This window comes from Aplidium turbinatum, chromosome 16, assembly GCF_918807975.1.
Source record: "Aplidium turbinatum chromosome 16, kaAplTurb1.1, whole genome shotgun sequence".
In the NCBI taxonomy this organism is placed as follows: domain Eukaryota; kingdom Metazoa; phylum Chordata; class Ascidiacea; order Aplousobranchia; family Polyclinidae; genus Aplidium; species Aplidium turbinatum.
This window is the reverse complement of record NC_137487.1, coordinates 8,715,327-8,821,018: the sequence shown is the minus strand read 5'-3', so window position 1 is coordinate 8,821,018 and position 105,692 is coordinate 8,715,327. Positions and strand designations below refer to the sequence as shown.

Genomic DNA, 105,692 nt, shown 5'->3' with positions numbered 1-105,692 from the left:
GGCAAGCGGCGCGGCGCGGCTTTGTCATTTCAACCTTCCACGCGGCGCGGCGCGGCACGCGGCGAAAAAGTCAAAAGCGGCCGCGTACGCGGCGCGGCGCGGCTTGCATCACTATTGCACAAGTCGTAATTTTTAAAGATGTCTGAAATCAGAAAAGGATTTTTGTTTGAACCAAAAAGACAGCGCCTTGACAGAGATGACTGTGATTCGGATTCGAGCTCCGACAGTGCCAGACCCGACAGCAGTCGGATGGAGAATTTGAAATGGTGTAGGTGTGGAAATTGTGCCATCATGCCAACAATGATGGAAAATGAATGTTGCCAGGAGATTGACGCCGTGGTAACCAAAACGGACATAGCCCGCCTATGCATAAACCATGTCGGCAGCTTTGAAAAGATGTGCCTGGATACAGAAGTGTTAGAAGCAATTATGGCTGCACTAAAGGATGTGGTCGGCGAAGATCTCCGAGATCCAATGTCAAACAGGTCAGTTTAGATAGTTGTAAAATATTATCCAAATTTTGCAGTTTTAGAACCCACTTGGTGAACTTTGTTCTTATATATGTGTGTTACACATAGCCTATGGTAGTGTAAAAAAATCCAAAGGCCAGAGTTAGCTTACCGGTACCATCGTATAATGTACTGTACATGCACCCTTGCCTGGGTCACAAATCCCAAGGTTTCCAACTTTCCATTCTTACTCTATGTTGAAAAGTTCTAGCCTAGGGCTTTTCTACATTGTGATTTACTGATAATGTTGCAATGAAAAAAAATGATGATTTTACACTTCTCGGTAAATCACATTTTCTTTTACAGGTCGTACAGATATGTTGCTTATCGCAGCTTCAACTTCTGGATATATGGAAAATTGGGTCGAAAGAGCCGTAAAGTAATTCCTGCCTGTGCACTGTGCAGTCCTTGCAATCCGCAACAGATTTCCTGAAGAAGATGGCCAGTACGAAGGATACAAGGAAGCCATTGATAACCACTTACCTGATGATTTTTAATGAAAATTATCTTGCTGTTTATTGTATTCCGGTTATTAATAAAAATTCTTTTGTAAATACAGTTTTCACCTCTCCAGAATTTTGCTTGGGACAGTATTTATATTCAAACTGTCAGTCAGATAAATGCCTGTCATCTCTCCAAAAAAATGTCAATAGAGAAATAGGAAAAATTGATGTGTGGATGAAATCCAATAAACTTTCATTAAATTATAGTAAAACTACTTACCGGTATATGATCCTCTGCAACAAAAAAATGCAGCTGAAAATTTTAGTCTGTCCATCAGTGGCTGATCCATCGAAAGGAAGAAAAGTATAAACTATCTAAGTGTAACTTTGGATGAGCGATTGACATGGGATAGTCATATTATTAATCTTAGAAAGCAGCTTGCAAAGGTCTGCGGCATAGCATTTAAGCTGAGATACATTGCCCCATTAACAATATTACAAACTTTATATTATGCTTTGTTTCAATCCAAGATCCAGTACCGTACTCAATTATAAATTGGGGAAGAGCAAACACTACATTGCTTGCTCCACTTCAAGTGTTACAAAACAAGTTCATCCGATCCTGCCTATTTTTGCCGAGGTCCACAAATACAACTGTTCTTTATCACCACTGTTGCCACTCTCTTGTCATGGAAAAGTACTAGATTTGACTGAAAAAAACACTAGATTCACAAAAAAACACTAGAATCATAAATACACGATCATTTACATGCACAATGTACAAAAATGACAGCCAATGGCGTTAGTGAGTGCTAAAAGTCCTTAAAATTTCAAAATAGAACTGAATTTCCTTGAAAGTGAGAGCCCTGAAGTCATAGCCGTAGGGAAGTAAAACATTTTGGGGGGGCGAACAAAATTTGGCCTTTGCAAATATATTGTCAAAAACGCAGTATTACTCACAATCATCTCTGTGTTAGTGTAGTCTAAGAACTCCACACTCATCAAATGTAAGCTTACGAAATGCAAGCCTACTATAAGGTAGGCTACGCTACCTACTTTAGTCTACTTTGAACACTTTTCACAGTCATTTGTGTGTATTTTTTTAAGTATTTATGGTAAATATCTCAAATTTGGTCATCATTGGGTGTAACTAAACAAAAAACTCCAGTCCACTTTGAAAAGCACTACAAACACATTGATGCAGCCAAACAACAATAGGTGAGGGCTACTTTGAACACTGTCCAAACTTATGCACACCAACATAGCGGTAAATCGCTAAAAAAAACACTAGATAGCAGAAAAAAACACTAAAACACTAGATGCAACCCAAAAACACTAGATCTAGTGGAAAAACACTAGGAGTGGCAACACTGTTTATCACCAATTTAATGTGCTCAGAATTAACGATATTATTAAATTAGAGAGTGCAAAATTTATGTACAAATATGTGCACAAAATGCTGCCCTGGGCCTTGGCTGCTTTATTTTTGTAAACAAAATTCACCATCATAAAACCCGTCAGAACCAAAAGAATGATTTATATTTGCCTTCTGCAACGTCAAACTCTGGTAAGAAGATGCTATGTTTTAATGGAGTGAAACTATGGAATCAAATACCAAAAGAAATACCGTACAAGAAAAGTCTTATAATGTTTTTAAATTTAAATATAAAAGTTTATTAAAAAATTTATACAATGATCACTCCTAAAACATATCATCTGCTTATTTCCCTGCACAGTTTTTTTTATGTTGCCCTGTGTTATTCCGCTGTTAATGTATTATGTAAAGTGCTGGTATTGCATATGTGTTAATGTTCTTAATTGTGGGTCTATTGTTTAAATGTTTGGGTGGCAGCTGACTTTGGTGACCTTTTGGTCTTTCGCTGCCATCCTTGTTGTGCGAATTATTTGTATATGTTTGTTTGTTTTTTTTTCTTTCTTTTTCGCCAACAAAACAAAAATAAACTGAACTGTTGAAAGAAATGTACACCAGTCTTGTTTGACAAGGAAATAATAGTTGAAAGATTGAAATGTCCTTCCATTCGTGATGAATTCGCTATGAAACAGTATGATACATGGTTAACAAACTTTTTTTAGTCCTGGGCAAAGATCAGAATGCTAATCTTATTCCTAACTCTAACCCTTATCTTAACCCTTCCTAACTTTAATCCCAACTCTGGCAACGCCTGATTGTAAGCATGGCATTAAGCGTGGAAAAATAGCCACTTCCAATTGTGTATATGGTGAGGAAAAATGTGCAAACACTGATAAAATGTAACTTTAGTATAAACATTTCACTTATAACATTTAAAATCATAAGGCTACGGTACATGGAATCGCCAATATTATAAGACCGTATTCATTTTTTTGGAAAATTAAACAAACATGATTAATACTGCTGCAACGCCGACATTGTTAGGCGTATGTTTTTCCCGGGGCTCCAGGTCCCCTGCTGCCACAGGCAAGCATATTAACCCTTCAAAGGGGGGGTTTCACGACTGCCAAGTCGCTCATTGTTGCCTGGTTTCGGAGGATGTTTGAAGTTCCCTGATTGGGGTAGGATCTCTACACAAACATGTAGCGCAGTCGAGCATATGTAGGAGCAGATAAACCTCCACGAACAGCTAAATCAAACAACTGGGCATATTCCTCTGGTACACAGTCTTGGATTTTATTCTTTGCAAGCAGAGCACTTTCTTATTACACTATATAGTGTAAACATAGCCATAGCCTAATTATAAAGTGTAAAAACAGCATAACCTATTTAACCCACTTGTGTAAAATTCCTGTATCCAGTCTGTTAATAGGAACGAGACAAACAACATCCTTATAACTGCCATGTGCAGACAGGACCGTGAATGCTAACACTGTCTTTGCCGGTACCGTATGCCATCTTCTATATGAAACAAAACTACGGTATGTGTTTATAGTTACGGTATCTACCCTGCCAATGTTTTACTGACCTGTTTTAAAGCTTTGTTCATTTCCTTCTTTGTAATTCGATCCGAACGCCCACTCTTACTCAGAGATTTGAACCCAGGTCGATCAATTTTTGTGGCACTTCAGTAACAGTGGCTTTCACATACCTCGAAAAATCAAAGACAGAGGGGACAGCTTCAGGGATGAGCAAATGTTTAGGTGTGGTGCCCTGTAGCTCTGCCTGAAGATCACGCTGGTAATCGCTGGCCAGAAAATGGTCGCTGCACACACAGCAGTGCTTGTTGACTGGTGGGTTTTTGAGTTTCATCGCAGAGATCCATTTCTTCAGCTTGTCTTGATTATTCAGAGGTAAACGGTGAAAGTGTACCCCTTTCACGTTTCTTCCATTACTACAACCGGGAGCCATACAAAAAAAAACATCTCAACGCGTAAAACTCAAGTATAAAATTGTTCTCTGTATAATATGTAGCCCAATTGTTTATAGTTTGTTTGTATACAACCTAGTGGTTCTGAATTATTCTGCACAACCAAACACGTCATCAAAGATTTTGACCAATCAGAATCCTTTAAATCAATATCCCTTTTATTAGATTTTTGAGCTAATGACAAACTCAAAAAAATTTTTATTGTTACAAATCGCTTTTTCTCATAAAGATCTATGAATACAAAAGCTATATATTTTCGTTGCAGTGCACCTTTAAGCAAAACAAATCACACAAAATTGCCCTGTAGGCTAATGATTTCTTTTAACAAAAACCATCGTAAGAAAATTTTATCAGCAACAAATATCTTAGCTAACCATTTGTCAACAGTTTTACTTTAATACGTTTACCAATACGATAAAACCTATACATCCTTTTCCTGAACCATACAATTACTTCTTTTTGTATCTCAAGTACCCCAAACTTGGTGTTAGGCTACTGTTTATTTTGATTGTCTAATTGAATTTCAGCTGACATTGCAATGGTTGAGTGAGCTTGAATTGGAGACTTTGAAAGAAAAATTTACCTTACAAACATGAATTGTACAGCAAAAGCCTGCAAACCGCATCTATAAAAGCGTCGCTTATTAAGCAAATGAACTGCTATTTACGCCTAAATCTAATTATAGGGCACTGTAACTGATGCAGAAATTCTCACCCAGGGCTGTTGAAAAGATAATTTGGGCCAGGAACCGATGGGATTCTGGCATCCCAAATCAAGACACTTTTCAGAAAAAGCCGCTATCCTGTTAAAATACAGTAGCCTACGGTGTTTTCTTCGTTCCCGGGCTCCCTTGAAAGGTTAATAGCCCTTAAAATCATTTTGGGCGCGGCTACAAAAGTAAGTCCTAGACCCCCCCCTTTCAACGCTGTTGTTTAAACCTGAAGGCCGAATATTTTCAATATTACACTAGCCTATAGCCTAATTTGTAACTTGTTAGAATGTAATTTTTTTAACTGTACCCTACCGTTTATTGCTTGCGTGCAAGCGAGCAAATATTGTTTGTTTACTCTGTAGACTGCTTCTTTTTTCGTCATGTGAGCCTCTGGGGCAGAGGGTCTATCCTTTTACCACCTTAGATTCACGATGTTTTCGGACTACACTGGAAGGCTACTAGAGAGCAGCCAGTCTTTGGTTTCTCCATCCAAGACGAGCAGCCTTTCGCTACGTAAGAATTGAAAATGGTACATTAATCGTTGGTGATGCTGTCTACGGTCTGTTTCTCGGCATCACATTCACATGACGAAGAGGCCATTCCCCATTGGTGCATGGTTGAGCGGAAAAGTCCGACGCCCGTGAGAAGACAGTTGAGGCGCATCCACGCCTGTCTTCGGAATGTCAGGCCGATAGGGTATCGAATCGGGGATGAACGAATGGAGTCTGGTGGTGGGGCGAATTGACTTCCATTCAAAATTTAATTTGTGGTCCGCCCATTTAGCCGTAGAGATCTCTTTGTCCATCAGAAGTTGAGCGGCTGGCTGTCTTGATTTCAGTCGACAGGGTTGCTCGTTTGAAGGAGCAACGGACTTTGGTATAAGAAGATGGTTGGGTTCCATTGCCCGAGTGGCATAAGCTCACCAGGTTGGATGACACTAAGAATGAGGAAATTGTCCTATGGTGTGGGACTCCTAGAGCAGGGGTCACCAACTGGCGGGCCGCATGCTGCTCGTGAAATAAGGAAAGCAGAACTTGAAGCTGAAGAAAAGCGAGCACAACTTGAAGCTGAGGAGAAGCGAGCACAACTTGAAGCTGAAGAAAAACGAGCACAGCGTGAAGCTGAAGCAGAAGAGAAGCGGGCACAGGGCGAAGCCGAAGAGAATCGGGCGCAACGCGAAGCTGAAGAAAGAAAAACGCAATATGAATTGGAAAAGTTAAAACTTGATTTAGAAAGACAAAAGCTGGACATTGGTGAGCGATCTAATTCTACTAATGATAATGCTCGAGATGTTATTGTGGCGCAAGTTAGACGTCCAGATTTGCCATCATTTGTTGAAGAAAAAGATGAGTTGGATAGTTATTTGTTAAGATTTGAACGATATGCTACAATAGCCAAATTGGAGAAGTCGACGTGGGCTACCCAGCTAAGCATGTTATTATCGGGACAAGCTCTTGATATATATTCAAGACTTTCGCAAGAAGAGGCCATGAACTACGACAGATTGAAGTTAGCTCTGTTAAAGCGATACAATTTTACCGAGCATGGATACCGTCAAAGATTCCGTGAGGCAAAGCCTGAACGACACGAAAGCCCAGGTCAATTTATTGAACGTTTAAGAAACCTTTTGTTAAAATGGTTTGAACTTTCGGGGGCGGAACAATCATTAGACGGATTGGCAAACCTTATAGTTAAGGAACAATTCACAGATTCATGTTCAAAAGATCTATCTGTTTATTTAATGGAGAGAAGTCCAAAGACTCTAGAAGACATAGCCAGTGTGGTGGAACAGTATTTAGTTGCTCATGATGAGAAGTTATCGACTAAAGAGACGTTGTCATGCGATGATGACGAGGAGCAAACAAATAATTCTAAAAGAGGTGCGGTTCCAAGAGAAGTACGTTGTTTTAATTGTAATGGCTTAGGTCATAAATCTGTTAACTGCCGGAAGAAGACTAACAGAAATCATCAGGAATCGAGGAAGTGGTGCAATCGTTGCAATAGGCAAGGACACGAAGCGAAGGAATGCAAGGACAAGTCGTTTTCTCTTTCCAATCAGTCTGGAAAGAATGAGAAAAACACAGAGGACGTTTATCGATGCGGTTGTGCGTTAATGATTCCTGAACCCACGCTTAGGGAGGAGAAACCGGATGAAGATGTTTGCGGAAAAATAATACCTGAAGATTACCTGCCAGTAGTGGATGGAAAAGTTGGAAACAAAAAGGTAAAAGTTTTACGTGATTCTGGTTCTACGGGTATAATGGTGAGGAGAGATTTGGTTAAAGACAGTCAGTTAACGGGAAAAACTGGAATTGTGATGTCAATAAATAACACTTCAATCCAAGGACCGTTAGCAAGGATATATATCGAAACTCCATATTGTAGTGGGACTGTGAAAGCGTTATGTTTACAAAACTCTTTAGTTGATCTTATAATCGGAAATGTTATTGAGAGAGATTCTGAAGTTACTTGTTATTCTTGTGGCAAGAATGGTCACTTTGCTCGAGATTGTTCTGCAGATAATCAGCAACGATCTCACGATGACGGATATTACGAGCGCGAAGAACCGGGAAGAGGCAGGCGACGACTATTTGGAGTTTGCTATAGATGCGGTAGACGCGGACACTTCGCCAGGGAGTGCGTTGCTGACGGCGGACATTCGGAAAACAGACGTTGCCGTGACAACCACTGCTACCGATGTGGAGAGATTGGACACATAGCCAAGAGCTGCCCTTTTGATGAAAAGGCTTGCTACAACTGTCACAAAGAAGGTCATCTCGCCAAGGACTGTCCGGAGAGGAGGTGTTTCCGATGTAGGAAGATGGGTCATCTCGCTCGCCGATGCACTGAAGTTGTTGAGGACGTTGGAAACTTTCGCAGTAAACGTGACTATTGTTTTGAAAAGCTGTCGTTGGTAGATCATGCAACGATGGACTTATGAGAATTGATTATTGAGTAATTAATTGTTTTGTGGTGTGTTTTGTATTGATTGTGTTGTTATATTGTTTGCAACAATATTCTAAAGGGGGCGTATGTCACAATCAATGTGCAAGGCCTCGCGTCGGGCTGCTTTGCGTCTTGACAGAATGTGCTGTTTTCATTATAAAATTCTTGAGCGGTATGTTATTATCGGTCAATGACCAGTAGTAACCTCTAATTGTGAAGTCGTTGTTCTGCAACGTAATTCTAAATCATTCTGTATCTGGAACGTTCTGTTGTTTTCACAATTGCCAATATCGTTTGTCATGATGTCACAAGGTTGTTTACGAATGGACCTCTGATTACGAAATCTGTATTATGTAACAGTCCTCTACTCCTACGTGACATTCTTTAGACTTCTTTAAACTTGCTTGTTTATGCCGCTCAATGCTACGTGACCGACGATGAGTTCGTGTGATGCAACACTACGTAACCTTCTCGAAGTTACTAGACCGAACAAACCTTTTATAAATAGTGGTGTAATTTGCGTAATGGATTATTATGATGATTATTATTGAGTTGGTTATGAGAGTTGTGTTCTGAGTTGTGGATTGGTAGTTGATGCAGAAATTATTGGTGATTGAGACTTGAAGTAATTGAATACATGTAGATGAAAATTGGTGCTGATATAAATTGTGTTCGAATTTAGAGTTACTTGAGAAGCCGTTCGTTAAAGTTCTTCAAGAAGTCAGATTATCATTTCACTAGTAGAATTATTCGACATTTAATTGACTGCTTTTCGGTTTGACCCATTAAACTACGTCATTGAATCTTTCCAAGTCTTTTTCCTGGTAAGAGATAGAAAGAATTCGTGACAAGGTGGCTAGGTGAAAGCTACTATGATATAATTTGCTCTGCTTGGTATTGATAACTTGTTATTTTATTTCTTGTAAAATCATATTGTATTGAAATTTTCTATTTGAATAAGAACTTTTGGATGATTCCAAAAAATATAAAACAAGTTGTTAAAGTTTTTAGGTGAATAGTAGACTAGCTGTATTTAATATAATATATTTTACTTTAAAAGTGCCAAAACTACATTACCTTTTGTTAAAACTTGTAAAAATATGGGCGACAAACTGACAGCACTGCATTACAAAAAATTCCACACAAAGGAACAATATTCTGACAACGGCGCAGTGGCGAACGCAGTTGGGTTGAGCAATGGATTTAGTATTTGCTTAATTTATGACAATATTGTTATTTGCTTTGACAGTAGGCTACTATCCAAAACCGGAATGGCCGTTTCGGCGAGTCCGATTCGGCGAGTTCCCTATAAGGCGAGAACCTTTTTCGGCAAGTTTTTGAAATTTTTGAAAGGAAATTATCGGCGATTTTTTGAAATTTTTCAAAGGTTATCATTGTTGTTTTTACATCGTTTTAACGTCGCTAAACGTTGAAAAAAAATAAAAATAAAATGTTTGAACTATTAAATTAAAATTCGTCATGTTTATGTCATTCGTCATGTTTATGTCTATAAGTTAGTACTTTTAAAATGATTAGCTTGGATCAACAAATGTGTGGCCTACAGCTTGGATTGAAAGGAAATTATCGGGTACCGTAGCCTATTTATTCCGGACCAGCAAAAATAAATTTGTTCCAAGAACCCAGTTAGCCTAACAGTTCATTTTTACATTGTAGTAACAGAATGAAAAGGCTAACCAAACGTGTGGCCTACAGCTTGTAAAAATTTGTTTCAATAACCCAGTTAGCCTAACAGTTCATTTTTACATTGTAGTAACAGAATGAAAAGGCTAACCGAATGTGTGGCCTACAGCTTGCAAAAATTTGTTCCAAGAACCTAGTTAGCCTAACAGTTCATTTTTACATTGTAGTAACAGAATGAAAAGGCTAACCAAATGTGTGGCCCAAAGAAATTATCGGGTACCGTAGCCTAGTTATCCCGACCAGCAAAAATTTGTTTCAAGAACCCAGTTAGCCTAACAGTTCATTTTTACATTGTAGTAACAGAATGAAAAGGACCTAACAGAATGAAATGAACCAAATTGAGGTTGTTTCTTTTTTTTTTAAAAGAAACAACCTCAATTTGGTTCAACAAAAAAGCTTAAAGAATCTAAAACATCTTATAGAAAATAAAGTAATTGTAATTTGTCAATCTGATAAAGATGGTAAAATTATTATAATTGATTGGGAGGACTATGACCAAATTATGAAGGCTGAGCTGATGAAATTCGACCAAATCCAGCTCAATTCTAAACAAATAAGTTCATCTCTTAATCAAATTAGATACACTTGTGAAGAGAAAATGAAAGTCCTGCATAAACATGGCATTGTAGACGACAGCTTATTGTTTTTAACCACCGGCATAAAGAGTGAAAGCCAACTGTACTACAAAATAACAGGACCCAACGCCAAATACTTTGCAAATAACCAACCTGCCTACGCTTATCCACTCTTTAAAACTCACAAACTTACACCACAACAAGTCAAAACCACACACCCACAAAACATTTCTGTACGTCTCCTCCAATCAGCTGGCAACATTACGACATCCAGAATTACAGCCTTTTTGGAACACTTGCTACAACCCATCAGCACATCATTCTGCAAAACTGGAATAGATGAATATTGCAAAGACAGCAAACATTATTTGGAAATGCTCGTCGAATGGGAAAGCCGACTAACCCGGAAAAATACAAACAAGGATCTGTTATATTTGGTAGCTGCTGATGTAAAAGCTCTTTATCCCAGCGTGAAAAGACAACTCGTAAAAAATGCTTTGACCTACGCCATTGATCAACATGCCAAATTTCCCAAATCTGCCACACAAACACTTGTAGATCTTATTTTATATTGTTTAGATAACGTTATCGTCCAATACCAAACCAAATTCTATCGTCAAAATGAAGGCATTATCACAGGAGATAACCACTCAGTCTCTCTAGCTAACATCACATTACACTATGTCCTTTTGCCCATCGCTGAAACACTTCAGCAAGCTGAAATTTTCAAACGTTTCATCGATGACATCATCTTTTTTTCATTCGGCGATCAAAACACAAATCAAATTGAATTGGCACTGAAATCAAAATTTGAACAGAACAACTTGGAACTAACATTTCGTAGAAAAAACACTTCTCAAACAAACATGGAAATTGAATTTTTAGACGTAAACCATGTCATTTCAAATCACTCCCCAAAAGGTTTTATCACCACTAATTATGTCAAACCCACTGCTTTGGATCGAAATTTTATCAATGGAACTTCACACCACCCCCCATCCATTTACAAAGGCATTGTGTTTGGAGAAGCGACAAGATTACGTAGGTTAAATGAAAATCAACTTTTGTATGAAACAGCATTGGAAAAATTAAAAGGAAAATGCATCAATTCAGGATTCCACAAAGGTATGATGACCAAAATAATTCAATTGGCCAAAACATGGACAGAGCGATTTGGAACTAGTCAACCACAGAAAAACATGGAAAAAAAATTCGACGACAAAATTGTATGGGCTACGTCATTCCCTGATAAACTGAAACTTACCAATAAAGAACGCAAACTAAACCACACTTCTATGATTGTATACAAAAAACCTACCACATTGACTCAGATACTGACAAATTTTAAAAGCCTTTCATTGAACACAAGCTCTAAGATTGGATCATCTCAACCCTGCGGAAAATGCTCCCTTTGCGGCAATCGTGGCAAATACGGCAGTATGGTCACTGCTACAAATCATCTCATCACAAAATTAGGAAAAACTATACCACTGAAACAAAATTTAAACTGCGAAAACTTTGGCATATATGTTGCCACATGCAAACTGTGTAAAGAACAATATGTCGGCCAAACAATTAATTCATTTTCAAAAAGATGGACAGGTCACCGAACAATGTGGAAAAACTACTCTAAAAACTTGAATAACACAAAAGCATCCCTAATACAACACTACTCCAAATTCTACAACGACATTTTACAAACCAGACCCAAGCTAGAACATTGCTTCGACGTCACCTTCACAGAACAACCATCCACTGATTTACTCAACCTACATGAAAACAAATGGCAAACAATTACCAAAGCAAAAATTAATATTCAAAAAATGATCACACCTTTTGTTAAATAAACCCTGTCACCCCTTCCGTTTTTCAACTTTTTGGAGACTGCTTAGTTGTAGTCTATTCATTTACTTATGACGTAACAATTAGTTTTTACAGTTCTGCATTTTGAATTTATCTTAGTTTAAACATTAGTTAATTTTGTCAGTAATTTTAGTCAGTAAGTAATTTAGTCAATTTTTTCAATAGTCTATATTTAGTCAATTTTAGTCAATCAGTAAATTTAGTCAGTAAAAAAATTTTGTGCAGGGAGCTGTCAGGTTACTACTTCGATATCGCTTGATGTAGTTAATTCTGTAGATACAGTTCTAGGTAATTTTACATGAAGACGAAATAAAATGATGTACGGTAGTTAATTCTTTTCGTCATTATCGGTTTAAGCCCAGTCTTTATACGATTTGTCATTTTAATCAATACTTTTTCGTATTGTTGAACAATGTGTTTCTGGTTAGGCTTATGATGGTAGGCCTTACAATTGTACACCATACTCTTTCGTGCAATTTTCCTTTTATTTCGTCTTTGATTGTTAGGTTTTTACATTAATTCTTTAATGTAGCTAGAGTAAAACGTTTTTTCATTTCTTTGCACTTTCATCATTTGAATTTTGTACTGTTTGCTTCCAGCTTAGCTTAACTGAAGATGATCTAGCTTCTAGCTGATCGAAATCGATTTTTAGCAATATATGATTGAACTGACTCGTGTGAGAATAAATTTCTTTGCATTACAAGACATGTAACCGAGTCGTTCATATCAAGCATTGTTGTGGGTTTGACACCTGTCAGAAGATACTTCATTTTCTTGATCAGAATGAAAAGGCTAACCAAATGTGTGGCCTATCGTTTTAACGTCGCTAAACGTTGAAATCGTGTAGAAAAGGGAGCTTTTGCTGACTAGGATACGTTGAAACGTGAGAAACATTCACAGAAGCCCTTCGATTTGTTCCAAGAACCCAGTTAGCCTAACAGTTCATTTTTACATTGACGTAGTAACAGAATGAAAAGGCTAACCAAGTGTGAGGCCTACAGCTTGGATTGAAAGGAAATTATCGGGTACCGTAGCCTATTTATCCCGACCAGCAGAAATTGCCATCTTTACATCGTTAGGTAATTTGGTGTCCGACGTTTTTTTCGTAAACAGTTTTTCGTAAAATAACACTGGTCTACACAAAATTTCAGGTTTGGGCTTTGACAACTCATTTTAGCTAATTTTGGGGTGCTGAATCCGAAAATGAACTCAGATTTTCTCTATCACATCACGTTTTTGAGATATGAAATATCCCTAATTTTTGTTACCCTTTTATTGTCAAAACAAGGAATTCTGATGCAATAAACACTGTTTTACCTGCAATAATCTAGCTTTAATTAGCAAACAAGCATTCTATATTATATTCACACAAATTTGCGTTGTCTTTATTAAAATTTCATGCCTTGGAGTAAAACATAGGCATGCAAAAGAGCAACCATAATAACATCAAACGTTACATTATGCTGACGAACATGTCAATAGGACAGTGACAAGGTATTATCTGAATTATAGCCTACAGTTCACACAATATGCACACAGACATTCCAATGGAGTGCAGAAATTCTGAAGACACACACAGAAATAGCAAAGTGCCAAAATAAAGATTGACTCAAAGGGACTTGGGCAGGGCGAGTTCAGAAACAGTCAAAAAAGAGCTTTCATAAAATATGAATTCTTCACTTATAAGCTTAAAAATGCTCTTTTGAGGGACTTTCTTTTATGAGCAGCATCTAGAATTTCTCTTTTAAAACTCCAGCAATAGTTGGCCATCATATGACAATCCCACCGACCTTGATAACGTTCCTCCATAATTTTAATATCCTGGTGGAAACGTTCACCTTGTTCTTCACTAACTTTCCCAAGGTTTTCTGGAAACTCATCCGCATGGCTCTTCAAATAGTGAACTTTGATGCTCATCCTGCATCCCAAATCTTCAAAACTAAGCAGTAGCTCCCTTAAGAGATCTTTATAATTTTCTGCTTTTCTGTTTCCCAAAAAATTTCTCACAACAGCACCGAAAGCATTCCAAGCTCTAGCCTCGAATGGCAACATTGATTTTACAAAATTTTCATCTTTTAACAATTGCCTGATTTGTGGTCCATTGAAAATCCCAGCTCTTTTTTTCTCTTCACTGAGACCAGGAAAAGCATAACATATATACTTAAAACACTCTCCTTCATGATCCAAAGCTTTTACATATTGTTTCATGAGACCAAGTTTGATGTGAAGAGGAGGCAAGAGGATCTTTTTGATATCAACTAACTGATCACGTATGATATTTTTGTCTCCAGTTCTTCTCGTTTGCGATAAAATGTCACGCTTGTACCAGCTTTGAGAAGTTTCCTTTCCTGTAGCCTTGATGACAATAACTCCGCAGATTGCTTAGGCAAATACAAATCTCTCACTAAATCATTTAATTCCATCTGATTAAACTGGGAAGGCTTGTCTGACAGATCCTCGGGTGCTGGTTAAAAAATTTCACTTTCTCCTTCACTAAACGATGCTTCTGAAAAAGAAATAGCCTCTTCGTGTAGTTCTGGAAGTGATGTAAATACTGGCAGTGGCTTTTCATCACTGTGAGGAACTGGGCGCAATTCCAAATCCAGATTTGGATATTTCAAACGATGTTTACTCTTTTTGTTATACCCTTTCACACCAACAAGACAAAAATAACAATCGTCAAAATGATTTCGTTGCTCTCGCCAAATCATGGGTATTCCAAATTTCATTTGTGAACCTTTTCCTTGCGACCAACTTCTCAGACATTCAACTCAGGTCTTGCACACTTTATGAGGAGCCCAGTTTTTGTCCTGGTCCCTCAACTTGACTTTAAAGTAAGCAAGATATGCCCTTTTTACAAACGTGGTAATATTGCATTGTTGAGACTTCAACATGAAGCATCCACAAATGTAACGAAATATATCCGGATCATTACAACATTTTCTTCTTTTGCTGGAAGCAGACATAGCTTGAGATCAAATATAACCTTTCTTTGTTAGTAGTTTTCTAAGAGCAAGTTTTTCCACAGAAACACCACTATACCAAAAACTCTAACCGACTTGAACTCAAACTTATAAAGTATGAAAATACCTTTTCCTTCTACAAACCACTTTTCACCTTGAACTCTGATGTTGGTCTGTACAATGTACATGTGCTTTATGAAACTTTAAAATAAATCTTCTTTACTAAGCAAGAATTTATTACTAAGTCAAATCTACTCCCACCAGCTGTCTTCCTACGATATTCCATCTGCACAGTGCACAGAGATAGCAGCTGACCCACAGATAACGCCTGAGAAGCCAAGACAGGGAGTTCAAGCCAGCATGGAAAAACTCAACGCTACCAATCTTTACTATGTCCTATTACGATTATCATAACAGGAATTTTTTTTATTTTAGAGGAAATCTGAACCAATTTATGAATTTAGTGTAAAAATATCTCTATGTTTGAAAGTTTATAGCTGTCAGAAAATAATTATATTTGACATTTTACTGCACTAAAAAGGGCAAAATTGGTCAATTTCACAAAATAATGGCAACGATAGAAAGAAAACTTGATGTGATAGAGAAAATCTGAGTTCATTTTCGGATTCAGCGCCCCAAAATTAGCCAAAATCAGTTGTCAAAACCCAAACCTGAAAAAAAAAGTTGAAATTTGTAGACCAGTGTAATTGTTCGTAAGCAATTGTTCGTAAAATCAATTCTTCGTAAAGCAATTCTTCGGGCATGCAATTGACCGTAATACTAATTGTTCGTAAACAAATGTTCATAAAATTTAGGCTACAGCTTTTTTTTCAAAAAAAAAGCTACAATTGTTTACGTGTGTAGTGGCCAGTTTTATTAAAAAGATTATAGTGCACTTAACGCACAAGGGCAAGAAACTACTTATTGGAAATGTGAGCATTTTAATAAGAAATGTCCTGCACGAGTAACAACTGCTATGGCAGCCATTGTACAATCCAGAGGTGAGCACAATCATGCTGGAGATGCTGGTCATGTCGAAGCAGCAAAGGTTATAGAAAATATTCGTTGTGCAGCAAAAGACAGTCGTGATGCCCCAAGTTACCTCGTCTCAGCAAAAACTATTGGACTCAGTCAAGCCATGGCAGCAAAACTGCCAAGTGTGCAGAGCATGAAAAGGGCAGTCACCCAAGTGCGTTTGAAGGAAAATGCAGGCCCGGCAATCCCACATTCTCTCCGTGACATTGTGCTTCCAGTAGAGTACAAGCAAACGTTTGCTGGTGTAACATTCTTGGCCTATGATTCTGGGCCTGGAGATAACTGTATGGTCCTCTTTGCCACTGAAAGAAATCTGCAGCTCCTTGCCCGTTCAAACCACTGGTATGCTGACGCACCTTCAAGACAGTGCCTTCATTGTTTGAACAGCTTTACACAATACACGGACTGAAGGAAAACACTTCAGTGCCTCTGGTGTATGCCCTGCTGGGGGACAAAAGGAGAAAGACATACATTCATCTGCTGCAAAAGATCAAGAAGTTGTTACCTGCTGTTGCTGTTACAGAGACAATCATGAGTGACTTTGAGGTGGCCATGGTTAATGCAGTGAGCAGAGAGTACCCACTTTCAACTCACCGTGGCTGTTTCTTCAATTTGTGCCAGTGCATTTGGAGAAAGACGCAATCAAGTGGCCTGAAGGAGCAGTACGAGACAAGTGCAGAGTTTGCTCTGAGGCTGCTCATGTTGTCGTCTCTGGCCTTTGTGCCTATTGATGAAGTCAGCCGGGCCTTTGACATTCTCATTGATGGGAATGTATTACCAGATGTTGCTCAGCCAGTAATTGACTACTTTGAAGACACTTGAGTCGGGCGCCCAGATCGTCGTCAAGGGCGCCGTCCTCCAATGTTTGCAATTCAAATCTGGAACTGCTATGATGGCGTCCTCAGTGGCCTTCCCAAAACTAATAATAGCATTGAAGGATGGCACAGAGGGTTCATGTTCCCGTATATGCAAATCATTCAGATATTTGGAAGTTCATATCTGCAATCAAGCGAGAGCAAAACCTAAATGAGGTTCGCATTGAACAGTATGTCAGTGGCCAGGCAGGACCCCCTCCAAAGAAGAAGTACAAGGACAGTGCAGAAAGACTAACTAGAGTCGTCCGAACTTGGCGTCAAGACTTTCAAGATGATGAAATTTGTGATTACTTGCGTGGAATTGCACACAATACTTCATACTAAACTTGGCTCGTGGACAATTTGTACGAAGTTACTCAAAATAGTATTGGTAGTGTAAGCAAAGAATTGCTAAACACAGACAATTGTTGTATTCCAATAAATAACAAAAAATGCGCTTTTTCATTGTGCTTATTTCTTTGTGTCGTCGTAACTTGGTTATTCAGGAAAATTTGCATTACGCACCTTCATCGGAAATTGCAAGACAAACCTTGCTGTTGCGAAAAATTGTTCACGAACAATTCACCTATCACCTGTTTACGAACAATTCACCTATACGAAGAATTGATGTATACGAAGAATTGCTTTACGAAGAATTGCTTTACAAAGAATTGATTTTACGAACAATTGTTTACGAACAATTGCTTTACGAACAACTGCTTACGAACAATTCACCTATAACCAGGTAATTTGATGACAAAAAATAACTAATACCTATTCTAAGTTTGCATACAGACGGTGATGTAGGATTCAAACAACCCAATCAGCCTAACAGTTCATATTTACATTGATTCAATGTGATTCAATATTCAATAATATTCAATCGTTGGATTTTTAATAACTCGCCGAATAGGGCTCTCGCCGAAAAAGGCTCTCGCCGAATACGGAACTCGCCGAATCGGACTTGCAGAATAGTAGCAGACCCATCCAAAACATATTGAATGCCGTCTCTACTTCGTTAAATTACTGAAAACTTTTTTAAAACGCGAGGAAAATCTCCATGTCCCCCCCCGCCTGCATGCGCCACTGACTGTAGGCTATCTCACTAAACAACGTAAAGAGATAATTCAAATATAATTACAGCAGATATTATTGCGCATACAGTGAACAAACGCGTACAGATCGGCATTGATCTATGAGCTTAAATGATATGATACAGTATCGCTCCTTCATTGTAGTCTCATAAAATGGCGTCAACTTTCAGTCCTAACGTCGGTAGGCAAAACCAACGTCAATTAGCCTCAAATTTGGTGGGTAGCTTTGAAATGTCATGTACAACCATGCAGTGCCGGTCTTAGAGTATTTCGGGCCCTGTGCGGAATATGCTTTGCGGGCCCCAACGACAATGATCCAATTCAGTAGCGTAGCTAAGTATTTTGAAAGGGGAGGGGCTGGTTTGACGGTCGGCGGGCGAAGCCAGACGGCGTGTTCGCCTAAATCAACACCCAGCGGCAGGGGCCCGTCTGGGGGGCCTCCCCAGATAATTTTGAAACATTAATTTGAATTTGGGGCATTCTGAGAGCATGTTCAACAAAAATTTGGGCATGAATATTACTGTAAAATGGTGCTGTCCGGTGGCATAGCAAAACGATAAGATCATGCTTTCTTAGGCATTATTAGGAAATAAAGCTATGTCTCTATGTTGATTCTGCATGCAACCTATTTCGTACCCTGAAATTGGAGTAACAAAATCAGATTTCCACCAATTTCGTCCCCTGAAAAGATCGAGAGAAATTTTGAAATGTTTGCGGCAACTCCGATCAGCGACTTCGGCTCTGTTGTTTTTTTCTAGATCTTTTCAGGGTACAAAATGTTCAGGGACGAAAAAGGTTGCACCCGTTGAGTCTCTATGTTTTCTTGTTGCTAATTCCTTTGTTGAATTTTTCCATTGGAAATGACAAAAATTAATGCATTTTCTGAGTGAATTGCGGGCCCCCTAATTTGCGGGCCCTGTGCGACCGCACGGTTTGCACACCCCAAAGACCGGCACTGAACCATGCGACAACCGATCACTGAAATGTGTAATAAAAATGCTCCCTATTGTTCAGTCAACTAATTAAGAGATTGAAAAAAGATGTTTTGTTACTTTGTTTAAATAAAAATTAAACATATTTGAATGTTATAACGATTCAGAAAAGCTAAAAAGTGTCACAGCTTTTCTGGCATTGGTTGATCAACTTTGACTCACTAACGAATCACATATTTTTATTACTTACCAAGAAAAATGTGTAAAATGAGATTGAATGACAGTTCTTCGTTTGTCAAACAGAGCTTGATTGTAATTAGATCAAGGTAACTGGCGGTAACATAACGCCTACATAAAATGACATGATACGACTAACAACTTTTAAAGGAAAACTTGTTTTGACTGTGCATAGGAATCTGAAGCTAAAAGATTCCTCGTCAAAATCAAGAAAAGAAAAAAACATAATAGATCATCACTAAAAGACTTTAATTCAAAAGGGAGCAAGACTACTTTTTTTTTCTCCAATCTACAATCTTCTTTACCTAAAATATTTTGGTTCAAGTTATTGTGATGATGTCTCTGCTCCAGCATCAATGGGGATGAAGTCTTTCAGATGTTAACATTGTCACAGTGCTGCAGTCTTTCAAAATAACAGAATTCTTTTGCCAGTGTTTCGAAGCTTAACAGGCAATATTGATGCTTTTGTAAACTCTGGTTATTAATTTTTTAGGCTGAAGAAGCAGTACAATATCCGGGAAACCTTCTTCTTTCTTTGTTTTCCAACAGCAATCTTTATGTCTTTTCGAAACGGCCACAATTCTACTCAGACCTACAATCAAAGCAAGATATTTTAGTGAAAAAAGTAAGGTACTTTCAAAAAAGAAACGCATCGACTATTCAGACTTAACGCATGAGTTATCAGCTTTCTTAGCTGATTGGACTAACCGTGAACGTGTTGTCGCAGCCTCCAAAGTCACAACGGAGTTACATATTTATGGTTGCATGCTTAGACTGTGCAATTTTAATACAGGACATGAGGAAAAATTGTATGATCAGTTTGTTTTTCTACTGCAGTTTGTCACCTTTATTTTATGTTTTATTTGCTTGAGCTGCGATTGAAATGTAGAGAAATCTGTTTGTTATTTACCTTTTGTAGAGAAGAGGCCGGAATTTCACCGTTTTCCATTCCGATCGGTGGATCTAATGGCGTTGGCATGTTCGGTTACATTAATGCATGGGAAGAAATGATAAATGAAAACAACATCCTTGACGAGTTTCAAGACATTGTTGTGGCTTGTGGGAGTTGTGGAACAATTTCTGGCCTGGCAATCGCGAATTTCTTAACGGGTCAAAAATTAAAGTAAGGCTTGTGGTTTGTTTTGAGCTCACCATTTCGCTTTGGCGCATTGTAATTATTAAATACGCCCGAGTTAACACACAAAAATTGTAAAGTAAATTATTGGGATTGAGCTACAAACTACTGTTACTGTTGTTGAATATACGCTATGTCGAGCTGTTATTGAACAGAAACTAAAAACAACTCGGTGTTATTCATTAATTCATCACAACAACCCGCTTCATGCTGACGTGTCTTTACCGAGGCAAATGTGAGGTGGCGTTCAAACGCACACGTTATTACTACTTTGCTACGCAACCTCCTCACCATGGACGTTGACAGGAGGTCTAGGTGGTACTTTTGTACCCGGGCCCGGAATATTTAAGAGACCCGGATTTAAAAAATTATTCGCGACTTCAAACATTATCAAGATCTTAATATAATCAGATCTAAAGGAATTGCCATCAGAAGTTAAAACAGCCATTTCAGCCATCAGATGGTAAAGTAACGGGGCCCCTTCTGGCTACCGGGCCCACTTCAGCTTTCTGGTGGTAAAATAGCCAGTTCAGCCACCAAACAGCAAAAATAAGAATTTAGTCTAGTAGAGTGATTTCCCTACCACGAATATTACCCGAAACACGAATTTCAAAATAAACAGGCTAATATTTGTTCAAACTCAAAAACTGAAATGGCACAGGTAAGAAGATTGCTATCCCTATTTCTGCACTAAAAATTAAATCAAAACCGCTTTTCAGATTTCAGCAATCAGCAAATGTTTGACCGAGGACCAAACACCTTTTCCAAAAGTCAAATTGAAAACTTTCTGACTGTCTGCACTTTATTTATTAAACGTTTATTTCAGAGTTCATGGCATATCAGTGTCACGAGATAAAGACAACATCTATGGATGCATTAACAAAATGTTAACAAACAGTAGAATACTTAATGTAAAAGCTGAAGAAATCGCAGATATCATTGATGATTACAGAGGTTCGGGTTACGGAATCAGCACCAGTGAGGATCGAGGTAGTCGGTTGTACTTTTGACACATTCCATGTAAGCGCAATGACCGAAGTCGATTGCTGCTTGTAACTTCACTTCTCGTATTTCTACCATCAATTTTAGTGACTTTGATAACATCATTTGTCTACAGGATTTTAGAACAATCAAGTTTCTGTAGATCTAGTTAAGTCTTGGTAAGCAGGTGCGATTGCGCACATAGCAAACCATTTCTTTGTTATAAAATAACTTAGAAATTTAAGTTATCTCTTTCAATGCTTGCAGAGCTTTACATTCGGATCGCCAACACAACAGGAATAATATGTGATCCAGTCTACACTGGAAAAGCTGTTAAAGGCATGTTGTCGGAGCTTGAAAATAATCCAACTCGATTCAAAGGAAAGAAGATTTTGTTCATTCACACAGGTAGCCTACAAGATTACTTGTCACATGTCAATTTATGAAGAAGTAGCTGACTTTGTTTAAATATTATACTTGTGTATTTTTTGTCAAATTTTTGTGTCATGGACGAAAATTGCACTAATAGTTAGCCTACAATATACCAAAATTCAAAAAAAAAACTGCAAAATTTATGACATGCACTGAAAAAAGTACAGACAATTTTAAAATGTGAATAAAAAAATAACAGGTGGATAACAGAAAAATAACATAACTTTGAAATTTTGGAAATTTCACTCTGTGTGGAGCTACATGTACTTGAGAAGTTAACTGTTATTTCTTTATTCGCTTGTTGATTCATTCATATCAGTTTGTATACTCTGTGGATCCTTCTCTAGTATCATGGGTCAATCCTATAGATGTTTGCTGGTACAACCCTTCATTTTCTTTGAATTTTAAAATGCATTGCGGTAATATTTGAGATTAGTTGTGGACGTATCACTTGTCGTTTTTGAAGGAAACTTTTCATCTTTAATGTCATGTGTAGGGGGAACTTACGGTTTATTTGATGGAATAATTCAACCTGAGATCCAGCAGCAGTTCAGGAAGAACACTTATCTGTGGCCCAACGATTCAACAACATATACAAGTTTACTTCAATAAATTGGAAAAACGTTGCAGTTTTGAACGACAGCAGAATATGTTGCATAAAAATCTTCAAAAAAATCATGTTTTATTGTGTACAAAGACATACTTAATAGCCTCAGGTGTAGGCCTAAGAACTTGTATTTAACTACCAGCTGCAAATATTACATGACAGATATTATTTACAAAGTATTATTGTAAATAATCACAGGTTAGCAAAATTTGAAAAAAAATTTTAATTGAGAATGGGAGTAACTTTTCTTAGACCACAATTTGCTGCTGATTTCAAATCTGGCGCTAGTTTTGCTCTAGCACATCAGGTTTGAAGTTATTGGTCTGAAAATTTTTGACCAGAAACGTCAATATTGCGTTCAAATTCCGATTTTGTCGCTACAATTTTCAAATTTATTAGCTTCAGAGAGCAGAGTGTTTCCGATTTGTGCATTGCTTTCACAGATTCAACACTATTTAGTTGCATATGTATGCATAGACACTAGTGTGCAAAAAATGCCTCTTAAACCTTGTCTGAGGTACTAAATACTTGAGCTAGCACAATACTGAAGTGTCAGGTTTTTAAGCTCCCTGTATTATATTTCAAACAGTCATGGTTGACGCTGAATGTGCGCTTCAAACAAGCTACACAAGATCAGCTGCAACACCTTGTATACATCAAATAACCAACAAACAAAAACACAAGAAAAACGCTCAGCATGATACCAAAGATAGTGTTTAGAATGTTACAATGACACTTAGACATTGCTGCATTAAAATCGCTGAGCATATGATTTTCGTTTAGGTGTACATGTTGGATCATCGCGATGCAGCATCCAGCAGTAATCACCCATCATCCTTTCGTTCCAAAACCCTTGATTGCGTGCTTCCATGCTTTGGATGTCTTGGTGAAACCTTTCACCTTGTTCATCACTCACTGCACCAAGGTTCTCAGAGAAAAAGTCCAGGTGGGAATGAAGAAAATGAACCTTGAGGGACATGCGGCAGCCCATGTCATTGTAAGTTGAGAGCAACCTTTCAACACTTTTTTTGAAGGAAGCAGCCTTGAAATTTCCCAAAAAGTTAGAGAATAACCATTTAAAGGATTGCCATGCTCGACATTCTGATGAAATGAGTGATTTTTCAAAGTCAGTATCTTTTAAAACTTTTCGAATCTGTGGACCAACAAATATTCCTTCTTTAAGCTTTGCATGACTTAGTTTTGAAAATTTCTTACAGAGGTACAGAAAACTGTTTGAATTTGATTTGCCCATTGCTTTCACAAAATTCTTCATCAAGCCGAGTTTGATATGTAACGGCGGCAAAAGAATTTTGTCAGGATTAACTAGCGGGACATTTTGGACACTTTCTCTTCCAGGATTGTAGGAGCTTCTTGTTGGCCAATCCTTTTTCTGGTAGTGCTCAGTAGTAGCGCGACTATCACACAGACACAAAAAACAACAGTACTTTGTAAATCCCCCTTGCATCCCCATTAAGATTTCAATCATTTTCAGATCTCCACAAATACTCCACTCATAATCCCTGTAATTAATAGCATTGAGAAGAATTTCGATATTTTCATAAGATTCCTTTAGGTGCACCGAGTGTGCTATGGGAATGGATGGCTTTTCATTTCCGTTATGTAAAAGAACAGCTTTCAGGCTTCTTTTCGAGGAATCGATGAAAAATCGCCACTCATGAGGATTGTGAACTTCTCCCAATTTGTGAAAAAGTTCTTCAATACCATGACAAAAGCACAGGGGGCCATCAACTTCAGGAGGCCAGACGTAAGGACCTATCGGCATGTATTTATTGTTCGTCACGGGGTCAAGTTGAATATCATTTTTTGTCTAATTGTAAAGAATTTTTGCGCTTGACACCTAAAGATCGGAGCGATGTTATTGTGAAAGCTGGAAAATGCTTGAATTGTTGCGCCAGCATATGGTTAGGGACTGTAATCATGCAAACAACTGTCGTCAATGTGGGCCTAACAACGATAGGAAACACTTTTTTCTTCTGCATGATTTTTATGTGACGTCACGTGATTCTCTGGATTCGATCGGCAAAGATGATGCTGGTGCCAGAGTTCCTTTGCGTAATGTTAGGATTGGAAATGTTAAAGCAGCCTTTAACCGCATTACTGCTGCTCGTGTTTTGAATCCAATGACTGGCAAATCGAAGTTGGTGGTCACAGCGGTAAACCATAATCTCTTCTTGGGAAAATTTTAACATAAAGTTCCCTAATCCGTTCGTCTGTATATAATGACCGAAGAAACACACACTTGAACTTCTTTTCAAACAGTGTATTCCTGTAAAATTAGCCCGAGGCTACCGAAAACGAGGGGGTGCAACGCCTACACCACTTAAACTGTCACTACACAACAGATTACTTGGATAAAAGACGGAACCTTTGTCCAGCTAGCAAGCACTAAGCCAACAGTTAAAAGTGCGGCCAACTTTCAAACAATCATTTTACGAATGACCAGAATAGATAGCAATATCTCAAATTCACGTATGCAGTACTGTGACGCAATAATGAAAGACAATTATGAAGTCATTCCAACAGGTGTTTAAAGCTGATGTAATATTTCCTGTTTAAACAGGCCCAAACAGGCCCAAACAGGTTTGACACAATTCTTATGAACGCTGGTGCAATTTTGGCTCATGTTTTAGGAATTTCCATGACGTAATATTCAGTAGACTTGAACGGTTTTTATATGACGTTTGATTTGGTGAAAATTGTCGGGAACAGTTGGTGTATTGTCAGCATGATCCTGGTTCGCAGTTGACGTTTGTTTCGAGTGATTTGGTGTGCAAACTTGGCCTTGAACCGTATGACAAAGCGTCGTTTAAAATGGATACTCTGGCTGGTCAGAAACCTACTTGTGCTAACCTTGTTAAACTCAACATCCAGTCTTTAAAAACGGATGAACTGTTTTGTGATATAACTTCGGTGGTTAACCTAGCTTGGGCTGACGATGTTAAAACTTTACCACATAAGCAGGATTTAAGTGGTTTCCGTCATTTTCATGACGTGAATATGTTTCATTTGAATGATTGTAGTACTGTAGTCTAGATGTACTGATTGGTAACGACAACGCTTATTTGATGTAGGCTAAAGAAGAGCGTGTTGGTGAAAATCGTAGTGAACCGCATGCTTTGCTCACTCCTCTCGGTTGGTTGGCTTGTGGTGGTAAGTCACCCTTAGATGAAAGCGTTGCTAAAGTGTGCAGAGTGCAGACGTCTTCAGAGTCGGATGTCATTTTTGGCTTTCAGCGTAAACTTGAGTCTCGTGATATGGAAATAGCAGACCTGAACAAAGTCATTCAGGATTTGACGTTGGAAAATGAAACCTGTGAATTGTCTCGCAATGACATTTTGGCTAGAGAACTTGTTGAACCGAATATTGAGTTGAAAGATAGTCGATTTGAGATACCTGTTCCGTTGAAGGAAGATATTGATTTACCTAACAATTTTGTGTTGGCGTCACATAGAGCTGCTGCTTTAAGAAAGAAAGCTTTAAAACAACCTGAACTTCGTGATGTTCTTACCGACACCATGAAAGATCTTAAATCTACTGGTTATATTGAGCGTGCTGGTGAAGCAGGAAATGTAAAGGGTTTTGAGTGGTATTTCCGCCCCGATAGCTCAATAGTCCGCCCCGATAGCTCAATTGGTTAGCGCGTCACTTATGGAACGAAGAAGCTTCAAGATCAATAGCGGCGCTGGTTCGACTCTCGGGGTGTGCGCTTGAGCAACGCACGTTAAGGGCTGCTCTCCATTCAGCGGCATCTAATGGATGGAATAATTCCCCGACAACAAGCCTTCAACAATCGGAAACTTCACTCTGTCAATCTCGGTGACCGGGCCTGTGCCAGTGATTCAAAGCCTCTACAAGTATGCGAAACTGCCAGGATTAAGCTCTGCAAGAAGCTTTCCCAGTCCGAGGATAAAGATTCAATCAATCAATCAAATCAATTTACCATACTTTGTGACGTCACAATTAAAAAAACGTATTGTTTACGATGGCAAGTCTGAATTTCGAGGAGCTTGTGTTAATGATGTACTGTTTTCGTGTCCTGATTTGTTAAACCCTCTGGCAGATGTCTTGGCTAGATTTCGGCTTAGTAGACTTGGTTTCGTGGCCGATATGACCAAGTACTTTTTTCACATTTTGGACACTTCAATACGCAAGCCCAATTTTGTTGAACTGCTTACGTACACAGGCAGTGCCGTTCGGATCGTGAACGAACGCCCCTTTGGTACCTTTGAGTGACGACCCTAGGGATTTTACTGTCATCACCCCTGCCTCACTTTTGACCCCATACTTAGACCCATACTGTGCTGTTGGGCAATCACATGATTGTGACCAATTAAGAAGGAATTATCGGTTCAATTTATCACTTTCTTTGTGGTTCGTAGCCTGTGGTTCGTAGAGCTAAAGTTGCCATCTGCAAAGGAGACTACGGGGAAAATGAAAGTAGACTACGTGTTGAGAGATATTTCGTGCCTCGCCCCCGTAAAGAACACCTAAGTGTTAGGGTTTGAGCCTGGTTCTGTCTGCGGTGGCCGACCCTTGTCTGAGCCCGGAACAGTCGGTTATTATCGCAACCATTGTATATAGCGTCATTTTAGCGTATACCTATGGTACCAATTTCATGTATCGTCGCGTATTATTCTTATTGCTGTTCATTCTTTGCATGCCCTTTGTATTTGCGTATTAACTTAAACGTGAGTGATTCAAACAATTTGTGTATCGTGTGTTCTTATTCATTGGCTCACAATTGTCGTCAATTCTTTTTTAGTTATGCCATGTCAGACTGTCATAACTAGGGGCCGCTATGTTCCCGACAATGGTTTACCAAATCAAACGTCATACAAAAACCGTTCAAGTCTACTGAATCTTAACGTATTACGTCATGGAATTTTTCCTAAAAATGAGCCAAGATTGCACCATCCTTCGTAAGACTTGTATCACACCTGTTGAGAATTACTTCACAATGTTTCACTATTACGTCACAGTAACTGCCTACGTGAGTTTGAGATATTGCAATGTATTCTAGTCATTCGTAAAATTGTTGCTTGAAAGTTGGTCGCATATTTAACTGTTTGCTTAGTGCTTGCCAGCTGGACGAAAATTCCGTCCTTATCTAAGTAGTTTGTATCGTAGTGACAAGTTTTTAGTGGTCTACGGTGTTGCATTACAATTTCGACAGCCAGGTGGCTAATTTTACAGAAATACAATTTTGAATAGACGGTTTCAAAAGAGTGTTTCTTTCGGTCATTACATACAGACGAACCGATCCGCAAAACTTATGTTACAATTTTCCCACGAAGAGATTATGGTCTACCGCTGTGACCAGGTAGATGCGACAAAACGCGAACGTTAAAACGTGCTTGTGACCGAGGTTGAGGTCTACAGCTTGAGGTCTACCGCCATACCTAAATGCCGTGTATGTGGCCTGTCTACAAGTGTATAAAGTGTTTATTGACAAAATACATGTAGCCTACAGAAATACGTGATATCATTTTTATTTTATACTATTCAAATATAAAAGCAGCGGTAGACTTCACGCTACAGTAGTACAAAATTTAAAGTAAAATATAGCATTTCATTAGATGAAAATGAATTTATGTAAAAGCAAAGAAATGATTCTGCATTTCTGTCAATTTTTTGATTTCGCAGTGACCCTCCAGCTGTCCAAATCGCAATAAAAATCATTAAAGTGAGTCGTCCCGGTATTCCACTGTCTCTACTGAAGACTATAAAAAATGTTATTCACAGCTTCCCTGTTTGATTTTCAGCTATAATGCCTTGTGGAAAAAAGTAAGAAGATCGCTTGTTGTACGTGCCTTTGGGAAAGGCGATTAACAATAATAGGCTACATTCAGAAATCACACAACCCTTACCCGATAGCTCAGTGGGTAGTTGGAGCCCATTGTATTAATATTGCCACTTTGATACTCAAATCGGCTAAGTCGTCATTGTTTTCTGGGTAAAGCTTTTGAAACTTATTCTGAGTTTTAGTGATTTCAGTTTTACTAAAGTTCCAAATAACCCCGGTCTCCCCTACACCATGGCGAATCCACCATCTTACAGCATTTCCGCTCCCAAGCTGCTGATTCAACTATTGCATACGGTACAAAAATTATGGGTCTGCTTTTAACAATTGCAGTTTATCAAAGTAGTCAATCCGCAATGTTAGCTCAGTGGTTACGCGTCTGGCTCGACCACACGGCGCTGGTTCCACTCTCGTGGTGTGCGCTTGAGTAACACTTTTCAGGACTGCTCTCAATTCAGCGGCACCTAGTGAATCGAATAATTCCCCGGCAACAACGCTTGAACAATCGGAAAACTTCACTCTGCCAATCTATGTAGGCTACCCGGCCCTGCGTCTACAAGTAAGCGAAACTACCAGGAATATCCTATCAAGGCTTTGTCAGTCCGAGGATAAAAATTCAAAAACTAAACCAAACCTATCTATCTTCCTAATTAATGGCAACAGAATTGGGAGCAGAAGTCGGTCTACCACTTTTTGATACTCACATTGAGAAATTGCCTTCTGTTCATCATGGAATTTATTTAATTAACCTCGACCTTGTGTTGCAATGGCCACATGGGTTACCCAGGATGTAGGCCTACTTACAGTAGCCTACTTTTTGACCGAAGAGCTGTTTTAATAAGCTTAAAAAATTCAATATCAACTCTTTATTTCTGCCGAGATTGCTTTGGAGCAATTATGCCAGTTCATGCCGGAGGTAACTTATACTAACTTATAACTTACAGTAGGTAGGCTACTGGTAGCTAAACTAGGTGGGCTAAGGTAGAAGTATCTAAAACTTTTCTTTTGTTTAAACAAAATCTGTGTAGCCTACCTTATAACCTACAGTAGTAGGCCTATTGCAGTTTATAGGTTACTCTGTAAAATAATTAATTAATCAGAAGTTTGTTAAGTATAAGCAAAAAAACAAATCATTTGCATTTTTTCCTGGAGTTTTGGCTCGCACAAAATAATACACTTGTTTGTTTTGTTGTTTTTAAATAAAAAATGTAGGCTACTAAATAATACGATTGCAACAATATCACATGAGTCAGAAAACTACTGTAGGCCACGTACTGAATATTACCAAGGATGTAATTTATGTTAAAACTTGCTTTAATAACTAATGGCTGGGTAGCCGAATGGCGAACATACAACGTTTGGAAGAACGTTGGTTTGACCCCAACGGAGAGAACGTAGGCCTACTGTAGGTTAGTGTTTGGCATGGTAGGATACTGAGACATGAAGGTTGGCTTTTTTGTCTTGCTCCAATTAAATCCAAATCTTCAATTATTGGTATTAGCATGGACAGGCTAAACAGAGGTGACGAACCTGCGGCCCGCAAAACAATTTGACAATCGCTCATGCATGAAAGCATTAAAGACTAAAGACATCTCAAAGCTGTCAGATGTCACTAAGTATTTAAACGACTTAAATGTACAACTTCAAGGGCCAGATCAACTGTTGCACTCGATGTTTTCCAAGATCACATCTTTCATGTCAATGCTGAGCCTTTGGGGAAATCAGTTGAAAGAAACAGTTGCACGCATTTTCCCACATTGAAAAAACACAATCCACATCTTCATGAACTCAATACGCTTTGGAATGTTCAAGTCTTTTGGAAAGTTTTAATGTAAGATTTCAGGATATCAAAAGCAAAGAACTGGAGCTTGATGTCTTTTTTATCCCCTTCAACGTTACACCTGCTTCTGCACCCTATGAGTTCCAACTCGAACTCATAAAACTACAGAGTGATGACACGCTAAAAGCAATGTATGTGAACAAGCCGTTGCTTGAATTTTGTCGTGTGTGTTTATCAAAGAAAGAGTTTCCAAGCTTGAGAGCTCACGTTCTCAAATGGTAATCTGTTTTTGGCAGGACGTACCTATGCGAACAGTTCTTTTCTAAAATGCACCATGGCCACCATGGCCACCTCCACAACCTTGAGGTGGCCATGAATGCACTTTACAAAAAGTCGTTACAGGTCGAGGCTGACAGATGAAAATCTTAGTAGCCTATTGATTGATTGATTTTATTTCGTTGTAGGTAATTATAATAGGCTACAATAAATACAGCAATAAAAAAGGTATTTCCAGCAACGGGAATCTGCGAAGAGACCATGGGTCTTCAAGTCAAGCAGATACCCCAGATTCTAATAGAAGTTCTAAAATTGCGATAAGTATAATTCAATAACGAAAAGTTGAGAGTTGCCACATCGTCTGTTCGACGTAATATTGAATGCTTAGTCAAGCAAAAAACTTTCCAAAAATCCCACTAAGCAAAAAAATTCAATGCTTCAATGTTATTTTTTATGCTTCAATGCTGCATTAGATAGCTTCATCTGTATGATTCGCATGGGCTTTTGTTTGTTGTTTGAAAAAAAAATTTCGTTAATTGATTTGTTGTTTTGGAGCATAGTGGTCGAAACTATTAGTCAACTCGAGCAAAATGGATAGAGCCAAAAAAAGAAGAAATCATAGGATACTCATATGAAAGCAGACGCTTCGAAAATTAAACTGTCTTCATTATGATCAGTGCAAGTACTTTTGCTCTATTCTTTTTGCTCAAGTTGATTTGTTTTTTTACTGTTGTATGTTTCGATTCTGTGTAAGATAATTTCAACTGTGTGGGTTTTATTACTTTCATCTGCCGTTTGTTACTTTTCATGAATAATATCTTGAGTCGCTTCTAAACGATTTAAAAGTTGTGTGGCCCGATAACTCATGGGTAATTGACAAAGTGGCCCGCGACCGCAAAACGGTTCGTCACCCCTGGAAGACAAACTAGCCTAATTGTTTTTCTTTAAGGAAAAACCTATAGGCCTACAGATAAAATTTTGGTAGACCTGTAAAGCTCTTGGGGTGGCTGGTTGAATGCTTCTGACTAAGGGTGGCTGACAACGATACTAGACTGTTGAGATCAGGAAGTACATCTTGTATTACACCACGTGTTGAAGCGATCAAGGCGGATTCAGAAACGTCACGTCATTCCATCAGAGGTGTGTTGATTGAAAAAGGAAGAAGATTACCACACCAGTCTAGGGTTGCCAGACTGAAATTTGAAAAAAAGGCCAAACTCACAAAAAAAAGGCCAACTTGAGGCCAAATAGATAAAAAAAAAGCCAAAAATAAGCCAAACTCAAACAAGATAAAATAAGCATTGTAAATCGTGACTCAATGTGCCAGAATACGAGTTTGGATTTGTTCTTGTTCAATATCAGCATTTAGAAGCAGAAATGCCAGACTATTAAAAGGTCTTAAACTCTTAAAGCCAAAATAATAGTTTGATTTTTGGTTTTGAATCTTTATCCTCGGACTGACAAAGCTTTGATAGGTTATTCATGGTAGTTTTGCACATTCTACTTGTAGAGGCTTTTGACGCGGGCCGGTTACCGAGATCAACAAAGTTAAATTTTCAATTCTTGAAGTCTTTTTGCCAGAGAATTATTCCATCCATTAGGCGCCTCTGAATGGAGAGCAGTTCTTAACGTGCGTTGCTCAAGCGCACACCCCTAGAGTCGAATCATCGCAGCTTGATCTTGAAGCTTCTTCGTTCACGAAGTCACGCGCTAACCAACTGAGATATCGGGGCGGACCAAGAAAAAGCCAAACAAGGAAAATATTAGATAAAAAAGGCCAAATGGATATTTACCTGTTTCTATCAAAATACTGTCTATAATATTCATATTTCTTGATATTTTATGACTTGTAGCAGATTTTAATAAATTGTACCAAAATATTTCTGAAAGTAGACCGAAAAATAGCAAGTATAAAAGATCTGTAGCGGATGAGTTTAAATCCGCTACAGTGGTGAGATTTGGCACCACTGGCTGGCTTAGAGGTGAGCTCAGTTTGACTCGGCGCCAGCGTCACATTACGAGTATTAAACAAATAGCCTATAGAACATGTCTTGAACAATGGTGAGGATGGTTTTCATCTGGTAAGGTTACAATAAATGAGAAATATTGATTATTATGCATTTTGAAGAATAAATTTAAAAAAGGCCAAATTTAAGGCCAAATCTAGAAAAAGGCCAAATGTATAATTTCTAAGGCCAACAGACTTTAAAAAAGGCCAAATTCGAGAAATTTGTCCTTAAACAGGCCAATCTGGCAACTCTGCACCAGTCTGTTTTATAGGCGAAATCAGTCACCCTTGGCGAGTGCTGCCAGACGCAATGCTAAAAATATTAAAACTTGAAAGTAGGCTAAACAGTACAGAATTATAAGAACGTTGGACTGCACCGCAGAATACCGGCTGCTGACGAATACGAGACAGCAGTTGGTACAGACCTACTGTACTTCAGGTCCAGTTGGTAGCATAAATGCAAAGTATGTTGTGACTTATTCGAACACACTGTTATTAATTGTTTTTGTACATCACATTCCAACTGCTCTGTGACATTTTTCATTGCTTCAAATCTTGACAACCTTGTCATTTAAATGATCTTGTGTATGTTGGTGAATCTATCGGCCATACATGAGTGTTTTTTCTAAACTTCTGCTTGATCTCCGGATGCACTGTTCCAAAATACCATCCAAACAATCCACCTGTACGTTTAAATGGTAAATCCCACGTTGGTTCAATCAAGTTAAGGCTTCACTGAAAGGTTTAAACATCTCTATTTTTATTTGATTTTCAACGTTTGTCTTGTAGTAATTTTGATACTGATCTAACCTAACCAGTAGTGTTTACAAGGGAGGTCCAGGATTTATTTTTGTACCAGAGAGACTAATTTTAGGGGCCCGGAACTTTTTCAAAAGGCCAGGAAACTTGGAGAAGCTACCGTAGGCTATATGTTTTGAATGTATCAAAAGTGGAAAAAACTTTGCTTTGGATGTAGCGCGTTTTTCTTAAAAGTTCCTTGATTTGGGACCCGAGGATTTCATTGGTACCACAGGCCCAAAATATCCTCTCAACGGCTCCAAACCGAACCGATAAGTTTATAAGTGATGTCACATTTAATACAACAAATTAGCGGCTTCTGTTACAACCGTTTAGTTAGTAACATGCTCATGCAGTTTCCTCTCTTTTAGTACTATCGACCGAAACAACATCAAACAAAAATCTAAACATTTAACAATAGTCAATAGCCCACCTGTATGAATATACAAAATCTTCTTTCCGTTAAATCGAGTTGGATTCTTTTCAAGTTCTGATAACATGCCTTTGATAGCCTTTCCAGTGTACACTGGGTCACATATTATTCCTGTGGCACCCGCAATCTCCAAATAAAGTTCTGGAAGTAAGTAGGCTATTGAATTTTCAGTCGTACCCTTAGCCTATAAAACAAGTAAATTAGACCGAGACTAATTTAGCATTATTTGAAAAGTCTTTTCTCATTCGATTGAAACTTGCTGATGACAGGGTAAGCCCACCAGCACTTGGTCTATGTCTATAAAGTGCTTTAAGTTTGTGTTAACTTTAACAGGAATAACTTTTTTGATGTAGTCTTTGTAATTTCCAATCCAGGCAGTGTAAAATATATTGCAAATTAGGCCTAACTTATAACAAATTTTCTTAAATTATATATTGTAATGTCAGAGAAATGTGTTTTTCAAAAAGTGCCCCTCTGTGATGTGTTAGTTTCCTTTACGTGAGAAATGTATTGAATTCAGAGAAAAAGAATCGTCTACACCTCAGGTCGATTACGAAACAAACATTGTACAGTAGGCTAAAAAAGATAAAATAAGTAAACTCTAGCTTTACAGAAGCTACGCCGTGGCTCAGAAAAGGTTTGCTTGGTAAGTATCTAAAAAATATGGAGAGTTTTGTCTTATGCACTGACACAATGCAGTACATTTTTCAATAAGTTATTTGGAAGGTAGCTCGTGAACCAGTTCTAACTAAGATTCGCTGATGCATGAAAAGGGTGTGAGTGATTCTCTCAATAAAACCATTGAATGTGTAAGGAACAACTGAGATTTTTCCCACGTTTTGTTGTTCTTTAGTCGCATATGAAAGTGAATCACGTTATTACGTCATTGTTTGGATTATTATCAAGAATTTGAATATGCCTATTGGAAGCATTCTACTCAACACAAACAATCTTGTGCATTGCTTTCTATTGCTTAAATTAATTCAAAAGAGGAACTTGATATACCTCTATCTTCACTGGTGCTGATTGAATATCCTTCTCCCACATAACAGTCAATAACATCTGCAATATCTTCGGCTTCTGTATCGAGAATTCCTAATTCTGTAAGCATGTCATCTACGTGCTCGTATAAATGTTCTTTCTTGTACGCTATGCTTATGCCATGGATTCTGCAACGCAGTTTAGTTAGTATTTTCAGCGTAGTGAATAACCAAATAATTGAGTTCAACAATTGTATTTTTAATGTCAGTCTGTGTATTATCTTAAAAAAGCCATAAAAGTCTATGTTTGCAATGTATGAAGTAACGCCGACTCATTGAAGAGGGTGTGAAACGATTCAGAAATGGCTATGGAGAGGCACACTGGTAGCAGCTTTCATCTAGCAGAGGAAAAAAACAACTATTTTTTTCTTGTGCTTTGTAATCTTGCTCATTTTTTTTATTTCTTTTTATTAATTACTGTAAATGAAATATTGTTGAGACCTTGAATACTTATGGCCTTACAAATAAGTTATATTTATTGATATTGGGCCAGAAAAACAAGCAACAAAACTTTGTAAATATTTGTTGCATTATCAAACGTATACAAATGTTCTTGTGGTTTCTGTCAAGTAAATTTGATGTGTGAATATGAAGTTATTGGTTTGAAAAAAATTGCTCACCAAAACCTTGAAGTATAGCCTACACGTAGCGTAGGGGAAAGTTAGTTTTTGGGGTGCGACAAAATTCTTGCCCAAATATAATTAATTGAGCCCAAATATTTTTTGCGACAAAGCATAGACCACCTGATTGAAATCTTTACATTGCTCCCAATGGTCTCCTATAATTTTGATTATTCAACCAAAAATCAAAAATAAATTAAATGTTAATGAAACTTTTGAAACATGCGAAAGTTCTTGCCGAAACTTTTATTAAATTTTGCCAAATTTTTGAGTAATTGAACAGTTTGAGGGTGCGGTTTCACTTTATTTGACATTTGCATAGCCATTATCTCAGCATAGAAATCAAAATAAGGTCAATCTTAATAAAGTTTTTGAAACATACTGAAGGTTCTTGCCCAAATTTTTATCAAATTTTCGACTAATTGAAAAGTTTAAAGGTACGGTTGCATCCCTTGCACCTATAGCTATTACGCCTAATGCTTTGAAACAAATATTTTCGGTTGCGCAACTTCACAACTTTACTCTGACATTGGTTCAAAGGGTAGGCACTTTAACGTGTTCTTCTGTGCCAAAGCATCACTTTCAACGGTGTGGGAACAGAGGTCAATTGGTAAGAAAAAGTTAAAATTATTGCGAACTCTCGTTTTTCCAATTGCCACGGATGGATGTACGATTGAGACATGCAAAAACATTAGGTCTACTTCAAAATGTTAAAAAGCTTTGAAATTGTTGTTACGGACAATCGTTTCCCAGATAAAACATAAAACCTTTAACGTCATAATTTACCTAGCGTCCCACGTCATGGAATTTTCTGTAAACGATAAGGTCTTGCATCATTTCGAATTATGAAGTATTGCATCAGCCAGATTTAACTCGTGTGAATTATGAACTATTGCATAAACAGTTCTGCTTTGCGTACTAGCTAGACGAAATTTCCGTTCTTTATCCAGAAATTTGTTTTGTGGTGAGAATTTGTTTTGTGCGTTAGTAGGCTACGTACCGTGTTACGCTCTACTTTTTAACAGCCTGTGGCTATTCTTCGCTGAAATATAATTTGCGAAAAGACTTTTTCAGAAAAGTGTTTCTTTCGGTCATCGCATACAGACAAAAGATTTGGGAAGTTTATCCTACAACTATCCCACGGAGATATATGGTTTACCGTTGTGACCAAATGTGTTGCTGCAGGAGGCTATTACGCATCAGCTGGATGGAAATAAAAGCAAACGACTTTTTTTCCTAACAAATAAAAGATAAATGGAGTCTGATTAATAATATTAACTTCAGAAAATAAAGATATTTTGGACATATTGCAAGAACCAACTCGTTGGAAAATTTAATGTTAACTGGAATGGTACAAGGCAAACGAACAAAGGGACGACAAAAATGAAATATTTTGGCAATATCAAGCAAATTACGGGAATAACAAAATATGCCAGAAGTAGGCTACACTAGCAAAAACAAAAAACAGAGCAACATGAAGGGAGTTCATATGGGAGGCCACAGCTGATCAAATATTAATCTGTTAAAGAAGAAGAATCATGCGTGACATATGACATCACAGTCATGTGATTCAGCACGTGATATTCTGAGCATTCTCCTGGAAAGAATTTTAATACAAAGTAAATTAAGTCATTGTATCACCACCAACAGCGTGGACAACGGGTTAGTTAGGGTAAGGGAATAGTCGATGGAGTGGGTTCGATTCTCACCCCTGCCTTATTCTTTTTTCTTCTGTAGCCTAACTGAACTGAGTGCAGGAAGGATCTTAATAACTGCAATCAGTTGAGTTCATAAAGGAAATTGTCCTACCTTTCTTATTCATAATTACAACATGGCGCTAAATAGTCACGTCATTCTGTGATGTCACATAAGTCACACATGATTGCGTTATACTGCTTTGGCACAGAAGAATGCCTTAAAGTGTCTACCGGTTCAAAGCCTCTACAAACATGTGAAGATTGACATTCAAAAAAATTCTTAATTTGAATAGAAGAATTTCCCACAAACAACCAATCATAATTAAATGCATATAATATACCAAATAAGCCTCCTAGCTTCCTGTAACTAAATACGGGTTAATACAAAGTAAACAGACAAAATGTAACAAGCAGTACAGTACTTCAATTTTTGCCCGGTCATGTAATTAGCGATCGCCAACCCAGCAAGCACTCCTCCTGTTCCACAGGTCACTACAATGTCTTGGAACTCATCCAAAAGATTGTTTTCATTTATCATTTCTTCCCATGCGTTGATGTAGCCAAACAAGCCAATTGCATTGGATCCACCTTCTGGGATGCAATAAGATTTGTTTCCGGTGTCTTCTCTGCGAAAGAGTCGATCACGTCACAGTATTTCAACAAACAAAGTAGTCATTCGATGACTGCTACAGCCTACATTGACTTTTTTATATCACCACAGATCGAACACTGTATCAGCACAGGCTAAAAAGAACAGAAGACCGGGAAAGGTATTGCTGGTTGGTTTTGAATCTTAATCCTCGGACTTACAAAGCATCTGATGGGTTAGATTATTCCTGGTAGTTTTGCATAGCCTACTTTTAGAGGCTTTGATGCAGAGCCGGTTACAGCGTTTGGCAGAGTGAAGTTTCCAATTATTGAAATATTGCTGCCGAGGGAATTATTCCATCCACTATGTGCCCCTTAATGGAGAGCAATAATCCAACGTTTCGCACAAGAGGAGCGTCAAAGCTTTAAATGAAGTACAACAATGGAAGAAGAGAGAGACTTTTTTGAGCATCATCATTACCTAACAGAAGTAAGAAACAATTAAGAGCGACAGAAGTTCAATACAGATGCGCAGTAGAGATAGATCTACTTTACGCGTTGTTTTAGCATAGAACAACGGTGGGCAAACTGCGGCTCGACAACATAAATTTTGTGGCTCTTGTATTGAATCGTAATAAGCTTATTACAAAAAAATTAAGATTATACTTTATAAATGTTATCTCGCGCTGTCAACCAAGCAGTGGCGTACCTGGGGTTATAGGGTATGGCAAGCAAGGCTCGAGCCATGGGTGCCACATTGATAGGGGCGCAAAAACCGGTTGATAAAAATTAAAATTTGTGACACTTTATTCAAAATCTAATTTGAGCCCAATACAATAATCAAAAAGGAGTCTCTCTTTTACTCTAGCCATTGTTAAACAATAGAATTGTGACGTTGCAAATTTACAGGAGCTAAAGCCATGCATTGCATTTCCTTGTAAATCCATTCAACATCATCATCATTTTGTTTTTCGTCATTAACGCGTCCGGGGCAAAAAATATACTAACTAAAAAAATCGATATAATTAAACCTACCAGCACGTTAATGAATGGGAAAAGGTGGCAAAACCTTAATAGGTTTAAAACGTGCCTGAATGTAAAATCATGTAGTGGGCTAGGCAGTTATATCAGTAGTTAGCACGGCGCAAAACCCAAAAAACAATAACCGTAGCAAAAAAATTCAACACTTTTCCCAAAAACATGTGTTTCTCGGCAGTCGAGTGTAGCAAGAACTCAGCGATAGACACGTGTTTCGGCCACGAGGCTGGGCTCAATTACATGTTTTTGGAAAAAGTCTTGATGGCTAGTGTGGAGGCTACACCGGTATGGTTGGCGAAACACAATGCTCACTGTTCTATAGTTTAGTTTATTGTTGTTTATTAGCTGCTGCGAAAAAAGATGCACAACGAATCAAAACACAATGTACATAGCAAAAGAAAGAAAATGATGAAAGCATCACAACAGCGGGAGGCTGCGAAGTGACCACTCAAGGTCTTCAAGTCAAGCAGCCACCCCTTAACTCATCAACGATAACTTAATTATAACACTGGTCAACACGAATTTTTTGGCAGACAAAGTTAGAGTGTTTTTGGGGGTTTTGAAGGGCACTGATTCCGAATATGGCCTTAGTTTTCCCGAATTGGCTCTAGTTTTGGAGGTATCGCATAGGGTCATTTTGACCAAAATCCCATATTTGAGCCTTATGCGCAAGATCAAAAAAACAGTTTAACCATATTAGATATTTCAGAAATGCAATTTAATGGTCAATTGTGAACAATAAAGACAGTTTTAAGTTTAAATACAGCAACATCACGAGATTTTTAAGGATTTTATATTAGATTTGTCATACTTGAAAACTTGATGTTACCCATGTCATATACACAAAATACACAATCATATAGCCTACCCTACCGTGCAGTAGTGTAAGTACATAAAACACTAAAAAGTGTTGCATTAAATCAGTCAATCAACCTTGTATAATATAAAATTTAGATAAAAGGAACCACATTATCTTTTTCATTGTAAATTGAAAATAATGGTATGAAATACAATAAGATTAAAACTATTAACTAAATTTGCCCCGAAAAAATGTCTCTTGTAAGATTTTCGCTTGTGAGAAACTTTTGGGCAGTTTCTCAACAAGTTCCAGCAATAGTCTGCCATCATGTGCTTATTCCATCTGCCCTGATATCTTTCTTCCATTGTCTTGATGTCTTGGTGGAACCTTTCCCCCCGCTCTTCACTGTAATCACCAAGATTATCAGGAAATCTGTCAAGGTGGCTGAATAGGAAGTGAACTTTAATGCTCATGCTAGCTCCAAGTTTTCCAATTGCAGATAACATCTTCCGAACTAATTCTCTGTAATTAGGTGCTTTGTGATTCCCCAAGAAGTTTTGTACTACATCCTTGAAGGAGTTCCATGCAGTGAGTTCATTGCTGTTCATGTGACTGGTGAAATCCGAATCTTTCACCAACGTTCAAATCTGAGGTCCATCAAAGACACCAGCTTTAAGCTTTTCATCGGAGAGTCCTGGAAATTATGACTGCAAATGTACTTGAAGCAATTCCCCTCCAATGCTTTGACGAACTGCTTCATTAACCCTAATTTAATGTGCAGAGGAGGAAATACAATTCTATCCCTGGGAACTAAAGGTTCATTCATTACATTGGCTGTCACAACTTGAAGACTGGTGCGTTCTGGCCAGTTTTTCTTGCGCCAGTGCTGGGTTCTCGTCCTGCTGTTCCACAAACACTGGGAGCAAGGATACTTGGTATATCCACTTTGTTGACCAATTAGAAAACTGACCATTTTTATGTCAACACAGGTGAGCCACTTATAGGTATTGTAGTCAAGCTTTTCAAGGACAAGTTTGATGGCATCATACTCCTCTTTCGTCTTGGGAGAATGTCCAATTGGTACAGGAGCAAAATGTAGGACGGAACGTAGGACTTTACAGTAATTTTTAAATTAGCTTTCGTTACTAATTATTATGCCATATCAAACAAAATTGATAAGATTTACGTACTTCTTGGTGAGACTTTTAGGGGGTAAATACAGGTAAATACACTAATTTGGGCTAATCTAAGGGTATAGGTATCTTCTAAACTAGAGTCAATCTGGCAAAACCAATGTCATATTCGTAATCAGCGACCTTGAAAACCCCAGAAAACAATCTTAGATGTCCTGCCAAAATTTTTTTTTCTCATTTAGTTGACCAGTGTAATTGGCTAATTGAAAAAAAGACATACTAATAAATAAATAACAGTGAAGCTGTCCAAGATGATAAGAAATTAAAAAAAAATTTCGGGTAGGCCAACGTAGCCTGTGTTACAATTCCAAGTCTGATTAGTAATTTAGCATTTGCCTAATATGTGTCAATACTTTTCTTTTTGTACATTCTTTTAAAAGTTGTGAAGGCGGATTTGCGAATTTCATCTGGTATATTATTCCAAATTTTTGCGCCAGAGTATTTTATTGAGCGTTGTAGTTTTGTGGTTGTGTATCGATAATAATAGTAATCTAGGTTGGTCGAGTTTCGAGTAGCAAAGTTGTGAATTTCGTTGCATTTTTTAAAGTAGTTTTGAAAAGTGCCGGGTAATGAGTTAAAACTAAACTGGTACATAAATTTAGCAATATCAAAGTTGTACAGATCTTTTAACTTTAGGATATTGAGTTGTTTATAAAAAGGTGTGACATGGTCAGCCCATTTGCCTTTCACAACAGCTTTGATTGCCTTGTTTTGCAAAACACCAAGCTTTCCAATATGTGTTTTGTATGAGTAGTATGACGACCTCCAAATTGTAGTGAGTATAGTAAGGTAGTGCCGACTCCAAGAAGCTCGCTCCTTCTCAACAATCCATTCAACGTTAATGTAGTCAGGGATGGCTGTCCGATTCGCCAACCTTTCGCCATTAACATGTCCGCTATAGAAATGGAACTGACTGACATGCAAGAAGATGTGGTTCTAAAAAAATTCAGTCAGTGTCACTCTACCATTGAGTACTACCACAGGTTCCAGAGAATAAATATCCAGAACTCAAAAAGACCAGTGTACGACTCATTTCAGTTTTATCTACGACTTATTGTTGTGAATCTTTATTTTCTGCAATGAACTTTGTAAAATCAAAACATCGTGCAACCTTGACAAATAAACACAATTTTGAAAAATGACTTTGAATTTGCTGCATTCTGAGAGCATTTTCAACAAAAATGTGGGATGAATATTCCTGTAAAATGGTGATTTCCGGTGGCATAGCAAAAGGATAAGATCATGTTTACTTCGGCATTTTTCGGAAATAAAGCTAAGTTTCTATGTTTTCTTGTTGCTAATTCCTGGCTGAGATATTTGAATGTTTGGTATTGGCAAAACTCGCTCTTTTAATGCAGTTTCGTTTAAAATCAGGCAAACTTTGTTTTATAGACATAGAGACTGAAAGCATCATCATTAAGCATCATTATATCACCCTTGGCTACGCCACTGGGTGATATGTTATTTTGTGTCAACTGATTTTACGGCTCGCTGGTGTTTATGGTTTATCCGCAAGCGGCTCTTTCTTTGAACAACTGTGCCCACCCCTGGCATAGAACATTCAGGATTTATGTTATGACACGAGCAATCTACAGTAGGATAACAACAGTGTGTTTTTATACAACGCTGCATTAATTTTAGAGGCTATTAGAGGCAGTGCAAGATATAGGCTATAATGAGATTGAATATTTTTGCTGTGTTTCGTTTCAAAATATGACAAGCTTGTTTCAAAATATTAGTTTCATGTATTTCCTTTCCCCAAGTATGTGACGTTTTAAACTGCAGAGTTGTTTCTTGGCAAACGTTTTGGCATAGCCTACTATATAGGTGACTAATAAGAGCTTTAAGATTTCCCGTCCAGAGACTCCTGATTGTTCTTAAAGGCGTTTACAAATGCCATACCAAAATTTACGAATCCTTACTTATCAAATCTTGTAATCCAGGGCTCGATTGCCAGTTGAATACTGAAGTACTAACTTTACATCTGTTAATTACACATTTTTAATGTAAATGTTGCGTGCTGTGGCTTTATTTGTGAATGTTTTGCTAAGAAACAGACCGTAAACAACATCATAAACGATTGTACCATTTTCAAGCCATCTAACGGAGTGGAAAGTCTGCTCGATGGATGAAGAAACCAAAGACTGGCTGCTCTCTCGTAGCCTTCTAGTGTAGTCCGGTAACATCGTAAATCTGGGGTAGTAAAACGATAGGCCCTCGAGCCCAGAAGCTCATACGATGACGACAAAAAAGGTTTGTTTTTTTAATCTGATCTGTTCTCACTATAGCATTTTTTATGACAGCGTATTGTGAATCAATCTTTTAAACATTTTTTGACAAAGGCTTTGTAGCCGAAAACACTTACATTGGTGCATTTTAATGATTTACGAATGACATGAGTGTAACACGCTTTCATAGGTAGGGTATATAGGCTACTGTAATCATCAGCAATTACCTTATCAATTTTGCTAAGCTTGGTTCTTTTGGTTTAACTTCAGCAACATAGTCGAAAGCGTTTGGTATAATGTACAGTTTAGCATTGCTGAATATCACAGGTAGAATATTTCCTGGATTATCAACCACTTTGTCATCCTGTATAAACAATAAGTTATCGTAGGCTCTAATTGTAAACATCAAACGCGATTTTTAATCTACCTGAATAAAACAGGCATGTTGAGCAGTTTTATTAATCTTAGTTAGTTGGTTGGTTATGAATATTTATCCTCGGACTAGACAAAGCCTTGATAGGGGATTCCTAATAGTTTCGTATACTTGTAGAGGCTTTTGACGCATAGCCGGTTACCGAGATTGACAGAGCAAGTTTTTCCGATTGTTGAAGTGTTGTTGCCGAGAAATTATTCCATCCGTTGGGTGCCGCTGAATGGAGAGCAGTCCCGAAATGCGTTGCTCAAGCGGGGTTGGTGTTGATTTTAATTTTGAGCTTTGGTGCCTATATGCATGTATTGAAGTAGCCTAGCTGCATGTGGTCATGTACTTTTTTTAGAAACTTTCTTGCTCTTTATTTACCTTTTCTATAGCCTAGAGCCCTAGACCGACGTGGATCTCCCACAAGTCAGCAGTTGTGAACTGAGCAAGTGACAATTGAGCTAGCAACATTTAAGCAAGTGACTGAAGTTGGCAACTGATGAATCTGAGTAAGTAACAACTGAGCAAGCTAAAACTAGGCATGTCACAAATCAGCAAATTCAGTTTAGCAAGCGATGACCAAGCAAGTCCAACGTGAGCATGTAAAATTCATTTGCTGACTTAGTAATTGCTGAAATGTACTTGCTGAGTTGAAGCACTTGTTGAGTTGACGTCGGCCGATTGGTCCGACGACCAGCCTATATGTCTAGTAGCATATCCAAAAGAGAAAACGTGTTGCAGCCTACTGATGTTGATATACCATTAGCAGTGGTCTATCAATAGCAGTTTTTGGTGTTGTTTTTTAGACATAGACTGAAACACAATCACAAAATGGTGGGAAAAATATGAAACCATCACCACTTTTTGTTCTTCTTTTATGAGCAAGTGACAATCCAAGTTTAATTCTCTTGCAGCAATCGCTGTAGCTCGGCAATGGTTGGATTGAATACTTCCAGAAGTAATAATGGATTTGCAGTTTTTAGCAATGGCTTGTCCCATTAAAAATTCCAATTTGCGTACCTTTTAAGCAAAAAAAAGAAGTTGTATTTAAATATTAAATCAGCGTAACGTTAAAGTAGCCTACTGTAATTTAGGTTACTACTTGATTTTTATCAATTACTGTAGGCCTATGTAGTTGGTCGGCGAGGGAAACTGCACGATGCTGGAAAGAAAGTTAGTTCAGCCTGTAGCGCTACAAGAAGAATCGAGGAGCACTTTTGGATCCGGGCCCAGGAAAACTTTGTGGGCAACCTACTTTATTTCCAGACAAAGTGCTGCCTGTCATATCATCTCGCTTGATGAATATTTCAAATCCACTTGGTACCCTTGGAATCTTCCACTCCTGGACTGGTGTCGGTAATGTGGCTAACTGCAAAAAAAACATTTGCACTTAGTTTTCTAGAAACATATCGACTTTTGTGAAAAACTGCATTCAAGTGAAACTAAGTCTTACAATGTAATAAAGCGTATGCCCACTGTTAGGTGAGGTTTTCATAACCCCCTTTCGTGTAGGATACGTCAAGAAGCCGATGTCATCTGAGGGCATTTGAAATGTTCTTTTGTTTGCATTAGCCTACAAAGATTTACGGTCACAAAACAGGCTAATACAGGCCTATAATTTTTCAAGGCTTTAAGTGCATTATGTAAAGTAGGCATTATACTGTTAGCTATAACCCCCAGTAACTTTTTTTCGGTATCTGTTTCCTGCAAACTTTTAGGAGTAAGAAATCCGTTACTAAAAATTAGTTCAAATTTTTTTCGGAGATTGATAAATTACCAAGGGAAATTTTCACGAAAAGGATATTTACCGAAACTGTTGTAGGCTACCAAGAAAATATTGTGGCTGCAGAAAGTTGTAGTTGGAACAGTTTGAGGCATTGTTATCAGATGAATTCTATTGAAATGTAATGTTTTTCGATAAGCTGTCGTTCTTTGAATTGTAGATCGAGTTTGTTTATTTCAAATGTCAAAATCTATGTCTGATTTGAAAAAACAGTTTTTTTCAAACATGGTGAATCACCTCTAATAGGCTACATAATGTATAGAATATATTTTTGATCAGCCAGGAACAAAATTCTTATGGCACGTTTAGTACCATATTAAAGCTGCTTTAGATTGTGAGAATATTCAGATGGCGTGACTTTAGCAAACGTGCATTAAAATTGCAAGTTCAAAAAGCAAGCAAATAAGTTAGCCTATAGGCTATAGCCCACCAAAGAATTTCAAAATCTACGGCGACACATGACTTAGCCTTCCACCGAAACGTTTTATCGAAACATTGTTTTTTGTTGACTTTTTGATCGAAGCTGTTACGCTGAGCAATTAATACATGATAGAAGTTACTTAAATCTACCATAGCTTCAGTTAACAGGTGCGCCTACTTTTGTGCACTATCGTCTTGACATCTGTTTGAAACGGTCTGATAAACAAGCGTTGTAGGCGGTTAATTGTCTGTTTATTGTAGCCTATAGCACAAAATCAAGTAGCCTATAGACTACTCCCTTCTAAACTACTTTGACACTTTGCAGTTTTGCGCTATGGCTGCAACATTTAGTCAGCCGACTTTCGCGGCACACTTACGACCTTTTTCCGGCACACACTTTGAGAAACTCAGTGCTTAGGTACATCTCTCACAACGATTTTTATGCACATTGTTCACAAAAGTTAAAGATTTGGTTTTACAGGTAACATCACAAATCCTCCAAGTTTCTAGCAAATCTATTCATTATGAGCATATTGAATTCAGCATAGCATAAAAGCTTTGTTAAATTTTATATGAAAATTACAAACCACAATTCTTTCTTTTGGAATTCCCTTCAATTGTTTTGCCCATTCTGGAGCTTCATAAGGCACGAGAGATAAATACTTGTTCATTTCACTTAACATGTTTTGCAGATAGAACGCTTACCTGTAGCCTAAGTGATGGATATCATCTACTTAATTTAGCCTTGGCAACGAAAATAACATTTGCTCTGTTTGTTTGTTAAGTGTTTTAAATAGCTGATAGTTTCCGAGCCTTACCGCCTGTAGGCCTGTTAACTTTAATTCCAACACAAGTTTAAATGTTTATTATATAATTTCAGCGTGCTAACATGCTTGAGGACTTCTTCAGGCATTTGTTTTTGGTATATATTTTTTGACACATTCCATAGGGTACTAAAAAAGTAACTTGTCGACCCTCATCTACACTTGGTCGTATAGCCCAGGGGTGGGCAAACTTTTTATCTCGAGGGCCGCATTCAGAATCTGAATTTGTTCGAGGGTTGCAGTATAGTAGGCTATAATTAAGATTATAAGCCAAAGTATCAAATCCAAAATAGTCAAAACACAACCTTTTATTTATTTTTAAAGTGGCGAAAGAAACGGAGATTTTATATACAGTAGGAGAGTGGGGCTAGTCGGAAAGATTTTTTTTTAAAGTAAAATTTAAAACAATTGGTGCATAACCTGACAACGTGAAGTGGCTTAAATTATCATCTATGGTGTTCTCTATCATACAACCAAAAATAAGTATTGAGTCAATTCAGCTTTTAATGAAAATTTAAAATAAACAAACATACAATTGATTTTTCAACTAACCCCATGCCTGGGGTTAGTTGAAAAACGTCAGTTTAATGCCCACTAATGAACAGGATAGGCCTACTCTTTTTTTAACCAACAAACATTTAAATGGGGTTGTAAGCAAATATTTTTACCTGCTATAAAATCAAATGCAATGAATTCTACACCTAATCATCGTAAAACCATTTTTTAATAAACGCATTGTTAAAACTTGTGATGCCGTATATGGTATATATAACACTTTCCAAGTTATTCAAATTAAACTTTAACAATGTATGTCTGCTTAAAACAAATACATTGGAGCTTATACTATTTATTATCATACCACGACGATATACTCGTATCGTACTACTATAGTCATACCGTTATCAAACCATTTTCCAACTAACCCCACCCACTATTTTCCAACTAGCCCCATTAGCATGTGACAAACTATTTTCCTAAAATATTCAAGCATGGCGCATTGGACTAAAATTTGTTTATGTCTTAGTGTTGTTGAACACCTACAGCTGACACACACCAAAAAACTTCTGCCTATCTTTAACGATATCGACGCATAAGATGTTTTTTAATTGCCAAAAATTTTACTTCGAAAGTAAGAAAATAGAAAATTGTCAGCCAAACAGGTATACCTTGACTCAACAAATCGAAACTAACATGGATTATGTGTTTTTATAAACTACTTCACATGTTGGCAGTAAATATTTAAAAAAGTTATCGGGAGTTAAAAAAATGATCATTTTTCAACTAACCCCGTCTTCCAACTAACCCCACTCTCCCCTACATGTATTACATAAAAGATATAAAAAATGTTTGTCTCAATTATTTATTTGAATACAACTCACATCAAGGTAACACTTTGCCCGACGAGCTTTGAGCGAATTAAACAGAACACATCTGTGAGCGAATTAACATACAGTAATTAGAAAAACTGTCGCAGTCGCCGCTTTTCTCTACCAACACCAAGAGTCTTGGCCTTGATCCAAGACTAAAACGAAGAAAGTCTCATGATGCAACCGGCCGAATTCAGAAATTTCGATTGTGACGTAATCGACTGTTTAGCAATGGCTGCTTTGACACTAATAATAGCCATGCATTCATGCAAGATCACAATGTGGCTGGGGAAACAAACCCCTACGATGCTACAAAAAGACTATAATTTATCTTTATCATGATGAAATATTTGAAGAAAAAGTTTAATTAAGCCATTGTAGGCTAGTAATTAAAATTTTCAAGCAATTTTAGAATTATTTTATTATACATTTGCTTCAGGCTTTCGCGGCCGCATGCGGCCCGCGGGCCGTAGTTTGCCCACCTCTGGTATAGCCTACTATCATTAAACTGAAGATTGGTTATTGGTGATAAGTTGTTGGTTATCAGGCTTAGCCTATAGCCTACAGGCCTATTAATTTTGATTGCTACTCTGTTACTGTTCATATGTAACCTGAGTCCGGCTTTTACTTCTATGAATAGCGTGTTTATTGCATCAAAATAAACTGACCTTTTAAGGGTAATATTTTTTTAATACAAAAATTGTTCAGCCAATTTTGATCCTGAGGCTATGTCAGCCTACCAAATTTAAGTAAGAACTTATATTAAAAGCGGTTGGTGCATTGTAACCTAACCGTTGCATCAAACTAATTACGTTACTCCCTTCACGAGACGGCTGCTTCTCTACCTGAATGCACCTCAACGTGCATGGCTGAACAGACACTTACATTCCATTCTATTAAATTAAATGACCCGACAAGATTTGTTAGGATTACAGTAAACTACTGTAGACGTAACAAAATGTTATTATGCTGTTGGTGGTAAACCTACAGTAGGCTATGTTGTGAGAAAATGTCTCATACTGTTGTCACTCAACTTTTAGAAGCCCACAACAAAACGTCTTGTAAAACTGTGACTTGTCACATCATTGGGCAAGTGATAAGACTTTTACAGTATCTAACAGTCGTGAAAAAACACGGTTTCTTTCTTTGTCAAAAACGCTGGATAATTATGATAATTATGTTTTGTTGTCGCTCGGTCTATATTTCACTGTAGTAAAAAGTTTGTACTGTAGGTTCATGCATTGTGTAAATCAAGTCTGCGTTTTAACCGGAGAGCTATTTCGGTGTTATAAAACTCTAGTAGACAAAGATTTTAACACCTGCAATAATTAAGTGCAGATCTATGCAAAATGTGTGAAATTAAATCTCAAGCATCCTGACAATGTAAAAAATGTAATACAGATCTTCACACTTTGTTGGTTGTTAAAAACCTATATAGCTTTTTCATGAACCATAAAATTACTGCTTTTTGTATCTCAAGTACCCAAAACTTAGTGTTAGGCTACTGTTTATTTTGATGATCAAATTGAATTTCTGCTGGCATTGCAATGGTTAAGTGAGCTTCAATCCAAAAAGAATTTTTTGAAAATAACTCACTCAATAAAATGTCATTGAAACTCTTTCAAAATACCTTTTGATCCGCATTCAGTGGCGTAGCCAGAAAAAATATTTGGGGGGAGGGGCAAATATTTGATGGATTGAAGAGAACGACAAAGTACTTGATTAAAGACATCGCCATCTGATGTGCAGTGGCGTATCCTGGTGGGTTAAGCAAGGGAACTGGTGGGGGGGTAGAGCGTGCCGAAGGCACGCGTTTCCTAGGGGGGTCCGGGGGCATGCTCCCCCGGAAAATTTTTGCAAAATTGCACTCAAATAATGGATTGTAGCGCTTTCTGGAAACACTTTTAGGGTAATATTTGTATGAAATTTATTAGCAGATAAACAGCTATTAACTTATTAAAGGTAGGTCTTGCACACAAACGGGCAAAAACTGCGGCTAAAATTAAAGAACACTAAAAACTCAGCTACACAAAAACTCAAAAACTACACAAAAACCCAACAGAGTAAGCGATTCTAAAATTGCTTCCACAGATTAGTTAAAAGAAACGTAAATCGCGTAAACTTTGTGCGATTTACGATATGCAAAATTTATTGGTGTCTTTCTGTGTGTCTAAAACAAGTCCTGGGAGCGTAAATAGCCAGATGTTTTCGAAAACGATATAAATTTCTACAAGTTTTATTATATTTTCAACAAAGGGCTCAACTTCGGAATCCAAACTTTGAAAATTTGGGGGGGGGGCATGGCCCCTTTCGCCCCCCCTGGCTACGCCTATGTCCGCATTGTGCCAAAAACATTTCCTTTTTTTCTCTTAAGCATTTTCTGTACAGTCCAGTTTATTTCAGTTAGAGTGGCTCTATAGTCTGTCCACCATTCATAAATGCAATGTATTGGACTGTAGAGTGTGTTAAGCTTGTGAATCATATGCAAGGTCAATAATAATCGAAAATATACGGTAACTTAAACGTTTTTCCAACGTGGTTAAGTAAACGATGTTGAACAATCTCATTTATACTTCTTTTCAAAGTTTAACAACAACTACTTCAAAAATCTTAATTTTGGACACTGTTTAAAAACAGAAATACTGGCTGGTTTGTATGCTCATTGCTCAAGCATTTGTGGTTATATGAAAAAAAAACACTTCTACCATTAAGCGGTGGGATGACGCACTGAATAAAAAGCTCGCTGTCCAATCATGCGATCCTGATTCGACTCCAAGCTCAAGTTGGTTTTTGAAACATATTTCTCGTTTCTACCCAGGATGTAATAAATTGAGTAAGCGTAGTTGCTCAAGGAAAGGTGGCCGACAGAAAGGAACTGACCAATGGCTGCCCTACTGTCATTAGTTTCGGAATATAATACGAACCTCTTCTTAAAAGATAAGTTTTTGTAACAATGATGATTTTATTTTCTAGGAAGATTGTTATTTCTTTCTCCAAGGTGGTACTGTAGCATACACTCTTTGCATCCAGTAGCAGATCCAGGGGGGCATGTAGACACGTGCCCCCTCAATAAACAAAAAGCGTAGACCTATTACTTTAGTCTATTCAGTTTTTGCACAATTTTCTCGCTTGTAGGCCTACAATCATATTTCATTAATTTTTTTTTTTTTTTATAGTGACATAAAGAAGTTGTTTTTAACACTGTTCTGTGTTTTAACAGTGTAACAGTATTATGTGTTTTAACACCTTACGTAGGCCTATGCCTACGTAAGGTGTAGATATTTTTGTGCTCCAAAAAACTAAAAAAATAGCACAATATTTCTTATAAGTAAACACATTGCTCAACTCAACTGGTAGGCTAAAAAGTTAACAATTAAATCACCGTAACCTAGGCCTGGCAGGCTCTAGCTGGGGGGCGAGGGCTGACACTTTGCGTATAGCAGTATTGGCCCTTGTTTACTCTTCGGTAGACTACTGTGCAGTGTGCACCTATTTGGTGCCGCAGTGCTCACTGCCATAAATAGTGTCCTGCTCACATTGACCGGATGCCTGCGTCGCACACCATTGGACAAACTTCCCATTTATGGCATCCAACCTGCTGAGCTTCGTCGCGAAGAAGCCATTCTGTCGCTCGGCCGACGGGCACTGGAAGCTAACCATATTCTTCACCACAAGATCTCTGCTTTCTCAAGCAAACACCTTTGTCGAATGAAATCAAGACACCCATTCGTGCCAGCAGCTCAACTTTTGATGAACGAAGCTGATGAATAAGCATCTCTGCGGCTACTTGGGCGCACAATAAATGGAATTTTGAATTGAAGTCAAGTACCACGTCTAGACTACATTCGTTCATCTTCGACGCCGACACACTCCCCATCGGCCTGACCCCAACTGTCAGTACAAGCAACCTTGTCGAAGAAAAGGTTATCAGCAAATTGTTCGTAAATAGTTGTTCGTAAAACAATTGTTCGTAAACAGTTGTTGGTGAAATGAAATCAGTAAAACAATTTTTCGTAAAGCATGTCTTCGTATACATCAAATCTCAATTGCATGCACGAAGAAATGCTTTGGGAAGAATTATTTTACAAAGAATTAATTTTACGAAGAATTATTTGCGAAGAATTGTTTACGAAGAATTGTTTTACGAAGAACTGTTTACGAAAAAAACGTCGGACACCGAAGAAAAGAAAAACTTTTGTAAGAATACTATTTTCTATTTTGTGAGAATGTTATATTCCAACTGTGCATTCAACACATTTAAAGTTTCAAATTTAGATACATTTAAATGTCGAAACAACTTGTGTATGTTGTTGATTCTTTTGGCCAAATGTAAGTGTTTTGCTTGAACCGCTGCTTGATCTCTGGCTGCACTGCCCCAAAATACAACCCAAACAATCCACCTGCACAAAACGGGTAAGATGATAATTTTTTTTTTCTAATCAATAAAAGTTTATGATAAAGGTTTTTCTATTCTATCTGCGCTGTTTATGTTTACGCATTAAACACGCGAAACATACATTATAGCAACATATCACAAGATAAATAAAGTGACTTGCGTTCTTTTGGTGACTATGGGCTACTAGGTTACCTCCTGATGAGATGATATCTATATAGCTTTTATTACCGCTCATCATCCTTAACATCAGGAGATAACCTAGTAGCCCTTAATCACCAGAAGAACGCAAGTTATTTTATTTATCAAATACCTGGTGAACAGTTTCATTCTGTCTTTGATATATCACTAGATGTTATATCTTTAGTTTTTAGATAGAAATTGCATGAAAAATACAGTCAATGTTTGTTTCACCTGTATGGACATACAATATTTTCCTTCCTTTGAATCGAGTTGGATTATTTTCAAGCTCCGACAACATGCCTTTGACAGCTTTTCCAGTGTAGACTGGATCACATATTATTCCTGTGGCGCCGGAAATTTTCAAGTAAAGCTCTAGAAGCATTTTGTTTTATTACACACAAAAACTCATAATGCACGCTAACCACTTTTTAATGCACTTTTTAGGTTAACTCTCTAATCAATCAATCAATCAAGTTTATTTCGGTATAGCTCCACATTCATTTTCAATTTACACATCAGTAGATATAACAAATCGCTTTTTTGATATGGAAACTACACCATGGAGGCACCGAAAAAACCATGCGGTTATCTAAGTCAAGGTGCCCCCACATGAGATACTAATTTAAAAGACATGTGCTTTTAAAGTCGGCTACTGCTATTTATGAAGTCTTCCACTGCTATAATCAGATCGACATAATCACAAAACGTTACATCGTTTCGCAAGTTCAACATTAATTTCAGAGTCATTACGCTAGCCTATTTGTTTTTTTCTTTTTATAGGAATGTTGTCAGTATGGTCTCTAATTTTTCTCATAAACAGTTACTTTGTTAATCGATTTTAGATTAAATGTCCTTCAGTTTGGTTGGATTAAATCAAGAATCATATAAATACCTCTGTCCTCACTCGTACTTATAGCATAACCAGCTCCCACATGACAATCAATAACATCTACGATATCTTCAGCCTTTGTATCCATAATTCCAACTTTTGTCAGCATAGCATCCACGTGGCTATGCAAGAATTTCTTGTCGTGTATGACGCTTAGACCATGAACTCTGTAACAAAGCGGGCATCCAAAACTGATTTGTAGACACTATTGCTAACAATTGTAAAATTAATTTTCCTAAACAAACAACGCAATATGAAGCCATTCATGCATGACAACTGAATAAGGCTATTCAAAATAAGGCTATTCAAAATAAGGCTATTCAAAATAAGGCTATTCAAAATAAGGCTATTCAAAAACTACGTTACACATACTATATTTCGACACCACGTTAGTACGGACGGTTTTTTCACTTGAATAGGAAAGAACGCTGAACGAACCTAACAGTTTAAACGAAAAAAAAACATTGCTTAACAAAATATTAAGTTGTTTAAAATATTGTAATGAAGTTTCTAGGACGTTAACAACCAAACGCTTCTTGACGGACGAAATACCCTTGTATTAAAAATAAAAAAACGGTCAACATGAACACTTACTACTAATGATAAATGAAAAGATTGGGTTCATGTGGTTTGTGCTGACACTTCTGATCCATGTTATATCATTATGATCATTGTATGCAGTAAGTAATTATGTATTATTATATTGTAATTATTCGGTAATGCAATTACATGAAAAGAAATCTGTTAATTATTGAAAACTTGACAAACACAATTTTATAATTGACATTTTTTGTGGTTGATCCAAATTGCAAAACCTTCTGGTACAAATTACTCTAGACTCCAGATAAGTAACTGGAACCAGATTTATTGTTTCCTTTTTAATAATTTTAGTACGTGTGGTAACTTAATTTTTGACCGACACTCGGTAGATATGCTGCGCAGTGGCAGTGTATACCTGTATTAAAAAAGTAAAAATAATTTTCTGGAAACATCATTATTTTCTTCTTATGGACTTCAAATTACTTTTTATGCAGTACAATAAAAATATGCTTTCATATTATCAATGATATTTACTTCAATTTTTGCCCGGTCAAGTGATTAGCAATTGCCAATCCAGCAAGAATTCCTCCTGTTCCACAGGCCACTACAATGTCTTTAAAGTTCTCCAAAAGGTTGTTTTCATTAATCATTTCTTCCCATGCGTTGATGTAGCCAAACAAGCCAATTGCATTGGATCCACCCATAGGAATGCAATAAGGTACATCTCCTGTTTCTTCTCTGTAAACGATTACATCACCAAATAAAGCAGCTGCATCACCATCATCATGTTTTTATTCATCACCATCAACGCAAACAAACAACACCCCTTGCCTGCTTGCCGTAACATGGCAGGGATCTGGAGAAAAGTTCAAGCGACAAAACGCGAACAAAGTGGAGAGTTTTTTTTTTTTTTAATTTAATTTTACCCCTGGTCTTAGGTTACAGCAGTACATCTTAAGGCCTTTGGTAGAAACGTTTGACATTCCTGTCCAAAACAGATCTTGTCATTAAACTTTTCACAGTGTTTAAAATTAGTTTTATGATACAACATAGAACACAACTAAACGGCTGTAGTTTAAAAAAAAATTTAGACGTAAATATTTCCAGTGGAAAATCCGACGTTATTGTACGGAAAATTATGTAAGGTCCGAAAGTAGGCTATTTCTATCGTGGAAAAAAGGCTGCACAGGCAAGGCCTATTATTATTGGCCTGAAGATGTTACTGTCAGGGACTTTGATCTGGAGTAGATTTTTACATGTAGCCTACCGTACTGTATTCGCTGGAAAATAATTACAAAAATATTAATGGTCTTCACTGCACGAATGGGCAAAAAGCCTGTGAACGTATCGAAATGGTTTGGGTTTAGACAAAAAAATACAGTAATGTCGTCCAACAAGAAATAACGATCGTTGTGTACAGTTGTTAACAAATTTAGCAACTTTCAGCCATAGTCAATTGTGTGTATTTATAGGAGTAGCAGAAATTCGTCTCCCGCTTAATACGCCCACCCTCTAAGAAGCCTAAATCGTCCAGTTCCGAGATAGGCTTAATAAGCCGGGTCTACTGTATTAGCAAGTTACCTTAACAACTTTGCTAAACTTTCTTCCTTTGGCCTGATTTCAGAGAAATAGTCCACTGCGTTTGGTATGATGTAAAGTGTGCTGTTACTGAATATCACTGGAAGAAGGTTTCCAGGATTATTAACAACATCTTCATTCTGCGTTCATAATGAGTTACTTTTTCAAACAGATAATGCAATTAGCATTATGATTCTCATAGTAACTAATTTGTTATGAAGGCCTACTTTTTGAGCATTTGACATAAAGTGGCGGGTCCAGAAAATTTTAAAATTCTAAAAATTTGGAAAAAACACAAAATTTCTCTCCGTTTTTACAAAATTATCTCGCTCTCTCAACAAAATATCCTTGATCTAGTTAGTGGCATACAATACTCGGGTTTTCAGCAGTAAATATAAGGGGGGCGTAAATGTTTGTGCCTCCCAAAAACTGAGAATATAATGCAATATCTCAAAGTAAAACTCATTGCTCACTCTAGTAGTCCGTAATAAAATTAACGTATTTCAGGGTTTTAGAAGTATGAGGTGAAAAGTGCCTTGAGTTCATCGGCACAAATGATAAAATGGGGTACCGGGAACCGATTTTTGAAATTTTGCTGAAAGGCTATTGGAAACCTTCGATTTTAAGCCTTTTGGCTCTAACTTCTACTGAAATCTAGTTTTTAATTGAATAATAAATACAAAGTTAGAATCATAAGCAAAAAAGACAAAATACGCAAAAATCGACTAAAACAATTATTTTGGGAAAGCCCCACCAGACAACCTTTACACTGCTTTTTTTTATCTTAACACTTAATTTGTTTATTTCGCTTGGAAGTTTTGTGTGGACATGTTGGTGCCCCCCAAATTTTGCTTCAGTGTGTACAGTAAAAGGGAAAATTTAAGGATAGTGTTGCCGGTAATGGATGTTAATTGAATATATATTTTTTATTTCACACAAACTAATCGTCACAAATTGTATTATAGTAGCTTATAATAGCACTATTACAAGGTTGGTTCCATTGAAATTTGGAAAAAAATTAAATAAATTACCATTTTTTGCTCTCGGCTGACTAAAATGTGACAATCTAAGTTCAATTCTCTTGCAGCAATCGCTGTAGCTCGACAGTGGTTTGATCGGATGCTTCCAGAAGTGATAATCGATTTGCATCCTTGGGCTATGGCGTAACCCAATAAAAATTCCAATTTGCGTACCTTAAAATAAACATGTTCAGTGGATGTACCCCAATGCTTTCCAATCGGGGTCTACAGTTTTAAGAGTGTCAGTAAATTAATTAAATTTTGGAAAAAAGTTTTAAGCTAAAATTTCAGCAGCAACATTCATATATTTAGTAGCCTACCGATGTTGTAACAGTTTCTTTCATAATCGCTCGTAGGCTATAGATTTAAGGGTTTCCAAGCTTGATACAAATTTTCTAAAAAGATTTGTGTTAAATACAAACAAACCGTTAAAACTACTGTAATAAATTATGGCATCCCAAGATAGCAGCTGCAAAACGTTATTAAACTATTAATTGATTGATTAGCAAACTAATAATATTTTCAAGGTTTGTAAAGAACTTACTTTATTTCCAGACAAAGTGCTTCCAGTCATATCATCTCGCTTGATGAATATTTCAAATCCGTTTGGTACGTTTGGAATATTCCACTGGTGTACTGGTGTGGGTAATGTTCCCAACTAAAAAAGATTATAAAATAGACTATGGGTACAACCATGTTAATGGCATGCAGTCCCTCCAGGCCGCGGAGGGAAAAAACGACCGTTTACGGGCGCATCAATAGCTCAGCCCCGGTAGCTTACAGTAGATGGTAAGCGTGTGACTTCATGAACGAAGAAGCTTCAAGATCAAGCTGCGCTGGTTCCACTCAGCTAGCGGTGTGCGCTTGAGCAACGCATTTCAGGACTGCTCTCAATTCAGCGGCACGTAATGGATGGTATAATTCACAGGCAACAACATTTCAACAATCGGAAAACTTCACTCTGTCAATCTCGGTAACTGGCCATGCATCAAAAGGGTTTACAAGTATGCAAAACTACCAGAAATAACCTATCAAGGTTTTGTCAGTCCCAGGATAAATATTTAAAACCCAACCAAACTAACAATACGAACAAAGATGGAAATTCTGCAAAATCCTCGTGGATGGAAAAAATTCACAAACAAACACATGTCGACAAACGGAAACTTCACTGTCAATTTTGTTAACCAGATCTTCATCAGCACTTCAAGGCTTTTACAAGCATACCAAACTTCTAGAATTAAGCTTTCCAAGAGGCTTTCTCAGTCCGAGAATAAAGATTACAAAGCAACCTATTAGAAATAACTTGTTAAAAGTTTAAATGATTAAAAATTTTAAGTACTGTGACTATTTGATGCCAGAGATGCAAGAGTTTGGTAGACTGCAGGCAATGAAAAATATTTTTAAACCTATCACTGTGACTTGTTTAAAGTACGTCGAGGGTGAAAACATAAAAATATCACATAATGTTGAAGGCCATTCCTCGTATCCGAAGAGGATGAAATCTTTGCAAACACATGTATTTCTTATACTGAAGTATAATACAAACCACAACTCTTTCTTTAGGAATTCCATCCAAGTGTCTAGCCCATTCAGGCGCTTCATATGGTACAACAGACAAATACTTGCTCATTTGACTCGGCATCTTTAGGCAGGTAAAACTGTTACGTAAAGAACAGGCATATGATCTATACTATAGGTAGATATAATATATGTCCTATAGCCTTATGAAGTAATATGAGTATGGCGCTGTAAGTCGAAAGCTTATTTAATGGGAAAAGTAAAACAAACAAAAAAACAAGATGTTGCGCTCAAGCGAAGACAAGATTACAATCAGGCCAAAAACATGCTTCACACTTTGGAGGCTCACCCGGACTACATACTGGAGGAGTGTCGACCAGAATTCTTGGAGAAAATCAATAATTTCTACGACTACAAAGCAATCATATCCAGAATAACTCCAATAAGCGATGAAGAACCCTCCAAAAACTTCTTCAAAGCAAAACAAAATTAGAGAAGCAGCTCTATCACTGAGATACACAATGCAAACAATACAACTCTCATCAGGAAAGCCGACATACTCAAAGAAGTACACAGCTTCTATCTCTCCCTATAAAGTGTGGAAGACGATATCTACTCTCAAGAACAGACCAGACACCTGAACATTTTGGGAGAGGCCAAAATTGATGAAGGCACAGCTGAACAAGCGGAGCAGCTGATAACTCTAAAAGAAGAAAAAAACCGCTATCGACTCTCTGTACAGAGATTCTGCACCACAAAATTTTGCTAATTGTCTACTGTATCTTACACCGCTGTCTACAAAAACACATCTACAAAAGCATTCAGTTACAAATGTAGGTCTACCACAAACATAGTATTTGCAAGAAAATTTTTGTCCAAGCAATGATGAAGCTTCAAGTAAATTATAAACTGGTAATTTTGTCATTATGAAAAGCTTGTGAGTAGCCTACAATCAAAATGCCATAAATTTTGAAGTAATAGGATGAACAAATTTTATAAAATGTTTTCTCATCCTGACTGAACGGATAAAGAGGTGAGATTTGTATCCTTCATAAGCAGCATCAACTTAATACTTTATAGATGCAGCTCATTAAATCAATCGCATGTTTTTTTCAAAGGAAACTTGATTGAATTTCCTGTTGGCAACAGCTGCAGCGCTACGGGTTGTCGCAGGTTCGGTATGTTCAAATGTTTGTTTCGTATTTTCCGCGAAAAATAGAACCAATTGCTTGAGAGACAGAAAATTAAAATTGATATAACGCAGCCTTCCTGCGGTAAATCCTACTGTACCTGCACCACAAGGTGTAAATTGGAGACTTTGAAAGAAAAATTTACCTTACAAGCATAAGTTGCACAACAACAGCCTGCAAACCGCATCACTATAAATGCGTCAGTTTTTATACAACAAATGAACTGCGTAGGCCTAATCTAAACTTAACTATAGGCTATTAAAACCTGATACAGGGATTTAGACCTGGCCGAATATGTCCAATCTTGCACCATAATTTGTAACTTGTTAGAATATAATTTTTTAACTGTAGCCTACCGTTAATTGCTTACATAGGCTACTAGCTAACAAATATTGTCTTTGTTTACTTTGTAGACTGCTTCTTTCTTCATCGTGTGAGCATCTTGGACCGAGGGTCTATCGTTTTACCACCCTAGATTCACGTTATTCCCGGACTACACTGGCAGGCTACAAGAGAGCAGCCAGTCTATTGTTTCGTCATAGAAGACGCGCAGACCTTTCACTTCGTTAGGTAGCCTACCTAGCTTGAAGATGGTACAGTGGTTGATAGTGAGGTATGCAGTCAGTTTCTCGGCACCACATTCACAGGAGGAGGAAGAGGCCATTCCCCATTGGTGCATGGTTGAGCGGAAAAGTCCGACGAAGACGGTTTAAGGCGCACCTATCCTGTCTTTGTAGTGTCAGGCCGATGGGGAGTGTGTTGGCATTAGATCTGGAATGAACGAATGGAGTCTGGTGGTAGCCTACTTGACTTTCATTCAAAACTCTATTTATGGCCCTCCCAATTAGCCGCAACTGATTGACTCAATTATCCATCAGCCTCGTTGATTAGAAGTTGAGCGGCTGACTGTCTTCATTTCAATCAGCGGGTAGGCCTACTCGTTTGAAGAAGCACAGAATTTGGAGTGAAGAAGATGGTTAGGCTCCAATGCCAGTGGACCGAGAGGCTTCTTTGCAACGAAGCTTAGCAGGTTGCCACCAAGAATGGGGAAATTGTTCAATGGTGTGGGACTGCTATAGCATAGGTTTGTACATAGCAAAACTTCCTCTATAAAGTGGTCTAGTTTTAACTTTTGAAACCTAATAGGCTTACCAGTTTTGCAATTTAGTTTCAACGACTTTAGGGTGGACTAACATGCAATTTAAAGCAGTACCTCAAAACCTTTTTTAGATGCTTGTTTACAGCCAACGTAAGAAAAATGATTTTGAACAGAAAAAAGCTCAGTTTTAATGTTGTTAGCAAATTTTTGTTTTTCTACTGCAAGTTCAGCCTGCTCCTTTCTGCCACCGGTTTAGAATGCAGTAGATAAAACTCAGTGCGCCACAGACTTGTTAATTTTAATTGCATATAGCCCTTCTAAGACACGACCATGGGGAACAGACAATTTTTGCTGGGCGTTTACTTTATTCAGAGCTAAATATACAAAGCGGTGTTTACTGTTTACTCGTCATGCAGTGTTCATTGCAGATATGTATTGCTTTCAGCGCTTTACAAGATACACAGAAAACTTTACTTTCCTCAACCCATTCTTCGTTGCTAAGTGTCAAGCAAAGGCAACATTTAGAGCAGGCTTTAGTTTATAACGTCATTGGTATGACCTGACAGAGTATTCTATCACTATAGCTACCCAACCAAAGTATTTATTTATTTACATTAAAGTATTCTGTTTCACTTTCACCTAACAGAGTAAAATTTTGTTCATCTATCATTTCACGAAAAACATGATAAGTAATGCAATTAAGTTAGTATATTGTTTATGATTAACTTGATTTCAATATAAGAGTAATTCTCTTGTTTACTTAAATCCATAACTGTTGCCATCATTTCACTATTGCAAAACGCGTCGGAAAAAATTAAAAGCGAAAAATGAGAACATTATGCAGCCTATTTGTTTCGAAATGAGGTAGGCTACCTATCTTAGATAGCAAAAGCTGTCATTTTTACATCATTTCAATATTACTATTTCAGTTGATTAAAATCACAATTTATCGTGCGAAAGCAGCATTGGGAAATGTGAATTTGACTGATTAAGAATTTGGAGGACAGGGGATACATACGGATAATTTTTCCTAAAGGATATTTCTGTAATATATTCATAGATAAAAAATTCCCTAAACCCCAATCTCATTGAGGACCGATCTCTTAGATTCACCAAAAACCCCATTCCCAAATCTCTAATAGCCTATTCTAAATCCCATGATCTTCCAAAGTCCTATTTCTAACCCCAAACCAATCAACCTCTCAAGTCTCCTGTCATTTGATAATTGCCTTTCGATAATAAGCGGTCGCTGCTTTGAGCTGTCCAGTCATGCGTTTTAACTATTCAGGGTGGTCCAAACCCTGGCACGCGGGCAGCATGCGGCCCGCGAACACTTTGTGCATGCCGGAATTATCAGTGCTAAATCCAAGGTTTAAAAATACACCTACGTTTTATAAATACAGTAGAACTCGGTTAATCCGGATTCGATTTGACCGGCAATTCCATCCGGATTAGGCGAAGATCCGGATTAACCGATGACGGTTCTATCAAGCCTGACGTTACCTAGATAGAAGGGTATCGTTAAAAATCACCGAAATTGAACGCATTAGTGTGGTCATCTGCCAATTCCGAGACGCGCGATCACCACATTAGCGATAGAATTCTTTTGAATTGCAGTATGCATGTAAAACGAATGTATTTGTAGACTCTGCGTCTAACGCAAGAACACACTGGCAAAAGTTATATCTTCAGACATGCGTGTCGAAATAATCTGTAGTCACTCAAAACTTTTGAAAACAGTTTCGGAAGACGAGTTTCTATGGAAAACTTACAAAAAATCACGGTCAAACAAAGTCTTCTATTGGAAAAACGTCACCGACATACCGCCGAAAATTTCACCGACATCTTTTCAAGTTACATTACGAGTTTGGGCATTTGCGCACGAATTTTGCGTTAGGAGGGATTACTGTTCATCAAAGGAAGAAATCCGTAATAATTTATTGCGTCACATTAACGGAACAATAGATAAGAAATTTCTCGCAATAAGCCACGTTACGTTTTAGCATAAAATGGCAAAACTGTCGGACAAATCCGGATAAAGCGATAGAGAAAGCGCAACTTTTGTCCGGAATAGGCGAAGATCCGGATTAAATAATCCGGATAATCCGAAGCTGTTTCTCAAGAAAAAGATTACAAATCATTTTTACTTCCAGTTTTATCCGGATTAGGCGAAGATCCGGATTAACCGAGTTCTACTCATTACAATCGCCACAGCCCTAAATAAGTCTCGCATAATCGGGTCAATAGGTAACTTTGAGGGAACAATGTCGGTTTGTGACGACACAAACGTGCGTTGATATTTTGCTTTTGTTGCTAGTACTTTCTCCGTTATGAAGGCACTTTCTTCGTTATGAAGCCAGTGTTGTCAGATTGGGCGATTTACCTGCAATTGGGCTACTTTTAGTTGGGCTTGGCGCCAAAAAATGTTGGTTTGCGACTTGCGCTTTTTTGGGCTACTTTCAGTCTCTTATTTGGCGCGATACGGCGCTTAAATTTGGCAGAATTTTAAGTTGTTTGGCAATGAATTTTGAGTTGGCAGAATTGAATAATTGGTAGAATCCGACGAGCCTTTGAAAATGTTGGTAAAGTTTCGGTTTATTACGAAAAAATGACGTTATTTTTATGATTTGGCATGAGGATTGATTTTACCGCTGACCATGAGCAGCTTTGACTGTTGTTACATTAATGCTGTATTCATTTTCATCCGGGAAAATGGAAGGACTGACTGGCGAGTGGCGAAAGCGAAATTGCACTTGTATCGAATATCGGAAATTATAGTTATGATCTTGGTTTAGTGCCATAATGTTTGAAGCTTTTATTGGTGTCTAAGCTATAAATTAAAGTTGGAAAAATTGAATGTCAGTGGAGAAATTTACTGTATGTAAACTCGTCTTCCTTGTATGATGAAAAAACAATGATAAATTGTTGTAGGCTACTTTTTGTACCAAGGTGTACGAGTTTAGAAATGCTGCAGTGCAGGGGAGTATAAATTTAGAGAAGTCACTCAATTGGCACTGACAATGTATAGGCTACCAATCAGCAATGCATTGGTTGAGCGAGCCTTTTCGAGAGTTTCTGCAATCAAAACCAAACTGCGAAATCGTATGGGACTTCAACTTTTGTCAGCGATTTTGAGGATCAGAACTCTGCTGCAACAATTGGAAAAATGCCGTTTGATCCTCGGTCATCAGAGCTGAAGTATGACAGCTCTATTTATGAAAATGAAGCTTCAGCAGTTGATGATAGAATGTTGTCGGGTCTTGGTTCTTAGTAGTTCATCTGAGTTGAAGGGCTTATGCTATGCGTTAGCATCTACTATGGAACCATTTGTATCTTGAATTTGAAAATAGGAATTTGTAGGAAGTCTGTATATATAGCATTGTCCCGTCTAAGTTTTTTTCTATTGAACAATGCTTGATTCAATATTGAACATTCTACTTCTTATATGTTGTAACAGTGTATGCATTTTGTATCTACACAATCAGCATGATGGACAAAGATGTTGCTTTGTCCATGACTCTTGGGGGCATGCCCCAAAACCCCCCTAGAAAGCTTGCGCCTTCGTCGCTCGATCGTCGAAGTCGCGACGACAAATTGGGCTACTTTTAAATCGCTTTGGCTCATTTTTGGGCTCTTTTTTTTCAAAAAATCTGGCAACACTGTATGAAGCGATTAAAAGCGACACACGGAACGGAATGGCGGATGAAACCCTGGATGCCTGCTTACGTCTGTCGACCACTGAATTTAAACCAGAGATTGACACTATATGCAAAAGCAAAAAACAACAAATTGTTTTGGTTTGCTAATTTGTTGACGTGTTATGAATTGTATCGTATCTTTTTTACTAGCTGAAAATCACTTTTTGAGTCGCAAGCAGAGATTAAAAAGTGAGTTAGGCGTGCAGCAAAACATCAGGTCGATCAAAACAGCAAACTCAGTCCTTTCATTGCAACTGTATTTTGTCAGCAACAAGATTTGTTAATGTTCATAGCCTGCTAACGCCGAACAGTAAGAATGTAGATAAAACAGATCGAAATCTATAGAAAAGAAGTTCAAAATAGCAACCTAGTTAAGTTTTTATTTAACAACGTTTCTACTTTCAGCAACGCGTTATCATTTCTCACTGTGCGGCCCGTGAAGTTTTTCTCAGACCCTATAATGTGGCCCTTCATGTTCGCAGTCTTGGACCACCTAATATGTTATATTATAACATATGAATCTATGCTTATAGTGTGTCACAGCAAGCCGTTTCAGCCCACTCCCAAAGAGAAAAGTTAATAAAAAGGTAAACTTTAAAAGTAGTGGCATCGAACGCAATAAAACTACCAACAAATATTTGTATCACATCTACTGCCAGGGTTGGAAGTAACGACTAGTTGTCACTATTCGATAGCGTTATTCGTTGCTTTCTGAATATCGAATGCGCGTTATTCACTGTTTTTTATGCAAGCAACAAAATCATTATTCGTTTTTTACTAATCGACATTTAGAAGAACTGCTGAATCATTTTTTGTTGTTCACTTACTTCGTTGTCAAAACAAATCTACGAGATTTAGTTTTCGGATTACTATCCGACCTAGTTTCCTTTCGGTTTTCGAACTTTAAAGGATTAAGCAAAGTTTTGCCGCAACACAGTTTAGAAAAACCATGCCAGTGAGAGCCGTTAACAGTGTTGCCAATCTTGCGGTTTTCACGCATGTTTGGGCTTGTTTTTTTCGAGTTTTCGTATTTTTTTTTTATTTTGCGCGTTGCTTGTTTTTGGGCTTGTTTTATTGGCCAGTCAATTTTTAGTAATTGCTATTCATTGCTTTTTTTAGGTATCGATAGCGGAAAATCATTGCTTTTTTGGGCACTATCAAATCGTAAAATAGTCATTGCTTTTTGATTAACGACTTCCAACCCTGTCTACTGTTGTATAGCAAGGAAAAGGTTTTATACACAAACTCAAAATTCAAGTAGGTTACAATAAACTGTATTGACTACAACAAGTAATGGTCTTCCTGGTGGTCCATCAGAACTTTTTGTTTCGCCAATGAACAAAGCATTTAAACAGCTACTTTTCATGCTAAAGACGAATGATAAAAAACCTCTCGCAAATTGTTTACCAAAATAAAATAATGAACAAACAGAAGTTGATGTGGATGTGACGTTCATGCTAAAAATGACGCGACGAGCAAGTCAATTTGAGATTTCAAGATTTTACCTACACACCATAAAAGGTACATTCTACAATGTAATATTTGCAACTGGTATAGTTAAATATAAGTTCTTAGGCCTACACCTTAGGATATTAAGTATGTCTTTGTACACTGTAATATATAATTTTTCTAAAAATTAGTATGCAACATGATTATGCTGTCGTTCAAAACCGCAAAGTTTCTCCAATTTATTGAAGTAAACTTGTATATGTTGTTGAATCGTTGGGCCACAGATAAGTGTTCTTCCTGAACTGCTGCTGGATCTCAGGTTGAACTGTTCCATCAAATAAACTGAATATTCCACCTACAAATGATATTAACCCTTTAAAAGTTGGGGGGGAGCTGTCAATTTAACTTTTTTGTATCAACAGTTGTATCTCTAAAACCACTGAGGCTGCGACTACGAGATTTTTTGACTTTTCCTAACTTTTATTCACCTCTATTGAGCTGAAATTGTGAGCGAATAAAGGTTATAAATTGAGAGATAGCCTATAAGGCATTTCTCAGCACATCCTCTGAAATATTTCATATTTTATTGTTCAAAATGTTCCCACCAGCTGGATGAAAGTAATTAATTTGGCCCTCCTAACTGTTTCACAGCGTGAAGGGAATTGGCTGTATGTAAAATTATGTAAAAAAAATTAATCACAACATTGCAATGCATGTTCTTCATTACTCTACCAAAAAATAATGTGTTAACTCACGCTACAATACAGTTAGGCTATAAGTCACCTCAACATTTCAACTATATAAGCAGTTCTAAATTTCACATAGTTTTAATTTTTGAATATGCTCAGCGTGAATAATTTTACAAAGTGAATCCCAAATTTTGAAACCGTGCCTTAAAAAATAACAGAGATATTACTCCTAAAGCATAAGAAGAATCGACAGCCCTCCTCCCCAAACCGAGCAAGACTCCAGGAGTCCAACCTTCTAAGGGTTAAAGAAGATAAAGAGTTTATTTTAAAAAGAACTATAAAGTGATACGTTTATTATCAATTAATTTCAAATCATTGCCGCACTACATTTTAGAACCATCAGTGCTTTTTGAACAGATTAGATAAACTATCATAGATATTGCAGCTTTTTTTAATTTTGGTATGTTGTAGGCAAACTATTAGTGCATTTTTCGTTATTGATGCAAACATTTGACAAAAAATAAACAAGTAACGTTTAAACAAAGTCAGCTACTTTTTCAAAAATTGACATGTGGCAAGTAATCTTGTAGGCTACCTGTGTGAATTAACAAAATTTTCTTTCCTTTGAATCGAGTTGGATTCTTTTCAAGCTCCGACAACATGCCTTTAACAGCTTTTCCAGTGTAGACTGGATCACATATTATTCCTGTTGTGCTGGCGATCCGAATGTAAAGCTCTGGAAGCATTGAAAGAGATGTTAAATTTTTAAGTTAATTTATAAAAAAAAAAAATGGTTCGTTATGTGGGCAATCGCACGTGCTTACCAAGACTTAACTAGACCTACAGAAACTTGATTGTTCTAAAATCCTGTAGACAAATAATGTTATCAAAGTCACTAAAATTTAATGACAGGACTACGAGAAGTGAAGCTAGAAGCAGCAATCGACTTTGGTCATTACGCTTATATGGCATGTGTCTAAAGTACAACCGACTACCTCGATCCTCACTGGTGCTGATTCCGTAACCCGAACCTCTGTAATCATCAATGATATCTGCGATTTCTTCAGCTTTCACATTAAGTATTCCACTGTTTGTTAACATTTCGTTGATACATCCATAAATGTTGTCTTTATCTTGTGACACTGATATGCCATGAATTCTAAAATAAACTTTTCATAGCTAAAAATTTGGCATGTATGACGTTAAGTTGGTTGTTTTTAGTTTCTGTTCAGTAACAGCTCGACATAGCGTATATTCAACAACATCCGCCCTATATCCAACTATCCGCCCCGATAGCTCAATTGGTTAGCGCGTCACTTCTGGAACGAAGAAGCTTCAAGATCAAGCGGCGCTGGTTCGACTCTCGGGGTGTGCGCTTGAGCAACGCACGTTAAGGACTGCTCTCCATTCAGCAGCATCTAATGCAGAGGTGGCGGGCCGCATGCGGCCGTCAAAGAATTTTGTGCGGCCCGTAAACAATTTGACAATCGCTCATGCGTTAAAGACAAAAGACATCTCAAAGCTGTTTTATGCCTTCACTGGTACACCTTTCCTTTGCTATTTTCTTGCCCTAAAGTCCAGTGGTTCCCAACCGGGGGAGAATTCCCCACTAGGGGGGAAATTTTCAGGGGGAATTTGGTTTTAGGATTGTAAACCTTTTAAGCCTAGTAAGTTGGCCTAGATTAGAGCGTTAAAGAGGAAATTATTATTAGATTAACTCCCGATTATTTAAGTGCACTGACAATCTGACATGGATGCAATCCATCACGTAGGCCTACTCCTTTTTCATTTAAATACTGGATGGCTTTCATGAGGAAACGTAACCAAACGAGTGTTTGAGCTCATAGACAAGCTTAAATTATTTTTTGACTTTTAAATAAAATTGAAATTTGTTTGTGGATTGCTGAATGATGACAGATGGATTAGATTCCTTTCTTAATTGGTTGATATGTTTGGTCCATTGAATAAACTAAATCTGAAAATGCAAGGGAAAACACCAATATACGGTATATATTCAATTGCCATCTCTGTTTAAAGCAGATTGCTCATCAACATGGGTTATCTGTATCCATGAGCCATTGACATATTGATACAATGGAAATTTACAAACTGTAGGCTACTGCTTCCATGATGGTTCAAGGAAGGTTGGAAGAGAGTGATTGATTTATGTCATCGTCATTTGGAGATTGTCGGTACTAGAAGGCTCTGCTGTCTTCTTCGCGAGGGGAGTACGTTTTGTCTGGCCTCTACATTTCGACCAGGCTGGTTTGGGTGGCCCTTCCAGGAGTAGATACCAGTACCGTTCAGCATTTAAAGATGCTTTGGAAGCTTTCACCAGCAAGCTTGATAATAATTGAAAGAGAAAAGTTAGAATGAACAATTGAACATGTTCCCATGTTTAAAGAATTATCATTGGTGCTGGTTGTTGATGGCAAAGAACAAGTTCTTCCAGAGTTGGAAAAAGAATTGACTTTGCAACATCTCACAGCATTAGAATTAGAACTGGAATTCATTCGATATTTTCCTAAAATTTATGACGATGAGCTTGATTTAATACAAAATTCATTCACATTGCTGGTGGAAAAACTTCTCGATAAATTGCAGGATGAAGTTTTAGAACTCAAAACGGATTCTTGCGCAACAGACTTATTCAGAAAGATATCAATCAATGGATTTTGGCCATTGATGTGTAATTCCTATCCCAAAGTGGCAGAGAAAGCTACTCGAATTATCCTTCCATTTGCTTCCACTTATCTATGCGAATCAGATTTTTCAACTCTTGCAAATGAAAACAAAACAAAGAAACAGATTAGACGTGGAGAATGATAATCGTTGTGCTCTTTCCAATACTCTTCCACGACATTCATGAGTTATCGAAAAAAAATCACAAGATTCACACAGACTGTTAAATGCATTGACTCTTAGAATTTTGAATGCCTATTCTTTGAATAAAATACTTTTCAGCTACGTTCTTCTTTAATTAAATTATTTTAGTTTGAAAAGGAATATTACCAGCTAAAAAGGTAATTACTAGTGAAAGTTTAGTTTATCTTCCAAAACTTAGATTAAAATATTAATGTAAACGAGTTTTTAACAAACTAAATTTATAGGGGGGGGGGGGGGGATTTAGATTTGAATATCGACCAAAAGGGTCCACCAGGTAAAAAAGGTTGGCAACCACTGCCCTAAACACTAACTTTCAGGGTTTAAAGTTAAAAAATAGGAAAGTTATAAGATAAAGGTGTCGTCGTCGTCGTGTGAGCGTCTGGGGCCGAGGGTCTATCCTTTTACCACCCCAGATTCACGATGTTCCCGGACAAAGGTGTGGTGTGTAAAGGTGTGAAAACACTATTCACCAATTTTGGTCGATTCCAATCTATGACGTCATGGAATTTTGACGATTAAAAAGTTGTGTGGCCCGATAACTCATGTGTAATTGACAAAGTGGCCCGCGACAGCAAAAAGGTTCGTCACCCCTGTTATAAACGAAGCCGTTAAGGCGAATTCTACTGTAGAAAAATTAACAGTTTGACTAAAATCTTGGAAGTCAAATTTTCTTTGTTTTTTAACATGTGAGGATGTTAAAACTTATTGTGTCATCTGCGGAAAAGAGTAAAGAAAGCGTATAAATGTAATTTTTAGAAAAATTTATTTAAACGTTTGCCCAAAGTCAGAAAAACCTAAAAATTTCTGCAAAATGTGACAAATCAGGCCGTATCTTTAGGTGGCCATAGTTGGCCCAACTGCCACGAATGGTGCAAGATACGTTGGGTCAACAGCGGAGCACTATTTTACCAACTGTCACATTAGCCTACGTTCGGCCGAGCTACAATGCTTGCTGGGAACCTACTTTGAGACAAAACTAGCCATTTCAAAAATAAAGACAAACTACGGTACTTTAATATATTTGTTATTGATGTAAGTGCTTTGAGATGAAAAAAGCCAATTGATATCAAAAAAAATCAATCTGTGGTGAATGTACTCTAAATAGGTTGCAGGTTATGAACAGTTGTACACTGTACAAGGTTGGTAAAACCACCTTTTGTGACCTAAAATAGTTTCGTTAAATTCAAAAAAGAGTTCCTTGTTTACCTGGTTGTTTAACTCAATGAAGCGCAACAACGTAGCACTTCTAGAATCGCTTGTGAATGGAAACGTAAACAAAACTTAGATTAAAATATTAATGTAAACGAGTTTTTAACAAACTAAATTTATAGGGGGGGGGGGATTTAAATTTGAATATCGACCAAAAGGGCCCACCAGGTAAAAAAGGTTGGCAACCACTGCCCTAAACACTAACTTTCAGGGTTTAAAGTTAAAAAATAGGAAAGTTATAAGGTAAAGGTGTCGTCGTCGTCGTGTGAGCGTCTGGGGCCGAGGGTCTATCCTTTTACCACCCCAGATTCACGATGTTCCCGGACTAAGGTGTGGTGTGTAAAGGTGTGAAAACACTATTTACCAATTTTGGTCGATTCCAATCTATGACGTCATGGAATTTTGACGATTAAAAAGTTGTGTGGCCCGATAACTCATGTGTAATTGACAAAGTGGCCCGCGACAGCAAAAAGGTTCGTCACCCCTGATCTAATGGATGGAATAGTTCCCCAGCAACAAGACTTCAACAATCGGAAACTTCACTCTGTCAATCTCGGTGACCGGGCCTGCGTCAGTGATTTAAAGCCTCTACAAGTATGCGAAACTGCCAGGATTAAGCTCTGCAAGAAGCTTTCCCAGTCCGAGGATAAAGATTCAATCAATCAATCAATCAATAACAGTCGTTTGTAGCATAATCCCAACAATTTACTTTACAATTTTTGTGTTTTAACCCTATCTTAAGAGCTGCTGTTTTCGCACTCGAAAACGTCACAGGCTATCTTATCCGCGCGCTAATTAATCGTTAACGGGAGCTATGAAAATCACAGAGCCAAAATATTTTATAAGATAATAGCCATGTTTATTGTGCATATAGAAAATAAATTTTTACCTAACAAATTTATTGAAATAAATTGTTTGAGATGAAAAATACGTCAGAAAGTTTGTTTTTATTTTTAGTTTCCAAAAATAGCTTCAAAATTGAAAATTTGGAATTACAGTATAACATAGAGCATGGCCACCTGGAGATGCGGCCTGATTTGTCACATTTTGCAGATTTTGATTACAGCTACTGCTAGTGCTTGACTGATATTTTTTGAGATGTTTTTACTTTTTGCGGTTTCCTAATGACATAAAACTTTTTTGTTGCCTTGGGGAAGCAGTAGCAAATGAGAAAATGTAAGTTGAAAAACGCAAAATCAGACTGTTATTGAAAATTAACAGTCTGACTAAAATCTTCGAAATCGAATTTTTTTTGTTTTTCAACATGTGAGAATGTTAAAACCTATTGTGTCATCTGGGGAAAAGAATAAAGAAAGCGTAAAAATCTAATTTTTAGAAAAATCCATTTAAACGTTCGCCCAAAGTTAGAAAAACTTGAAAATTTCTGCAAAATGTGTCAAATCAGGCCGTATCTTTAGGTGGCCATGCATAGAGTAATGCTAAACTAAACAAAAAAAATTACTTTTGCTTATAAATATAAGATATTTTGGGGCGTTTTTACATTTCAAAGTAATTGCACTAACATTTATATTGCAATAACATAAACATTATGTATAACTTAGCATTGCACGAAAATGTCTAGCCACCTGAGACGAAATTCTTATTGTGAAGGGCAGGAAAGTAGAAAAATGACCAGTTTAGGTTCAGAAAATTGGCAAAGAATAAAAACTAAAATTCAATAAATTTCACATTTCTAGCATATTTTCTTCTATAAAATATTTCACTACTAGAGTGGGGCGTCCTCATAAAACCCCGTGTCGCTACAGATAGGGTTAACTCTGGCGTATTTAATAATTACAATGTGCCAAAGCGAAATGGTGAGCTCAAAACAAACCACAAGCCTTACTTTAATTTTTGACCCGTTAAGAAATTCGCAATTGCCAGGCCAGAAATTGTCCCACAACTCCCACAAGCCACAACAATGTCTTGAAACTCGTCAAGGATGTTGTTTTCATTGATCATTTCTTCCCATGCATTAATGTAACCGAACATGCCAATACCATTAGATCCACCGATCGGAATGGCAAACGGTGAAATTCCGGTCTCTTCTCTACAAAAAGTATATAACAAACAGATTTCAGTACACTTCAATCGCAGCTCAAGCAAATAAAACATAAAATAAAGGTGACAAACTGCAATAGAAAAAAAAACTTATTATACATTACAACCTTTCCTCGTGTCTTGTATTAAAATTGCACAGTCCAAGCATGCAACAATAAATATGTAAATCCATTGTGACTTTGGAGGTTGCGACAACACGTTCACGGTAAGTACGATCAGCTAAGAAAGCTGATAACTCGTGCTTTTAGTCTGAATAGTGTCGCTTGTTTTTTTAAAGTACCTTATTTTTTTCACTAAAATATCTTGCTTTGATTGTAGGTCTGAGTAGAATTGTGGCCGTTTCGGAAAGACATAAAGATTGCTGTTGGAAAACAAAGAAAGAAGAAGGTTTCCCGGATGTTGTACTGCTTCTTCAGCCTAAAAATATAATAACCAGACTTTACAAAAGCATCAATATTGTTTGTTAAGCTTCGAAACAGTGGCAAAAGAATTCTGTTATTTTGAAAAACTGCAGCACTGTAACAATGTTAACATTTAAAAGACTTCATCCCCATTGATGCTGGAGCAGAGACATCATCACAATAACTTGAACCAAAGTATTTTAGTTGATGACGTTGAAGATTGGGGAAAAAGAAAGTAGTTCTGCCCCCTTTAAATCAAAGTCTTTTAGTGATATTTTGTTGTGATATTTCTGAATCGTTATCACATTCAAATCTATTTGATTATTATTTAAACAAAGTAACAAACATTCTTTATGGATATCTTATTTAGTTGACTGAACAGTTCTCTTATTACTAAAAATTGTAGAGATTTTTATTTGTTGTTGTTTATCAACAGATATTATTTTCTTACAACTGGTTTTAAGAAAAGTTTAAGTATTTACTATCTTTTGGTGAAGAATGGCTAGACAACTTTTGAGAACAGCTTTTGCTATTTGTTTACACGCCCATGCTTAGAACTAACCTCTGCAAATAAGGTAAACATAGGTGCAGCCCCGGATTTAGGGGAGGGCAGAAGGTGCAGGTGCCCCGGGCCTCTTTTGAAGGGCCTCCCTACGTGGAAACAATGTGATTTTGTGTTGTTTCTTTTTTCTTTCAGCCTTTGAAGTCTCTGCAAAACGCTGTGCAGTAGGGTGGGTCGATTTTCACACAAAATAGTCGGATTGTCACATAAATCGGTATTTAGGTGAGGCTTGCCATACTAAATAAAATGGTAAAATTTAAATGTGATGGTGTGCTCCTAACCACTTACCCCAGGTGGTATGGAAAAATACAATTTTTTACTTGACGGTAAATTATATTCAATAGGTAGGCTACATGAGTTAAAACCACACCTGGATGTTAAAATAAACAACACAGTCTTTCTTTGATTCAAATATAGGCCGTTGCTTCCTTGCATCTAAGATAGAATGAATCATAGAGCTCCTTTTCTCCTTTCCGACAGTTTTGAGACTGACCTCAGCAACTACACGAATCATTCTTTCAACGGCTTGAGTCTGTGGTGTGTATAATGATTTTACTGGGACTGACTTTACTGCATCCCAAAGTTCATCTTTAGTTCTTCACTTTTAGATGATAATAATGTTGGTTCAGTAACATCAATCTGTGTCCAGTCGTTCATATCTATATAATCCATTGCATTAAGATTAAGTTGATCAGCAGGGCGATGGAATCTTCGTATTATTGTAGATGAAAGCTTTCGTGCTTTCAGAATTCGCCTAACAGCTAGCTCACGAATGGCAGGTCTACCTGTAGTCATGAAACATGGCAGGTAGCAAGTTTTCGGGGTGAGCTGCATAACAATTTTGCTTGACCGATTTGTCAATGACAGAATGCACTTCTACTGGCTCAAGTCCACGACTGAGTTGTACCATAAGGAAAAGTACTGCTGGAGCATCGCTGATATCTGTGACCATCTTAGTGGCAAACCATACAGGCCCATATACAGTTGCAATGAATCGTGTCAATGTCTTAACAGCTCCTGGTGGATGGGTTTGAATAACATAATAGCGGCACATTCGATTTGCTCCTGTGAATGATTATATTTCCCAGGATTTCAGTGTAAGAGTGTTTCAGAGCATTCCCCAGAACTGATTGCATGGCAGATTTCCAAAAGGTACATCTGGTCTGTGCTTAGATCCATTGAATTGTCCAATTTTGGCAAATGGAAAGTTTCAATTTTATCAAACAATGCGATCTCCAAGGTTATAAGTAGGGCAAGTTTTTGCAACTTTTGCAACTTTTTTTTACAGCTTCCGACAGCTTGCTAAATGCTCAGAATTTATGTAATATGATGTTTTAAGCTGTTTGTAGGAATTTTATATTGCAACTTTTTTATATTTTTCATGCAACTTTTTACTGCAACTTTTATCAAGTATTGCGAAAAATGTAAAGCAGTGATTTAAAAAACATGCTATAAAACTATTTCTAGTATGGTTTTATTCTCTTTGATTTGCATAACAAAGAGCTTTGTGATGGATTATCTGCATCTCAATGTTATCTATGACGCAACAGTTGGCTTGCAAGCTGGAAGTTCAACCACCCCAGCCAAGCACTACAGTGCCCGAACTAAATTAGTAGGGCAAGTTTTTGCAACTTTTTTTACAGCTTCCGGTGGCTTCCTAAATACTCAGAATTTATGTAGTATGATGTTTTAAGCTGTTTGTAGGAATTTTATATTGCAACTTTTTTCTGTTTTTCATGCAACTTTTTATTACAAATTTTTTTTAAATTAAATGCAACTTTCTTACGTTTTTAGTGCAACAAAAACTTGCCCTAGTTATAAGGTTTGACCACAGAATATCGCCAGTTTCACCAATGAATGTTTCTGGACCAGATGTCTTTCCAAATAATCCAAATAGATGACGCAATGGTAACTCATTGATGGGCAGCATAGGCCAACATGTATTCCACTGAACTTCATACTGGATGATAGATATGATCATCTATTCTAGCAATTACTCCATTACGATTCTCAGTGTTCACTGCTGTCCCGTCACAATCTGTTATTCGAATTCCATCCATGTTCATATTCTCGTCGATCATACATTTAAAATGTCAACTGAACGACCACTTGGTGTTGTGACATGAGAGATGTAGATGTCACCAAGTTGTGTCATTAAAACGTAATGGTCTTCTTTTATTATTCTCCTGTGGTGGTAGTCATCAAAGACGTTTGATTCATCCTTTCTCCCATCGAAATAGAGCGATAAAAAATTATTGATTGGTTTCAATCCAGTAGCCTACGCCTCTTGACTCGGCTATCGCACTTTTCGTGGGTCAATAATGATGTCTGTAGAGAAGTCTTTTCCTAACACATCCTGCAAAGTAGCAGTGGCAATAGCAGCAACTGTTTCGTGAGAAACCATCTTTCGATCGGTTTCCCTTGCAACACAAGGAATTGGGATGGTATTGTACGCACTACTTGTTGAGACACTCTCCATGAAACTGGGATCATTATCGGATGAATAAGATAAAGAATCAGTTTCACAAAGTTTTTCGTGGCGTGTTAAACCGCACAACCATTAGAAGTTCGCTCACTGCGCAGGATTGCTGGATTGGGAGAAAAGATGAGGTAAAATGACAAATTGTTGCCCAATCTGGCAACCCTGTTATAGGAACAGAGGGTCATTGGGGTAATGGGTTGCTGTGCACGAAACGATTTTAAACTTTGAGGAAATGTTTAGAAGGTAAAGCCACACCTATGTTCAAATTTATACGATAAATGGAGAAATCGACCCACCCTACGTGCAGTGCTAGATTAATGCTACCGTAGACGTAGAGGTGGTTTTTTGCGCCGTAGGCTTGGAAACAAATTTTGCACGGGGGCCCCCCCATCAGCTAAATCCGGCCCTGCATGGGTGAAATAATTTCTAAAGTATACAACCATTAAAAACTGTTACGCCAAAAAAGTCAGTGAATTAATAACATTAACCCATACCACTAGATCTACAACTAGTAAATTTGGTAAGGAAATCTGAGTTAATAATAGGCTAAATATGCTTTCAAAGAATGAACATCAGAAAATTCAGTGGAATCACACGACGATACATCGCCGACAATGCTGTTGAAACATCGTTTGTTCGATGCATCTTCGATTGAAGATTTGGTCAATTTTACAGCGTATCATTATCGGTTTGCTGTAACATCATCACAGTAAACCAAAGCACACACTTTTTAATTGATGCAATGCAATGTCTTTTGCATCATTCCGAGTGTCGTGGTTTCAGTTACACTTGCATTTTTGTCAAATAATGCCTATCTTTTGATAAAGTTTTCCACACTTGGTTGAATACTTGTCAAGCTCAAAAGATGCTAAAAATAAATATCCCAGTATCAAACGCTGGAAGAAATATACAAATGCATGCTTACTGTAGAACTTGTTGCCAGCAGAAGATGACAATCTAAGTTCAATTCCCTTGCAGCCACAGCTGTAGCTCTGCAATGATTAGATTGAATCCCTCCACATGTTATAATAGACTTGCATCCTTGAGCAATCGCCTCAGCAAACAAAAATTCCAGTTTCCGCACCTGAAATTATGGTTATAACTACTACAGTTTTACTGCAAAGATTTGTCCATGGCCACTCGTAGACTTCTATTGTAAACCGAATGCCAAGTGTTACTGCATGTCAATGTCATAGCACTGTATTGTCCATGTCAGTGGTGCATCCATGTGGCATGAGCGGGAACTGAACTGTGCAACTTGATGAGAATAGTGGACGTCCTTGACTTGAACGGGAATCGAACCTCCTTCGAGATTGTCTTACGGTGGTCACTGGCAGGGCCTCCAAGAGCCCTGCAGGGCCCCGGTGCAGATGTTGCTGCCGGGCCCCCAGCGCGACATGTCGCGTGATATCTCACCAATCACAAGCAAAAATTGCGGTGCGCGTTCTTACAAAGGATAAATTAGGTTACAGTATTAACACTCCATTATTTCACAAACAATGGCACACTATTGTAAATAAAACTTTAAATTCGCAGATACACACTAGTTATACACAAAGATAAAATGCTAAAACACTACATAGTGTAAATATAGCCTCAATAGCGTTGTCAGATATGGAATTCTGCCCTAATTTGAGGAAAAGTTTATAGCTGTTGAAAACAATAACTTGTATTTTGGATATTTTTTTTAGTCCTGGGCAAAGATCAAAACCCTAACCTTTCCTAACTCTAACCCTTCCTAACTCTGGCAACACCTGATTGTAACCATGGCAACAAGTGGGTAAAATCAGCTATTTCGAAGATAAAAATTGCAATATTATCCGACATGGCTGACATAGCATTGCATAATGCATATGTGTGCTTGCAGCTTTACATTAACATACAATACCATTTCTGACCTTGAAATCTGCAGAGACTAGGGCAGCAAACTTAGGATGAATGCAGGGCCATTCCGTGTCAATTCACACAGTCAAGAAAATCAACCTCTTTGATTTTCTTTAAATTTTACACATCCTTTTGTTATCCTATATAATGAACAACTGCAAAATTTGAGTAAAATTTATTGAGAAACACGAGAGTTATGAAGCATTTAGTTTGGGGGGGGTCTGACGAGGGGGCACATTTTTTTATTTTTGGCCATGTTTGAGGCCCTATTATTGCTAAACTAAATTAGGTAAGAACCCAAATTTTTTACATGTGATAATACTTCTGCCAAATATTGAAAAAACAACATCGTTCACATTGTCACTCTAAAAGGTCAAAGGTTAAAGACATCCAAAGTTGGTCGTTTCCAGCTCTCCGCTAAAATTTTCCAAAATTTTAAAACCTTACCAAGACCCCATTTTTGATTGGTTTTGGCTGAAATTTAGTAGAAATGTTGCTTATAGGATTTTCTATGAACTGAGAAAATTTCAGTATAAAATATTAAAGGGGTTGGGAGGTATTTAATGTGAAACATGGGTCGAAATGAAAAAAAGCTAAAAGTGGGGTCCTTTTAATACCCTGGTTACCCATGACCCTAGTGAAAATTTGCACTGAAATTCTTTTCACATATTCACTAAGATATGACAAGTCTACCATGCAAAATTGATCCATGGTTCTCAATGTTTTCTTATAGAAAGTATTCGTCAAAGTTTGGACAAAAACGCTAAAAATTAGAAATGAAAAATTCAAGGGGAGTAGGGGTGATCATTATTTTTTCTTGTTATTGGCTATATAAAGTGTTCTTGATGACAGTAGCAATATTATGTGCTTGACAAATGACAATTGCAGACCTATGGATAATTTTTGCAAGACGTTTTATGCAAAAAGTTTATAAGACATTATTGTCTTTTTGTGTTTTAGCTACACTGTGAGATATCTTTTTGTTCGATCGTTTGGTATTAAATTTTCTTTAATTGCATGAAGAAGAAGAAGTATATAGCATCAGAATGCCAAGTTAGTGCAAGCCGTAGTACCTGATAAGCTGACATACACAGCAACCGTAATTTTGTTTACAAATTCACTAAGATGTGACAAGTCTACCATGCAAAATTGATCCATGGTTCTCAGTGTTTTCTAACAGAAAGTATGTGTCAAAGTTTGGAGAAAAACGTTAAAAGTTACAAATGAAAAATTAAAAAAAAAATGTAACAATATTGAACTATATACACTAGAAAACATTTGAAGTGTATTTTTGATTGTGTTTCTAGCAATTGTTCACAAAGCAATTGTTATACATTTGACAACTGTAATGTACCATGTGGACGTGGTCCTCATTGTCAGTGGACAAAATGGAAAATTTTGTCATAATCTTCATTGCTCAGTTTGTACTGTTGTCCAGAAGAACCATGGATACTCGGCACAGCAATTGAACAAACAATGTCATGAAATGGAATCCAGCATAGTTATTGATGTCTGAGCCAGTTTAAACATTTGTTGCTTTTGTTAAGTATCATAAACAGAACATTGAAGTCTTGCTTTTCATAGCCTTTTTCACTAATAATGCCAATGTACCAATCAGAATCATATCTGCAAGCTACACATTGGCCTATACTTGCATCATCTTCTTGGAGTTGTGATTGACCTCGTGCCACATCCACAAGGGTATGTGAAATATCATTTGACAGTCGACGCATTTTCAAAGACTGAAATGATTGTGGAGTAAAACTATGATGTGATCTCGTGCCTGTTATTGTTTTACACAATGCATATTCGATTCAAATTTTGTGTTGAGGTCTTGAATTTCAGTTGAAGAAACCCAAATATATTCAAACCCAGAAATGTGATCTTGCTCCCATTGGAAAAGATCTTGTGGTGTGAGAATTTGGTTGTTGGTTGCTGCGTGAAGACTTGCACGACTGCACGTGCAGCTTATCTTTTGGTGGTTTCACCAACTCCATCACATGGACTTTTGCCAAGAGATGTAACATTAACAAAGAAATGCCACTCAGCATCAATTTCAAAATCTGATGAAATCAATTCCAAAATCAGATGGCAAAGATTGATAAAATTTTTACGGTTTTTGTATTGTGAAGCAGCACCATCCCTGAAATAGAGTATTTTTTTCACATTACCAAGTGATTTGATAATTGGAATTATTTGGTTAATGAATGCATGCACTGTGCTTGTTGAATGTCTCAAGTGATCTGATATTGCAACCAAACTTTTTAATGTTAAAGCTCCATCTTTTTTGTAGTATATTACAAAAGGGTGAAGGGTTGCCTGAGTTTTGTCCCAATGGAACCCTTGCATGGCATCTTGGACAATAAATGAGTAATTCTCAGCAAAATCAACCAGTACTACGACTTCATCATCAGCTTAATTTTGTTTTAAGTAACTTGATTGTGATTTGCTAATGAAGTAATGGGTCTTCAAAGCTGTATTTGGTACATTACAACTCAGCTCTACGGAGTTGAGTATCTGCTTTGTTTCTACTTTTTATGTTTGATTGTAATATTGACCATCTTGAGTTGAGCCTGATGCAAATAAATAAATAAAAATAAATAAAAGCAAGAAAGGTGTCACACAATGATTCGATTAAGTCATCCAGGCCTTTTAGCTGCTCAGTTAATTGTCGTTCTATCAGTATGAGCCCATTGCTTGTCCCTTATAGTATCATCAAGATCATATTCGTTGCTGAATGTATCAATTAAGTAGCTCTTCAAACATTCTCTGCAAGAGCAATTATTGCACAAACTCATCATGCATTCTTTGTTTAGAATTATGGAACACACCAATTTTCCAAATAGTCTGTGTATGTCAGCTTACCAGGTACTACAGCTTGCATTAACATGGCATTTTGATGTTATATATTTCTTCTTCATGCAATTAAAAAAAATTTAATACCAAAAGATCGAACAAAACGATATCGGACAGTGTAACCAAAACACACATATAAAGATAATATTGTCTTAAACTTTATGCGTAAAACGTCTTGCAAAAATTATTCATAGGTCTACATTGTCATTTGTCAAGCACATAATATTGCTACTGTCATCAAGAACACTTTATATAGCCAATAGCAAGAAAAAATAATGATCACCCCTACTCCCCTTGAATTTTTCATTTCTAATTTTTAGCGTTTTTGTCCAAACTTTGACGAATACTTTCTATAAGAAAACATTGAGAACCATGGATCAATTTTGCATGGTAGACTTGTCATATCTTAGTAAATATGTGAAAAAATTTCAGTGCAAATTTTCACTGGGGTCATGGGTAACTGGGGTATTAAAAGGACCCCACTTTTAGCTTTTTTTCATTTTGACCCATGTTTCACATTAAATACCTCTCAACCCTTTAATATTTTATACTAAAATTTTCTCAGTTCATAGAGAATCCTATAAACAACACTTCTACTAAATTCCAGCCAAAACCAATCAAAAATAGGGTCTTGGTAAGGTTTTAAAATTTTGGAAAATTTTAGCCGAGAGCTGGAAACGACCAACTTTGGATGTCTATAACCTTTGACCTTTCAGAGTGACAATGTGAACGATGTTGTTTTTTCAATATTTGGCAGAAGTATTATCACATGTAAAAATTTTGGGTTCTTACCATATTTAGTTTAGCAGTAATAGGGCTTCAAACATGGCCAAAAATAAAAAAATGTGCCCCCTCGTCAGACCCCCCCCAAACTAAATGCTTCATAACTCTCGTGTTTCTCAATAAATTTCACTCAAATTTTGCAGTTGTTCATTATATAGGATTACTAAAGGGTGTGTAAAATTTAAAGAAAATCGAAGAGGTTGATTTTCTTGACTGTGTGAATTGACACGGAATGGCCCTGCATTGCTATTGTTATACCAACTTCAATATAAGAAATACCAACTTCAAAATAGTAAAAAAAAAATTTGCAAAATTGACCTTAACACACAAATTTAAACATTTTATTGGCCCCCTGAACGCAAAAAATGCAAATATTGTTCTAAAAAAGGGCATTCCCATGAGGGGGCCCATTCAAAATACAAAACTAATATTCATATAAAAAACAATATTTTATGCAAAATTGACCTGAGCACGCAAATTTAAACATTTTGTCGGGCCCCCCTAAACTCAAAAAATTAAAAATTCTGTAATTTAAAAAAAGGGCATAGCCTAGGCTACCTATAAGGGGGCCCCATTCGACATACGGAACTAATATAAAAACAATATTTTATGCAAAATTGTTGAAATCAATCTTTTTATCGCGTAAATTTAGACATTTTGTCGGGCCCCCTTAAACTCACCGGGCCCCGGTGCAATGCACCGGTTGTCCCCCCCTCTTGTGGGCCCTGGTCACTGGTCAGTGTGCCGTACTCAACCACTCGGCCGGGACTCAAGACAGTGAAACTGTTGTCACTTGCAGTCTTATTACGTTCAATGCAAGGGAAGGTAGGCCTATCTAGAATAGATTTTCTCGAGTAGCCTACAGAGAGACGCATGAATCCATAATGCTAATTTGCCTTGCAAGTCAAAAGCATCGCACTATATTCCTTAGTCCTTACAAGCAACCATCAAATATTTACAATACCTTATTACCAGACATGGTACTTCCAGTCATATCATCTCGCTTTATATGTACTTCAAATCCATTTGGTAAATTTGGAATATTCCATTTGTGGACAGGTGTCGGCAAAGCAGCCAGCTGAAAAAATAATTTCACACGTTTTTTCGTCTAAATTACACCAATCTGTAAAACTTTACCCCAGTGTAGCTTATTACAAAACAAAGTTTGTATTATCATTGAGTGCTGTTTTTACTTATATCCTTCTGTTCACAGGTTGCGATGCTTTTGCATCTTGCAGCCAAACGTCTCAACCTCAATTGAAAAAATGAATTAATGTCAAAAAAATAGATTAATTATCATGAAAGAACATTGTATTTGGAACTTTGCATAGGTCTATCCATATTATGAAGTTCAAACCTGTAACTGTCATAAATAAGACACCCAGTTTCAGATAGCCGGTGTGCCTATTTTGGTTATAGGCAAATTGTTCGTAAACACTTGTTCGTAAAACAATTGTTTGTAAACAGTTGTTGGTGAAATGAAATCCCTAAAACAATTCTTCGTATACATCAAATCTCAATTGCATGCACGAAGAAATGCTTTGGGAAGAATTGTTTTACAAAGAATTAATTTTACGAAGAATTGTTTACGAAGAATTGCTTACGAAGAATTGTTTTACAAAGAACTGTTTACGAAGAAAACGTGAGACATCGCCTATTTTTATGCACAATCGTCTTGACACCAGCCAGGAGCTATCTAATGAACAAGCGATGTAGGCGTTTAATTGTCGGTCTATTGTAGTACAAAAGCACGTACGTAGCCTACTCCATTCTAAACTGACACTTTCCAGCTTTGCGCTATGGCTGCAACATTTGGTCAGCAAACTTTCGCAGCACACTTGCGAGTTGCGACCCTCGGACACAATTTGGAAAACTCTTTGCTAAAGTATATCTCTCACAATGATTTTATGTTCAATGTTTACAAAAGTTTAAAATTTGGTTTTACAGATAATATTACAAATTCTCCAAGTTTCTAGCAAATCTACTAACTAAATTTATTTGTGAGCATATTAAATTCAGCATAACATAAAAACTTTGCTAAATTTTATATGAAAATTACAAACCACAATTCTTTCTTTTGGAATTCCCTTCAATTGTTTTGCCCATTCTGGAGCTTCATAAGGCACGAGAGATAAATACTTGTTCATTTTACTTGACATGTTTTACTGATAGAACGCTTAAGTGATGGATATCATCTACTTAATTTAGTTTTGGCAACGAAAGTAACATTTGCTCTGTTTGTTTGTTGAGCTTTTTAAGTAACTGATAGTTTCAGAACCTTACCACCCGTAGGCCTGTTAATTTTAATTTCAACACAAGTTTAAATGTTTATTAAGTTATATAATTTCAGCGTGCTTACATGCTTGTGGACTTCATCGGGCATTTGTGTTTGTATTTTTTTTTTGAGAAACTTCATACGGTACTAAAAAACCGTAGCCTACTTTGACTGTTAATCTGTTACTGTTCATTCATAACCTGGGTAGGCTACACGTTTTGCTCCTATAAGTAGCGTATTCGTTGCATCAAAATAAACTGATTTTTTGTGGGAACCAAAGTTTGATCCTAAGACTATGTCCGCCTACCAAATTTAAGAAAGAGCTTATAATATAAGCGGTTGGTTAATGCATTGTAACCTTACCGTTGCATCAAATACAATGCATGTAATTTGGAACTCATTGAGTTACTCTTTCGAGAAATGTTCACGTTTCTACCTGAATGCACCTCAACGTGCACTGCTGTGCAAACGCTTATACATTCCATTCGATTAGTTAGGTTTTGGTTTTGAATCTTTGTCCTCGGACTGACAAAGCCTTGACAGGTCATTTCTGGTATTTTCGCATACTTGTGGAGGCTTTTGACGGAGATCTAATTACCGAGATTGACAGAGTGAAGTTTTCGAATGTTGAAGTGTTGTTGCCTGTGAATTATACCATCCATTTAAATGCCGCTGAATGGAGAGCAGTCCTTACAATACATTGCTCAAGCGCACGATCCGTGAGTCGAACTATAGTGCAGCTTGCAGTGTTGTACGTTGACGCCGTCAACTTTTTGTTGACGCTGAGGCTAGCGCCGTCAATTTATTTTTCAGTTGACGGAAGTGATAGCGCCGTCAACTATTTTGCCGATTTTAAGCGTCAAGCGCTATGCGTCATTTTTTTTTCATGGAAAATCTCGTTACACAATAAGAGTTTCACAATGTATTCTGGCCAACGCGACTCATCCGAATTACCAGCTTTTGCGTTGGTTGGAATGGCTCCCTGGAATACACGCGAAAGAAATTCGCCAAATGGTGATCATGCACCTATGTATTGAGAACGAGGGATCAGAGACAGAAAGCGAAAAATCCATGAATGGCATCGCGGACGTTGAAAATACTTTATTTCAAGAGCTCTATGCCCCTGAAAAGAGCGATATTGGTGCAGTGGACCTCATTAAAATATTTATACATGCTAAACTATCACAGCACGCTTGGAACAGTGATACCTTTCCAAGTAGCCTAAACGATTTCAACTTGTTTTTGAAATACAACACACCAATACCAACCAGCGCTGCTATGGAACGCATGTTTTCACTTGGAAAGGACAATATGCGTCCCAAACGCAGCAGATTGTCAGACAAACGTTTTGAAATGCTTGTTTTTCTGCAAGGAAATAACTAATAAGCAGGGCCCGCAATAGTCAATAAAGTCAAAATTTGTTAAGGACCTCGTTTATCCACAAATCAAAGAATAAAGTTGTTTTCAGCACCTAAGGGACTGTTTCTAACAAGTTTATAGGTCAAAATAAAGTCAAAATTGATAATAAAGTCGAAATTTGTCAAATTATGGCTTTTAACAAACTTAATTCTGTGTTTCTAGAGAGTAATTTTTGTCAAAATCCTCGTGGAAGCATTGCAAATCAGGAACTGCGACACAATTAAACCATATTAACCCATAAAAGCAGGAAATATGTCACAATGACCACGGATCAGCAGTAACTTTTATCGCAAATTGTCCTTTGTTTATTCATTGTTACGACGTTATATAATTTTTATAAAACACTTCCTCTTCACAAATATGGTCTTTTCGAAGATCAACAGTTTTGATTTTAGGAATAGCCTACTGACATTCTGTAATACAAAAATGCCTAAGCAAGCTAAATCGTCTTCTGTCTTCAGCAAAAGTTAGATTTGTGGAGATTTTCCTATCGCTATAAACCACAACAAACTTTTTATAATCCATAAAACTCCTTGACTTTTCGACAAAGTATTACGTTTGGGTCTGAAATCGACAAAATATTATGTTTTGGTAAGTGGTATCAATTCAAGAAAGAACTGTACCCTCTATAAATAAGCAATTTCGTTAGGTCAAAATAAAGTCAAAATTTGATAAAAATAAAGTCAAAAAATTTTTTTTTTAGGCTAAGTCAAATTAAAATGGCCCTACTAATAAGCTAAGCAGCTAATTACAATGCAGTCTCAAAACATAGTAGGCCTACCTGCTCTTTATTTATAGCTATTGTTAGCCTAAACTTGGTTGAGATATCTCCGTTTTATAAGACGCTGGCAAAAAATAGCGCTAGAAATTAGCGCTGACGCTGACGCCGTCAATTTCTTTAAGAGCTTACGCAGTACTTTACGCCGTCAAGTTTTTAGGCAATTTGCGCTGACGCTGACGCCGTCAATATATTTCAATGACGCGTACAACACTGGCAGCTTGGTCTTGAATCTTCTTTTACGAAGGCACGCGCTAACCAATTGAGCTATCGGGCGGCAATTTAAATTAATGATAAGGCAATAAAAACAGAGTGAAACTGTTCACCAGGCATTTGATAATTAAAGTAACTTGCGTTCTTCTGGTGACTATTTACTAGGTTACCTCCTGATGTTAAAGATGATAACTAGCTTTTTGTATTTCCGACGTTTTGTCAGTCAGCACGACTGACTTTATCAAGGTGGCTAAAACAGGCTAAAACGGTGGTTAAAACAGGTTGTGTTAACCTGTTTTAGCCACCTTGATAAAGTCAGTCGTGCTGACTGACTAAACGTCGGAAATACAAAAAGCTAGTTATCATCTGTAACATCAGGAGGTAACCTAGTAAATAGTCACCAGAAGAACGCAAGTTACTTTAATGATAGGGCAATACTTAGTAGGATTAATCTACTGTTCACGTAACAAAACGTTGTTATGCTGTTGGTGATAAATGTACTGTATGTTGTGAGAAAGAGAAGATATCTCATAATGTTGTCACTCAACTTTTAGATCACAACAAAATATTTTGTAGCCTCGATCTACCACATCATTGGGCAAGTGATAAGACTTTACAGTATCTAACAGTCGCGAAAAAACACGGTTTCTTTCATTGTCAACAGTGCTGAATAATTATGGTACAGTATGCAGCACAGTGATGCAGACTTGCAAACGCCTGTCAAAGTTTTGCTGCTGCTCCTTCTATATTTCACTGCAACTGAATACAAATCTGTTGCAGTAAAAAAATTGTGCTGTGCGTTCATGCATTGTGTAAATCAAGTCTGCGTTTTAACTGGAACACCTGCAATAATTAAGTGCAGATCTATGCAAAATATGTGAAATTAAATCTCAAGCATTCTGACAATGTAAAAAATGTGATACAGATCGGCACATTTTGTGGTTGTTGAAAACCTATATAGCCTTTTCATGAACCATACAATTACTGCTTTTTGTATCTCAAGTACCCCAAACTTAGTGTTAGGCTACTGTTTATTTTGATTGTCTAATTGAATTTCTGCTGACATTGCAATGGTTAAGTGAGCTTCAATTGGAGACTTTGAAAGAAAAATCTACCTTACAAACGAAACATGAATTGCACAGCAACAGCCTGCAAACTGCATCTCTATAAATGCGTCGCTTATTGTAGGCCACAACAAAATAGAAGTTTTCGAATGTTTGTCGGCTGCGTAGACGGGTGGTGAGAACGTTTGCGCGACGTTCGAAAGGACGTGGGTTCGACACCGCTCCAGAGCACTCGGCTGTGTCTCTGCGAAAGACACTTAAAGGCAAGCCAAAATAAGGGGAGCAGCTGACTCGAAGACTATATGTCACTGCGCTGCTTCCTGTCGTCTGTTGTATCACATCAGTGATCGCGGTGTAGGCTACTGTATGTTATCGCAATGGGCGCAAAATAAAAGCATGATTATTATTATTATTAAATGAACTGCAATTTAAGCCTAAATCTAGTTATAGGGTACTGAAGTTGATACAGGAATTCTCACCAAGAGCTGTTGAGAAGATAATTTGGGCCCGGTAACAATGAGATTCTGGGACCCTAAATCAAGACACATTTCAGAAAAAGCCGCTATCCTGTTAAAAAATACGGTGTTTTTTCGTTCCCGGGCCCTCTTGGAAGGTTAATAGCCTAGCCTTTAAAATTATTTCGGTCGCGGGTAAGCCCTGGACCTGAGCCCTGGATCCAAAAGTAAGCCCTGGACCCCCCCTTTAAAAGCTGTTGTTTAAACCTGAAGGCCGAATATTTTCAATATTACACTAGTAGGGTATAGCCTGATTTGTAACTTGTTAGAATGTAATTTGTTTAACCGTAGCCTACCGTTTATTGCTTACGTGCTAGCGAGCAAGTATTGTCTGTTTACTCTGTAGACTGCTTCTTTCTTCGTCGTGTGAGCCTCTGGGGCTGAGGGTATATCCTTTTACCATCCCAGATTCACGATGTTCCCGGACTACACTGGAAGACAGCAGCCAGTCTTTGGTTTCTTCATCCAAGACGAGCAGCCTTTCGTTCCATAAGGTGGATTGAAGATGGTAGGCTACACTAATCGTTGATGATGTAGACCAATGGTTCCCAACCGGGGTACCGTGGCACTCTGGGGTGCCATTTACAATACTCTGGGATGTCGCGAGCTATTTCGCATATTAATTTTTATCTGTCTTCAAATGGTTAACCGGAAGCATTGTTGCTGATAAAAAATTTCATGCACGATTGTTTCTGTTTTGTACCGTACATCATTAAGGGTCATTTATTTTGTCGTAGCGTATACGATGTTTAGTAATCACAAATTAGACCAGGGCTACTCAACTGGCGGATCGCGGTCCGAATCCGGACCTTCTGAGTGTTGATAGTAGATCTCGGGCTTTCGGAAAAATGACCTCATTGCCACGTTTTTGGGCCTATTTAAACAGATTTCTACAGGGAAAAATTTTCTTCTGTGATCATATCAGCCCCCTCCCAACACTTTGGCAAAAATCCCAGAAGAGTTATATTTTACTGAAAAAATGGTTCGTTACTATCATTACTGCTTTAACTTTCGTGGTTGCGTATGAAATAATTTATTCACCGACCGCTAAAAGGATTCAATTTGTCACACTGGACCTTTATTAACATTGGTTGAGTAACCCTGTACTAGACTATGGCACTTTTAGCCTGTATTGCAGTGGCTTTGTGACATCAATATCTGTGGGCACCACTACAAGTTGTGCTTATTCGATTGTACTTCAGTAGGTAAATGCTGTGCATAAAAAGGTTTTTTTCTCATTTGTCTACGAAGCGAAGCGCAATAAAGCAAAAGTAGAAACTTTGCTTCTTTTCATTTTTTATCAAAATGCAGTTTCCAAGTAAAATTGAAATGTTACCGTACTGTTGGTTGGTTTTAAATCTTTATCCTCAGACTGACAAAGCTTTGATTGGTTATTCCTGGAAGTTTCGCATATTTGGAGAGACTTTTGATGCAGGGCCGGTTACCGAGATTGACAGAGTGAAGTTTCCCGATTGTTAAAGTTGTTGCCGGGGAATTATTCCATCCATTAGGTGCCACTGAATGGAAAGCAGTCCTTAGAATGCGTTGCTCAAGCGCACACTCCGAGAGTCGAACTAGCGCCGCTTGATCTTAAAGCTACTTGGTTCACGAAGTCACGCGCTAACCATGCTGTTGTGCAAATTGGCTGCCTAGACTGAACCCACATGAGATCTCACATTGACCCATTGCATTAATTAATTCTTGGCAGCATAAAAACAACACTAACAAAGTTGATTTTGTACAGCCAATAAAAAAAAGTTGTCTTGTAAAATCATTGTTTTAATTTATATATTAGGCAACCCACTTACCACCCATGTTTGGATGATATTAGCCTACAATTGGGCTACCCAGATTCAACCCCCATTAGAGCTCATATTTTCTATTTTCTGTTTCAAACTAAAGGAAAATGCTAGTAAGTTGAAATTAAGAGATGAGGGTTGGTTTAGAGCAATTATTTAAACAAACATAAAAAATTGGACTTGTGTTAACCCATTTTTGACCCATAAATAACCCACATGGTATAGCCTACCCACAAGCCAAGTGCCCACTTGAATTTTTACTGAGACCCAGTTGGGCTTGCTGGCTGGGTATTTGGAGTGGCATTAGACTACTATGTTGTACAAATTATGACAAAAGATTGAACAAAAATTTCCACAGGTTTTTGCACAAATTCAATTATTTTAGGCATTCATCACATGTTTCAACAAATTCCATGAGCGGGGTTTGTTAGAGCACCGCACGGGTTGAGTTGGAACATACAACGATTTTTTTATATCTTGCCTACAACATTCAAATGTGTCTGTCAATCGATGTCAACTATCAAAAGGGTTTAATGTAGATGAATCTATATTGTGAATTGGAGCTTGACAAGTTAACAGAGAAGACATAACCTGCAGAGATTTAATAAGTTATATGCAGTCTTCAAAATTGTTTCTCAATCAATGCCAAGAGTGTTTATCAACCTATTGTGAGCAATAAAATCTGTTCCAATTAACATTATTCAAATTGCTTTAAATAACCCTATATGTTGAAAGTGGAAACATATAGGCTACTGCCATGTAGCTATACGAAACCAGGTAATTTAATGTTTTTGCTTTTTCTAGTACAATGGTACCTGGAGTCAATACAAACCAATCGACTTCCACTTATCGCTCTAAATCATTACGATAGAATCAATTTTTCAACAAACAATTTTGGTTCAAAGCATAAAAATCAGAAAAACCTTTAGCATTGTCACACATCTGCTCGGATCCCAATGAATTTAACGTGGCTGGTAGATACCATTGTTATCAATCGCTAAAGGCAGTAAAGATTTACAAGTATGATCGGGGAGTTAAAAAAACGCAATGTTTCAACTTAACCCGGTGTTCCGATAAATCCCGGTTTTTCGTACCTTGTGTTTGAAAAGTAAGTATCATGAAAGCTCAGTAAAGTTTATGAAAAAATATGTCTCACAACCCAATAGGCTATAGGCAGCAGGTATCTTTCACTGGACAACACTTGAGCATCCGCCATATCATCCTGGTTTGGCTCCACCTGACCTAAGTTTGTTTCACCCATTAAAGAAAGTTTGAAGAGGTTGACATTTCTTCAATGAAACATAGGTCAAAATAACTGTCAACTAATGGATCAAGTGATTATCCTAAATAGGTTTAGTGCACATGGCTATACTCTCTTAGGCTCTCTATCTATGAATTTTACCAGCTATGAATGGTAAAGTTTTACTGTGATGTAACTTAATATGTTGGCTTATAGCCTACCCGTGAAATCCGTTGTTCGAGCGCATATCCCGCAAGTCGAACCAGCGTTGCTTGACTTTGAAGATTCTTCGTTCATGAAGTCAGGCGCTTCAACCGAGTCATCGGGGCGGAAAATGTTTGAAAGCTTAGTGAGAAGTCTTGCAGTTCTTTGATGTCCTCTGACTCTTTGTATTAATCGAAATATTTCTAACACTGTAATGACATGCTTCATGTGCAGACAATGTGATGTTTATTTCTTTGTGCTTACCTTATTGCTTTAATTCTTAAAGAAGAGTCTACCAAGTTTTACGGAGCCGATCACAATGTCTTGTATCAATTTGTAATTGTGCTAAAATTGTTCTCTACTTACTTTTGCACTGCTACTGTTTGTGTAGGCCAGGAGTTCCCAACCTGGGGGCCATGGCTCCCTAGTGTGCCATAAGCCTTTTTCAAGGGGGCCATGGAAAAATTTAAAAAAAACATATTTTTTTTAATTTAGTCAAAGTCCACTCCAACACCAGCCTATATAACAAAAGAAATAAATTAAAATTTAATAAAAATACTAGTACATTCTAACTACTGGTTACTGTATAAACAAGTTTTTTAATTAAAATGACGTTTCTTAATTTTTTCGAAAGGTTGAAAAAAATAGGGGGCCATTGATTTTTCAAAATTTTCAAAGGGGCCACGGTGAAAAAAAGGTTGGGAACCCCTGATCCTACCTTTTATTTTTGTGTATTTTTTTTGTTCCAATATGGACATTCTTATCTGTCGCAAATAAATAATAGTGAATGTTCGACCTATATCTGTAAGTTAACTTGTAATTTTTTCGCGTAGACAGAAATAAAAAGAATATGTTCCAGCCATTGACGTTACTCATTTTTGTATGTCTTTGGTTCTTTGGTACGACAAAGCGAACCCTCTAAGCTCTAGCAGAGTTTTATCATAAAATAATTTGTATCAAAATTTTGACTTTCACAAACTTCATACCAGTAGTTCTTAACCTTTTTTGCAAGAATAGCCAAACAGACAACGTAAGCTAAAACTGAAACACTAGACATGTGAATGGCTAAAAAGGGGTCGTTTAACTGGTTTTTAAGTTAAAGAAACAAAGGCAGTCGTGAAATGTAGGCTACTGCAGAAACAGTGTTAAGCATACAATGATACAATATTGCTTGATTGGTTTGGGACTATATAAAAATAGGAGAATATATACATAAAACGGTATATTAAAGTAACTTATGAAAAGCGGAATCTACAAGTAAAACTACTCAATTAAAAAGTACAATTTGTAAGTTTGCTTTTACACATGACCCATGAAGAAAAGATAAAAAGAATGATTAACTTGTTACCGTACGCACTTTCGAGTACATCGAAACATCATTTTTCTAATAAAGCACCGATAACTAGAAACAAGTCGCAATGATAAATACGCCAGTTTGCCATAGATAAAGTTTATACTATGCATATAAGCTCACATTAATACAGGCTACATCAAATACTAGATGTATCACATACCCTGTGGCGTGAATTATTTTGTAGTTATGTAGCCTAGTTACCGTTTGTTTATGTAATTTGTTTTTCTGTCTATTTTCCACACTATTGCTTTTAATCGCTGCGTATTTCTAAATGCTTATAGTCATTTAGCTAGTTACCTTCAAGAAGTTGAAATTTATTGTATTTTTATAAATAGTTTCCGATTCCTGATGCAGGCTTAAGTTAAGCCGAAAACGTTCGATTGTTAAGACTATTCGAGTATTCGTAAATTTGTAAAATATATTGTTAAAATGCTCAATCCTGTGGTATCTGTGTCTTAGCTGTCTTTGATACAAGAAAGCAAACTCTCTCCCGAAATTATATATTGAGATAGCTCCACACGAAGTAAAAATTGCATGACTTTAATAGGCTATTTGGTCGACAGGACGTTTGGTCGACAGGACGTGATGATGACAGAACGATTCATTTTAGGGTTAGTTAACTAACCTCAACCCTAACCTAACCCTAACTCTAACTCTAACCCTAAAATGAATCGTTCTGTCGACCTAACATCCTGTCGATCAAATGTCCTGTCGACCAAATGTCTGTCGACCAAACGACCGTACACCAAATATAATGACCCGTGTTAATGCGCAATCTGCTTCAGGCGGAGATGGCGACTGAATAGGCTATAATAGACCTAAAACATCACTAACTACCCTACTAACTGCAGACAAGAGGCCAACTGAAGAGATTCTTATGATCGATTCCTACAGTGAGTGAAAAGTAGACTTCGGTTGCTTTTGTTTATCATTTTTGGAGTGAATTTGGCTTTAATTTTCCTTCTTCCGATTGGTTGTCGTTTGTGACGGAAATCCTGAAAAAGAGTTTCAATCAAGTAATTTTCACGTTGTGTGGAGCTACAGTAGATGTGCTTGAAAGGTTGCTGATCTTTTTTGTTTTCACTTGTTGAACCTATAGCCAATAAATCAGTTTGTTGTATTTTGCGAATGCTTCTCTTGCATCATCGACCGATCCTACAGATACTTGCAGGTCCACTCCATCCCTTCCCACAATTTTTATTTGTATTTTTACCTCCAGCATCCAATTTCTTGTAGCCAGTTTTGGATTCATCTTGTGTGACTTTTTTGTTCCAGCCTTGTGACAAATTTTTGCCTTTTTCACGATTTTTTTTGTTTTTGACATATTCCAAACGTTTTTTAGCACAATTTTTCTAAAAAAAAAAACTTTTTATTAGCAAAATAGTAGCGTTTCGCTAGCGTTTGAATTCAAAAATTAAAATTCGTCTTATTTGACGTTTTGATCACTTACGTCACAAACAACAATCCAATTTGAAGAAAGAAAAGCAAAAGCAATCCAAATCTACTTTCTTTCACTGCACTGAAGAGCTCCCTAAGATCGAAACAATTGACTTTTGTCTCCAGTTAGTAGCCTATTTAGTAATGCTTTATAATCATGCTCATGCATGCTTTCAAATCATAAACAAGGCTATTATAAAATGAACACCAACAGTCCAACACTCGAAAACGAATTATGACATGTTATATCTGGACTACGTTATTTTAAAATGCAGAAACATGGAGATTGTCATCACAAATGATAAGTTTTAAAGATTTGAGGCATTTGAAATGTGGATTAATAAAAGTAGGCTTAAGCCTAAAGTTTCATGGCAAAAAAAATCACAAACAAAACTGTGTTGCTTAGAAACCACACCAACATTGGAAATTCTACAAATAATTAAAACAACAAAATTGAATATTTTGACCACATGATCCAATAAGAATTGACAACCCTTTATATAGGCCACAAAAACGATACTTGAACAACCGCTGATGAGAAACTGATTGAGGTTTGATTCTTTTGCAAAGTTGCACCACCTGTTGTGTAACAAGATCATGTTCATTCATTTTATTGAAGTTTTCATCTTCTTTTTGCGTACTGTAGTCTACTAACTTTCCGCAATCTTCCTGCCTCTGTCAACATACAAGCACGTTCCAGTAATAGCAGATGCGTCATCAGAAGAGAGGAATAGAATAGAACTCGCAATCTCATCCGCTTCCACAATTTTGTTTCCGAGAGGATGCAGTTTTGTCACATTTACAAAATATTTGTCAGAATCTTTTTCGTTTAGACAATCATGACTCACTAAAATATTCGTTTTGACACTTCCAGGCCTAAAACAAGAAGTGAGGACACGTGAGTGAAGTAAACATCAAAAATACCGTAGCAAACACTTTTTATTGCTGAAAAATATTTTAAACCAGTTTCAAAAATAACAATTTTGTTCTAAACTACTACTAGTAATTCTTAACAGAATCGCCAGAAAAAACATGCCAGAACTTTGGAGGCTTCTATAGGCTACAAGCAATGTAAACTGCTAGTTTATTAGGTATAGGTTCTTTGTGGCCTAGGCTATATAGCCTATTGCGTAGGCCTACCATATTTTCATCGCCTAAAAAGAGGACAAGTTTCGCCAGCGTATAAAATACAAGTAGAATGTTACGTATGAAGAATTTTTTACATCTTTTTAGATAATTATAAACCTATGCAGCAAAAGCTACAGCAAAAAAAAAACAGACCCAGAAAAACCAGACAAATTTGTTTTTCGCAAGCCGATTTGTTAGATTTGTGCGATAAAATAAAAATGTGATGTGGTAGGGCTGGCAGGCTGATGTCATAAAAATGTGACAAATCATGCAGTATCTGCAGGTAGCCATGCCTTAACTTTTTTTAGAAAAAAAAAAAGATCAGCTTTAACGAAATTATAAAATTACTTGCACGAAATATAATTGTAGTTGTAGGCTACACGGCCGTTAATGAGATTCCAAGGACAGACTCAACTAAAAGGCTGTTTCTTTCCTTGTACCATTGTGGCTGCATCATTGATTAAAGTCATTCTACATTAGCACCCACATAAGTTGAAAGTATCCATACCCCGATTTATTTTGAAATAGGTTATATGTTATGCATAGTGCACTTTGGATTAATTATTTTTTCAATTTGCTTTGCTTGACAAATTAGCCAAATTATTAAGTTGGTAATCAGCAGCGTTTACAAGCGCTGAGTCAATAGGCTACAAAATAGATCTGGGTAAAATAATAATTTATTGTAAAACTATGAGAACCTTAAAATGTACCCTAAATATCTCAAACTCTTTTGCAAGTTTTTGCGTTTTTTAATGGTTTATTTCGTTGTAATTTGCTTATTTTTTGATTTTTACAAGTTTTTTTTTATTTTGTCCCAATTTTTCTTTTTCATAAATTTGTTGATCAGATCTCCTCAAAAGAGGAAATTTCCTCACAAGTGGATTTGCAGTTCCACTCGCTCTCATCGCTGACCACTATTTGGCTACTATAAGACAATCGCAAAGCAATGCAGTAGCCTATGTTTCAATGAACGTCTAAGATTGTTTACAACAGCCATGGCCACCTGGAGATGCGGCCTGATTTGTCACATTTTGCAGATTTTGATTACGGCTACTGCTAGTGCTTGACTGATATTTTTTGAGATGTTTTTACTTTTTGAGGTTTCCTAATGACATAAAACTTTTTTGTTGCCTTGGGGAAACAGCAGCAAATGAAAAAAAGTAAGTTGAAAAACGCTAAATCAGACGGTTATTGAAAAATTAACAGTCTGACTAAAATCTTCGAAATCAAATTTTCTTTGTTTTTCAACATGTGAGGATGTTAAAACCATGGCCACCTAAAGATACGGCCTGATTTGTCACATTTTGCAGAAATTTCCAGGTTTTTCTAACTTTGGGCGAACGTTTAAATAAATTTTTCTAAAAATTAGATTTTTACGCTTTCTGTATTCTTTTCCCCAGATGACACAATAGGTTTTAACATCCTCACATGTTGAAAAACAAAGAAAATTTGATTTCGAAGATTTTAGTCAGACTGTTAATTTTCAATAACAGTCTGATTTTGCGTTTTTCAACTTACTTTTTCTCATTTGCTACTGCTTTCCCAAGGCAACAAAAAAGTTTTATGTCATTAGGAAACCACAAAAAGTAAAAACATCTTAAAAAATGTCAGTCAAGCACTAGCAGCAGCTGTAATCAAAATCTGCAAAATGTGACAAATCAGGCCGCATCTCTAGGTGGCCATGTTAAAACCTATTGTGACATCTAGGGAAAAGAGAAAAGAAAGCGTAAAAATCTAATTTTTAGAAAAATTTATTTAAACGTTTGCCCAAAGTTAGAAAAACCTGGAAATTTCTGCAAAATGTGACAAATCAGGCCGTATCTTTAGGTGGCCATGGAACAGCAGATCAAATAGTAGGCTACGTCAATGTTTTTTTGAAAATCTTTTAATCAGAATGTTGCATTGGTACAGAAATGGTAGGAAATTGCGAAAAAGTCACATAACAATGAAATCCTGTTGAAAATATGAGCAAGAAAACTGAAAATGTAAAAAAAGAGGACATTTGAGCATTTTTTGGTGTCCTCGGAGGACAATTTATTTTTCTTCAAAAAAGAGGACAAATCCTCTTAAAAGAGGATATATGGTAGCCCTACTATTGCGTAAATAAAGTGGTTTTCAAACTAATATCTTCAAAAACAAAGATCTTGAGATTGGGGTAAAGTATATTGTGCCAGATAAAAGCCGCAGTTTCCGCTTCTCCACATGATGTAACATATCAACAAACAATGTGTTAGTAGAGGGGGGGAGGTTAATTTTAATTTCAACTTTAGCCCTGATTTTAGGATACAACAGTACATTCTAAGACCTTTGGAAAAAATTTGAAACTTCCGTCTAAAACTCCCCCTATCCTGAAAATTACTTTTTTGCATCAAATTGCCTTGTATTGCATTGACGTCAATTTTTGTTCATTGCATTTAGAGTTCAAATATTATATGCTATTGTGCTAAAACATATTAATAATGTTTTCGACACGAACGTGTGTCCTCATCAGGAATTAAATCTGCAATACATAAAATGAAAAATCGTAAGATAAATTTGACTATGCACTGTAACTGTAACGACACTCTGGACTGAAAGCACAAATTGAACAAATGATACGAGAATGATTGCGAGTAAATTATGCGGTGGGAAACAGATCACGTGAGGTGTAGACTACAGGCATTGGACAAAACAATTAGAACACACACAAAAGGAACGATGAGCCACAGGCGAATAACACATGGAAGCCTTAAGAAGCAAACGTAACAATCCATCTCTCAACCGGCAGTTATTCGCCTGTGGCTCATCGTTCCTTTTGTGTGTGTTCTAATTGTTTTGTCCAATGCCTGTAGTCTACACCTCACGTGATCTGTTTCCCACCGCATAATTTACTCGCAATCATTCTCGTATCATTTGTTCAATTTGTGCTTTCAGTCCAGAGTGTCGTTACAGTTACAGTGCATAGTCAAATTTATCTTACGATTTTTCATTTTATGTATTGCAGATTTAATTCCTGATGAGGACACACGTACGTGTCGAAAACGTTTGAGTTTATTTTATTTAATTATGTTATATTTTGTGTGAAATAAAGTATGCTAAACCCGCTAAAGTTACTATGTTTTATTTCTCTATGGTTTAACAAAGCAAACTCTCTACCAAAGCTTTAATATTAATAATGTTGCAACACTGTCGCAAATAGTTTTTCTCGTTTTGGTTTCATCGTAGAACACCGAAAAGTAGTTGTCAGTTTGAGGTTTTCAATTGGTTGTTGCAGCAGAAACATAAATCAAAGGCAAGTCAATTTGCGTAATTAAACTGAAATTAGCAGATAAAATAGCCACTAGCCAGGTAGATGGAGGAGATTGAGCAGAGAATCTCATAATGAGGACTTAAATCAAAAATGTAGAGTAAATGTTTACAGACAAAAGCCAAAGACGTTTTATCAGTTAAATCAGATTCAATTATCATAACAATATAAGCTTATAGATTGATTGATTCATTGATTGACGTTTATTTTTTTGAGAGTATAGAGGTCTATTGTGAGTATAGAGCTCTTAGAATGTCCTGTTCTATTCTAAAACCAGAGCTAAAGTTGGATTTGAAAAAATAACACAACATCTATGTTCAATTGTTCAAGTGTTCAAAGTAACCCGTCCGGTCTAGCCTACGTCGATGGTCCTAACCCTTAACAAGTGGCCTGTGCAAAACTGCCAGGAACAATCTATCAATGGCTTTCTAAGTCCAACTCCAAGAGTAAAGTTTCAAAACCAATCAACCAAGCAAACACATCGCAGACAACACAATCCATCATTTTTATATTGTAAAGTTTGACATTGTAGTCTACATTTAACATTTTATGACAGATTTTGCTGTCTGGCATTTGTGTTTCGTCGAACATTTATTTTGTTCTTGATTTTGTTTCCTGTCTAAGAAAGATTCTTTAGAAAATTTGTTTTTAAGCTCAGCATTCGTGACCAGAATGTTAATCCAAGTAAAAAGATAGGATAATTTTGCTGGACGGTGTTCAGTCTCATACATTGCGTTTGGCTGCTCGTGATTAAAACGCAAGTTTGCTTCATTTATTTCAAAGGAGAATTGTACTTACGAGACTGAGTTTACTCTGATCCCTTTTGAAGCCAAACCTGTAATATAACAAATGATCAATCAACGCATTCACATATTCTCAGTAGTACAGTCAGAACACGAACCCCTTTGATGCCTGTATCACGTCAGAATAATTGAATGAGGAATAGTAGCCTAATAATTGTTAATAGTATTGTTGTTGTTGCTTAACTCTTGTGAAATAAGCAGAGGTGGACAGCAGTGGCGTAGCTAGGGGGGGGGGACCGCCCCGGGCGGCACGTCTGGGGGGCGGCACTTTCAGACAGGACGTTTTTTTGTTTTGTTGATAATGCAAAAGTACACGGAAAATAAAAGCAAACAGAATGGTAACGTTCAAAACAGTGGCGTAGCCAAGGGGGAGGAGGGTTTTTGGGGTTACAACCCCCCTTTGGCACGCATGTGACCTCACGATACTGAGAATGATGCTTTCAGTCTCTATGACTCTAAAACAAAGTTTGCCTAATTTTAAACGAATCTCCATTAAAAGAGGGAGTTTTGCCAATACCAAACATTCAAATATCTCAGCCAGGAATTAGCAACAAGAAAACATAGAGACTTAGCTTTATTAAGTTACCGAAAAATTCCTAAGAAAACATGATTTTATCCTTTTGCCATGCCACCGGACAGCACCATTTTACAGGAATATTTATACTAGGGGATTTATACCCACATTTTTGTTGAAAATGCTCTCAGAATACACCAAATCCAAAGTAATTTTTCAAATTTTTTGGGGGAGGCCCCCCAGACCCCCCGCCGCTGGGTGTCGTCTTTAGCGAGGACGCCGTCGGGCTTCGCCCGCCGGCCCTTAAAACCCCCCTTTCAGAATTCCTGGCTACGCTACTGGTTCAAAACATACAATAATTCCACTTTAAGTCAATTTACGCTCCACTTTAAGTCAAGTTACAATCCAGTGCAGGCCAGTCAGTTACAATCCAGTAAGCTAAAATGTTAGTTACAATCCAGTGTAGGCTAAAGACTAAAGTAGGCTACAAATCATTTTCCTTGACTCACTTAAAGCAGCGAGTTTAGTGAATTGTTCCATAGAGCTTTTCGCCATCGAATGCATTGGAAAAAATTTCCCTACTGTCGATCCCATGACTCCGGTGATATTGATCACGCTACCTATGAAAAAAGAAGCGTTTCCTTGTTTTATTTTCAAATGTTAGCTATGAAGGATAACGCATGTCTGAGTTTGTAGGCTATCTGCACCACTGCTTGTGAAAGGTCTAGGATAGATACCAAGTGGAATTCTCCTAAAAGCAGCACTTACAAATTGTTGTAGTTGTAAGTTATTCTTTCTTCAGTTAAAAACCTAAGTTTCTATTTGAATAAGAGTACTGATGAAGCCGCCTTCACGGCGGCGAAAGCTCTACAAATAAATTTTATTTAGTTGCCAAACCATAGTGTTTTACTTAAGCCTAAAGTTACTAAAATCTACACAGTAATGGAGGCATTATGGACGTTATGGTCACTAAAAAAAGTGCCCAATAGTCGCAGAGCATATTTTGGCTAATTTCTCCGCTAAACGTTACCAATATTTTAGCCAAATTAAAGTTGATCTATAGCCTACTTTCTGGTAGGCTACTAATTTTGTTGAAAATCTCCAAATGTTGTAACGTTTACGTTTGAGCGAAATGATAATTTGGTAAACAAATGTTGAGCTGTTTCAAATTTCTTTTTGTGCGCTTGCAATTTCAAAATGCTTGTCAAAGATTTATGTTTTTCGTTTACTTATTTTTTGGCCGGTTGGCTGGAGTTTTGGCAACTGCTTATGGTAGACCTGGAACCTACATTCAAATCTAGATCGAGTCACACGAAGACTTCAAATATAAGTCTGTGTATTTCTATGAGAAAACAGTCTAAGTAAATTGAGCAATAATAAATCGAGCTCGTCATTCACCCCTAGCAATGGCAATTGCTAAAATGAAAAATAAAAAACTTATTAGGCTACTGCAGAATCACTTGCAGCTGTAAAACTCCAAAAAGAAACCATGACACTGACACATTGATGTTGTTATTCATTTATTTGACCATTGCTCACGCACCGTTAGTTTTTTCTAAATGCGGAATCGCCAACTGCGTCAAGTGGAAGTGAGATTTGACGTTCACTTGAAAGATTTCATCAAACATTTCAATCGGAGCCTGCACAAGTGCACATACAACTTTTTATCAACTTAGATCATGCCAGTTTAGCCTTATTCGTTTTGTCATATCAAGACATAGGTATTTGTGCCAAGAATAATCAGTTCAATGCATAGACGGGACGGCAAGGCAGTCAACCTAAGAAACCGTCATCAAAGAATACAAACAAAGAATGACAATTTATAGCGTTCAGCATGGGTGGAACCAGCCAGTAGTAGCCTTAAGAAGGGGAGGGGGGAATTTCAACCAAACACAATGATGTGTATGTCTTCATTAATCAAACGTTACAAACAGAAAGAATGGATTAAATTACTTTTCTGTGTTTCTGTGTTTATTGGAGCAATTGATCAAAATTGATCCAAATAAATGTGTTGTTGTGTTGATATTTGAAACAAATTATCCAATCGATAACGATATCTCAATCGACAAAGTCCACACCTGACCAAACAAGAAGATAACTTACGTGTTCAAGTGGAACGTCAGACTTTTCCACTATAAATCCCGCATTGTTTACAAGGACATTGAGTTTTCTGAAATTCTCGACTGTTTTCTTAATAATTTTTTCGAGATCTTCCATGTTCTTCTGGTCAGCAATAATCTTCAATACCTTTCAAAATAATATTTTTCTACAAACAGTTGAAGATTTAGATTGAGTGAACGAGAAAGCAAAAAAGCCAACTTTTGTGTTCACCTTCCACTAATATCTATAAGTCTTGTTACTCAATGCAACAAACAGTGTACCAGCCTCATTTTTAATAATAGATCGATTTCGCTATCACAGCCTCCACGGTATGACTAATTGACTATATCAAGAGCAAAAATTATAATATAATTCTTCGAAGATTCCTCCACAAACGTGACTTCAAAACAGTCCGGTAAATGAAGTATCTTTATTGAAATACCGGTATAAGTATGCTTTTTTTGATAATGTCGTAGTAGTGCCGCTTTGCCGGTTTGTCTGAGAAGTTGCGCAGTTACCTGAATTCCAAATGGAGCGATGGTTGTTCCAACGTGCAGAGAATGAATTTTTTGTTTGGCCAACATACTCTAATATCAACACCATTTTCTTTCGAAAAACATGCGTGCGTTAGTGACAAAAATTTTCAGAATTTTTTTATATGAGAAACGCACTTCCTCTGCTCCAAGCTTTTTGCACTCTTGAGAAACTTTTGAAAGTTTGGCTTCATTTCGTCCAGTGATGGTCAACATGGCTCCATGCTTGGCAAATATTTTTGCTGTAGCTTCGCCGATACCGCCAGTCGCACCTGAGAGACAAAAAAGTCATTTACATTATTGTTATACGCTGTTCGAGTTGGTTACTGGAGCAGTACCGTTGACAGGGGGTCCAGGGAATACTTTTGGCCCAGGTTAGGGATGATTTTAAGGGGCCGTAATTTTTCAACAACCAGGAATTTTGAAGCATAGGCTATGCTTTGGTATGATGCGTTTTTCTAAGAACCATAACGGCCTAGCTTGCACGCTATAGCCAGCATATTAAACTTTGTTGCATTTTTTTTTTTCAAAACTCGTCCTGATTCTTCTCAAATTCGATTTTAAGAAATAATGTAACCTGATCTCTTAAACTTTTTCCAGTGAAAGTTATCTCAGTTGGGTTAAATCTTGCCTATTGACTGGTTAATAGAACTCATCTGCTGCAGCAACATGCAGATTACAAAATATACGCATAGGCTACCGCCTACCGAAATATCAACCTTGAGCTCTGAGAGTTGAGCCAAAAAAAAATTACCAATAAAAACTATTTATCAGAGATGTACATGGACTTGGATTTGGATTCCAATCCGCCCGGATGTCAGGTCAACATCTGGATTTGGATATAAATTTGGACTTCTGCTAATTTGGATATTTCTTTAATGCTATAGATAAATATTAGATAATATGATTATTTGTCTCTAATATTTCTTATACAGTACGAGTACATGCATTTGGTTTTCTTTTAAAGGCTTGAGAAGGTCTGCATGAATAAAATCGAAAACGCTCGCTATTTCAATTTATTTTTGTTTTGTTATCACTTTAAATGTTGTTGTGTTGCTAAGCATTGTTTGTTTATGGTTAAAAAAGCAACTTCTTTACAAAAAAATTGATTTGTGTTTATTTTGTATTAATAAACTGGTTGCATAAAAACCTCTCGCGATGGTGATCCTTTCATTTCGACAATTTTTAATTTCAGATTATTTTTATGATGTTAACTTGCAGTATTGTCAAATTTATAACATGATATTTTTACAATGCTTATAATCTGGATATCAATTTTAACTTGAAATCCGGGAATGGATTTGAATTTTAAATTCTAAAATCCGAACATCTCTCCTATTTATAGCTACCTTAAGTTGTTTCAAGTCTTACCTGTGATAACGATTACTTTAGAAGCAAAAGACATGATGATGCGGCCTATGTACTGTATAACAAATCAATTGTTCAAATATTATTGCTTTTCTGTATCACCTGAAATATAATATCCCTTTCATTCATGAATTTGTTTTAAGCGAGGTATATATAGTTTTCTTACTGAAATGTAAAACTCACTGCATAAGAAATAATATTTTGTCACTAGATTACGTCATGATGACGACATAAAGTATTATTATACAAAATGTTGTTCATGAACACTTCATGAAACAAGGGATAAAAAGAATTTGAAATAAGTTTTAACAAGCTTTGTTTATATCAGTAGTTCTCAACTGGGCTTCCGCGGACCCCAAAGGGTCCATAAAAGTTTCAGAGTTTGTAGCATGATTGATAAATTACGATAGGCTATTTAAAAATTGGTTATGCTTTATTTATGCATTGCAGTGATTCTAAAACTGTACGTAGCAACGGACTGGTGCGTCGTTTGAAACTTCAAAGGACATCGCACAAAGGTTTGGTTTCCTAACTAAAAAAGTGTCATATAAATGAATTAATTTTTTTAATAAGGCTATGTTCCACTTAATTCTTTTGTGACAGCAGATTGTTGATCAATGCTTAACTTAGAAATGCAAACGTTAGTCAGCAGCCTATCACCACTCACAGTTTTGCAATGACTGTGATTGTAACAAATTAATATTGATTACAAATGAGAACACAGAGAAATCCTTTGTAAAAGTCGCAAAATTTCTATTAATTTTTGATAAAATTTGTAGAAAAACATTAAATCAGCAGATAGATTACTGATTTGTGATCCTGTGTGCCAACGTATAACTCATAACATCACTTCGTCAACGTCATCAATCGTCGTAAGTGTGTCGCTTCAAAACTTATGAAACATTTGATTCCATCAGGAAACGCGATAAAGGTTACCAAAAATTCAGATAAAATTTTTTTAGGGGTCCGCAACCTCTTTGAAGGTACCAAAAGGAGTCCGCCAAAACAAAAAGATTGAGAACCACTGGTTTAGATAATTCACACAAGGCATGAAAGTATTCTTATATTCTAATAATATTCTATGATTTAGCACAGCGATGTTTTGCTTTATCAAACATAATACCAGGTTGTGCTTGGAAGCGGGTTACGTGAACATACCCCCGAGGAAAAGACAACAACTATTTTGCTTGTCACTGAATAAGACACAATTTCTAATAAGATTCTAACGGATGTCATCTGCTAGTATTAGTGTGGAACCTACTTTTTTTGCTGTTTGACCATGAAATGCCGGAAGGTACTTATTATTCTTTTTTTTTTTATTTCACAAAGAAGTGATTGTAGGCCTACATAGTATTGAAATATTATGAAATCTGTCTAACCTGTAGGGGATACACTTGCTTGCAATGCTTTTGATATTGATGACCGCACGGATTGGTGATAAAACTTCTATGGAGTGAACTGCATTATCCTTGCATGTGCGCAAACACACACTTAAAAAGACAATATTGTGTTACACAAGTCGACTCTTCAATCTTCACATGAGTATTATTGCATCCTTGGATCACAGTTTTACCTTAGACCTACATAAACTTTTTGTCATACAGCAGTGATAAGAAGCTTGTCATACAGCGGTTATGCCACTGTTAGCATTCACTCTCCAGTCAGCCAACCAAGAAAAGGCCTGCGTGTCTTTTTTGTACAAGTGACCGGCTTTTCTATCAGTTTGTTTTGGGATGCTTCAAAAAGGGAATGGAGTGGAAAAAATTATCCAAAGAGACCTCAAACCGATTTGTTTTGGAAATCTAAAAGTCAGACTTAACACCAAACTTCTTCTTGCTCTCATGATAGCCTACATGAGAAGGTTAATTTCATCTTGAAATTGTAAAAAAAGCACTGACATCACATTTAGCTGTCACTTTGAGTCATTAAGAGATAGAACACTATGGTTGTTAATGCATTGACAGCTTTTCAATCTTCTCACTCAATGAATCAGAAATTGCTGGATTCCAGACTGGATGCCTGCGTCCAACCCCCACAGGCTTATCACCAGAGGTTTCAGGCATCACCCCCACCAAAATTAAGCAGAGAGAGTTCCACCATGCGGCTTGCATTTAAAGTAAAGGTCAATGATTGCGATCTCCTACACACTGTAGTCCTTGACGCACAACAGCTTACACGTCAACGCCTGCCTTCCAGGCGCCCTTTTTCTCGACACATTGTGGCGCTTCATGAAGGTCACTTCGAGCCTATGAAGTCATGGAGAGACTGCTGGGAAGTCATCTCACGGCCTAACCAGTTCCAAGTCACACCAGACACTAAAGTAACCTACCACATGGCTCAGACCTGCCAAGAAAAGCATGGGTGACTTTAGGGCCTCTGAGAGAAATTTTCACTAGGGGTACGAAGAGTCACTCCGGGCCCCCCTCTCACTCCGGGCCCCCTTTGTCTGGCAAAACGCGTGATGTTTGCTTAGGCGTATTGCTCATCATACAACATTTTACTGTAGAATTGGACATCTGTGAGCAATAATAGTATCAGGCGGCAAAAAATTATTATTTAATGTTTTGTGTTGTGCATATCATGTGATCTGTCCCTCGCCAATTTGTGTATCCTGCATTGAATTCGTGTGTCAGTTGTTGATGGTGCTGTTGAGAGTTGTCGCTTGTACAGCTTTAATATAAAATTTTCAAATTTATTTATTTTTCTTAGATGTAGCCTATAATTGTTTCCGATGAGGACACTATGTGGTGTAGACAACGTTGGATTTAGTAGTTTTTTTTT

General features: G+C 37.2%; 5 protein-coding genes across 9 annotated transcripts; 1 reads left to right on the top strand and 4 right to left on the bottom strand.

Annotated features, from left to right (window-relative positions):
- Positions 1 to 13,076: 13,076 nt before the first annotated feature.
- On the top strand, positions 13,077 to 22,435 carry LOC145785104 (uncharacterized). The gene is made up of 6 exons (XM_082596806.1): positions 13,077 to 13,190; positions 19,720 to 19,851; positions 20,146 to 20,349; positions 21,188 to 21,351; positions 21,610 to 21,750; positions 22,271 to 22,435. The coding sequence occupies exons 3-6, from the start codon at positions 20,204 to 20,206 to the stop codon at positions 22,384 to 22,386; spliced, it is 567 nt and encodes a 188-aa protein (XP_082452932.1). The 5' UTR covers positions 13,077 to 13,190; positions 19,720 to 19,851; positions 20,146 to 20,203; the 3' UTR covers positions 22,387 to 22,435.
- An 8,889-nt stretch (positions 22,436 to 31,324) lies between these two features.
- LOC145785741 (uncharacterized) lies at positions 31,325 to 46,049 on the bottom strand. 2 transcript variants are annotated; one of them, XM_082597442.1, is made up of 8 exons: positions 45,909 to 46,049; positions 44,374 to 44,487; positions 43,977 to 44,138; positions 42,928 to 43,064; positions 37,277 to 37,480; positions 34,503 to 34,666; positions 33,498 to 33,638; positions 31,325 to 32,949 (listed from the first exon to the last, which is right to left on the bottom strand). In XM_082597442.1, exons 1-8 carry the CDS (start codon positions 46,002 to 46,004, stop codon positions 32,834 to 32,836), a joined length of 1,134 nt encoding a protein of 377 aa, XP_082453568.1. In that variant the 5' UTR covers positions 46,005 to 46,049; the 3' UTR covers positions 31,325 to 32,833. The 2 variants fall into 2 exon arrangements, with proteins under 2 accessions (XP_082453568.1, XP_082453569.1); XM_082597443.1 differs by having other exon boundaries at positions 43,980 to 44,138.
- A 6,893-nt stretch (positions 46,050 to 52,942) lies between these two features.
- On the bottom strand, positions 52,943 to 57,756 carry LOC145785169 (uncharacterized). Its single transcript, XM_082596864.1, has 6 exons — positions 57,661 to 57,756; positions 56,659 to 56,772; positions 56,127 to 56,288; positions 55,099 to 55,235; positions 54,052 to 54,255; positions 52,943 to 53,144 (listed from the first exon to the last, which is right to left on the bottom strand). The coding sequence occupies exons 1-6, from the start codon at positions 57,754 to 57,756 to the stop codon at positions 52,943 to 52,945; spliced, it is 915 nt and encodes a 304-aa protein (XP_082452990.1).
- A 6,084-nt stretch (positions 57,757 to 63,840) lies between these two features.
- On the bottom strand, positions 63,841 to 83,169 carry LOC145785420 (uncharacterized). 3 transcript variants are annotated; one of them, XM_082597075.1, is made up of 9 exons: positions 82,945 to 83,169; positions 81,846 to 81,959; positions 76,284 to 76,442; positions 72,877 to 73,023; positions 72,194 to 72,330; positions 71,699 to 71,902; positions 66,753 to 66,916; positions 66,353 to 66,493; positions 63,842 to 65,423 (listed from the first exon to the last, which is right to left on the bottom strand). In XM_082597075.1, the coding sequence occupies exons 1-9, from the start codon at positions 83,038 to 83,040 to the stop codon at positions 65,308 to 65,310; spliced, it is 1,278 nt and encodes a 425-aa protein (XP_082453201.1). In that variant the 5' UTR covers positions 83,041 to 83,169; the 3' UTR covers positions 63,842 to 65,307. The 3 variants fall into 3 exon arrangements, with proteins under 3 accessions (XP_082453203.1, XP_082453201.1, XP_082453202.1); XM_082597076.1 differs by lacking the exon at positions 72,877 to 73,023 and having other exon boundaries at positions 63,843 to 65,423; XM_082597077.1 differs by lacking the exons at positions 76,284 to 76,442; positions 81,846 to 81,959; positions 82,945 to 83,169 and adding an exon at positions 73,247 to 73,393 and having other exon boundaries at positions 63,841 to 65,423.
- An 8,797-nt stretch (positions 83,170 to 91,966) lies between these two features.
- On the bottom strand, positions 91,967 to 103,020 carry LOC145785653 (3-oxoacyl-[acyl-carrier-protein] reductase FabG-like). Of its 2 annotated transcripts, XM_082597336.1 has the most exons (7): positions 102,915 to 103,020; positions 101,682 to 101,815; positions 101,014 to 101,157; positions 100,454 to 100,550; positions 99,420 to 99,530; positions 98,392 to 98,428; positions 91,967 to 94,055 (listed from the first exon to the last, which is right to left on the bottom strand). In XM_082597336.1, exons 1-7 carry the CDS (start codon positions 102,946 to 102,948, stop codon positions 93,830 to 93,832), a joined length of 783 nt encoding a protein of 260 aa, XP_082453462.1. In that variant the 5' UTR covers positions 102,949 to 103,020; the 3' UTR covers positions 91,967 to 93,829. The 2 variants fall into 2 exon arrangements, with proteins under 2 accessions (XP_082453462.1, XP_082453463.1); XM_082597337.1 differs by lacking the exon at positions 102,915 to 103,020 and having other exon boundaries at positions 101,529 to 101,694.
- Positions 103,021 to 105,692: the final 2,672 nt, after the last annotated feature.

Coding starts and splice junctions, on each gene's coding strand:
- LOC145785104 (XM_082596806.1), top strand. CDS start 20,204: ATGTTCGGTTACATTAATGCATGGGAAGAAATGATAAATGAAAACAAC. Junction 20,350..21,187: donor TTAACGGGTCAAAAATTAAA/GTAAGGCTTGTG, acceptor CGTTTATTTCAG/AGTTCATGGCATATCAGTGT. Junction 21,352..21,609: donor CAGCACCAGTGAGGATCGAG/GTAGTCGGTTGT, acceptor CAATGCTTGCAG/AGCTTTACATTCGGATCGCC.
- LOC145785741 (XM_082597442.1), bottom strand. CDS start 46,004: ATGTTAAGTGAAATGAACAAGTATTTATCTCTCGTGCCTTATGAAGCT. Junction 37,481..42,927: donor AGCTTAGCAAAATTGATAAG/GTAATTGCTGAT, acceptor ACTCTTTCGCAG/AGAAGACACCGGAAACAAAT. Junction 34,667..37,276: donor ATGACCGGGCAAAAATTGAA/GTACTGTACTGC, acceptor ACTGCGTTGCAG/AATCCATGGCATAAGCATAG.
- LOC145785169 (XM_082596864.1), bottom strand. CDS start 57,756: ATGCCGAGTCAAATGAGCAAGTATTTGTCTGTTGTACCATATGAAGCG. Junction 56,773..57,660: donor TTCCTAAAGAAAGAGTTGTG/GTTTGTATTATA, acceptor AATCTTTTTTAG/TTGGGAACATTACCCACACC. Junction 56,289..56,658: donor GCACTTTGTCTGGAAATAAA/GTAAGTTCTTTA, acceptor GTTTATTTTAAG/GTACGCAAATTGGAATTTTT.
- LOC145785420 (XM_082597075.1), bottom strand. CDS start 83,040: ATGTCAAGTAAAATGAACAAGTATTTATCTCTCGTGCCTTATGAAGCT. Junction 66,917..71,698: donor TTAACGGGTCAAAAATTAAA/GTAAGGCTTGTG, acceptor AGTTTATTTTAG/AATTCATGGCATATCAGTGT. Junction 66,494..66,752: donor CAGCACCAGTGAGGATCGAG/GTAGTCGGTTGT, acceptor CAATGCTTCCAG/AGCTTTACATTCGGATCGCC.
- LOC145785653 (XM_082597336.1), bottom strand. CDS start 102,948: ATGTCTTTTGCTTCTAAAGTAATCGTTATCACAG. Junction 101,158..101,681: donor AAAAGCTTGGAGCAGAGGAA/GTGCGTTTCTCA, acceptor TTATTTTGAAAG/GTATTGAAGATTATTGCTGA. Junction 94,056..98,391: donor ATCAGAGTAAACTCAGTCTC/GTAAGTACAATT, acceptor TTCTTGTTTTAG/GCCTGGAAGTGTCAAAACGA.